At 39.3% G+C, this 144,179-nt stretch overlaps 2 protein-coding genes across 2 annotated transcripts; both read left to right on the top strand.

The window, feature by feature from the left end:
* Positions 1-9,124: 9,124 nt before the first annotated feature.
* On the top strand, positions 9,125-14,096 carry LOC139740052 (G-protein coupled receptor 54-like). Its single transcript, XM_071650644.1, has 3 exons — positions 9,125-9,685; positions 10,869-11,004; positions 13,522-14,096. The coding sequence occupies exons 1-3, from the start codon at positions 9,125-9,127 to the stop codon at positions 14,094-14,096; spliced, it is 1,272 nt and encodes a 423-aa protein (XP_071506745.1).
* Positions 14,097-28,043: 13,947 nt separating this feature from the next.
* Positions 28,044-128,855, top strand: LOC139740041 (G-protein coupled receptor 54-like). The gene is made up of 3 exons (XM_071650634.1): positions 28,044-28,449; positions 126,565-126,700; positions 127,543-128,855. Exons 1-3 carry the CDS (start codon positions 28,081-28,083, stop codon positions 128,154-128,156), a joined length of 1,119 nt encoding a protein of 372 aa, XP_071506735.1. The 5' UTR covers positions 28,044-28,080; the 3' UTR covers positions 128,157-128,855.
* Positions 128,856-144,179: the final 15,324 nt, after the last annotated feature.

The following is a 144,179-nucleotide window of genomic DNA, read 5'->3' as shown; positions in this document are numbered from 1 at the left end:
CTGCCCTCCCCCCCCCCCCCCTTCTCTTCTCTCGAACAAAACAGAAGAATGTGAGGTGTAATCCAAGACACAGGCTTCACTTTCACGTTTCCCTGATGGCCCTGCGTGCTCGGGAAGTGTAATTCCACACTTCGTTCAACTTGGCCTTCACAAACACAAACCACTGATTTCTCTAGATCAGTGGTACAGACTCAGACTAACAGAAAGAGCGATGTCTAATCAATCTCAGACCTGAGCTTAAGAAAGAAGCTAGTATAAGACCTTTGTCCTTCCGCGTATGTTTTATGGACTAGAAGTTTGGGGATGTACATACCATTCATATCTTCAATCTATATTTTTTGTTACAAAAGAAGTTAGAGCATGCAATCTGTTTCGAAGGACCTAGAGAGCATACTGGCCCTTTATTTCATCGTTTACAAATGCTATATGTTTATTGACTATACCAGTTTGAAATTGGAACTGCAATGTCTGACCTAATCCATCATACTTAACAGCACGATGTCTCCGATTTTTGTCTTGAAATTGAGCATGATTATGATGCAAGGTTTTAAAAAAAAATCTGAATTATAAACCAGTAGAAATCAGATCTGAAACTAGCAAACACTCCATGTCATATGCGGGCAGTGTGATTTTGAGTGGATTTCCATAAGATGTAAAAAAGGTGAATATCCGTAACGCTTTTCGGAAACCATTACGAAAGTATCTCTTATCAAAATATTGTATAAATGATCCCCTATGAAAACCTGTAAATATATAACATTGCTTCTGTGAATATTGTAAATACGTTATATTACAATCTATATCATTGAAAGGACTGGCCTCGAATAGCCTGCACGCTATTCCGGTTCTTTCTTTTTTTTTTTTCTTCTTTTTTTTTGCTAAAACTGTACTTTAACTATTGACTGTTTTGACTATGTTGACGATGTTTGTTTGATAAATTAATTTCATTTCATCTCATTTCATATGACCTTTAGATTCCAAATCTTTCATATTTTTACAGTGACCCTATTCTTTTGAATACTCTTCTTCCGTCAATTGAGAACAGTAAAACTTTATGTCTTCTCAAAAGGCTTTATAAGAAAAACAATGTCTTTTTGATGAAATGTACCTGTCATTACATGTATAAGGTATACAATGTTTCCTCCTCTTGACTCTATACTACCCTCTTCATTGTATCTTCCACCTTTGTGTTATCAAGTGAATTTGTTTTGCTCATTGTTCAATTGAAATGTAATAATGATTGTAGGGGATCATTTCCAACAAGCCTTGTGTGTGTGTTTTTTGTGACCCCTCCACTCAAAATGTATACATTGTAGCAAGACAATTGTATTTTGAATTTTGTAAATGTTGTCATAATGTATATTATAGAAATAAATGAATGAATGAGTGAATGAATGAATGAATGAATGAATGACTGTTTTCACGAGAGTGAAGAGATGTAGCTATCACATTCAAGAATGGAAAGAGTTAATATCTTGATTATCTAACATATTTCCCTTCCACATAAATCTTCAAAATATCATCTATTTCATTTTAAAATAACAAGAATAAGGTGTTTCTTTTGCATTAAGTCCTTGAAGTGTTGCAACGACATTACAATGTTGGCTATCATTTGGAAGGGGATCGCATTCGCTAACATCGAGCAAAAAGTGACTTTTATATAAATCATTTCTTCGTTTAAGTAATAATGCGTTTACCATTCTTTAGAATTCGTTAGTATAGTTATATAATTGAAAATACTTATTTCATATTAGATTTGATTAATGTTCCATCATTTTGCTATCCGTCCTAGTTCCACACATTAGAATGGATTGAACAAATCGCAAATTGCACATTGTTAAAGTTTTTAGGTGTTTTAATGCGTTATAAAAATAAACCATGAAAGGACTTCAATAGGTAAGGCGTCATGGAAATTGGGGTGGATCATTTTACTTCATAGTTTTCAAACAATTCCATTATGGGTAGCTTATAAACGAATCATTTCGAATTGTCAGCCTCTATTCTTTTATTTCCAAACTGTTACTTTATCCAATGCAACGTTCAAGAGACGTAGGCCTATCAAATCACATGTGGCGATTTCGAACGGCAGAACACTAAAGCACAGACCTGTGACCAAAACGACATAGGAAAGGGAACAGCGCCCTCATTTATTATTATAAAGAAAAGCGCGGTGTGCATTTAGGCAGATACGTATGTACCGCTTCTGTTAAACATCTATTGCTGTCTCGGCGCGTGGGTAGCTCTCCGCCATTTCGAAGGTACATGTTACGCTACTTATGTACGGCGCAACAGTAATACTGGTTCTAGTTCAACAATGTTTGTAATCGCCACTACTGACAGTTTTCTCCTCTCCAGTTTCTTTTTTTTTTTTCAGGATAAGAGGAATTCAACTGCGCTGGAAGTTTTTATTGCTTTGTTTTTATTCTGTGTGCAAAATGTATTCAATATGTGATTCAGATGCTTATCTTAGTAATGGATTCTAAGGTTCCGGGAAGGCGCAAGGATTCTTAAAGAAGTCGGCCATAATTTGTTTTATTGTAATACATCTCGGTACCGTAATGGATTACATGTATTATGCATTGCTGCTACACAATGCGTAGACATGTCCGCACTGAGTCTTACTAACCCAGTACCAATATTGTATTTTTAGTATCTATTTGTTTCTATGTTTGAAATTGATCTTGTCTTCTTACTAAAAGAGCAAAAGAAAAAAGATCCTAAAAAAAAACAAAAAAAAAAAGTCTCGGTGAAAGAAAAACATTTCTAGGCAAAGAAACAGGCGACACACAATGTTGACCGAAATGCATACGATCATTGCAAAAGGGAACAAGTACGCGGGCTGTAAACTGACAAAACAAAGCAAAGTATTTATAACGGGGCACAAGTACAGCTATAAGTTCCGCTGAAAAAGAGAACATCTGGATATTCGCCAAGAAAAAAAAAACCAAACAAACACAGAAATTCCAAATGTATCAAGGAATGGCACCCGAAGACACCTGGAGGAGATAGGACACAGAGATACGCGGTGACGATTTGTCTTTCTTCAACAACTAAGAGTAGACATGTTCAGCAGCGTGCCAGTAATGAGGTAATCTCGAGATGACGGCAACCCTGTCAGAAACCTGCGGATGGTCCTCAAAAAGTGGCAGTGACTTCGAGGGCTAGATGTCATAAGCTGTTTTCTTTACACGCGGCAACGGTCTTTGTGCCTTTGTGATATTATTCTGATGTTGCTTCACCCTTGCTGTTTTGGACGGCCCTGAGGGGAATTGCTTTTAATAAGTTTCGCAAAATGAATCCTTCGTCAGAATTATCTTGCGGACCGATATAGTAATTATGTTGTTGCGATAGTGGGAGGTTTCTGCAATGAAATGAATAGAGAGGATTTTCAAAGATCACAAATATGACGATAATACATTTGATGTATATAAACACTGTACTTGCTCCGCGTATTGGCAGTACTAGAAATAGCAATAATAATGTCACAACAGAGGAATGCATTGAATGCCAATCTTGATTTTAATGAAAAATCCGAAATTTCGTGGATCCTTCCTCTTCATTAGGAATGACAGTGCGAATGAATTTTCACAGTGGTATTGAATATCACTGTGAAAATTCATTCGCACTGTCATCCCTGATGAAGAGGAAGGATCCACGAAAATAGGATTTTTCATTAAAATCAAGATTGGCATTCAATGCATTCCTCTGTTGTGACATTATCATTGTGATGTATATACGTATATTTATATATATATATATATATATATCATATATATATATATATATATTTATTTATTTATTTATTATTTCATATACATATTATTTCCAACTTTTAAACGCCATGAATACAGTGCTTTGTAGCGATATTGTTTCGTATACATGTAAGTAATGTTATCATAGTATTACTGGCAGTGGCACATTTATCATTCTTTTTTTTTTTTGTATAGATCCCGATGAAGGCCTATGACATGGCAGAACGGTTGAATACAAAGGGAAATAGGAAAAAGAAGCTACGTCTCGTCGTCTAGTGGAATACTGTCTTACGCATATGTATATATATATATATATATATATATATATATATATATATATATATATATTCATTTAAGATTTTCATTCAAAAATTGTAGAAAGTCCTTGTCCTAAGTTTTGTTACAACGTACAGAGGAGGTGACGCAGGAGAGTCCCCCCCCCCCCCACTTGCCTCTTTTATAATCCATGATACCATCGCCTATACAATCTTAATCTTAACCTATCATATATTTTGCATTGCATACCATTCAGATTAGCCTTTGGACCATCTACGCCCTCCCCCATGGGTGCTGATAATTATGTTTGATGGAAGAAAAGAATTTCCACCTTTATTAAACAGAGACTGACAGATGTTCTCTCATTCGGTGTCTTGCTGAGCAAAGGGTATCCTTAGAATGACGATTAAAAAAGGAGAAGAGGAAAAGCAATGACAAGGGGGGGGGGCGAGATGCAAAATCCTCAAATGTCTGTACTGCGATGGTGATGGAGGACAAGTGGAGTGTGTGTTCCCAATTTTATTCTCGATCAGTGGTCCGGCTCTTTGGTTGTCATTTCCCATCCTCGAGATGCTTGTCATCCGTACCGCCCGCACATCATTCTCATTATGGCTATTTTGTCCTCGTTAAAGGCTGTACGCAGTACAACTGTGTGTGTGTGTGTGGGGGGGGGGGGGGGTACTCCCTCAAGTATCTATTGTTAGAATGTGTGTTCATGTGTTTGTGTGTATCTGTTGAACAGATAAGAATAACTTTGCAGCGTGCAAATGAATCGACAGTGTTGGCATTGAATTTGTGTAGGTATTTGCAAAATACCACTCTTTCAAATGAAACGAGTTACAATAGCACGAAATCTTGATGTACTGTGGAGATACTTCTATAACATTTCACCATACCGGCACAATCTTTCAATGTTTTGTAATGCGATGCAAAATATTACATGGCATCTACTTCTCCCAACTGAATTTTTCATTTTCGATATGTATGATCTTCGAATCCACGAATTTGTTTTGAACTTAAATTTGGATGTTGATTGGATGTTAAAAAAAATTGCATGCTGCGATACGAAATATAATGGAATCACCATTCTTTGAGATGGTATATCCAACACTTTATGAAAAAGCACATGAACTGGTTGTTCGCTTGATATAAGAACAATCCCCTTTCCCTGTAAATTCGACAATAGATTTTCAAATCGTTATCCGTTTCAACTTGATGCCTGTAAGTATCTATTCCCGATGTTCTTTCTTCTCCTTCTTCTTCTTCTTCTTCTTCTTCTTCTTCTTCTTCTTCTTCTTCTTTTTCTTCTTCTATTTCTTTTTTTTTGGGGGGGGGGGGGGGTGGGGGTGGAATATGCATGAAAAGCACAGGCAGATTTTACTTGAGCAGTAAGAGTCAGCCCATTTGCATAGAAGTAGGTTTGATGCACCCCGACATTACCGGAGAGGTCTCGAGTGGAGCTTGGAGGATTGTGAAAATGCAGGTCAGGTGTAGCCGTGTTTAGGTGATGGCGGAGTACCCCTCCTTGTGTGATCATGGTGGTACTAGCCCAGCACCTTCTTCTTCTTGGTGTGATAAGGTTTATGTGCATGTGTGTTAGGCCCCTTGCTAGGATTTTTCAAGGGGGGTGGGGAGGAGGGGGAGGGTGTGTTAGTCAAGAAAGAGAACATTGATACTATAATGGGAGAATGGTCTACATTATCATACTCCAGTCTGTAGAATACGGATCATTTTTTTTTCTTTTTGCTGGCGTATGGCTTGAGTTTCAACATTTCTGTGTCTATATATTTGTCTTGCTTATGTATTATGATTATGAAAAAATGCAGTATATTACCTTGTAATCGTCGGACACCAGATAGTCGTAATGATGCAACATAATATTATATTGAGAACTTAAATGCAAGATCATTTTGGAAACATATCTGCATCACATTGTTTCGTTGTTCCGTTGTAGTAGCAGGACGCTCTTTTACGGGTTTTCTTTATACCGATATAACAATTTTTATCATCACTGCTGCATTAGTCATGTGATTACATTATAGCCAATCACCAACCAGTATTTGTTTAGACCATTTTAATACTGTGATTTATCCATTGGATTGTGCCCAGTTGAGCGTTTGAGTATCAAAAGTTGGCAAGCCTTAACTCTACTGAGTTTGGAGTACGAACGTGGCACTTAATAGAGTTAGGACTCATCGTGCATTGTCAAAATGCATCAAGTATACTTGTGTGATACGTGATGGGGGGGGGGGGGGGTAAGACGTGCTGGGTGGATACCCCGCCCATACTATGGAGCTAGAATTAACCTATCAAATTTATTCTATTTTTTCTAAATCATTTGGAGCTTTGGGAAGAAAATTTCACCTACTTTATTTTCTCTGTATATTTTCTTGTTCAAGTACACCCTGCTGGCCAGCTGAAGGCTCGTTCGAACCCCCCTCCCCGATTCTCTACACTCCAATAGCAAAGCCCCGACTGCAATAAACGAACGTTCTTCTAATTTCGTTGTTTGTGTCTGATATTGTTTGCTTGTTTCTGCTTTGCCCTATATTTGCCAACGTGCTTCGTAAAAGACGGTTATTTCGCTATGATAACTAGTAGCTGGAAGCCCTCGAGAAATATTCACACTGCACCAGCATGATGCCTATAACAAAAACGAAATGAAAGATACGAAACGCATACGCGCACATACATGCACACACACATTGCATTATACAAGACAACAGCAACAACAACAACAACAAAGGAACTTTCAATCGTTATGATCATCATCGTGCTAATGTTCCCTGTCATTTGTCCTCTTGAAATCCGATCTGTATCTCAGGGTATCACGTTGAATACCCGGTAGGTAATGGCCCTAATGACTGTATGGGGTCTGCGATATGCCGCGGGAGTTTGGATCAGATTACTGGTCGCGTATTAAAGATGAAACCATTAGATGCGAGAGATGGGGGGAAAGTCTGCTCCAGTTTGTGACCTTTCCTTCCTTTCTGGTCGCAAGCTTCCTCCACCCCCCCCCCCTTCTCTATCTCTCTCTCTTTCTCTCGTCTTTACTTACAAGTGTACATTTTTTTTTTCAATCTTTCATCATCGCCTCTTCACTCTCCACTCTTCTCTTTACCCTTCTTTCAATACCAAACCATTTCTCTCTTTCATATTTTCTTTTTGTTTTTCTCCATCATGGGCAATCGGGCTTCGATGTTCACTACTCTTCTTCCCTTCTCTTTCTCTCTTCTTGTTTTACACCTTCTTTGTTTTTTATTCATTGTTTGTCACGTGCCTCGCATACTTATTTCCCATTTCTCGTCCTATGAACCGACTATGTCTCTCATCGAAGATGAAAAATTATATCCTTCATTAATCAAATCCTGTTCACTGATTGGGCTAGATAGCGTCAGGTGACCAAACATAGCGTTGTCATATTGAAGACCAGATGACCGTAGCGCCATGTTTATAGTAATACTATGCAATGAGAGCATGTCTAAAGAAAAAAAAAATGCACTATTCCTGTCACCTCGGAATCCATAATTGTTCTAGAGGCTAGAAGCAGTGCATGATGTCTGTATGTTTTATATTCCCAAACACATCATTTGACATTAAATCCCAAGACGTCTTCACTTGCAAAAGTTTTCCTACAGCTTTGTTGTTTGTTTGCATATTGCAGCACGGACGACCATGCAGTGTGCAGGCCTGGCCCGCATGCAGGGGACGTGATTATATTTAGTACATAGTGGTCTATGAGAGTGCTTGATACCAATAGCACTGTACACATCGATAAATATACCATGAATATGACATCATATCCATGGTATAGTACACAAAAACATGAATAGGACGTCACGGTCCTGTTGTTTTTAACATGACAATGCTATGTTTGGTCATGTGACGCTATGTTGACCAATCTGCGAAAAGGATTTCACAAATAAAGAAAATAAAGTACATTACACCATGAATATGACATTATGATTATTGATAGTATAGTCATAGCGTGTGTAAAGTGGTAGCGGTATCGGCTGTGTGTAATCACGTCCACTTCATGGCCTGGCCTCAGAGATTGAGTTTGACTAAGATTTAATTGCTTCTCATTTTGATTGACCCCCGAATTATTAGGAATGGGTGTCTGCCATGCAACTATGCCCGAACTTGCTTTATATTTATTGCCGTCTGGGACTAGCGCTTCCGGGTCAATCGCATTTTTGTGCAGACAGTAGGATTAATTACACATGGAACTTTATTTGCCCGAGGTCTATGCCTAAAACGTAAAAACAAAAAGGAAACGTTTTTTTTATAATCAACTTCTTAAATAGTAAATATCCGCTAATGTTCTAGGTGCCGAGAAGCCATATTCTGTTGAAGATATGGGGGGGGGGGGTGGCTAACCGTCGTGATTTTTTTTCACACCTCGTTCTCCGCAAAAGACATAAGCGATCAAAGTTACTAAAACCAAGACCCACGGAGACGCACAACAAACAAGAACATGATTGAACATACGCATCAAACCCTTAGAGAAAGACACTCCAACCTCTATCACGGAATGGGAATAGCAGCTAACTGCAAATTATTCGAAAACGTCACCGCCTATACTTAACAATCATCTTCGTGATGAAGCCTAGACCACGGCAACACATCATTATAATCAGATTGTTTCGTTGTTGTTGTTGTTGGTGGTGGTGTTGTCGTTGTCTTTTCATCATTGTAAGAATGGTTTATATTCAATGATTGTCGTTCAAAACTTGTCCTGCCTAAAATGTACTAACTTCGTGGAAAAAATAGGATGGGACTTCTCGTTCCGATCATACCATTACATGACATTTAGCATCAAAACAGCTATATAGAATTGAGGTAACTTACAAGGCTGCTGGGTTGTCTTTTACACGTCTATCGCTATATGACCATTGCCACATGTATAATCTTCTCTATCGTTCCATTCTCCTGCAGAGAGTTTCTACGTAATGGCGTTACCATGAGTGACACTTCTACGGCTTCGTCTCCCCGTGTATAACGTCGTCCAAGAGTCCATAAAAGCGTCGACATCGGTCCAATTCGACAGTTCTGGGCATGTTGTCTTCACAAGCACGGGGCCCGTGATCTTCCCAATGATTCAGGCGGAGACTGGCAGCAATTCCTGGATCATAGGGAGTGACAGATCAGCTCCCATCGAAACGATTTCACCAGTCCTGCGGCTCCCATCGGCATCCGGTGACGTCCACGTTGTACTGCTCTCCCCTTTATCGGTGTTGCTCACTCTACCCGCAAAGACTCACTCTGACCAGGTCACAATGGGGACGCCACTGTTGCAGAGGGATGTCATTGACGAGTCTCAGTACAACGAGTCCGATCCCAACTCAGACTATTACATGTCGTTCTCGTCTGGATATGGCAAGATTACTACCGTCTCGGATCGATTCAACTACATCATGAATGTACTCTATATCACGATGCCCATTGTATTCGCTACCATCGGGATTATTGGAAACTCGATTGTTATTTACATCATATTTAGACACAAAGACATGCAGACGGTTACGAACTATTTCTTGGCCAACCTCGCCGCTACGGATGTAGCTCTGTTGGCTCTTTGCGCCATACCGTCCGCCATTGCCATTACTGCCGAGATTCCAGTTAGCGTTTGCAAAGGAATCAACTACGTCATGTTTGTAAGTACGGAACCTTGGTTCATGCACGACTCAGCTTGCCAGATCATTTTTAACTCCGTATCTGGCAAGGGTACTTATGGAAATATTACACATTTGGCTTAAAATGCAAACGATGGTTAAGATACAGTACATGCAATGAGAGAGACAGAGGGGCGAGGAGAGAGATATTGATCGAGCAACTTGCATCTCAAAACGAGCTAAAAACAAAGTAAAACAAATGGCCAAACAAATGCCAAAGAAACTAAGAAAAAATGGCTAGTGTCTGTTTCGTTTAGTTAGTTAGTTTGTTCGTTTGTTTGTTTTGTTCTGTTTTGTTTCGTTTTTATAGGCCACATTGTGATGGGAGAAATTTTCGGCTTTGACATTACTAGCGTAATATATCTCATCAAACTTGGATGTCCCTAACCAATTGAAATAAGCCCTATAACTTGGACATGTAGCAGTGCTACTACTGAGCAAGAAGGCTGTAAAGTTAACAGTCAGTCCAAATGCACTGTTTCACGCTAATTCCTCAAAGCCACAGGGTTTGAATACTCCATGTCAACCACTGTGAAGAAATCACCATATTAAAGCTAGATTTAGCACACTCTTTCACACTTATTCTCTCCATGTTATGTCAAAATATCCATGCTAATTCCCGTGGTTTTTACATTATCATGTTTTGTGGAGGGGAATAGGCTTTAAGTGGGCCTACTTTTAAAAGCACAACGTGTATTGAATGTCATGTTTTCGAACTCCAATGTTCATTCATGGTTCTAAAGCCCAGATGGAATAATCAATGAAAGACACTTTTTGGTTCGGTTTTTGATGCAGAGTGGCATTGTCCTATTGTATGTATTTTAAAGGTAACGCTCTAGAAATTTGATAAACAGGGAGTAGGCGTTTCAAACAGACCAACACAACCAATCAAACTCTGAAAAATGGACACCAATCTCGCCAAGTAACAGCAATGACAATAGAAAGTGAAAGGCATTGCATCTGTCGGAAAAGCCCTGAGCTCTTAGGCTACCACTGAAAAAAATAATCAAATGAGAGCCCTTATATTCAGTATTATCACTGTGAAGTCGTGTGCGTATATACAGAAAACTTACTAGTGATCCAGAATGTATGTTTCATCGAACATTGTTTTAACAATCTCTCTTGCAAATCGTTTTCTTCTGTATTTCCTTTTTCGCAAAATTAGGTGACGGTGCAAGCAACATGTCTAACGTTGACTGCGATGACGATAGACCGCTACCATCTGATTGTGCATGCCGTCAAGTCACGGAAAACAAGAACCATCATAAAAACTGTTATTACCAACACCCTCATATGGGCAGGTACGGCTTGTGACAAAATCTTTGCTCTTTGTTTCTTTCTCTCTTTTTTTTTTTTGGAAAAAAATATGTAAAGTCCATACCTTTTGGATATCTGAGGGATATTTTTTTTTTTGTGAATCGTTAAAACCTTGGCAAAATTGGCAAAGTGATTGTATCAAGCTCCAATATGATAAATGCAAAAGAGGGGTCAACAGTAAGTAAGCTTTAGGTGTACATTCGCCATTATTATCATTACATTTTAAAGAATTTCTCAATTTGGTCATCTTCAGTAGCTCTATAACCTATGCGAGCATGGTATCAGACTGTCTCCTCAGTTCGAAATCAAATCTGGATAAATCACTTTATATTTGACCGAATGATATGAAGGTATGGACATAAATGAATGTTTCCTATAGAGGCTCCTGAATTTCTTAAGTGTTCCTTCAAATGCGTAGTCGATCTAAATCACGTATGCATTGCCAAACGCTCAATTTTCATTCGAGAGTAAAGATACTCCATTTAGCTTTACTGTTGATTGAATTCACTGAGCATCAAAAGCTTCACCCGCCCTCCTATTTAAATTTCGACACTAGGGTTAAAAGCATCCACACTTAGAAAGTAGGGAAAGTAAGCCCTTATCAACCTAAAAAAAAAAAATCCTGGTAAATAGTTTGCCCTACTTTATTTTGAAGCAACTGCGTGAAAGCCTATCAACAGATCGATAATGCAATTTTGAAGGAGTCAAGCCGTTTGAGATATGGCTGCAAGCAAATATAAAGGGGATTAGTTTTCAAGTACAATCTGTCAATTCGAAACGCACTATTACCGTGCTGTATAAAAACTCGAAGTTTTGAATGATACTATAAATATTCTACAATACTAAACGATTAATCAGAAGGTAATTAAAATGTTCGATCAAGCTGGAAATTTCAAGTTTTTCAACTAAAATCAACATTCTTTGGACATTCTCTGATTCAAGGGCTGCAACGAATATAAAATTGAACTCAGAACTTTGAACTTTGAACAATTTTTTTGGTCGAGTTATACTAACACAACTTATTCTACGCCGTATGGCATGATCATCAATTTAAAACACTTTATATTCACTATTGTCAACTATCAAATACAATTAAAGCTTGCTCTGAGAAGGGGAGAGGGAACTCATCTTCGAAACCCTATACTCATCGCTTCTTACCAATCAGCACGACTATTATTATTATTATTATTAAATTTTGTCAAACATTTTAAGATCAACATGGATTATAATATGCACAAAAAAAAAACACCTTGCTGTAAATCCTCATTTAGCTGAGTAGGGACACATAGCATTTACTCTTGAAAGAGGGTTCCAAGCTAAGATTTACTCGTCCATATTCACGGGAGTCACGTTTGTATGTTTGCATTCATTGGATAAAATACAAATTGGCTGAAATTGACAAGGCTGAATTGAGTTTCTATTGTTCCCCACAGAACACATTTTACTGTATATCAACCTCTCTCCACAAGAATTGGATATCCTCGACGGACTTCTGTATATTTTTTTTACTGATATGATATGAGTAAATTTCATTCAACTTCTTGTGCCCAGGCACGTAGCATGATTTACCAAGCTTCATCGCCAGCATTCAGGAGTCAGTCCACACGTGACCTACATAGTTGTAGTTGTAAAGTTAAAGGGAAATTCCATTCATAATTTCACATCATGCATTGCATAAATCGACAGGTCCATGTATACATTTGTTTGATTTATTGTGGTCCTTGAGCAGAGAAGCCAATACTTTAAAAATCTGAAACAAATTAGACTGCATAGTGTTGATGGCAAAGGAACCTCACATATTTCAGAAATGCAGCAGTGTAATTCCATTACAATACCGCTTGCTTAACAAGTTCACCTGTGTATAATATATGCATATTATACCTTCTCCTTATGTTCTCCTACCTCGAGCCCCAACTCATGCATTCGTATGGTGAGGCTGCCATGTCATCATCCTTGTTCATTGCAATTTGTTACAAATTTTGAGAACATTCTTCGAAAACATTCTTGTTCCTCATCCCGATCACTATAATTCTGAAACTAATATAGTTGTTCAAATGTAAAAGTCTGAAAATCATCCGGAGGTCTAATTTAATAGCAAGCCCACTCAGGTGTGGCAATGTGGCCTATAGTCTAACAGGAAAGCCACACCGTGACGTCTGAGATTAGAGAAAATAAGTATTTTCTAATCATCGGCAATTAATTTCCAGACATCTGTGCCAGTCGACGAAGACAGCACAGTAAGAATGAAATCATTTTTTGTTTTATTCAAACACTTATGAACATAATACTGATGTGTATAGTTGCGAGTCAAGATTATGTAGGCCTACTGTGTCTGATCATTATTTTGCGTAATACGAGTCAGTAGCGCTAATGACCCGAAGCAGTCAAAACATGAAACGATTTGGCCAAGAGTTATCACCTTGTCAGGCGTATCATTGCTGCAAATTAGCTTGCCTATAATCTCCATCAAGTAGTTAATTTCTCATTTTGTTGTTCGACAGGTTCGTTTATTCTCCAACTGCCAGTGGCCTTCTTCTCCAACATCAACGGATACGGCGTCTGCACCACCGAGTTCGACACCCAAAGCGGTTCCCACGCTTTCCACATCTTCAACACGCTCAGTATGTACATCGTTCCACTGGTTGTGATCCTCATCTGTTACGTAAACATTCTCGTCCAGGTTTGGCGCAAGGCAACCCAGGGCACGGAGAGTGCGCAAGCGCAGGAGCGCTCAATCCGACGAAAGCGCAAGATTACGCGCATGGTTTTCATCATCGTGCTTCTCTTCGCTGTGTGCTGGCTGCCCACTAACGTGTTCCGTCTCTGGCAGGAGTTCGACGAGAACTTCCTCACAAAGGCGAACAACTCATACTTTGACGTCGCAAGTCTGCTTGCAAACTGTCTCATCTACGCGAATTCGTGCGTCAATCCGTTTGTCTACGCCTTCACGACAACGAGCTTTAAGAAGTACTTCAAAAGGCTGTTCGCGTCTTGTTGTCAGTCCTACCAAAGTGCTATGGGATCCGTCAGTACATTCAAACTCTCCAAATTCACGAGAGACGACGAATCAATCTAACACGCTGGTGTATGACAATTTCCTAAAAATCGCCGAACTCCAGAAACACAGCACATAAAGAATAACAAGTTATTCCCGCCATATCTTTTTTTCTTTGTGTCCTTCTTTTTCTCATTTTGACTTAATACAATCCATGTCGCTATGTTTTTGTATAAACAAGACAAACTACCCGGTGTCCTATCTACTCATCAATCGATCTCTTAATTCATTGATTGTTTAACCCAGATAGCAAGCTAGCTATTCTTATGTCCACACTACTTGTAAGTAATTTCTTATCGATACATGTGCACATCCGCCACTATCCCCTTATTAAAGGCTTTTTACGTGTAATATCCATCCGTGAATTTGTCGGCACCAAATCACTTTTCGTTGATGGCGCCCTCTGACATTCTTGTTACCGTGGAATATGGAACGCGCAAGTAACTGGAGTGTGTCGCATAACCATCATGGTGAAATGAGACGTACAAACCCCAGCAGGATTGGCACTCAAAAAAGCAAAATCAATTCAAAAATGGTTGCCTTATTTGAGGTGTTGGTCATATAAGAATGTCGTCTTAATTCTGTATACATAGATATATTATATAAATTGATTAAATTCGCTTGTTGCGACGTCTTCATGAATGACTGACGATTAATCGAGGCACGAACCGAGGAACGTACATCGTAGGATGATCGACCGGCCTTTGAAAAGAAGCCTTGCACAACGCTCAATGACATCGCATCGTCAGTGGTTTGCTCGCGTCAAAAAACTTTGTCTGAGATCTCATGTCGATACGTATTATATTTGATAAAGCACTTTTGTTACTGATAGTCGATGGTGTTCTCTACTTGATGTTCAATTTTCTTTCTTAGCAGCTGATGCGATTCATGTTTTCTCTGTTTCATATCCTGTTAAAAAAGGAGAAGAACGATGAGATGATTGGTTGATAATACAACGAGTACATGTCGGTACTGCAACGTTTTAAACTACATGGCACCAGGGTCTTCGCGTTTCCTCTAAAACATTATCCTATCTTTCAATATATTGGGTGTCAGCGACATTTAGCTCTCAGTGTGAAATTTAATTAGGGTATTAACGCATTCAAAACACAAAGGAACTCGCCTAATTTCAAATCAACGTATGTATACAGCGATGCACTTTGAAGGTTTGGCGTCACATTTTCTGCTCCAGTTTGTATAAGAAATGACAATGACATTACCCTCCTGTTTGTGTATTTGTCACGTGACAGAGTTATAAAGTTCACAAAAGTGGATGGCTTTGTTTCTTTTTTGATAACATTTATGCGCTTCTGAGAGCAGATAGACGCCAGAAATGGAATCAAATATATTTCTATCCGCTTTATTTCCCGACTGAATAGTTTGCAGTATTCGAGCGCTGTGATTTCGAACGGGTGTTGTTGGTAGTTTTAAGCTTGACTGACAGGCCCCATAGGCAAAGCCTTCAGAATATCGCAGAGAGGGGGTAAAATTTGGCTTTCATATGACTAGTTAGTGTGGGCATCCGCAATCTGTGGATAAAGTTGCTGTGGATTCATTATAAGCCATCACTTTAACCAGCACAACTGCTCCCCTCAACACAATCTCTATCAGAAACAGTAGAGGGCAGATAAACGAGTTGTTTGGAGAAGTTATTTCCTTGTGATTTCTTATGTTTTCATATGAAATGAACATAGATATCTGAAACCTTACAGCGTAACCGTCAGAACGTTCTATCCAATTGTTTTTTTTTTCCCATAGGTAAAGATTATATCTATATAAAGATATGACAAAATGTGCATGACTATTAGTCAAATCGCAGGGACATCATCAAATCTACAGACTAGAATGCCTTAACTGTCTTGAAAATAAATGCCCTCGTCATTACTACAAGCCGGCGAAAATGTGACCAAAATTTTTTTGCTAGTCTTTATTTAGATAAATCATGTTCAATATCAAAGTCTAACGCTGTGAAAGACAAGGAAAGGTAATGATCTGTTTTCTTCATCATCCAAGAGATATCGATATCCCCATTTTAAGCTCGTAAACTTGCATGTCAGTGTGGAATGGCAATCGATTCCATCATATGAGCCTGGATGTTTATTCATTCGTTTCTGGTTATGCCATCAGCTTCACCATCATCTCATGAATATGAGAAAGAGAGAAAACCAAAACAACATTAAAAATTCCATCGGGGAACAGAACCCCTTCCTAAAGGCATAAATGTAATAGTTGAGTGAGCTTGGGAAATGGATATATTTCCAGAAAAAAATTGGAAAAAAAACAAAAACAAAAACAGACGAGTATTGGACGATTACGAATAGAGCAGAACCTTGCCTTGCAATCTGTATCAGCATATTCCGTACATAAAAAGAATACAGATGTATCCTTCAGAACCTTGAAAATATTTGTTTGTGTGTGTGTTTTTTGTAATACTTTCTCAAAGATTACTGCTCTCCCGGAATATGCAAAAATGCGTGACAATTATCGTATGGAATCCAAAGGGGGAGGATAAAATGAATGACAGATAGTATCTGGCAAATGCATCAGTACGTAATGTCGGTCAAAATTACTGCGTTTCTGAATCAATGCCAAATTATTTTTGAATGTGACCGAAATCCATCTGTTTCGTGAATAGAGAGACGCAATACAGCTTAGCCCATCAATGTTGCCCAACCTACCATGCGCAACGCTCGCCTTTCGAACCACTGCGCCATCCACATCCGCCAATTAAACTGCGAGACGTCCTCAAGTGTCAAATCTATGGTAATTTGTCGTCAATATCAAAACGCCGTGTAGGGTTTTATCTTAAACCGATGGGTAATTGTGACTTTATGGTAACAACTTACTGCAACAGTTCGTCTGAAAACAGTGACTTCTTCGTATGCGCAAAACATGATAACTCGATATTCTAGGTGAAAGTTTTTAATCTGAAGGTGATTAAAAAGAAATGTTGGCTTATCACAACCAAAAGTATCGAAAAGTGACCCCCCCCCCCCCGATATTTGGAATGTACTATTTGTATTGTTATAAGAAAGCATATGTCTCTTCTAACTGGAATATAATAATTGTAATGTTCTGTGCGTATTTCGGTCTTGAATGCTGTTCTGTTCCCTATTTTTTTTTTTTTTTTTTTTGGTGATAACGACTGCAATTGTTCATTGTCGTCACTATTATCTTATCTATTTTATATCAATAACTGCACTGCCCTTTGGGTGTAACTGGTTGATGCTGAATGGGAATGGGAATGAAAACACACACAAAAAAAAAAACAAACAGTATGCAGGATACACATTGTTTTCTTTATCCATGTTGTATTATAAACTCCACACAAAAGTCTTTGGCCACCTTTGATTTTAGATTCATTTAAGACGTGAAAAACCTATTGTCAAAATTCATTATTCCTCACTGAATTGATAAATCAGTTGACGATTTTATTTCAGGATCTTATCACTCGATAGAGAAGCTTAAAAAACAACACATGTTTTTTGTGGGTTTTTGTTTTTGTTTTTGAAGAGGCATATGGGTGGGTGAGGTCATTTGTATTCATACCAGTGTTAAAGTGCAACAAGCGGGACCCTGTTTTTTCCACTTCTTTTTTTTCTCTGTCTACCCCTCCCCTCTCTCTCTCTCTCTCTCTCTTCTATGTTTTATCTGTCTATCTGTCTATGCCTATCTCACTATCTGTCTTTGTAAGTATTTTGGATTTTCTTTTTCACGTTTTTTAGTTCAAGTTTAATCACTTCATGGATTATTCTACAAGGCTTTGCCATTCTTTGGACGTCAAGCTGAATTGTGTTGATTATGAATGGTCGTTTTGTAATGTATTATACTGTGCAATTTCACTGGAAATTATATTTACACAAACAGTATTGTACACCATTATCTTCATGGTCATTTCTCTTGATTCTGCGTATTGAAATATGTTTTGTGGGATACGTGTGTAGGAGAAATCTGATTTGAGCGACTGTGCAACGTGCCTGCTGAGCCATGTGACCAGTATGAACATTTTTCAAACATAGCCCCATCAGTATTTTTTTTTTTTTAGTTGTAGTAGTAGGAAAATCTCACATACAAAGCTTTAGTTAAAACCATCGATGGCCCTTCGGCAAGACTTTGTTTACACACTCCCATTATAATCTCGAAGTCTCTGCCTGTCATGCCTTCATCCTCCATATGATCTTGTCTTCATTTTCTTATTTTCATTATACTTTTTTTTTTGGAGGGGGGGGGGGGGGGCAAAAGTCCCAACATGTCGGTCACAGTGCGACTAGCACGCCTGTCTGGAAGCGTTCACATCACTCGGTCGTCTGTCGAGTTTGGACGCTCCAGATGAAAACGTGTTTAGCTCCAGAGATGTAAACATTTTGCAAAATGCTAATGGAGCGAGCGAACATGTGCCAGATAACTGGGACAGACCGTGAGATGAGAGGCAATGTGTCGGTGAATTCTGCAGGCACTGGCGGTACCCCCATCACGACTCTTATGCATCAGAAAGGGCTTTTAGGGGTATCTATGGAAAACGGAGTGAAAAAGCCACACCCACAATATGAACCGGATATCTGAATCTCAATTTCACATGACCGTTATTCGGACAAGCTGCACTGCCGTACGATTCCGTACAAGTCATGGAAACTACAACACCTTCGTGCTATAACCAGAAGCTATTCAAAGTGTTATCCGTTATCATGGTGGTTCATTATAATTATTAGATAATTTTTCCCACATCTATCTATCCATTCATCTTTTTACTTATAATGTATAATATGCAGAGGAAGGGAAAGATACATGTAGGCCTACATACTATATCAAGAGAGACGTAGAGGGAGTGAGTGTGTGTGTGTGTGTGTGTGTGTGTGTGTGTTTGTGTGTGTTTGTTTGTGCGTGCGTTTGTGTATGGTGATTTATTAGCGTTGATGACGTGAACAGAGCAACAACTCCATTATCATCCATTTGATAAGATTCCTGAAAACGATGGGGAGAGGGGAGATACTTGTACCATTGACTTTTTGACTCCCCCCCCCCCCCCCCCCCAGTAATCACAGAGCGACCCCCAAGTCCACAAAGATTATTGCTGCCCAAAACATTGAATTTACTCCGCTTTCAGATTAGAGTACTTGTCAAAGTACACCTTCAAGAGAAACCCAGGATGTAAAAATAAAAGTCTAATCTTATTCCCTGAGAGTCAGCGTAATTCTCCTCACCAATTGTTTGATTTCTGTTTTTTCAAGTATGCAGAAAAAAAATGACATTCCATTTCTCCTAGTTTTATTCAGGAGATGGTGATAATGCAGTTGCATCGTCCTCATCAATCCTCATCATTGTGGTGAGTAATTTACCTAGGGCGTGGCTTTGGTGTTTGCTGAAGAACGCTGAATACAATTGACGTCTTGTCCTTTTTCAATAGGATCATCTACTGCCAGCAGAAATCATTCCGTAATTGGGAAAACTAACGATTTGACACATATTCGGGGCAGCCTGGTGGGGGAAAACAAGTCAGGAAAAAGAAATCATGGCGTGTGCTGTGGAGATGACATAATGTGTGACATAATAAAGCATTTGAATATGCGATGGAGGCATCATATACGTGTGTGTGTGTGTATATATATAAATATATAATATATATATATATATCGATGTTGATGATAATGCAAACCATTTTTATTGTTGTTATTATCATTATTAAGTCATATGAAAATGGCCCACTTGACGAATAGCAATTAATGTGAAGAGGGAAGCAACGTTGAACACGAACACAGTTGACGTATAGAACACAAATAGTATATGTAAATCCATGTTGGTTTGGGGAAAACCATTTCACTTTATCTACATCGACACTTACTCTTTCTTTATAAATAAAAAAAAATATCAGTGAAACAGAATTGTCTGCGTCTTGAGACCTTTACCATCAAGAAAATCATCACTCAATCATTAATGAGAACAGTTTGTAACAGTTGTAATAGTAACATACTTCATTCTTCTTCGCCTCCTTTTTGTTCTTGTTCTTGTCCTTGTTCTTGTTCTTCTTGTAGAAGTTAAATATTTTTTGGAGATAATGGGATTTTTGTAAGTAATTTGCAGTCTCATACCCTTTCAGGTCACGACCTTAATTTAGTCGGATTAGCTAATTTCAAGACATTACTATATGACGCAATTAATCTCCAAGCGCTTCTTCACATTTGCTCTGTAACAATAACAAACTGCATACCTTGAACGCATCAGGTGAAATTCTTGACTTAAGAGAATAAGACACTAAATGAGCGTCATTCTTCCTTCAAACAGACCGGCTTGGTTGATGTGTACGTTAAAATGCGAAGAAACGGGAACAAAGTTCCAAGCTGGTGTTGAAATTGCACTTGACCATCGCTTTCCCCCTGTTCACAAGTGGAAACAAGCCGTGGCATGTTTACCATAGCTCTCCATGAGTTGATCTTGCCAGAAGCGAGGCGTGTAAGGAAGGTGAAAAGACTATCGGGGATTGCATCTGAAATGAGACAGAGAAACAGCGAATAGATCGTCCCTTGTTTCTGTCACTGGAGATAGCGTGTAACACGTGCTCATCGACCGCATTAACTGATGGTCTATCCTTTCGCCATGGACGTTTAATGAGGCTCCCACCACCGTGGTATTTCGCCTGTTTGTGCTGGAGTATTATTGGCTTCGTGTGACAACTGCGATGACAATGCCAATGAATTGACAATGGCAATGGCAATAATGTTACTCTTGAACAGCCCCACCTGCAGGATCGAAAGATAACACACACATAAGTACTCTTCAATGTATGTCAAACATTGGAAATGAAAGTAATTACATATCATTATAATGTATAGTACATTATAATCAAAATAATAATTAAAAAAGGACGGGGAAAATCTCTGCAACGTGTGCACATTGCACCAACAGATTTCACTATAGCATCTTGACGTGATGACATGACAGAATCGTGATAACTGCATAAAAAGTCTTTCACTTCGAGACTTGGAAAGCGTTGAGATTTGTAAAACATTTGGTCGAGAAAAGTAATATGAATCATTGAAAACCTGCTCCTGAGCAGAACTTACACGTTTAAAGAAGAAATTTATAGAAAATAATATCATATAAATTGACTGTTTTCCATCATTTAATGTTATTTTGATTAATTTCCGACATAAACATGCAATAAAGTTGTCTCTGCTTTGAATATAAGAATCTTTATTTTTACCAAATTTGAGCACTGGAAAAAGTTTGATGCGGCTACGAAAAGTGCCAAATCTGCGACGTCACTAAAATAATGTGTATGCAACCCAGTGGGATTTACGTATCTACAGGCAAACTGTGAGCACTTTTCAGGAAATTGGTGTGTAATTTGTTGTCAATCTAGAATAAATCGTCCGCCAAAACTAAATATTCACGTCGTGAAATTTTTTGTTTGTTTGTGTTCATTGGAATCATTTTTTACACCCATAGATTTACGGAAAAACACAGTTTTAAAAGCTCAAAACTTATCGTCAGCTCAAGATTCACGATTGCCGTGATCAGCTGTTCCTTCGTACAGCCACAATTTGCTGTTATTATTGACACACCAAATCGATCATTGTGGGGGAAATGCGTATAGCTGAGGTAATCTTACATGCTCATGAAGGATGATAACTAAGTCAAAGAGCTGTAATTGATTGGAAATCATTTTTACACCCATAAATTTACGGAAATACGACGTTTGAAAAGCACAAACCTACCGTAATCAGCTCAAGATTCGCGATTGCCGTTATGAGGTGTACGCACAACAGTACCAGCAGCAGAATCGGCAGTGAAGAGGTATTCCTTGATGCCGTGATTTCAGCTTGATTCTTCTTCGAAATGGCATGATGAAGGTTTGTTAGATAAATGTGACCTTCTTTTTCTCTTGTGTGTTGGTTTAAATTCTAATTTCTACCTCAACTTGCTAAAAAAAACAGTCTAACAAAGCGGGAAACTGCAACATTTCCGTGCTGAGCAGCAGTCACGATACACGTGTTGCATGCAAGCAGGCACCGCTGCTGCAGCGATCCCCATAGTATAACACGTAGGTTGCTTGTAAACGGTAAAGGGGGTCCTCGGCGCAGTTGACCAATCGTGAACACGTATTTCGATCACGTGTCTTGGTAAGCAACAAGGCTGTTTACGCGTCTGGGAGACGATTTGCATAAACTTACGCATGTTTCAGACGAATTTATGAATGAAAGTGAGCAGCATGACATCATGCCATGACCATATTTGGAATAAGCAGAGGTAGAGCTTTCTGTAGGTACCAAATGTGTCAGGGTTCAACGCAGAATATCTAAGACACGATCGCCAAAAGAACAGTCATTTTCGCCGTAAGCGAAGGCGGTTTGGTCTTTAGACGTAAGATTTTGGCCAACTGTTGAGATTGACATCCCACTTTTCTCTTGAAAATTCCACATTTTGTAGGTTTTATTTCGAAATGTTGTTGATATCAATCAGAAACTAGAAAATTCCCCCTACAACGCGATACCAAAATGTCAATTTGGTCCCTGAGGTAGGTCATTTTTTGACCTTTTTCGGGCTGTAGCGCGAAATCACATTTGCTGAGAAGTTTAGGGTTTTGCCAGAGCGGGTCTCATATAGCCGTACGGCAAATCAGCTCATACACATTTGGTGACGTCGCTCAAATCCGATATTTCTTGTAGCGAACGGAGCTACGTGGTCATGGAAATTGGGTGTTTTTTTCAATCTCAAAAAACAGTTTGGGGGTAAAGTTACATCGTCTAAAAGATATCCAGTTTTGTTAACTAGCTTCTTAGCTTTCCGTAGATATCAAACTTGTCATATTTCTAGATTCTCTATAAATTTCTGCTTTAAAGTGAAGATCAAACCGGCCATATCCTACATGTGACACAATTACATGTACAACAATGACATGCGGGGTCGGAGAGATAACGTACTTCGGTTACAGGTAAGCTATTATGTTCACATCTTCATCTGCATAGAGGTAGCCATTCATCTAACCTAGTTTAATCAAAGACACCGGACAAACAAAAGCTACCTCAAAAAAGGACGAAATGCAGTATAATGTATATCATGAAAGTAATTACCGTAAAATGCGCAAGCAGGCCTACATTGTATACGTATATTCGCGTATATGTGCCAGTGTGTTATCAGAGCTGTATAAGTCCACATCACATTCCAAACACAGCCGCTACTTTAATAAACATTGCATGAAATGAAAGTCAAAACATTAAAATGATAACAAAAAGCCCTTCAATGAAAACATAGGCCTACATTTCTTACCATTTTTTTTAGTAAAGTAGAAACCAATACCTTTTATCTCTTGCCTTTTTAGAAAAGTAAAACAATATTCTGAAATTCAAACTGTGTTTCAGCTATTAATACCATCATGGCATTGCCAATAGATCCGTAGCACATGTAATCCATGTCAACTTCCCACCTCCTTCGTCTCCATCTAAACTTCCAAACTATTTTTTTTTCTTTCTGTTAGTATTGTGTTTACCTGGACGCTGGCTTTATTATCATTTCAGTTGAACGTCTTTGGAAATAGAGTTATAGGTCACATTGATATGCCATTAGGCACAGCTTCAGGCATTGAAAAGTTATTAGTACCAAGCTGACAAGAACAGTAAACGCAAACATGAATCCTATGCACTACACCATAATGCCCTGAAAGTACTTTGAAATAACTATGAGATTTCCGCCGGTTTGTTTCCTAATCCCAAGATTTCCCCTTCAAAGAACATGAATACCCCTTTATCATTCGCAGATTAGTAGTTGGTTGCATTATTTATGAATTGATACACATTTGCCTCTTGTGTCCTATTTTCCTTGAAGTTAACACATGTTGTAAAGAAGGCATATTATTATCTGGATAAGTCCTTATCCTTAAAGTTGTGTGTTACGAGTATTTGCATATGCCCGTATGTTTTTTTGCTTTTTAGGAGACTTATGATTGATGATAAAAACAAAACAAAACCAACACAAACACTGAGCTTACAGTTCGGTTTTGAAGAACTTCACTTTGCCCTGGCGCTTTTTTTTCCCGTTCACCAGGTTCTTGTGACAACAACCAAATTCCCTGCTCGTTAGAAGGTAATGTAGATGAAACTATCTATGCATTCGAATCTCATCACCTCAGACAGGAAATAAAACAATAAGGAAAATACTTTGTCATAATTTTGTCAGGATCAAATCCTTTCAGTTGCTCCATCCTGAGTATTTACGTCTCCACAATTTATTCGAATATCACACATTGATGATATCATCAAATCAGTTTATCATTTCCTATCTTATCTTTAGGGGGTATCCACATGGTGGAATATAATCAATACGTAAATCAGAGTACTGCAATCAATTATCAGCAGTAATTCGAATCTCAATGGAATCGCATTTTCTTTGCTCAATTTTCCAATAATAGATTATAGTCATTTCTGCTCAGTTTCCTTCTGTTTGCGTTTGTTACATACTTAAAACGCTCCATCACTTCGGTGATCCCTCGCATTTACCCCCAAGATGAATTATCCTTGGGTTTATGTCAGGTTTAAGCGTGTTCGTGTTGTCGCACACATACACACTGTTATAGCTTCTGACCTTTCGAGCATTGATAATTAAGAATTTCTAGGACGAACACTAGGGCTTTCTATAGCTCAGTCGGTAGAGCACCGGGCTAGCACTGCTCCGGACGTCTCGGGCTCGAATCTCGATGGAATCCCATATTCTTTGCTCATTTTTCCACTAATAAGTAATCCTAAATAGTTACGAAAAACCAAATGAACATGTAGGTCATGCTAAAATGATCATGGTGCAAATTCAAGTTCTGAACGCATATCATGACAGTCCCCTGACTTTGATAATCATCTCAAAGCAGTAGTTCTATCAGTCAGAACATTCTAAACTAGGAATTTTACTGAGGTATCGTGATACTGAAAGTCAAGTCTGAACTAATTGTGTTCCTCGGTTGGCGTCAGGGAAAACTGTCAGGGCAATGGATAGTTTCATAATTGCAACGTTTGTCGAGAAAATCTTATATACTGTTTGCAACCAATATCAAGCGAAAACACAGTAATAAAAATCACAGAGTTCCATTTACTTGTGACGCTTCATTTCCTTGAGATATGGGATTGTTTGCTTGATTGTTTGACTTTGTTTCAGAGTGCTTTAACAATATCTATGGGCTGTATTAGGTTTCGATCAGTTTATGCGATTGCAAACTGCTCCGTTTCACAGTGTTTATTTGATATATTATCCTACAGATATAGTTTCCTTAATTACTAAAGATGCGAACCAATGTCTTCTTATACTCCAAGCAGAAACCCTATACTGTGACATGAGTATTAGTGTGATAGTGTGTGTGTGTGTGTGTGTGTGTGTGTGGGGGGGGGGTAGGTGTGATTTACACTATTGCACAGAAAGAAAGACAGACATCAAACTAGATGCATTAACTTACAGCTCTCTAATATTTTATTTGACTATTCAAGCTGAAATATACACAATATTATTGTGGAATGATAGAGTAATTTCAAATATTCTATCATTCTTTGAAGATTGTGAGAGCTAATGTGATATATCAAAAAGAAGCTCTACTTTCTACTTTCAATATCCAAACGCCGCGTTTATGTCAACTTTCAATCTGTTTGACTTCCTTGAATTTGATTTTTTGTTGTTTACGTCAAATATCAGATTTACGCAAAATAAGCGATATGTGTAGCTTATATATACATATATATATATATATATATATATATAATTATATATATACATCACCTTTGTTTCTTGATCACACAATTACCACTGGCTTCGGTAATATATGTATATATATATATTTATACATACATACATATATATACATATATATACATATATATATATATATATATATATATAAAGCTATTTTGATACTGAGTGGTAGCAATGTCAGTTTCGATGTATTTATATTCAAGTGAACTAAAATCTGACTTAGAGAGTGTAATATTATACAAATAATGAACGGGATAGAGTGCGTTAGTGGAGATGTAGCGCACTCGAGGGTATTTACAATTGTGAAACATGCACGAGACGAAGCCGAGTGCATGTTGCACTACATTGTAAATACCCGAGAGTGAGCTGCATCTCCACTATTAAACGCCACGAAATAATCCTGTGCATTATTTGTTTTATAAAATGGGTCGAAAACTAACAGCATTTTCACGTACCTTTGTGGGTCAATACCAGTCAGCTACATGTAGCACTCGCTCAAGAGTCAAGATGTCCGAAGATGTTCGTCCCAAACATTTACGCACGTCGCACTCGGAAATCCCGCACAAATAAAGTACTGTACGTATAAGAGTATACGTACGCCACACATGTTATACACACAAGAAATGCTGGCCGGCAGCCCGAACTAGAAGTTGTTTACAGGATTGACAGCGCGTATAGTAGCGCGCGACGCACTTGTAACAACTGATTGAGTGCGCACTGCTAGTGTAAACATTGTGACGTCAGGCCGTGCATGTTAGTGAGAAATTAATGCACGCACACGTGACTCATTTCAGCGCTTCCAATTGGCTACATTCTTGAACCCATTTTATAAACTGTCATAACGCTTCCCTGTACCAATGGTATTCTCAAACAGTATACTTTCACAAATTGTATCTTTTCAATATTCTTCTTTTTTAAAAGAATTATAAGAATGAGAAATTCAGAACGGTATATAATATTATAAGATAAAGAAAAATATGTATATCACCTAGAGATAAGGTATAGTTTTCCAAGATACACCAATAGTATTTTTATCAATGATTTGTATTTTAAGTCAAGTTGTACATGTAGCTAACGTTGCATTGTTTTAGTCTTCCATTCCGCCTTACCATTTTCATATTTTGACGATCATATGATTTTGGACGGAGGATGGATGAAAATTGATTTAAAAAGACTGAGTGTACACGTTGGCTCATGGTGGAAACCTCAAAACCATGGTCATACTTGAATATTTGTTTTCACTACAAAAAAAAAGAAGAAAAAGGAAAAGAAAGGAACAAAGTAGTTTGAAATGGCATCATCACAGTTTGCATTCATATGCTACCTAGAAACTGCAACTCGGTAATCCTGTGTGCAGATATCGAGCCCCTTTGAGACTCATTTCAGAAGTCAGTAGCTCCATTTTCAGAGCTGAGCACGCTGCGCTGTGCTCGCATCACGACAAAGTGTCCGCACGTAGTGTAACAAGCTACCGCAGCGATAAATAATGAAGCCTGCCCCGGGTCACTTGGGAGAGAGTTTGCAGAGGGTTATAAAATGACGCAGGCGTGTAATCACGATCATATTATATGCAATTAAATCTATTCCACGCTTGATATCTGCCTCAAAGACGGAGGGGTGTATAGTATTACACTTTATTTTGGCCTTTTGGACTTTGGGGGACGATGAATGATGAATTACCGTTGTGTTGCTATTGCTTCCTTTCGTGTGTGTTTTTTTTTTTTCGTTTTGTTTTGTTCGAAGGCGTCGTCCCGTATCAAACGCTAACGACATCGTACACTGGATAGCCACAAAGCCTGGATGGCATCCGAGTACGTGGACGGGGTGACTCCAGTGAAGGTGGGGGAAAGGTTGAAAAATGAGGGATAATCATTGATCTCGTTATGAGGGCAAAGAATGTGAAGAGCAAAGTAAGATGAGGGAAGGACCAACTAAACAAGAGAGTGGAGTAGACGATAAGAGAGATGGAGAGAGATCAGAACAGGCTTATGCGCATGTGCACAAGTATATTAAAACTCGTACACTCTTCCACACGCACACACACAATCGCACACGCACGCACACACACACACACACACACACACACACACACACACAGCCTTACGATCACATACACAAGCACGCACACACATGCCCAAGGAGGGAAATTACAGAGAGGTACACGATGTCCCGCTCAGATGTGCTTACTACACACTCTCCTCCAATTCACTCGGTTTTCCAGTTCAGGTGCTGAAAGCTGTCGGTATAGCTGCACATGCTCTCCGCTGTTTCCATTGCTTAAGCCATGGCGGATCTGACAACCTTCATCACCACTCTGGCGGCCGTGGACACGTCCTGGTCCGTCACGGTGGACGACGTGGCCGCCGATCCCAACCAATCGGGCTACGTCAAGCGCTTCCACCAAGTTTCTCAGGTTTTGGTACCGCTCATTATGGCTATTATTACCGTTATTGGAATATCTGGAAACTCCATTGTGCTGTATATCATCATCCGACACCGGGAGATGCAAAATATCACAAATTTCTTCATCGCCAACCTCGCCGTGACCGATATTGCCCTGCTCACCATGTGCACCATCCCCACTGCGGCCAATATAGCCGGGATTTTACCCATGAGTGATGCCATGTGTAAAGGCGTCAGCTATATGCAATTCGTAAGTACCTGCAAAATTCGATTCATTACTCGCCTCCCACGTGCTATATCTAGTGTGTAGCCTTCTTACTCCTATTTCAGCATCTGCGTTAGATGGTCAAAGTCTCTTTTTTCCCCCGTAAAAGTGTACATAACGAATTCGACGGTCTGCGTTAATTAGGAAGAATTTCCATTGGAAGTACCGTAATACATAGTGTACCTGTCTTCTCGCATTCACCTTCATCTATGTTTTGCGCCTCCTTTTTAGCGTTTGTTTTCATCCAAACCCCCTTGTCTATTATCCTAGTCGCTGGTTTCTTAGTCGATACGTTATTACCTCCAATGATGAGATGTGTAATATATTCCACCGTTCGATCAGCTACTTTCCCATAAATCTGAGGTGCAGCGGCGACATCAAACCTCGGAATCAATTTTTGCTGATTGATTCGTCTGTTTGTATTTGTGCAAATTTGCACTCTGGCGAGCTCGATTGGAGGAAATTGTCTTTAACGAATTAAACGTGATGAGTGCATAGCCCAAAGGCGCCGCTTGCGATAAATAAACATCAAAGCGAACGTGGTCTGATGAAAAAACAAAGAAGCAAGCTGTATTAGTCATCGACACGCTGCATTAGAGATGACTTAAACACATTCAAATTCATTAACATGCAAATGAACAGTGATTTACATCTCCTCAGGCGACACAACGGTAACTCTTTTCAGTAAGTATCATCTAATCTACTGTGAAAGATGCATGAAACCCATGCAAAGATGGGTAATTTAGGGAAACATGGACAGCGTCTGTTTGGACTGACAATGTAATTTGAAGTGGGGATCCCACGAGGGTAAAGTATTAGTATCGTTTGCGTACAAGCTACCCTTCCTGGGGGACTAAAAATGAGAGAGAGAAAAAAAAAACCAGAACCGAACGCGATAAAGCAAAAATCCCGTCAAATCTATTGAGCTATATTTTGTCCTCTTCACATTTTACAGAAGATTTGCCGTTCGGGAATACCTTTTCTTTTGTTTTCTTCTTGACCTTAAACACAACACAAAATATACACATGCACGAATATCACCCTGCTACAATGACGTACGTGAAGAGACTGGGAACACATTTTATTATTTTTTTTCCTATGATTTATGTCACGATGACAGCTGGCGATTGCAAAGAAGACGAAAAAAAAAAAAACCAACAACAGCAACGAATCTCTCAAAATTCCCCTCCTGCTCTGTACTACATAATCCACTTATCCAACAGCTTGCTAGTGCGTATGTTTTGTGATATGTCACCAATGAAAAGTATATCATTTTGAAAGAATAACAGAACGAAGTGTATAAAAATGTCATATAAACCTCTTCTAGGCTGCCATATAACAGAAACCTTGGAAATCTTTATTTCCAGACAGGTTTGTGGGGGAAGAGTAAATTTGCACAGCGAAGTGTCAATATACACCTGACGTTTAGTTCAAATCGATACCACTCCGCGGATGCTCCTTAGCAACCTTAAACGTTGTCCTCCTTCTGTCATTCAATCTGCCTGATAGGTCTGCGCCATCCAACCATATCCATTCTCTCTTCTTTTCCCCCCTTTTTCTCTCTTGTTGACTTCATCACATTGATCTCCGCAATGTTGCACAAACAAAGGAGCACCGTCAACATAATCACCCTAGGGTAGAAATGTGGTTACTTCCTGATTATGACGACAAACCAGCCCAGCAGGGGGCTAGATTCGAAAAAAAAAAACCAAAAACAAAAATGAGATAAAGCATAAACCAGTTTGCCTTTATTGAACCATTAATTTTTATCTTAATGATAATGTTATTTAACCCTCCCTGATATACTTAACAACACATTCTGTTTCAAGCACCAAGCGAAAGATGTGGAAGAAATGCTTGTTATGTTTTCACTTAAAGTCTTGTGATACCCGTAGATCAATTCATATGATTAGCAAACATTTCGGCCAATCGATTCTAATTCCACATCTACCTTAGATGACCGAAGTCTCACATATTTCCTGTTATTTGCACTACTGCCCACAGCGAATTCTAATGGTCTGAGTTAATCACTGCCGAAAGAATTTCCATTAAAAGTTTCACAATACCAGCCGTCTAACGGGAGGCGCATTCATATCCGGATTTAACTGCTTTAGGGTTTTTTTTGTCCAAGTCCCTTTGCATTAACATGGCCGCTAGTTTCTCAGAGTATTGTTTCTGTTGTAATGGAATATCAAAGTCGATATTTTATTACCCCTATACATCAGACAGTGTGTGGTTCTGCGTTTCTCCGGTGTCAGCCACTTTCGTTGAATCTAAAGGTGCGGCGGAGATATCAAACCTCGGAATCAATTTTTGCTGATTGATCTGTCTGTTTGTATTTGTGCAGGCTTGCGAGCAGTCAGCTTTTCATCTTATTCTTGGATTACATGTACAGTTTGCTCGAGTGTGTGTGTGTACGTGTGTGTGTATATTGTGTGTGTGTGTCATATTGTATTGTATTGTATTGTATTGTATTGTACTGTTTCAAACACAGAGATAAAAAAGAAAGAAAAAGAACTTGCTTCCAGGAATGCATATCTTTATATGACTAATAGATATGTGCAATGATCTGTACGTGCGTACACTTTCCATACATATTTCGAAAATGAAAATGACTTTCCCAGCAAAACTTGTATGTTTAGAGACTTAAGAATAGATCCTCTTTTAATTATGGATACATTTCTTCGGTAACTGTAGAGGGTAGATACTTATACCACCTGAACAATTAGTTTCTTTTCAAATAGACTTGCAGTCAAAACAAAACGTTTGTTTTACTTATTTGTTCCATTCCTTGCAGAGAAATCAACTACTAGTATGCATCATTCACGAATGACACCGCTAATCTAACACGTACAAATTGTAATGCGGAGATCAGTACAGTAACCACATGTAAAAGTTATCAAAAAAGTGTTTGATGTTAATAGTTGGCAGCAGAAATCCACACCTCATTATGCATGCAGCATCTCTTTCTTTGACTTTATCTTGCTGTGTTAGAATGAGACACGCTGTAGTGCTGGGAGAGGACATTATCTAATCTCTTAAATAGTAGTAATCTTTCCTCCTCCGATTATCGACTTATCTCTGTGAAATGTTAGCTCGCAACTGGGTGATTTAGCGAGACATATACCCTGAGCATCAATTTTATTGGACCTCTCTGTCACCTCTCCAAGCTGGAACCAGGCCAGTTACTGACATAGCAGCTCTCATATCCATATACATTAACACGTCACGATCAGATCGACCGCAGGGGTGAGATTTTTTTTTCGCACAGACAGGGCCATATGCACGTGTCCGACAAGAGACGTCCAAACGCAGCTTGACGTTCTAGGACGAGAGCCTCTCGTCTATAAGGGAAAGAGAGAAGGAGGTCAACAAGTACGTAAGCTGTAGGAAAATGACGACACACACCAGATATAGGGAGGCTATAACCACGTCCCTATATAATTCCCTTGGCATTATATTGCATTTACCTGCTAACGGGTACTGTATCTTAAATATTACACTTATCTCATACACAACTCATGAGAAGCCTAGAATACTTGAGGAAATAAAAAGACCCCCATGATTCCCGTCATTCCTTTTCGTAAAACAAAACAAAAACAAAAATCGGTTTGGGAAATGAATAGCTCCCAGAAGGCAAATCATCTTCAATGCCAAAGTAATGATAATGATGCGGTTTTAATCATTCAAATGAAATCTTTGCCCAGGGTAGCCTCTTCAGTGTTAGAATATCTCTTCCAGAGGGCCCTGCCATCATCACCCGAGTGGTGTCTGATACGCTTCCATGACTCCGGGAGAGAGGGACATCGTGGGTAAAACGCCTCGTCACCAGCAAATAGCGGTAGGACTTGGTCCCTGTGTATGAAAGTACATTGCCTCATCTAGCTTTAATACCAAAGTGCTCTTACATAGATGCTTTTATCGTCATATATCAGTACTTTTCTTTGTAAGCTATTTTCTTGCACTACAATTTTGAGTGTGTTAAACTGAAAAAAAAAAACAACAACAAAAACAACAACATCAAGTAAAAGATTGCTGTTTCGCAATACCGTGGTATCCCATGGGGTTTCTGCCTTGCTGGCGTTCTGTAATCGGATTTGTTTGATTTCATGCAATCATTATCACATCTCTACTCTCACTGTCATTTACAGACATTTACGTACAATAAGTTTAATAGTCTTAACTTTTTATGGAAAACAACTCGAAATTCTTGCTTGACGTTTCAACAAATACAAGCAAAGAAAAAAAACGGACTAAGATGTTACATGGCAACGATATACAGCAATACCTCGTGAAGGACACATTGTAAAACACTCACACAGGGACAGACGAACAGACTGACAGACAGACAGACAGACAGACACACACACACACACGCACACACACACACATACTATGGGCGCACCGTGGTAGACACAAAAGCAACTCCTTACATTTGTGTTCTGACTGTTAAGCTGAAGGGATGGTATAAGTCTGGTTCAGATAGGGATTCAGGTTTTGATTTTTTTTTAGTGAGACAATGATAGTAATAATCTTATGAAAAACGATTATTGTATACAATTCTAAGAGGAATTTAAAGTTTATTTGACAAAAATTGGCTTTGAAATGGCTAAGATATCCAAACAAAGCGATTCTGATAAAGCTTGGGACCCACCTCTTATTAGGATCGCTATGTTTTACTTTGTTTTTGGATATGTCAGCCATTTTGAAACCGGTTTCCATCAAATAAGCTGGAATTTCTCTTAGAAATATATGCTCTGTAGAATTTCATAGAGTTTTGTCTTCTAAGTATCTCTTAAAAAAGATAATAAATGAAGAGCTGAATCCTCACCTTAGCAAAATATCATTCCATTACGAGCACGATGATTTCTTGAGGGGAGGGGTGGGAGTCAACCTCCATCCCGCATTAACGTTTAAAATGTTCAAATATTATGAATGTTCTCATATCAAACAAAGTTCAATGTTACCAACGCCGTGAGAGAAATTTTAAAGCTCTGTGTGGGCATGTGTGTGTGTGTGTGTGTGTGTGTGCGCGCGTTTGTTTGTTTGTTCGCTAGAAAACAAAGTAGCAATATTAAAGAAGGGGAAAAACATTCCCATAATACTATCAATTCTAGTGTGCAGTGAAGTAGTCCCCATACGATTTAGACTGCTAGCATTGACGAATAGCATCCGTATCATGGTCGCTCCCCGTACATCGCTCATGTGGAGTAGTTCCACAGGTGAAATTGATAGCAGACCTCCCGAGGAATCACCCAGCATTCTGTACGTAAAAACAACACGCTGACGATAATCAACGTAGGAATCCTCTCTCCTTAACGAATCGCTACGGAAGTTAATCACGGTGAACCGTCAGACCGTTTTATCAATTTATAATCATGGCTGCTCCCTTCGGCGCGTTCCTACGCTGGAAATGGCAGCTTTGTTGCAGACGTGAAACAAACAGCCAGCTTTTCTTGTATTATCCGAAGTAATCAAGAAACTTCTGCGACATAAGCCATATAAGAATAAGAAATACATCCAACCTCCCTCATCAGATACAGGCAATTTCACTCTTTCCATTTCAAGCGCGTTCACCATTCATTTCATTTCCATCTTACTAGATCGACCTAATATGACGTAATCAAATTTGACTGACATGAAACGATGTACAGCCTTAAAGAATTTTACACACAAATGTCCATAACCTACTTCTGTTATCCATTGGAGGTTCTTGTTTTCGTATTTTTTGTGTTTGTGTACAGTTCAGTTTTTTTTTTACATAAGATCAGCACTAATTATAAGTCCACAGGCACGCACACACACACACAAACACACACACACACACACACACGCACACACACACACACCACATCTAAAGACAAGTAACAAAAACAAAACTACATAATATCATTATTATATTATTAGATAGCTAAAGTGGTGGATATGCAGTAGCAGTAGACCACCCTTCCTCATCCCCCTCTTCCTCTCCTGAATCATTAAAAATTGAAGTTTTACACGCTCCGCATTGTCCACAGTCGTCGCATATTGGCCCAAATCATACAGAATATTGAATTAAGACCAAAGATCAGCGATTCCAATCAGTAAGGAACAGAGGTGAATTATGATTATTATTGAAGGATCATGTTGACAGGACAACATAATCGACGTGCCATAAGCAGGAACAGTGGTATATTTGTTTTTCTTTTGTGTGTGTTTGTGTCGGGGTGGGGGTGGGGGGAGCTGCAGGGGTGGGGGGGGGGGGGTCAACGGGAAATAGTAAGCCTACCCCTTGCTTCGCCGGGAAGAATCTCCGAACCTGGCAGAGTCAGACTGGGTTTGTTTTAATTTTGTAATTAGTTTTCCGATATGTTTGTTGTTGATTTTATTTTTTTGTTCCGGGGCCCCTGATAAGCATAAAGTGTCAGGATATTTTGTGTTTGTTTCTTACACACATGGAAAAGAAGCGACATGTATCGGCGTTGATTTGGAAGAATCCTGACTATCAGCTTACGAATCAACAGAATAAAGTAGTGGTGTTTACAAAAACGAGTTGGCGAAAGAACGAGGGGGGGGGGGGTGGCTGGCGCTGTAAAATGTTGTGCTCGGTTCAGAATGACAGTAGAGGCTAAGAGTGATTTTCTTAGGTTTTTTTTCCCCGGTTGACTTTTCCTCGGGCTACTTGCCGAGAAAAACAACAAGAAAAAAAAAATAGAAAACGTGAAGTGCATTGCATTGCTTACGTTAATATTTGCCAGCGTATATGCAAGCAAATATCAGACGACGAATGATCAGAAACAGAATCGCTTTCTCTCTCTATCTTTATCCTTTTTTTTGAGAATAGGTACATTATTCGGTTGTTTGTTGTTGTTTCTTTTTTCATATGATTTTCGAGATGTTTACGTTAGCATGAAACAGCGTTTTGAGATATTATAACATTCAATACGAATATGCGTGTCAATATGGTAGGACTCAACAGTAACTTTTTCCGTGGTGTCCAGCTTGGGCCACGAATACATTCGAATCTGTACATTTGATGGCCTGATAAGAAACGTAGAGGTTCGAAACAAAAGGTGATTTAAACAATCATTTTGAATATTAGCTGCCCGATCGTTTCCCAAAAGATAACCTTTTCTGAAGTTTGGTGGCCCGATATATTTAGTGGTCCCTGGCCACCCGGTGGCAGCTTAATAAAATGTCGAGCCCTGCATGCATATCCTTAATTATACATTATGATCTGGATGGGAGTCATTGATTTTAGTCGTTATGATAAAGAGCAAAAGAGTAGATTGTAGCCAAACAGTCCTTTCAAAGAAAGAAGTCATTTATTGAATTAAATGGCGTATACATGTAAATACAAGAACGGGATTTGATTACTTCTGATCTCATTTCAGTGTCCCGTTCTCTCACTTAAGATTTAAAATTTCTTTCTACACCGTCTTTGTATTTGTTTGTTTGTATTTCTCATGGGAATAAATGTGTCAAATTGAATTGCATTTAATTGACTCCATAGATGTTCACAGCACCAGTGATCTTGTCTGGTTACTTACAATGACTTATGTCTTCTTTATATGCATAGCTTGACTGTCCGGTTAACACCTTTTCATCCCTTTATTCGTGCAAAGTAATATACAAATCACCTCGCGACCAAACAGTCTAAGCGACGAGTAGATGCGCGTGTCGGTCCGTCGATGCTGAAATGCCCGTGTTGTTATGTAAAGAAGTGTAAGGCTTTATATCAGAAGCAGGCTTGCGAACGTATGGATAAGAGTTTTGAATACTTGTCATTGCACATTATGAGAATATTTTCTAGAAATAATCCGATTTCGTCGCGCCCAATGTGTTCCACTTGAAGAAGAAATTACGATGCGTCCTCATCTATGGGATCAACGTCAAATGTATAATCGCCTATTGATCATGATCCACGATCCACGTTGATTATGGAATTGTGTGTCAATACATGTCTCTTTTTTTTTGTCCTCTTTTTTTGTAGCTACTTTCGACAGTCACACAATAGATAATCTTTTTTTTTTCGTATAACGTCTCTTTTTAAGATCCAATACACACGACAGAATAAGATTCATACGTAGATATTACAATATCAATAGAGTGTATTTCGCTTTGCATTGTTAGCTGTGTTGGTAAATTACTAAAGCAGCCAGTAGTCTGATGCAGAAAATGTCTCACACTGTATTAAACTCAAGCATGCTTGAGTGCCTACATCATACCCTACCTATTTTATCGTAGAGTTTCAACGAAAGGTGCCCAACCAAATAATCCCCACATTCTCCTGCTATTCCCTTCCATCCTCCCCTTTCAATGTTTTGTTTTGTTTTGTTTTTCTTCATACATATGACGTCTGCTAGAGGGTAGTATGCGCAAAGTTTATGATGTAACTCAGACGCAGTATGTCAGCATTCTGCTTGTCTATTCACTATTTTAACTGTTTACCCATAGTGAATAATAGCGTGCAAGCTCGTGACTTGAGACGGTGAGTAGATCAGCATCGTTTAAGTGCCTTGTAATTGCTAAGTTCATAACGTGACTTGGCCTCACGCCGATGCAAGCATGTCACAAAAAATATTGAGATGGCACACTTAATGACGCACTACTGTGCCTTGGCTCAGCATGCTACAAAACACTCGAATATTAAAGGTTCCCTGAAATACAAATGCATATTGATTTGTGTTGATTAATGATACCTTGAACATCACTTTTGCGGTGAAACGAATATCTAGAAACATTCCATATATTTTTAACTAACTCTTCTTCTATTTTTCTTCAGATTACCTGGATACGCCCACACACACACACACACACACACACACACACACACACACACACACACACACACACACAACAAATCCTTCCAAACCAATATTCCTGTTGTGACCTCATCTGTCAATCATTACTAAAGTACTGGTATGTTTAACAAAAGACATTACAATGCGCCTTCCCCTCGACTCAGCATAACTTCCATGTTTTCTGTGATATTGATGCGACTAACAAAATACATGGCGAGAGAACATGCAAGTTACGCTGAGTCGAGTGGAAGGTGCATTATAATGTCTTTTGTTAAACATATCTATACTTTAGCAATGATTGACAGATGAGGTCACAACAGGAATATTGGTTTGGAAGGATTTTTTGTGGGCGTATCCAAGTAATCAGAAGAAAAATTAGTTAAGAATACACATACAGAATGTTTCTAGATATTCGTTTCTCCGCAAAAGTAATGTTGAGGGTATCATAAATCAACGCAAATCAGCACGCATTTGTATTTCAGGGAACCTTTGAAGTCAGGCGGGCAAGAGAGAGGAAAAGAAAAAAGAGAGAGGGAACAACTTCACTCTAGCAATCAGTGGAACTGTATTCTAACGTAGTTCATGCTCAGACAACAGAAACTGTATGTGTGTGATTATATTCATTTTTTTTGTCCAGCATGTCAGCGTATATCTCTATAGATTTGTAAAGTATGCTATGTTCCGTGTGCTTTTGTGATCTGGAAGTTAATCAATGCTTTGATGGTCATGGGTGACTAGCCTACTCCTACAATGTACGGTAATCCTTCGAGCGACAAATCCTTACGGTACTAACTGAGCCATTAGCTTTAAACACATAACACAGGTGTGTGCGAAAGGCTGATATGCATAATAGGATGCTTCTGCTTTGCACATCAACGAGCTACGCTCCGCAAATCATCGCTTCGGTGATATTGAGGTGCATATTTTGTTCTTCTTCCCGTCCTCCTCATTCTGTGCCATCTTCTCCTGGCGATTACCGGGAAGCCTTCGAAATATCGCCAGCCTGCCGTTACAGACCTGACAGTGGCATCCCTCCAATATATTGTTCGTAATGATGGCCGGGAAATGCAATTTGAGCTGCGATTGACGCTGTCATCTTTTATTGGAGCCAAAACCGTTTCATCCCACTGCTGATTAGAAAGAGATAAATGCCAGCGTTTAAACTTTCTGGAGTGATTGATTTTAGTTGGGTGTTAGAAATGACTATAAAGCTACAAAAGCAGCAGAGTGGGTTCGTATGTGTGTGTGTGTGTGTGTGTGTGTGTGTGTGTGTGTGTGTGTGCGTGCGTGTGTGTGTATGTGTGACAAAGACATTTTTTTAGTATGTTCATGTGTTTGATTCTTTGTATGCGTTTTTTTTTTAATTTCCTGTTTACCTTTGGGAGCAGTGATTTAAAACAAAATAAGATAAGATATCACATTTGATGCAAAATATGTATCAAATGTGATATCTTAAAATTTTCAACACTTGTTGATGTGCAAAAAAAAACAACAGCAATACACATATTATGTGTAGGTCTGTTGTATCACAAAACATCCTACCATATTAAGTTTTTACAATAAAGCCTAGAATATAAGGAGATATCAATATTTTTCGTTAATAGTAAATTATAACTGTAGACGGTTTAGTTTGGAAGCATTCTTATTCTAACTATTGTTCACATTTTGTGTATTTAATAAACTTTAACATCGATAATACGAAATCAAATTTTTACAGTGGTTGTTTCTATCCTTAACTCACATTTTAGAACTATTTTAAAGCACTAATGCTGGGGTTTCAAATCAAATCCTCAAACAGTAAAACAAGCTTAAAGTTGCTTAACAAGCTTAAAGTTGCTTAACACGTTGTAATGAAAATACATGAAGGCCTATACCTCCACACCTGTTCCCCCTCGTGCGTCTGCCTGTCTGCTCGTTTGCGTATATACGTATGCGTGCGTATTCGATTACCCTCCTAAGTCTATATTTAGGCACGCTTGTTGCTTTTCTCGCTTGCTTCTTAACCATAATCAATCAGTGTCAATTCAGAACGGTTTGGATGATTAATGATCAGGAAATTTTACTTCTTTTTATATTATACGCCCTTAGAGAATGAAAACAAAGGAAAACATACAAACCCTTTCAACCAAGAAAATCAGAGATGACATTTTGTGAGTCAAATTTGTCACAGTTATGCACATGAATGATATGAACGCAAGTGAGATGGCTCCCACAAACGAATAGTCAGACAACACTTACAGAAAAACACGCACAAACTCATCCACTCAAGGGAAAGCGAGGGATGTAGCTTGAAATGAAAAACAAGATACACCTTCTTCCCGCTTTTATAACTCAGATGCTTAAACCTTCCACTCTTGCAAATTCAAACACTCATTATTTTCTATTATGTTTAATTTGCAGGCAATGGAGGAAAATGACTGTTGTTTCATACCTGCTCGACAGCTGCATCTAGGTATTAGGTTTTCAAATTATTTGATCAGTAATTAAGAAAATCACTCAGCAGTTAACAAATTATTTTGTTTGGTGGTTATTATCTTGCAACCTTAATCAATAATTGACGTATAGTCTTAGTTTTGTTATTATCGTTGTTAGAAAATTGCCCAATAATTTCCTACTCCAAGCAATCGCCATGCAGATCGTTCAATTCAAATTATAGATAATACGAGAGTTCCCTCGTGCGGGAGAGGGGACACCCCCTCCCACACCCTCCCCCGCTCGGTTGGTTTGCTACGCTCCCTTGTCTTCGCATTTGCCCCAAAGCCGCCACCCCCATAAAAACAACAACAACAAAAACAATGAAGAGGAAGAAACAAATCTCCCCCACAGCTGTGCCTCTCCCAGACACTATCTTGCTTCAGAAAGGTCCACTGTTTCTGATCCCCCCTCCTCCAATACAGAAATCTCCTCGTTACCAGGGTGACGGGCCTGCTATACATAACACATGCAATTGTAATATGTAGGCCTAAACTGTGTTTTGGTTTGGCAAGATTGACAACTTTTCAGGACTGTTGTTTACATCGCAGACAAGAAACATCGATAATTCCTTCTTCTGCAAAAGGGGAGATATTATAAGTACGATACAACAGAATACAAAATGATTTGATAATTCTGATGCTCGCTAAAAAAAAAAAAAAAAAAAAATGCTTGGAGAATCAAGGCAGTGGACGCGATGATATTAATCCGTTTGCCTTCTACACCCAGTTTGCATGAAAGAGGTGAGCATCGTGTGTGGAATAAAATTCACGCATTACGCGGACTTCAAACTGAAAAATGCCGTTAAACCGGTGTAGATTCTTCTATTTTGACTGAATCGGTCTCGCCCTGGCGCCGTCGTGAAATGTCAAATCGTGCCTGCTTGCTTCCACACAGTTGACTTTATTAGTCCGGTCTGCTGTTCGAGCCGTAATTGCACTGTCTGCTCATTTCGCATGGACTGTTGTGAACCGCCTGCTGGCTTGCAGATGCAAACTGATTGTTGATGATTGCGATCATAATTATTGTGACTTGATAAAGCTCAGTTATTGTCTAGAAACTGACAGTATTCCTACTTTCAGTTTCATGTGCAAAACAACCGAATATGCACATCCCGATCAATGAATGTAAAGTGGGCAATTTACAAAATAGAAAAAAAAAAAATCTTATTTGATTGATTACTTTCGAAGCGAGAGGATTTCCTTTTTCGTGTACTTATATGAATACGGGAGCCTGTTCGGTGACGGTATTAGAAAGTGCGTTGTCTGTTCAGCTTATTATTTTGTAGTGATATTTCATTTTAGTTTACTGCTATGTTTGTGCAATTTGGCAATTTTACAAATAGATTTATGCGGATTAGGTTGCAGAGTGACAAGTTCAGACAAAAATTTGATGGGAAACTTGTCAGTAGTTGGAACCCTCATTTTCAATCTATATGTCACCTTAAGTTTTTACAAGGAAGCTCATTTCCAAGAGGATCAGCGTTCAGTCGTACAACCCTCGATAAAACGTTCATAAACATAAGAAATATCATGAGTGACTCCTCGTGCCTCTTTAAAAAAAAATAGAATGAAACTTACAGCTGAATTTAATTATCTACTTCTAGGGTTTTCGCTTTAAAGACTTTCGGCAAAGGTCATTAATTTTGTCGTAAGTTAAGAAAGGTTGAATGATATAATCTGGCTCTGATTTGAACCTCAGAATTTTCTGGAGCTCTCCGCCAGGGCAGAAACAAACTCCCATTGGAATATCAAACACGGAGTCCTGTCATGTAGATCAATGTTGTCAGGAAGGTGATATTTCGTGTTAATGCTATAGACTGTTTTGCTAACGCTTATAGCTAAAGGGAACTGCATGTCGTGTAGACGAGTCTGCAGTTGTATAGTGCCGTGTCAGATTGTGATTACCAGGATTAAAATAAATTTTCATCCACATTCTTTATACTTCTTTTTCTTTGGAGGGGATGATAGGGTTTTCTCTTAGTTTTGAGGGTTTTTCGTTTTGTTTTGTTTTGTTTTTGTGAAAATATCCAGGTAATAATAGGAGGAAGGGGTTATATTTTCTGATACAATGATGCCTCGAAGATCTGACAGAGAAGTGGAGGGGGGGGGGGGGTGGAGTAGAACACGGATTAAACATTCAGAGGACCTGCAATTGTTATCTACACTCTATGAACTCCAGTCATCGGATGTGATTTTTCTGCACCTCGTCTTTCTTTGGTTTCCGATTTTTTTTTTCTCCCTTTCTAAGGATCAAATATTGGTCATGAAATTCCTTTCATAGATTAAGAGAGATATTCCCATAGTCTGATTTGTTAGCTTCGGGGAATTTACAGACAGACAGACAGAGACAACGAGACAAACACACACACACACACACACGCACACACACACACACACACACACACACACACACACACACACACACACACTGAAAACTTAACGTATGGTATCTAATTGATGCCAAAACGCGCGGGAAATGTGGCGGTTCCTTTCAATGCCGAATCTCCCCAGAGCTAGGTCAAGCTAAAATACGCCGCGATATTGGATTTTTCCTCCGGCCCAACAAGTAAGTTTATAAGCATCCGGCACTCTGAAATCTACCCACTTTATACGGCTGAAGATCTTTAAACAAAAACTGGCTGCATTAGTGCAAACGGCTGCTATGGAAGAATAGCGTATCCTCTGTTGTTTTTCGATTTGAATCTGTAATAAAGAATATAATAGTTCATTTAATCATCACGTCGTGAGGAATGTTGCAGCAGAAATTGTCATCATGTCATTAGATTGGCACCGCTGAATTTTACTGCATATAATGATAACTGTATCGGACTAAGTAGAAAGAGATTCGACGGAACTGGCTAACTCATTAAATACATCAAATCACGTTTTCCCATTCTAGAGGGAAACAAGCAAATGGAAACTGCGAAAGGTTGTTGCTAAGTACGATTCCTTTATAGATAAGCTAATTTAAGCGACTCTGCAAGTGAGCAACACAGGGTGAAAATGAAAAGGGACTTTCCCCATACTCTGTGAAGCAATATCAATTGATATTTTAAAAAGATCAATTAGAATACACAGCATCAAACTACAAACACACACACACACACACACACATACACACACACACATACACACACACACACACAAACACACACACACACACACACACACACACATTTGGTTTTTGGTACTTGATGTGTTAAGAAAGTGGACTGCTTGCATAATGTGTCAGAAGGTATTAGCCATGCAGAGCTTGCACAATAAAACAACAGCTTATATGCATACTACGTCGATGATACGTATTTGTGTGCACTGAGTGGGCCAAGGCGAAGGAAAAGGTTTATTCATTAAGTCCTTAAAGGAAACCAAAGCCCAAATACAAAGGTGGATTGTCGTTTTGGACAACAATATAAAGAAAATTTAAGGAGCATTCCACAAAATTTCATTTTTCATGAAAAGTACAAATTCCATCAAATTTTTACTGGTATATTTCAAGGGTAATATCATTCCCTCTGCTCTTTGAAGGAGGTAAGTCAAGTGCTCTTTATCTATGCAAGAAACATGGAAACAGTCATGTACAGTTTTTTTTGATATTTTCGTTATATTGTTGTCCATAATATTATGAAGTCGGGTCGTCTCTTTATCTACCGCAAAATTCATAACTTTTAAATCGATTTTTCGATTTTCCACACACTTTCACTGATGTGTTCTGCTAGTATTGCTGCTTTCACTCAATCCACAGTTTGAGCTTTGGTTTCCTTTAATATGGGGGAAAGCGTACATTTCAATACGTTAGAAACAAGACCTGTTAAAAGAGAGTCTGGAAAATATCATACAGGGCTCATGAACAGAGAAGAGAAAATCTTCCCTATGATAAATCTCAAAAGGTGTGAATGTGTGTGTATTCTGTGTGCGTGTGTTGTGTGACTTAGTCTTTGCTACCTTATTTAGGAAAGGAATGTATTTTCGCACTTAATGCAATAAATTACTTGACCTGTTATGATACAATGTTCTCGTAAAGTCAATGAACAGCAGGATGGGAAAATATTATACTGATACATACATGACAATCAATAATTAACTCAAAGAAAAGATGCAGTGTATATAGATAAACCTGAACTGATGTTGCTTTATGGTTAAAAAAAAAAACAACAACAACCCATCAATATCGGTATATATAACAGCAAGAAAATACATGTGGAATAGGGGAGAAGGGAGGAGAAAGAAGATACAAAAAAGAGAAAGAGAAAGAGCGCCACGTTTTGATGGATGTGTATGCGCAAGTATGTGTGTGCCTTTGGTGTGTATATTTGCAGGCTGGTCTCAAGTCGTCCTTGGGTGAATGTGATTTTCCATCAGCTGTTGGAGGCATCGCCTTGTAATAAAAGAGTTGTCGCTTCGATTATACGAGTCACATCGTCGTAACAAGTTTCAATGACAGATCGTGTTCCATACCCAATCTAATTAATATCCATAGACACCAAACATACCCCCTTGGAGGACAGCGCTCATCTCAAATCAGCGAAACCCCACCTTAAAGGCTTGCAACGTGTGTATCCACAGAAAGCTGGTGATTAATAAATTTAGATGGAACGCAATGTTGCAAAACGCACGCGCGTGTGACCTATAGTGAACGTAGCGAGTGGGAAGTCAGCAATCGATTGCATGTCGCAAAAAACAACAACAAACAAACAGGGAGACAAAGATGTAGATGGGAGAGTTTCTCACTATACCTGCGTTGTGACCAACCAGTCTACAGCATCATACATGACATCTGCAGAGGGCCAGGCGCGCTCTGGAGTGACATTATGCTTTGTTCATGGTAGATTCATAGATATGACGAGTAATATTGTGTTAAAAAATATCAAAAGTTGTATATCATGACTAGCTCTGGAGTGGTATAGCCGACAAAAATGGATGACATAATGTTTCGTTCATGGTAGACTAATAGGTGTGACATCATTGTGTTAAGAAATATCAAGAATTGTAAATCATGACTTGCAGTCCCTCTACCTTGGAAGAGTCGATTTGGGGAAAACAAAAGTATGACAACACGACCTCGTGTTTTTTTTTCAATCTAACAACTAGTCAGGAGTGTCAGAAAATTTCCAAGTGACATTGGTACTGGTATTCAGTGGTTACGCCATTATTTTTTTCGAATTATTTTCAAGCATGATTTCCGGGTATATATCGTCCATTTCTGTCCTGAACGAGCTCCTGGCTGGACCCGATCAGTGGAGAGATTGACCCGGGAAGGCATTACTCTCCCTTCGTCTCAAGAGCGGTCAATACTCCTTCCGTGCAATCGTAATCTTCTACGACGAAAATTTCGCTTTCATCTCTCGCGATAAAATACGAAGGGTCGGGAAAGGGATACATTATACCGGATACGCTTAAGGAGGAAATATGTTAATGACAGCTCCGTTGAGCAATTAGGATCCAAATGGCAGAATTGAGTTCTTAGAGCTGCTGGGCGGATATATCGACCACTAAATTATCTGCGATCGACGGAACCTTCAGCTTTGTGGAGTATCACCGTGCAAATATCAACGCTCGTCATCAATAAGCGACGTCACTCAGAAATCTTGTTGAGTTCTAAAAATATGTTCTCGTCTGCGGCTCTTCAAGTGCGTGCTTTGTAAGCCGAGAAACCAATCAAACTCGGCTGTGGACTGCCTGCACGGCTTCTAATCATAGGATTTTATGTCGGCAAGCTCGCCAAATGCATTTAAAGATAAAAGATGATTGACTGCCCGTCAACATGGAGTCAGCGGGAATTCAATCCTCATAATTTTCCCAACTGTTGTCGTTTATTTTCGATCACAGTTTATCATGTAAATCTATTTCATTCGAAGCATTTGTCAAAAAAGACACATCAGACATTTTGAACAACTTGTTTTGCAGAAAGATTATAGGATTCTAGTTTTTGTTTTTGTTTTTGTTTTTGTTTGTTTTTGTTTTTTTTTTGGGGGGGGGGGCTAGTTATTATCTTCTGTCAGCACGGGGAAGATGCCTTACTCTTTTCTCGTCAGAATTATTTTTTGTTATGATCTCTCTTTTTCATCAGTGCTAAGTCCTTCAATACAAACATCTAAATCCTGACTCCGTTAAGTCGTCGACATGGTCGGTATTACAGCTTATCATGCCCATGTAAACGCTTCAACAAGATGATACTGTACTTATTCCTTATCGGACGTTTTCTCTGCTTGATTTTAGTTTTGGATTTTCCCCCATAAAAATCAAGGATAAAAAAGCAATACCATACCTTTCAGTGAATAGTATAGTATGCTGTATATAAGTCACAATTAACGTCAAAATCACATCAGATGACGAAAAAAAAATAATTAACTTTCATTCTGAGATAGAAAAAATGCAGGAGTCAGCCGTCTTAAGCAGGTGCTGGATAATTGATTGCTGCTTTATAAAAAGAAATGCAATACACTTTAGAGAGATTAATAGAGACGAATGGGGGACAAGGGTATTCGCTGACTATTTCGGCAGCGAATGGACTTTGACTCGAGGACGTTTTTTGGGGAAGGGGGCTCAAAAATGCTTAGACTATAGGAAGCAAACGAGATGGGATATAAGTATATTAAAGGCATAATTTGCCAGTTGCAGATGAAACAAAAACCCATCATTAGTGCTTCAAAATAGTTCTAAAATGTGATTTAGGGATAGAAACAACCAATGTAAAAAATTGAACCAGTATAATCGATGTTAAGTATTGTTAAATATACAAAATGTGAACAATAGGTATAATAAAAATGTTTCCAGATTAAACCGTCTACATTTATGGTTTGATGAGAAAAATAGTGATATCTCCTTATATCTGAGGATTCATTGCAACAACAAAAAAATCTATATAGAAGGATGTTTTGTGATACAAATGACCTACACATATGCATCAAATGTGATATCTTGAACATTTTCAAATCACTGCTCCCAATGGTAAGCAATACCTTTAACTTTCTTTTTGAGAAAGGGAAAATACAGGAGTCGGTCGTCTTAAGCAGGTGTTGGATAATTGATTGCTGCCTTATAAAAAAATGCAATACACTTTAGAGGTATTAACAGAGATGAATGGGGAAAAGGATATTCGCTGACTATTTCGGCAGCGAATGGACTTTGTACGACGTTAAGCTGTAGCCTGTGACTGTAATACAGCAGATCAGTAATTTTCGTTTCAGGTGAACTTATTATTATTTTTTCGGCCTCAAAATGCGTAGACTATAGGGAACAAACGAGGTGGGATACAAATATATGAATTTCAAACACGTGATATCAAAGAGACCATGATAACCCTCCAGTGTTCCATGTCCTACAAGCTTGGCTTTTTAGTAGTGGAACACTCTTTTCCGTCGATATAACTTATCTTTTTTGTTACCATGACAAAGTGTGCATTGTTTCTTTTTTTATAATATCATTGGTGCATATACTTTATATTGTGTTTGACGAACTGTCCTTATCAGATTAATCAAAATCAAATTGACAACTTGTACTGCTTTGAATTATTTTTTTTCTTTGATGAAAATAAATAAACTATTGAATTGAATTGAATAATAACCAGGGTCCTTCCATGCTTAAAGTAAGCTGGACTTCAGAGGCCAACTGCGTAGCACTCTAGACTATTGGTTTGTGGGCGTCTGTGTGGTACATGATCTCTGGCGTTCGAGGCGTGGACTTGTGCCCCCACACGCCATGCCTCTTCCAGCTGAACTAACATGCAACCGGCGCGCGGCAGTATAACCGAGTAGCCATGATCAAACATCAAGCGGACATGGACGTCCGCCCGTTCTGAAACAAACTCGGCGATGGTTATCCTAATATGCTGGTTGTCTTGTTGCTTTTATGGTTGCAAAATGTAAACATTGCCACCAAATTTATGATTCAGAAAATGAGACAAAAGAAATAGAAGCAGGCCACTTGAGACCAGACAAACGATTAGGTTTTATTCCATTTGTTGGCGTGATTGAACGGGCAAACAAAGTGATTTGTTAGATAGGCCTTAACAGCGCGAATGTAACTTGCGGCACGCCAAAGTCCAGAGAATTACTTGCTTGTGGCTAACTGGAATTACTTTTATTTGCATTATTTCTCACGTTTCATTATCAAAGGATTTCCGGTCCCCCCCCCCCCCTCCCGGCTGTATGGCAGTGGTGATTGTCATTCTCTCTCCCCCCCCCCCCCCCTTTATTCTGTTGTTGCGTGAACGGGATTTCAGTATCATCTGTGACGCATGGCATATCATTTTCACGAAATTTTAAACCTAAATAGTGAGATTTATACCAGACACTTAAAGGGATGGTATAGTATTGGTTGAGGTGACAATTCAGTTTTTGCGAGAAACTTAGAAACCTCTTTGTCTATGACATGCTCAAGAGCATGCAAATCAAAAGGAATTCAAAGTTTGTTTGATGAGAATCGGTTTTGAAATGGCTGAGATATCCTAAAACAAAGTAAAACAAAGTAATCTTAATAAAAGGTAGGTCTCACCTTTTATAAGGATCGCTTTATTTGGGATATCTCAGCCATTTCAAAACCAATTTTCATCAAATAAACTTTGATTTTTCTTACAATTCTAATTATGCTCTTTCATATTTCATGAGAGGCTCCTAATTAATTCAAAATATATCATCGAAAAAGTTAAAAACCTGAAGCCCCACCTCAACCGAAACTGTACCATCCCTTTAAACACCTACTTTAAGAATTACCCAAAACACAGTTAACAGGTAACTGTAATTGAAAAATTCACAGCAGTGGGTTAATATGTACTACTACATCGAATATAAGGTTAGGAAAAGTTATGGAGGTTTGAACATTTCACAGGTTGAAAAGAAAAAACAAGTTATCGGTCACATCAGTATAATATGAAATACATTAGATAAGATGCTGTTGCCGTCGCCTCAAAAGTTTCCAGTTATACGGTCATTATATATATATATATATATATATATATATATATATATATATATCTTCTGAGATTTTTAGAGAGTCAATTACATTCTTTAGTGATGTTTGTTCTTCACTGCTAATTCATCAGACTAGTCGTAGCCCAATATCTGAACACTGACAACTGATGCGAAGGGGTGGAAGATTCTTCATATCGGCAAATATGATTTATATTTCCTTTACGGACAAACCAGTGGGAGATATAAGGAGGTGTTGACGTCATCATCTCATCAACTTTACATGAATGTCAATGAGATCGATATCAATCTTATGTTGTAGCGTGGGTGCGTGCATCGTTTTATTTTGTTTTCTCCTCGCAAGATATGGAAAAAATGCAAAGCTTGATTATTCCACATTCGGTCGATAATGCCACTTGAATGTTGATGAGTGTTTTACTTTAATCATGTTATCCGACTATGCAATCACTCATCATCTTTTTTTGAATGAGCTTGCAGCATTTGTGTCACTTAGATTTAAAAAAAAAAAATGTTTCTAGCAAAAAGTATGCCTACCTTGCACGAGGGTTGTCCAAGAAGCAACAGCTCACGCAGATAGACCGGATTCCAAGTACTACAGTACCAGCATTTGATTGCACGGAACAGTTGAATTGAATGACCCCGTAATCTTGCTCAGGGGAAATTAATTCATGAATTATATATCGTCAAAGTGCCAACCCTATTGCGTAACACACATGGACATACAAGTACACTAGCTGTGTTCAGACGGAGGCAGTTTTGGTCGGAGTAACTTCGGAGGAAGGGTCGGAGGAAGCTCGGTCGGAGTAACTTCGGAGGATAGGTCGGAGTAGTGCCCGTCTGAACAAGGTCGTGGTAACTTCCTCCGATCGGAGGAACTTGCCACGACCTCTTCCTCCGAACGAGATACTCCTGAGTTTTCTCAGGAGTATCTCGCTACCACGACTAGCCGGTCGGAGTAAATTGTCCGTGCGGACAAGCCCTCGGAGTATCTATGAACTTACATGCCTTACGACCTATAGGTAAAACTTCCTGGGTCAATTCGCAATGTTGACATTTTGCGACTTCAAGTGCGCGTGTAGTGCAATTCTAACCTAGTCGATTGAAGCTAGAAGCTAGAAGAAGCTAGCGCTCGTGCAGAAATTTCTGTCAACAAGAATGGAGAAGACAAATAATGTCACTGGTAAAAAAAAAAAAAAAAAAAATTCCCATGGTCGACGAATGCGGCGCTACCACTTCCGGAAGTTACACCGACCCTCGCAAATAAATTGGTCGGAGTTTCTTTTCCACGACCGTCGTGTGGCCACTAGGGTCGTGGTAAGATGTGCATTAATTTGAATTTTAATCGTCGTGCCATAAATTTTTACTCCGACTAGAAATACGTCTGAACATGGCTATAGTCACGCAATGCATCACAGCAAACGCGCCACACCACGCCACCATATAACGAGCACACAAGAGACAAGGAGTGTGAGGTCCTGAATGGCATACTATCTATTCTGTACGAAGTAGCCTTTCTTGATCTTTTGAACAGTCCAACTTTAATAAAAGCATGCACACGCATGCAGGGATACTGAATCGGCTTCGCATGGAGATGACATTGCATTTCATCCTTTTATTCTCCATCACGTGCGTGTGGGATTTGCAGGAAGACAGCAACAAACATGACTACGTGAGCGCGATAAAATGGCGACAGGTGCAAGACGGTAGCTGAAAACCACTGTCTACAAGCCCAATGTCGCGCGTTGGCACAGCACTGCGTGTCACGCAGTTGGCTCCTTAAAACAGGTCCTCATCGTTTAGCGACATCTGTAGACGGGGATTTATTTCCTTACATGTAGGCAGCAGACAGGCCTGCAGGTGACAGCGATATGTGAGAATGTAATTATCTTTCGGCGTATTGAAAGGCGCGGGAATCAGACGAGGAATTCTTGACATAACTGCGATCCCTACTAAATATAGGTATTCGGCGTAAACTTGGTAACAGACGTCATTGCCTGGATTCAGATATGTTATCACACATTTTTTTTTCCTTTGCTTGTAGATGTAATTGTATGTGCAGTGTATGAGTGAATGTGTATGTTTGTGAGTGTATGTTGTATGTGTGCTTGTGTGTCACGGCTTGTTGGATGCCTGTGTACGCGAACTTTAAGAGCATCGTTGCATTTTTCTTTCTCCAATATCAGATTTTACCCCTTTGGTATTCAGAGTGACATAATGCATAAGCCTTACATAACAATTTATGGGATTCATCAATCCTGTTAAAACAAAGAATGAACTTGCGTAGACCAGATGACCAAAAATGATCCGTCAATGAGCACTTGGGAAAGCATCCATTTCATTATTTTGCATTGAATGTATTAAAATTCTCTTTTTATCGATATTGCCAAATATTACTTTTTTTTCTGTCAGGTGGATGTGCTGCAAGCAGCATTTGTAAGGATTGCATGAATAATCATTACATCATAGGTGCTTATCTCAGTGAATTTACAAACCAACAGGCTTGTTGGTTCGAATGTCCATTTTTCTGCTCATGCGCAAAGTGGAACTCCGAACTGGCTTATCCCAGTATGCGATAATCCCTTGTCGACCGAAGAATGCAAACGGAGACCCGGAATCATTTGATAAGCTGGAAATACAGCTTTATACAGAGAAAAAGGAAACAAAACAAACATATCAAGTGCACAATAATGGGAAGTAACAGGTACATCAAGGTCCTCGAATCGAACTGAACATACACTATACCCTTGGCAACATAACGGGATGTTGCATGATGTCTTCAAATACTACCGTGATCGGTTGGTCTTATAGACGGGGTCATCCCACGAGTTCGACACTCACAAGGCATACGACCCACGAGCTCGACATCTACAAAAGGTCCATGAGTCATACAGCCCACGAGTCATACAGCCCTCGAGGTCAAGCTCGACACTAGGCAAAAAGAAAAGGCCCATCAGCGCGACACTATATCGGGTGTCCCCAAAAAAGCGGAACGGTGGATTATCAGTACCTTGCGGTCTAAAAGTTATATATCTTTTGACATCATTAGAAAGAACATCTTCTGCAGAAGACTATGATACCAAAATCATTAAATTCGGTTCAGTACTTTTTATTCTACGCTAATTTCTGAAAATGCAGTCATTGTCAAATTTCGCCGGATTTTTGCGAATTATGAGATAATAATTTGAGTGCGACACGCGATCCATACGGTGAATATTGTGTAAGCTCGATGATCCATGTCTACAAAAGATACAGCTTTCACATTGGGAACGGACCAGAAAAAAACAGTGTGTGTGTGTGTGTGTCTGTGTGTGTGTGTGTGTGTGTGTGTGTGTGTGCGCGCGCGCTCCCAATATGAAAGCTGTATCTTTTGTTGACATGGATCAACGAGCTTACACAATTCACCGTATGGAACGCGTGTCGCACCCAAATTATTATCTCATAAGTCGCAAAAACTGAAATGGAAATGACTGCATTTACAGAAATTGGCGTAGAATAAAAAGTACTGAACCAAATTTAATGATTTTGGTATCATGGTCTTCTGCGGAAGATGCTCTTTTTCTAATGACGTCAAAAAATATATCACTTCTAGAACTTAAGGTACTGAAAATCCACCGTTCCGCTTTTTTGGGGACACCCGGTATAGACAAATAAATCCCATTAGCTTGACACTAGGCAAAAGAAAGAAAGAAAGAAAGAAAGTAAAAGCCTACGAGCTCGATACTGCGTATACATCAAGCCCAGTCATGCCTTTGGGGTCTAGCTTGCATATAGTGATAAGGTCATGGGCCTTGTTCACTCGTCTGGCTCGTGGGTTGTATGACTCGTGGACTGTGTAACTTGTGGCCTGCATAACTCAGGGGCTGTACGACTCGTGGTTTGAATGACTCATGAGGTGTACGACTCGTGGTTTGAATGACTCCTGAGCTGCATGACTCGTGGTTTGTATGACTCCTGAGCTGTATGACTCGTGGATGTCGAGTTCGTGAATATGTGCACCCTTGATACATGCTAATCATGTATGGGCAACTTCAAAAAGCCACGTTGATAGTATATTACTTCTCTAAAAGAAAGCTATACTTTTCTGTGAACAACTTATGAATGTGTATGTATATACAATGATGATACAGAAACCAATAAATCAAATCAAATCAATTAATTGGATATCGGGCAGATATCATCACATTCTGATTTTGTGCCAGCATTAGGAATGCTTCTTTGAGTGCAGATGGTAGGTAAATGTCCAATTGTTTTTCTTTAAAAACCTAGACCTATATTACTCCTATATACTGTTCAGAGAATGTCAGCCGAAGTTCGAGAATTCTACAGCGATTATCGATATGCACCTGTCCCGACGGACTGCGATCGATGAACGATAGCCCGGGAATCGCAGAACCGATTGAGAGAGATTTCACCCTTTTTTTCTCTCTCCCTCCTTTTCCGTCCTCTCTCTCTCTCTCTCTCTCTCTCTCTCTCTCTCTTTCTTTACTTTCTTTTTCATTTCCTCCCCCTTCCTGGCTCGACTGCGTGACTTTTCTTCCCGCCACACGGCGCCAAGTCTTGTCTTCAGTTAAAAAGAGAATCATCTTGCATCATTACTCTTAACTTATTTCTTCTTGAAAGACTCAGAGCAAAATGGGTTTCCCCCTTTTTCTTCATTTGGATTTTCCTTTTTACTGCCTCAGAGCAAATTTTGGACATCTTTTATCCTTCAATCAAACCGTGGATAAATAGATTTTGAATGGCTGAATGAACAGGAAAACAAGACAAAAGAAAAGAAATAAGAATGAAAGAAAGAAAGAATGAAAGGATTTGGTAAACGCATAGAAAGAAGGAACGGAAGTTACCAAAGAGGCTTTTTAGACGTGATATTATGCAATAAGAATTTATTTATTGCAATATTGTTGAAATAATAACTGTTATACGTGATAGTGGTGAGTAAACAATGAGCGTTTAAGTATTTGCATATCTCTGGGATTATGGCGTTATGTGAATTCAAAGAATTGATTGTTTTTCTGAGTGTTGGGGCATTATTGCCTCATTGGCTTTAATCAGCATTTACCCAAATTTTGCAACATTATTATTAAATCTGATTAAATCATATAGACCTGAGTTCATCCGTTCATTAGATCGTAAAAACGAATATCAGCTCGTTCAGCTCCTGGAATCTTGCATAGCGCCAGGCCAATAAAACGATTCCACCTATTGTTGCTGTTGCTTTTGTTGTGGCACTTAACCACTGCTACGCAGTGATCTAGCTGTCACTACAAGCAGTGCCCAAATAAGGCAACGTGTGTGTGTGTATAATGAACGGTTTCAGTAGTCATCACATGGTGACAGCTTGTCAATTGACAAATAATCTTCCTTGTTGCCGCTGCTTTTGGGGGGTTTTGTTCTGTTTTGTTTTGTTTTTTTCCTGCACGAAAGCAGGCACATGCACCATCACGCGCCGGCACCAACGAACTCATGAACACGCACTACTCGTGCTGAAGATGAAAGGGAGACATTTTCGATTCGATTCGATTTTCGATCCAATTCAATTTATTTTGCCATACAACAATAAAGTGAAACAGAATACAAAGCATGCATGGAAAAATCATATTGCAATCGAGATTGTAATGCATTACAAGCATCGTCCACTTTTAATGATTGCGCCGAATTTTCAAAGCGTCACTCGTCTTCTTTAGGATTTCGGACAGCAGTGCTGAAAATTTGGTGCTACCATGAAAAATTGTTGGAAGCCAATAATGCATTACAATCGCTTCCTTTCATCTTTCGTGTACTGGAACAAACACATGAAATAAAATCATCACTATACTGTGAATGATGAATGATAATGCATGATTCCATGTAAGAGAGAGACAGGGACAGGGGCGAGTGAATTGTCGGACATTATTACAGACGGCAACGCGTTCACTTTGGCTCTTTCGGCCCCTTTTCAATACGTCGCTCTGAAAATAGGCACGCAAAGCTGAGGAGGCATTGCTTTCTTTGTTTTTTGTTTCCCTCAGTCTTGTAGGGGACATTCTGACAAATTTCGGGCGAATTCTCGCCGGAGTAATCGCATAGAATTAAGAAAGAGGAGGCGAACAGAGCGAGCGCTTTCGCTTAGTTGGATATGTAGTAATGTATTGGGTTACGTGTCCCAAAGGCCCTCGGGTAATTGTGTGGAAAAGGGAAAGAAAGGGAAAAACAAAAACCAAACAAAATGCGCAAAGAGCGCCAAAATACGTAGCGCAGAGATTGACGTTCATTTTATGCGCAGCACGGTTCTGGCGATAGTATACTGGTGTTGACAGGTAGCGGGAGAACCTCACAGCTCTTCTCGGGCAATCACACCCAGTGGCCCTCTTACGTTTAACCCCGTTTCGTCGGTGTCGAATTTGGTTCCTTTTAACAAGGACCCTTTGGCGTCCCATTTGGGATGTTAGATGCATGGGTGAACAGGACAGGAGTGAATTGCCTGTTTAGTGTGAGTTAGTCAACAAGCGCAGCTGGGTATCGAATTGGTGTCTCTACGTGTCGGCTTTAAAACAATACGTCTTATCAGCTTGTGTTGTCTGCGTTCGAGTCACCTAATGAAAATTCACATGCATTGTAACGTCATTACCACATACAGCTGTTTTTAGTCCATACATGATGCATTTCATGATATTCATGACTCATAGCCTCTTATTTCATTTCTTTATGTCCTAACAACAAGCTTCCAACACACACACGCACACATACACACACGCACGCATCACTGTATGTATATAAGAGAGAGAGAGAGAGAGAGAGAGAGAGGTCCTACTATTTTGAGAGAAAATTGATGTAAAAATGGCAAATAGAAATGCAAGAACACCAACAACACGAACAGTTTTCTTAAAGACTAATAAGAAACAACGTTTAAAAGCGCTCACTTCTGCATTGAGTCAGCTGTGACACCATTTAGACTGAATTACAAATGGCGACAATAGAACGCTAACTCTAAATAAATAACCGTTTGATCGAGAAGTGTCAGGAACGGTAAGAAAGCACCCCACCTTGATAGCAAAGAACTTCCAGAACTTCGTATCAAATATCCAGGCCTGAAATCTTAGTATATCGAGCAATCACATCCTAATTTGCACCAAGCGGTTTCATTTTCCCCCCTTCTCTGCTTGGACTGATGGCAGTCATATCAGTAGCGCTTTAGAATCCGTCTTCATTTCTTTTCGTTTCTGTTTGCTACATTTTTTTTTAAAGGTCTTGCAGCAATGCCCTAGTTTGATATTCTTCATGTCATTACAGCTGATTGGAGAAGAACTACAAGGATGACGGGAGCAGTCTACTCTTGAGGCGAAACCAATTTCCCTATTCGAACTGATGATGTGAAAATTTCACATTTTGCCACTCCGCTTCCTTTTGAGAACAGCCATAAACCGGCCATGACACTTCAACTGTGACTGGTTACCATAGAAACATGTTAAAGCCATCCATCAGCGATTTTTTTTTTCATTACGTGATGAAGGTATTTTCCAGACCCCAGCAGCCTAACGTATATTAGACTTGCCTCTTGCTATCTTCAGAAGCCTATCGGCAAAACAGATATTGTCCGGCCACCATGCAAACACTATTTTAGAAAAACAAACACAAAAACAAAACCAAACAATCGGCTTCGATGTTTATTGTCATGCCGTTAAGCATGCCAGGCTCTAGGCAATTCTCAATCTATAAGATCATACTTACAAGCTCCATAGAGCCAAAGATTTATCAATTTCAGGAGGACAGTGTTCACAACCTACTGTTATGCTTGTGAATACCTGAAAGTATTGTTAGGAGATAACGGGATGCACGTCCTGTTTGTAATGCCGTACTCCCAAAGCTCTCATTTCTACCCGGTTGAGCCTTGCATCATCATGATAATGAAATACACCAAACCTTCTAAAATAATGTCGATGAAAAAATTAAGAGCTGCGTGGTAGATGTAGTGATATTCCCCTATTGGTAGTATATATACGGTGTAGACAAAGTATCAAAGAGAACAATTAGTTCTTACAAGATCCGATTCAATCATCCTAATCAACACAAGAGCTGTAAAGGGCAATCTGCTACTCACTGTTTTTCCCCCTCTCTTTTGCTTTCTATTACCACTGGGATTTAGCATCAAAACGCCTGCATATGAAATGCTGCAGGGCAATTCTAGTGTACGTGATGAGAGCATGGCCAGTCCATGGGAGTAGCTTAACAGAAGCCCCTAATCCAATTCCATTCCTGGGAATTTAATTTTCTTTCAGCAACGAGTACATCTTCCACCTTTTGAGAATCCGCGGAATAGGATACCACTAGAAGAGTGTTTCACAGGTGATGACATGCCTGTATTCTTATTTCGTTGCAAAAGTTTGTGAACATAACAATCCTCACAACTCCAGCATCCTTGTATCATTTTGTGTTTCTAGGATTCGCAGCTTTTGCAAGCTTTAGTAGCTTTACTTAAAGTGTTTTCCCCTCACACGTGCACCCCCTGGAGTATGATCAAGTGTATCGTTCATGTGAGAAGAGCAGGTGGTGTTGGAGCAAACAACACCCCTTCACCATAAAAGAATGGTGTTACCAGTTGCATCACACTCGATCATGTTACTCCACGCTAACACGAGTTAGTGAATATTCCCCTACCTACGACTCTCTAGAAATAAGAGTATCGGGAATTTGATTTTGATTTCAAGTTAACTAAAAGTTAGCAATAGCAAAGGATTGCACAGTGACTGAACTACAACTAAAGACAAATTGAACTTGAGGCTGCACATCTATACCATGTGGATCTTCGTGTAAAAGAATTTCATAGCACCAAATGATCGTAGTGTTTCGAGTTGTAATCCATATCTCTCAGCATCTTCAGTCTGCCTCCTTCATGTTTTTATATTGTGCGTGTGTGTGTGTGTGTGTGTGTGTGTGTGTGTGTGTGTATTTTATGGTTTACACACTTGCTCTGCCAGATGAAGGCACATACATGTTGACTTCCGCATTCACCCAAACTATCTTGCCAACATCTGAAGGTGGTTTAAGAGACGTAGAATGATGAGTAGACTTTCTAGAAATCGCCGGAGGCACAGTATTGACGCGTAGAGATTGATCGGTCGATTTGCTTGGTACTTCAGACTTCATGCGAGTCCAACTAATTCTTCTACGTGCAATATTGTTGGCTGCGAAAGCTTTCTGAAATGCCAAAGCCACCACGTAGACCAAGTGTCACATACGCTAAAAAATCAAACGCGCACTGCTCTAGTAAGTCGGAATCAATATCCCTGGTATAGGTGGATATGCCCTTAATCAAATTTCATTAAGATAGAAGTAGGAGATGTCAGCATTTCAACTTATCTAGGAAAACTTGTATCGCGCTTGAACACAGAAGACAGAAGCATAATAACCGAACATGGCAACAACAACGTAATGCCTTTTGAAATCAGAGACTAACGAAACTGTATAGTTCTTGAGCAGTTGTCAAATGCGTTTCCCACTGAAGCGCCCAATCGCGTGTGCATGTTGTAATGGTGATGTTAGCTGATTTGTCTTGGCGGGTTTGTCAGGGTATGATACTCACAACCACTGTCAGATGGACACAGTATATATACAATGACGGCTGATCACATCTGCGAAGTGCCTGTAGGTAGGTATGTGGGCGTTCCCTGTCGTTGAATAAATGTACATTGTATGTGCCTGTATTTTTTTAAACAATATGCTGTTCATAAGGACTATACAGATGTATGTTTACTATACATTTCAATCTCAGCTCTTTTTGTTTTCTTTGTATCTTCTTTCATTTCCGAGGAACCTACATAAAAGAAGCTCTGGGCTTGTAAATAGCTTCTCCGAAAGCATTACTAGAAAGAAAATGCTAAATTGTCTGAACATGATACGCACATTGAGTGACCCCCTCCTCACGTCAATTCACTCCTATATCTCGTCTTGTTATTGCACAGATTTTGTCAAGTATTTGCCAACTTCAATGATTGTTATGTCATCGTTATACCAAGAGCTTTTCTTGCGTATATAGCACTTTTAACTCACCATTGCACTTGTAGAGTATCCCATGCTAACATGTTTTCACTTACACCTGTAAGAATCAAGGGTTAGCAACTGATATAACAATGCAGGTAAAAAAAAAAAATGTCAATAAAACGATATTGGTAATACGATGACCAGTATTTGGTCGTTGTTTTCGCAGGGTATAGATTTTTCAAGCCACTTGTAAGCCAAGTGTGTTGAGTAGATATAGGAGACTGTGTTTTCATTTCCCAATTCCTGCCTCTCGATCGATTCTAGCAACCAATCGTGCAAGCATCGCAATTGAGTGTCTTCAAGATTGTCTCCCCTAGCCGGATATTTTCCCTTCCGGATTGTGTTGCTGGAGATCGGATATTGCAGAGGCAACGACTGCAAAAACAAATAAGCCTAATTTTCTGCCTCCTGCAGCTATATGATGGAAGATTACTCGATGTTCCATCTACCAGAGGTATTCATGAAGTTGTGTAGTCGTTGTATTTGATAGTGAGAGATTCCTATTGTTCTTTGGGGAAAAAAAACAACAACTTTAACCCCATCCCCTCCGAGATTCAGTTCTTCCCTAAAGGACTAATTCATGACCCATCCGGTCCCACTGCTTTATGGGTTAAGCCGAACTTTAGTTGACCAGACTCGAAATAGGCAAACCGCTGCTTAAGTCATGCGCCATGCGCCCCTCGGTCCTCTTCGAGAGTGGATATCACTGCCTTGGCTTTCTTAGATTACGTCTAGATTGCCGCTTGTCGGCTGCTGACAGTGCGGATGTCTATATGCCTTTGATCTTGCGGTCGAACGTGTTTCTCTTAAAAACTGGCGCCAAGCCCCGTCGAAACATTCGCATGGTAGGGACAACAAATAACACTGACGTGAATAACATTTCCATGAAGATATCTGATTCAGGGAAGAGGAAGGAAAAATAACAAACATACCAGAATTGCTATTCCAATCCATGATTCCTTCTGTATCGAAGACGTATTAAAGGCCGTGAGCTTTTCGTTTAGTAGCTAGTATCCATCTGAATCGTACAGCTGTTGCCAACGTCGAGGCCGTTCGTTACATTTCGTGTCAGTCAAAGAGTTTGGAACTGACCAATAATATTATTGTCAAATAATAACATCGACTTTGTGTGTGTCTTATAAGTCTAGGTAGTATAGTCAACTTACAATCGTGTATATCCACGTGTTCGAGTGGTCTAAGCTATGTACATGATAGATAATGTCTATAATCTGGAAGAATAACGATGATTTTAATTCATATGAACAATAAAAGAGAGCGAGAGGGGAAAAAAAGAAGAAACATCCCCCGGACAAGAAAGAGAGAGAGGTGCCAAGTCTATCACGCTCACAAATTGTAGAGCGCTCATAGCTAATGCGGCAAATCAAATGATAGGAACTTGTGTGTAGTTCTGTGTGTGGTGGTGTGTGTTGATATGCGTGTTTGTGTGCTGTTTCCAAGTCAAATTGGTATTTTCATGTACTTTTTTAACAACACCAAATTCATAGCTTATCAATAATGAAAACACAAAATCCTTATTATTATCTTCCACGTATCAGTGCAATCAATATTCATTTTTCACTTAACCCCCTGGGTGCCACAATGATTATCTACCCATTGGTATGTATGTGAAATTCGTGTACATTTGATTCATTGGTGCAGAAAGGGTTAGAACAGAGTGATAGAGACAATAAGGCCACCGTCTCTTTTTTTTTCTTTTCTAACTTAATATAGCTTTCGCGAACAATAGTGCATGACAAATCAAACGCGATGTTGTTGTAAACAAATAGCAACATATGCAATAAGTGGTAAGGCGAGACAATGAACGTTGCATAATTTGGCTCAATAACCGATATTTTTTTTTTCTGTTAGCTTGTCTTACGTGCCTCGAAGCATGTTCAGAATATCAGTTTCGATTGAGTGTGCTAGGGACGTTCTGTCGTATATGTGGTTACACCTGCCTTCATTTTTGATTTGCCTCGAGCGAGTTGAATCAAATATTTTGACTATACGGACGCACTTTGGAAAATAGATATTGCACAGAAATGTCAAGATGAATCTTCTTCATCGCCCACACGAAAAACATGAAAAATCACTTTTTTTATTCTAGAAGCTGTTTCCCCAAATGTCTTTTCACAAAAATAATGTCGTATTTTTCCCCTTCTGTCTGATGCGAAGACACAGAGAGCATGAAGTGCAAAGTCTCATGTCAGTTTTCAGCTTTTCTCCTACCATTGAATTATATCAACATACACACATGTACACGTGCAGCTGAAATTGAGCTTGAGGTGAAATTGAAGTGAAATTGAGGGAACGTTCGTTTGCATGTCTTTCAAGGCACCGAAACATTTCGTTAAGAGCTCCATGCTCTTTTGTGTTCAAAGGACACATTGATAATGAACACGCAAAGTCCAACATACAAAATCCTCATCATTACCGAAGTGGTATTATGTAGGGAGAGATCATAAGAGTTCATGTAATGCGACAGTACATTCATGAGCCTTATCCGTGGAGACTATGAAGACTAAGACCATGGATTAAAAACACTAGGTTCTTATAGAGACTATGCTTTATAAATGTCATGGATTATAAAGACTAAATGAACGTTAAGGAATACGGATCATAAAGACTATGGATTATGAAGAATAACGATGTATTATAAAGACTTGGATTATGATATATAAAAGACAGTGGTTTGTAAACACTGACTTTGAATTATTAAAACTGTGGATTCTTTCCTTTCATCATCAACAGTGGTTTTAACATTAGAATCTATGTCCCATTGACATGAACGTTGATTTTAATACATAATGTTCAGAAATAAGGGACGGTGATACAAGAAAACTACCATTGGATTTGAGTGCACTTTATCGTTGCATACTTCATGTTGTAAAGCAATATATATTTTTTTGTATTCTATTAATCTTTCTTCTTACAGAGTAATATGGAGGAGAATATTCTTTCAGAATGTACCAAAATGGATTTCATGTTAATGGTGCGTTATTACTTAGCGCATATTCCGAAGAGCATCAAAAATTTTGACATAGCTATCTCGGATTTTTCATTTACGATGAAATCCTTAATATAATAATGATAAACGAGATTGGCGTTGAGCAAATACATGGTTTATTACTGACTGCTTAGAAAAAAATAAGCTTTTAGTATGCTTTAATGTATGTACATTGCATCGCTTGCTTTGTTTTGATGGGGAAAAACGGATTTACCGGGGGGGGGGGGGGTTATTACATTATTGCGTATCATTGCAGACGTGATGGACAACAATTGTTGTGTGCATGAAGGTTAACTTATAACTATTTCTTTTCATTTCATATTGTTTATTGTGCGTATTTCATGTTAACGTGCAGATAACATGTATGGTGGTTTTTGCAAAGAAATAAATGTGAAACCCTTTCTCTTTTCAGCGTATGATTACACAAAGTGTTATCATCCTGTCATTACTTCGATGAATAATCTATTTTGTGCAGTCTAAAAACTGCGTCGAGTTTTATGTCTGTACTTGATAACTAGCTTTTCGACGTTCCTACTTGTTTATCTATTCTAGTCTTGTGTTCTTTATTATTTTAGCTAGCTAGCTAGCGATTCCATGCAGCATTTGGGACTCGCAGTGGAATTCTGATGGGTTAACAAAATATGATTTGTTGGAAATTTGGAATGCATTCGAAGGTGGTCCTACATTCAAAGACTCAGGAACGGGTGCAGACGCATCACACTTTTTACACAACGACCCCCATCATTCAGAAAGAGGGTAGAAGTCAGACATGATGGATGCGTCACTTTCGAAAATAAGCTTTGAAAAAGCGGGACTGGGATGGATCGCAGACGCAGAGTTATAATAGGCCTACTAGCATCGCCATGGTTACAGTCTGCACAGCCATATCCAAAGCAATGTATCTACATTTCCTGTTGGGGAAACATTTTTGATCGACATGAGCACTTGGCAAAAATCGTTGAGGAAGTATTACGCTAATGGTAGATTACATCGAACGAAACATAGTAGTGAAAAAAAAAATAATATGGACCTCTTTTCTTGTTTGAATTCCACCAACAGGTATACTGTCTTTGAGGTCCAAGAACAATTTACATCGAATAAAATAGGGACCGAGCAACAGCGACAAGCTGAAAAGAGTTTAGTAGGCCCTAATAATTGTAGATACAGGTTAGTGCGAATGAAAGATAGAGGGGAAAAAAGGTGAATTCCTCCTCCCTTCCCTTTACGAATGCACTGTCTCATCTGTGTATTTATTTCTGTTCCCCAAATTGACCAAGCTATCCTGTTTCTGTTTTTCCTCATAACTCTCTTTCTCTCTCTCTCTTTCCCTCTCTCTTTCTGTCTATCTATCTTCTCGTCGCTTTCACCGACCGAGCAAAGCAAATAAATATTTATAATTCTTAGACAGACGGCTTAGTCTTAGATAGGCATGAGAACTAACGCACACGGATAACTCGCGTGATGTCTGCTACAATAGCCATGAAGATCCCCAAACATTCCGCTCTGACCTGGCGCACGGGTGCCGCCTTTAGCTCCCTTCGAAAAGGGGCGCTTATCTGCAATCTGAGGAGACGCTGCTAAGGCGATTATGACGGACCGTTGACGTTTGGAGCGGTGGCGGGCGACATAAGGAGTACGATGTACAGGGAGAAAAAAAAAACAGAGTCAGCCGCTAAGTTATTCTTGTATATTTCTCAATTGCTCTACCTTGTCCATAGAATATCACATGAACGCCGAAATCACATTGCAACTACTTTTCAGCTCCTTTTTAGCCTCATCATTGCAAGTAAGGACGGGTTAACACAAGCTTTGCGGGAATGTTTCTATCCCTACTCGTTACGGCTGGATATGTAATAAAAATAGCAATTATTAAAAAGGGTGAATAAGCTAGCGGGAAATGAAACGAAATAATTTTATTCACGCGGCATCCTTTCCACCATTACTGTCATTTTAATGTTGTCTTTGTCTAAGGCACAAATTGCTGTTTGTTGCTTATATCATTACTGCGAGAAGTATCGTATGAATATATACATTACTTTCATATTGCATTACCAGATCCGGAGAATCTGCGCCGAATAGAGATTTTTGAATGGCCTGTCGTTTCTAGGATTAGTGTCTTGGTTACATGTTGATTGTGGTGCACTGGGAGAGAGAATTAGCAATTTAAATAAATTGTCACAATGTAGGACAAGAGTGATGGACCCTGGTGATACTAGATCCCGTAATCCCGCTGCTTGCTTCGAGAAATCCAGACCCAATTTGCAGAGATATCCAAGGCTCTTACACTGAGTCAGTGTAATACAGGGAAATTTCTCACTTTTTTGGGCCACAATTTCCATCACTCTCAATCCACGTAAAGGTCTTGATCTGCGAGATAAGCACATGGCAACCGGTGTCCATCAGAATATAAGAATAACAAGATTTTATGCAAGAATATATTTTGTTATTGCTGCTTTTAAGATCTTACGATATAGGCACATAATGAAGAATGATGTACTTTGCATCCCAATCTAAGATTAGCAACATCGAAAAAACAAACGTCTCAAAATCCGCCTGATATCAAATCTCCGTATTCCCCTACTCGTAAAGTAGATTAGCTTATGCATAGCAATGCTCTTCTTGTAGGTCAATAAAAAAGGACGGTCCTCAATTTCAAAACGAGTTTCCATCATCCCAAGTCAAAATAAAATCATGCACCACGGAAAAACACCCGCAGCAACGGAACTTTAAGGACAACTTTGATTTTACTCAATATTCATTCCGCTCATGTTGTCATTCATCAAACCCTTTTCAGATGTAGAGCGCTTTGATATCCATTGTTATTTGAACTGAAACTTGAGCCCATCAACACTTGAGATGGAGATAGCAAAAACATCGCTTTTCATCACTTTTACACACAATTGTAATATGCAACAAAACACTACTTCAATGCATGGAAACGCTTGCAAGCATCCTATACTTTTATACTTTTACAATGTTTGATTACAAATGCCAATGCACGGATTTTTTCGTTATTTTTTTAACGATTTTAGCGCTAACCCTTAAGAGGTTGTAATGACGTGACCGTCTCTACAGGACTGTGACTCGAGTACGAGCTAGTCCACCCCCACCAATATAATTAGATAACCTATCAATGTTAATTATCATCAAATTTGATTGCGGTAGACTGCAGACCCCGATCTCATCCGTCAGTGGGATGTTCACTTTCTTCTTTCCCCTCTTAATGTCCACTTCATTATTGTACATGCACATGGGTGAAGAAATGTTGGATTTACCATAGGTAACCTTTAAACAAAATCTCATTACCAAACTGCTGAAAGGACGGGAGATATGCGAGGAAATGATCGAGTTACGCGCTAAATTAGGGCGCGAAAATAAGTGTTTGCTTAAGACGTCGATCGTACTTTTTTTGTTTTCCTGGTAGAATTCGGTGTTGTTTTTCTCCAAAATGGTCGTTCTCGCGAGTTTCCAGCTCCCAGCAGGGTCTAATCATATTGCTCTTAACACGTTTATTAGCAAAAAAAGACCGGTAAGAGTGAGAGCCCACGAACAAGCCACGTGCTAGGGCTATCTAACGAAATTTCGCCACGCATAGTCTATTCTGTTAGACTCCATCTAGCCATGCTAGCGACAGCAGAGTGAATTCATTATTGTATATAGGATATGAATTTGCAGTGAAGGAGCAATGTTTATGAAAGAAATCAGTAAATGCTTGTTCATGTACTCAGACCGAAGCACAACCCAATTATTTTGCATTTACCTCGGTCTCTATACGAGATGTTTTTGTTGCTGTTTCTTTATTGCACTTAGTTTGCTGTTCTGGTTTTCTTTTCTATTTCTTTTTAGAGACCAACTCTCACAGGGGTACTGATACATGTGAGACTAGTTCCCAAAGCATCCTCAGTCGATGTGGGTTGATAGCACCCGGAGGGTTACAATTGAAAGACTGCATTACTGAACTGTCGCGTGGGTCGGCAAGTTTCTGGAGCAACCGTGTCGTACTGAATAATGTTGTGTGTGAAACATTTATGAAAGGAATCGTTTTCATAGGTCGCTAGGTAGAAGAGAGGAGGATTTCAAAGTTCAAAGTTCGAGACAAAAGTCTCCTCATTTGTTTTAGAAGTAGCACTTCTGGAGCACAATATGGACGCAGATATCCGAGGAGTTTGTTGTTGTCCCTGAGTTGCATTCTACAATGCTGCATGCAATGAGAATGACCTAGTGTGTTTCAGAGGATGCTCAGAGCCAGAGATGTGTTTGTTAGGTATGGTAGATCTCCCTTAAGTCCCTTCATATGAGAATCGTGTTTTTGCTTCTGATTCTGTTGTGGCTGTTTAATACCTTGTCTCGTCTCACAAAAGCTTATGATTGTAAATCAGTGTGAGTGATACGCTGCGGTAACATCGGTCAACACGCATAAACGCAAAACACCACATCACACACAAACACGCACACACACACACACATACACACTTTAAAATGGATGCTTTTCATATTAATACTACACATACAAAGTTGGTATGAAACAAACATTTTTATATCATGTCAAAAAATCATTACATACATAACATGATTAGAATCACAGAAAAATGAAAAATCCATCGATATGATATTTTCCCTTTTTCCGTGTGTAAGTACAGCATCTCTGGACACGGAAAAAATACCATAAAGGATGAAATTGCTCGGATAAGAATGTAAATAGATTAAGATCCTGATAAAGAGAAGCATCGTCTATTCTTAGTAAATTCGTTCGCCAGCTCTTCTTCCGGCTTGGCTCAACACCCAACAAGAAACCGAGCAGGCGGAAAGAGGCCACCTAATTACTTCGAAAGACGGGGAGATGAGAGATCAGACGAAAATACGGCAAGCGTGACAGACTTAGAAAGGTGTTGGCGACTTTAACTCTCCTCCTTTTTCCTTTAAACAGATCACTTTCGTCTTTCACTTGTCTGTCGATTCATATATAGTGTGGTGAGGTGGGGGACGAGATTCTTTCTGGGTCTGCTATCTTAAGTAGATATGAATTTAATGTATGTACGTGGGTATATGACAGGTGGTTCCCTGCCGTTTCACCGCCACGGGCTGAGAGAAAGCGACCATCCGGTATAAATGGTTCTCATCGCCTTCATTCCGTTTCGGGTTGACCGATCGGTATGTTGACCAAAATGCGCCCCATTACTCACCCCCCCCCCCCATCCATTTTCCTTTCTCCTCTCAATCCTCCTCCTCCTCCTCCTCCTCCTCAATCCCATCTTTCTCGTCATTCTCTCATCGTGATAGCCCTCACACGAGCGTGTAATTACATCGACCAGACACCGGCCCCCCAATGAAGTCATATACGTTTTAATAGCATCTGATGAGCCTTAGATTGTGGCTGCTCTGAAATTCGGCTTCGGCCCTGCATACTATAATCAGACTGAGAATGGATCGAAATTATGCACCATACCAATTTTCAACTTCGATGACAAGAACGTGATTGGTGGTTACGACACTAGTCGATTGTCAATTTCAAGTATTCAAGTATATGTGGACAGAGACACCAAAATAAAGTCATTAAGAGATGTGACATGAGTTTTAGACGTGTTTTATTATTTCATTCACACTTATTTTCTTTTTGTTTTGTTTAGAGATTAAGTAGGCATTATACAAGTGAAAAAATATCTATACGAAAAAGAGTGTTCTAAAATTCAAGTACAGTCACTCTGCGCACAAACACGCATATCAGCGTGATATCACATTAGTATAGCCACTACAAGTTATATGTCTGTAGATACTACAGTGTACAATGGCTATACACGAGCGTACAGACATGTCCATGCCTTATTTCAATTCCAGACATAAAAATACGGCAGTAAGACTACATTGCAGAAGTGGTACACAGGCAAACACGTTGGAAAAAAAAAAAACATCAACAGCAAAATCCTGTAATTGGAACAACACCCGAAAGACATGCCTTGACAATTAATGCAATTAGAATTAGTTGTTAAAACATAATGATAATAATACTGCTACAATAATCATAATAATAACATTGCGAAAAAAAAAGTGCCAAGTAAAATTCCGTAAAGGACTAAGATTGACCTGACAATGTCTGCGTAATAGAGTACAGAACAACAACAACAACGAAATATAAAACTTTGCATTGAGGATGAAGACTCAGACCTCCATGTTTCATAGAAATGACACTAAAAAAAGAAACGATTGTAATATGCAATACAGAAGGAATGAAAAAGGCTTGCGTCAAAATGTAAACGATAAAAATGCCAAAAAAGTGTCGACTTGATTTTTCCAGGTGCGCATTCAATCTTCCTGGGATTAAGGCCGGTAGTGAGAAGGCAGCGTACGCGGGGGCCAGAATCGGGAAGAATGACGGCATAAGAATGCTTGAGGTACTCACGTGCATTCATCTCAGTCCTGTCATCTTCCTTCACATCTCGCTACACTCCTCCTGAAAATCTTGCCACATTCATGTTTAATTATTAGAAAAAAAGGAACAGCTGCAAAAGCATGCCCGCAGGTCAAGCATGCATTCGGTACCCCGCACGCCTTCTACGGCAGGTTTGCACGGTAATCGGTAGATGCTTTCTTGTCTAGCCATAGTTGATTAGCAGAATACCAACAACAACCAAAAAAAAAGGAGAGGGAGAGAGAGAGGAAGCATCATCTACGAAGAGAAATGAGTTTGAAAATTTAGCGGTACAGGTACATTGTCTTGGCAAAGCAAATGCGGGTTTGCGACGCTATTCACTTGCATATATCATCTCCTTTGTTAGGTCTATCATCCGACTTCATCTGCAGTTGATGCTGGAAGTTTGGCTTATAAGAAAATTACACTCCTAATTCTAGACAACAGTGCTGGATCCGCTGCCCGTAAAAACCTCTTTCTGTCATTTCGGTTCAGACGTCAACCTGTTACAGCGAACGTCCACGAAATACACTCCCTTCCATCAAACTGGCCATGCGATTGTGTCTGCGGAAGAAAATCCAGCAATCTGCCGTGGTGCTCTTTGGGGAGACAACAGATTTACCTACCCGGTTTGGAAGCCATCAATCAGAAAGTATATCCGGAGTAAACAGTTATAACCGGGCCCAACGGCAGAAAATCTTTCCTACAGGGGCCTTCCTCTTCCAAAGAAAATCAAAGAAAATCGACACAGGAGAGCTCACTGCGCATTGCGTCTGACTCTAAGTACGTCACCACGCGGAAGAGGATGGAGAGAAGAATTAGGTTTCGCAAATATTCATCAAAACGATGAGATTTCGATTAAGAAACCTTATAGTAGGCAATATCGTATTTGACCTTGTGCATGTTTGTTCCATTATACCTGTAATTTGACACACCATCTATAGTGGTTGACGAAGAAAAGGAAAGAAGTTTTATTAAAGATATAATTTTACTTGCCACAGAATTCACGCTTTAAGTTCAAGTTCAAGTTCAAGTTCAAGTTCAACTTTATTTTCATTTCCATTAAATAAACAGGAGAAATTATATTCAATGCATAAACAAAACAAAATTGTAGTAATTTCGATAAACGTACATCAACAAGATACATGTGATGATGAGTAACGACATATAATTGCATTTATAAGGTATATACATATGCATATTACACGAATGGTAATGGAAATGGAGGGTCCCACTAAAAAGCCAAGCTTGTACGATATGGGACCCTCAGAAATATATACATAAAAAGCAAATAATGGCTTCATGAAACTACAAACAAATATATGAAACAAAATCGAAGAAACCAATGTCAACTGACAAGAAATGAAATAACAGGAAAGAACGAAAAAAAAAAAAAAAAAAAAAAAAAAACTTTACACTTTTACTGCGTCAAATGTCGCGCGAATGTGGTCTAGCGCTTACGTAGTTGGCGCATGCGGAACGCAACAACTTATGTGAGTGCGTTCGCTCGCAGAGCTCTGAGAAGGGTTGAACGAGTTAACCTTTTCTCAGCGTATATATTCCAATCTGATGGGAGTTAAACCACCATCCTTCACCTCTGTTCAAGGTAGCTAGCCCTTCCGAGAACTCCGCGTGCCATGTCCACGGAGGTGACATGGCATTGGCTCAATTTCACGCAGATTATTCGAGGGGATTTTCGTCTTCCGCCCAATTCTCCGGCTTGCGACTGCTATCGATCTTCTGGCGATTAAATCCACAAACCAAATCAGGTATGAACGGACGGGCAACAAATAGGATCGCTCACTGTGTAGGCGGTTATATCATGCTGCGCGCCCTAATATCTCTACTCTCTCAGCTTGCTATCATGCTCTCTGCGTTACACGCTGCTCTCTTCACCCAAGATCACCAGAGTTTTGAGAAAGAAACGACAACAAAAACGAAGATAGAAATTGGAAGCGATCATGAGTTTGGTTAGTATCAAACGGGGAATCTTAGCCATCAATATTAAGATGGATGACGGTGGCGACTTCACCTCTTACTATTGTCTGGAGACGTTGCAGAGATTTCAGCGATAAGGCCCGGGATGCGCTCTCCGTTTACTCGGGTGTGTGAGATATCTTCGACAGAGACCCGACGCATCGCTGCACTTGACTCGAAATTCGATCGCCTGCACGGGAGGACGGGGAGGCATTAAGGTCGGGAAGCGGGGCAAGCTTTCACCTCTCCTTACGCATAACGCAATTAATAGGAGGAGGACACTGTATTTATTAACAACGTGGTGCTCCGCCTGGCGCCTTAAACCGAAATGAGGGTAAAGTTGAAAATACACTAGAAGGGGGAAAACGGCTATACATTACTTTGTAGCCGACGGTGTACATTATAAAAAAAAAAAATCCTCTGTTATATTCCAATCAGCATCACCTTTCAGTTTATGTACAAGGATTTGTTTCTATGATTTCATGAATGACGTTATCAGTTCACGTGAGTGGTAAGTGGTTCTTGATAAAATCACCGTTCCAAGAAAATCAGTTAAAAAACTCTAATACTCTTTAGATTTCTTACGTTAGGTCTTCGTTCAGGAAACCTTTAAAAAGCTAGTTTCAGCATGGCGACGGAATGCATATTCTCTGTAAATATTTTGGCGTCTTCCGCCAAAACATTGTTGGTTTTCCTGGAAAGGGTAGATGTCAAACACTGTAATTATCTTCTCCTGCCGCTAATGGTCATTAAGGACCGTTAATGCTGCCTAGAAATTAATAAGCTTGATTTTTTTTTTCAGAGACGATCTTGAGTCCCGAAGACCAACGATTTTCATTAAACCTTTTCCTGCGAGATATTGCCATCTTTTTACAGTTTCGTTTAGCAGACTTGTATCTGTTTCATGTATTTGGAGTGTTGTTCTATATTTTTCTATGGCTTACCTGGCGGTCATTTCCATTCAATGCAACGAATCTCCCGCCGCGTCATGTGCCCTGAAAATGCGTAATGAGAATTACTGAAGTACGTCATGACTTCATCATCATCCTCAAAGCCAGTTATTCACTGATTCTCGTTATTCGTAATCGACTGCTGGATACCCACAGGAATACAGATGCTGATCTGATCCGCCGTGCCTTGTAAATTCGAGTCTAGAATTCCCTTTATATTGGCATATAAAATCTCGTATAGAGCAAAAATGCACATTGGTTCAAGCCGAGCCGGACGACTAATTTAGAAAATATACAGGAAGAAAACGAAATGCAACTACAAACAAAAACCGCTGCTGCAAACGGGAAAATTTAAGGAGTGATAACTTTTAGCCTGTAGATTACCGTGAACAACGCGGCCTGCCGATACAGATATCTATATTTAGTGTATGAAACACAACAAAGGGAGATGCCGACAAAATGTATCACTTTGTAGCGTCCCGCGGGAAAGTGGAAAGGAGAGACCTAAAAGCATACCAGTAGCCGTAGAGGAGTCGCCTAGACGTGTGAAGCAATAGAAGTCTACACTGCCTCTTTTTTTTTCTGTTTTGTTTATTGTATATGAACCGTGGCATATGAGAGAAAATTGGATCAGCTCTCTGCGTTACGTTGCATTTGTTTTTGTTTTTTTAACGAGAACTTCTCGACCATCACAAACAGTTATACAGAAATGATCACTCAGTATATAAATATATAAAATTGAGGTTGTATATATATACATATACATACATGTATATATATATATATATACATATATATATATATATATATAACATAACTAGGTTGTTTGATATTAGTGACAATCAATACAAAGTTAGAGAACTGGAAGGATATATGCAAATAAACTCTCACATGAATGATAAGAGAGAAAGAGAAACAGAGGGACTGGAAAACAAGCACACGTTGAAAACATCATTGCTATAGGCCCTACCAAAACAAAAGCAATGTTCAAAGACATAATCTTCATGTTTTGAAGGAAAAACAGTTAGCAAATGCACATTTGCCATGCAAAGGACACACCACATCGGTATATAGAGTAATTTTGATTTTGCTAAATAAGTGAGGCTGAAAGGAATGCCACATGTGTGAATTCCAGGCAGACCTCAACTTAAAGCCCTGCGGGCATATCTTGCAATATCTTACTCTAGAAGGTATAGACGTTTGCAATATTTCACAAGTGTTACTTGCACACCAAGATCCAATGAACTGATATGGATATCGTTGCTATTCGATATCCCGCTCACCTGACATTTCTCATCTACGGCTACCTGTCGTAAGCATTTTGATGACATAAACCTCAGCATCTTCGAATATTGCACTATGAGGTGGCAAAATACTACAATTTAAAATCCTTTGCAATGATCTTTCAATCAGGTTTGAATTGTTGTACACAATAGAAAACCACGGAAATAACCATTCGCTGATGCTATGCTGTCCTTTTCTTTACTACTAACGTGAATAACAGTAAAGTGCATAGGTCTTGGTGATTTCTCCGACAGTGTCCTGTCCATACTAGAATTTCTGCAGCAGCTGTTGAATTCCAGTATAGGCAGCCTGTACTGAGTTACACTGGACAACGCTGGTTAAAAGCTTCCTGATTAGGCTTATTTCAAGCAAGCCTGCCATATTTGTTCCAGCCAGTAGTAGCCGGATACCCTCTGGGCAGCTGTTGGGCGGAACGAACCCCCCGTTCATCGAATACCACGGTGGTAATCACTTGAGGAAAAGTTCAGATGTAACTTGATTATAATCGCACAGGGTTGTCTTGGACCTTCCATCACGAACGCCTGCGCACCCAAAACTCTGACGCTGCAGGGCACCGCATTGTAGAGTGAAAGACAGAAATGTCGAAGATGCAAAAGAGGGATTGTTTAGGAGAAGAGGAAAAAGAAGTAGAAGGTATATCTCCACATTCTCGACGCATACCGTAGTGAACCTCGTAACGAATAGGAGCTGCTCCTGTAAATCCACTGCAAGATGGTTGTGAGTAAGACATGCATATGAGATAAGATGAAATCAGAAAAAAAGGAGTTGCCGTGAAGAATGAATTCTACGTTTGACGAAATTAAATAACCAACAACAGAAACAGGCAGCCAGAATATGGATAACAAAGAGAAACAATATTAGTATGACGCAAGTACATATTCTGGTTGTCATGGATACTGAGAGATAGATCCATCATATTTCTTCTAATCTCATGTCCGATTTTGATAACATGAGCGTGCACACACACACACACACACACACACACACACACACACACTTACACGCAAATATTTCATTTTGCACGCTCTTCCATTATTATTCATGCTGCCTATCTTCTTCCTCTTCTTCTTCTTTTTTCATGAGAAGAGTAGAATTAACTTAACGGTAGCTAGACAGTATTTATTTGTTGATGGGATCTTAAACAACCAGGATCACGCACCAGAAACTCCTTAGTATGGAAAATCGTCATAGCTTAAAACACAAGTGATTCTATATAGATTAAACACTGTCAGCCCATATTGTCATTCACCATTGAGAGAGTACTACTGCGAGTACTGATTGCTAAAACACTGGCAGATGGCGGAATTTATGCTTTCATTTATTCAGGTAAGGTTCCCACTCGAGTTTGCGGTAGCACAGTGTATTCTCAACTCAATAACACATGCAATAATTCGTCAAGAAGTCGCCCCCAACTGGGAGCACACAGTTTGCTGGTTTATTTCCTCTTGTGATCATCCGCCTTTCCACAGTTTGCTAGAATGGTGTTTCACCGTATTTCAACGCGCGAAATTAATGAAACTAGCGTGTCGTCTCAGGTTCCCTTTGATTGAAAAAACGAGAAGAGGCAGAAGAGAGAGAGAGAAGGATAACAATGAAAGAAGATGGGAAGAAGAAAGAGAAAACCTTCATTAGATGGATTGTCACGTGCGAGTTTCTTTACTCTACTTAACATGTTCATGCCAGTCATGGTGTTTCTTTGCGTTTGACGCCCTTTTTATTAGCACGTTTCACACACTGGCCAACGGAAATAGACAAATGTGTGTGTTTGGTCTTCTTTTTTCTTCAAAGTTTTTTTTTTTTTCGTTATTCCACTATGGCTGACTATGATTCCCCCCCCCCCCCCCACTCCTCCTCCTCCCCCTATCATCAGCCTTGTGAAGAATTAATCAGTGATTAATCAGATTATTTTCACAGATTAGGTTGAAAGAATCAGAATACCCAGTTACTTAAATTAAATGTTGATTCCTCCCCCATCTCTCTCTCTCTCTCTCTCTCTCTCTCTCTCTGTCTACTTCAATTCATTTTATTTCATTTATTAATTTTCCCCTCATGGGAAGGATTGCTCCTTCAGCCATATAGTTAGGGCTTATTTTCAAAGCGGTTCTTGCCGTCTCTCTCTCTCTCTCTCTCTCTCTCTCTCTCTTCTCTCTCTAGTAGGAATCAAACTATTTGGCGGCGAGAAATGAAATGCTTGCTTGCCTTTCCATACATTTCCTTCGAATGCTTTAAAAAAAAAAAAAAAAAAAACGTTCTTCCGACATTACCCTTGCTTGGATGCCATGAAAATTGTCGAATTATCGAAGTTTGATGGCCCTGCAACGAATTGAGTATCATTATGCTGGCTAACAAAAATATTAAAAAAAAAACACTTCATTTGCAACCAAAAGATGAAAAAAAAAAACATCACTAGTCAAGATCAAACAAAAAATATGATTGACTTGGTTTTATATGATATAAAATCTATTCCGCAATGATTGGGTATTGCAATAAAGCATCCCTTGCTCTGGAACAAACCAGAGTCTTGGGGAAAATGAAAATTACTTGCTTGCGCTTTTCTTCATGATCTGCTCTGCAGAATCTCATGTCCTGCTTCAACTGTAAATCTATCATTTCTATTGCCTGGCTTGCACTCTGTGATCGCTGTGCTGACCTTGCAGAAGGCTTCATCATCTTTAGAATTACGCAAACACATTGACATGCATATATTGGGATATTCTTCGGAAAAGAAGAAGAAAATGCATATGCAAAGAGAAATAACAGGGAATTCCAAGCACGCGAGAGATTAGTTTGCACCGATAAATATACAGAAATGTGCAATCCCCTTCAAAAGATGTCTCCATACAAGAATTTTGATTTGGCATCAATTGCAGGTGATCTCATAAAAAGTGGGTCGCTGAAGGTTGCCTATTAGAAGGAGTCGAAAGAGGTTTGCCAAAAATATTGTGGAAATACATCGGCACAATTATTATCTAGTAGGTTGATTCACGTAATTCAAATCACATATGACATAGTCACTATAACAATGTAAAAGCGGCGTACTATTATAGATTTGACGTTACCCGCAGCTATCTAAAGTGACTGCTTTTCACATTTAAAGTGCAGCGGAATTTTCAAGGATAAGGCTTTTGCATAAAGAAGTAAAGTTCTTCTTATGTTTTTGTCTGGATGTCAGTAGGTGCTCGATGCCATTTTGACGGTGTGTGGGAGGAGAATGTCTTCATGTGTTCCAATGGAAGATGCCTAAGACAAGACAACGAATAGGGGGAAACGTACTTCTTAGAAAAAGCAAAGCTACCCATCAAATACAGTGACGAACATTTTCTGCTTGATAGTAAGCTATAAACAGGGATTATAATTGCAACTCCCATGATACTTTCTCGAAGATAATTAACTTGCATAATTGACTTAGGAGACTATCATCCTTAGAGTATACTGCCACACAGGGCAATCACCTCCCTCCCGCAAAGAATTCTGGGTAAGCAACACTCCGCAAGGAATCACATTAAAAGTCGGTGCATCATGAGTTGACTTGAACAACTTTTCTATAATACCAAGTTTCCGTGGTGTGGATATCGAGAGTAAAAAACGTAGCTGACGAAACATACATTGTGCAAACATCTTATTGCTAAGTACTTTTGTTTTAAATATTCTTTGCAACCTTTGAGATGATGTTGGAGAATTCTTTTTTTTTTCAACTCTAGATGACATCGTGCATGACTAAGACAATTCTTGTCAATGGACAGTTCCTGTACATTATTATTTGGCTAAACATGTGGCTTATGCAGCCGCATATGAATTATGAATATGGATTATGGTATATATTTCTCTACATGCGCCATTAGGTGGACATCTGTTAAAGAAAAATGCGTCATAAGGCGGAGGATATCAATATAAGGTGAACAATCCCCATGTCCTGCTATAACGTTTTGCTAACGGAATCCGTTTACCAACAAACCTCAACTCGTAAGTGAAGGTTAAGAACTTTATAAACTGTAAAATTGCAATCGAAGTAACCCCTATAGTCCCTTTTGAAGCCTTTTGGAAGACTTATAATTTTGAGGTGTGTTTAGCTGGGGAGGAGGGTGGGTAAAAATGAGGTAATAACAGGACATTGCTTTTGCCGATTGTAAAAATTTCAGAAGCGTATATCTTTATTATCAGATAAGATTTGTTTTTCTGTGAAACGTCATGCTTATAAGTAGGATTAAAACGAATGTCCTTTAAATAGAGCATGTAGCGTGTATGATAATATTATTCCTCCTAGAAACGTGACACAGGCTATTGCCGCCCTGGATTTGAAGGAGCATAAAGTGCATTTAGTATACTGAAGGGTCATTACTATCCATGGCATTGCCATATTATGCTCGATGTAATGGCTAACTTCCAAGTGCTCTACTGGCTAAACTGCCATTTATAGACATCCTTCTTCAATGAGGAGGTGTATATGTGACGTCTTCAGAAAAGGAGTGAGATCGTAGTAACAGATAGTAACAGGGAGATAGTAAGATAATGAGAGGGATATAGTAAACAAATACACCGTGCACTAAGAGCCGCTGGTTGAAATTATGGACTCCGAAGTGACAGGAATAGTACTAAACTGGCGCAGCCCTGAAGAAAACAGGGCAATTTCTGTCACCATGGAATTCATGGTTTTTAACTAGGTGCTCGAAATAGTGCATGTTGTTTTGTATCCTTGAACACATCCAGTTGTCAGATACATATACCATTGTATATTGAATGGATGTTTATCTTGTTTATAAACGATTCCTGTCTTAAATCAATCGTAAAATAGCATCTGTTGATATTTGTAATGCAATACAGAAAAAATGTAATGCAATTGCGTATATGCAGTTTTTAATGTAGTGCCAGTAGTAGTCTTCACAGAGAACATTACAGCTAGATCTGATTAATCGGAGCATTGCTAGGGAAAAGAAGAATGGGTGCTGTTTGTTATTCCGAAGGTTCGTTATTCCGAAGGTTCGTTAATCCGAAAATAAAATAGGGTTCGCTATTCCGACGGCTCGTTTATCCGAAAATGAAATAGGGTTCATTATTCCGAAGGTTCGTTAATCCGAAAATGAAATAGCGTTCGTTTTTCCGAAGTTTCGTTGATCCGAAAATGAAAAAGGGTCGGTAAAGAACCTTCGGAATAACGAGCTTTGTTTCATTTTCTGAATAACGAACCTTATTTCATTTTGGGATTAATGAACCTTCGGAATAACAAACTTTATCACATTTTCGGATTAACGAATCTTCGGAATAACGAATCTTCGGAATAACGAACCTTCGGAATAACGAATTGTAACCAGAAAAAAAAAAAAACACCTTTGTAGGGTATCCAATGTCTAACCGAAATCTCTTGTTTCTTAAGTATTTAGATCTCATCGAAAACTATGTAGATTACATACACGTGCGGCTAGGATGAATTCAGATGTCTAGAGTCCCATCGAGAGAGATACAAATAACATGCTTCCAGTTAGTTATGATTTTTTTTTCTTTTCTAATTACCATTGTAATGCACCCATATCTATATTGATTACAGCTTGCTTACAGGGTAACATCGCCCTTTTTCTTCTTTTTATTACTAAATTACCTACTTATGGGGAGTGAGATGGGGAGTTATGGATAGACTTAGTTGACAACAGGAAAAAACATAGAGAGTGGATGAAGAGGGGGATCTTTTTTGCCAGGCCCCTTAAAGACTGGCTTACGTGGACTGCTAAAGTACACAGTGGTGGCCTCGGATTGAAACATTTCTCCTGTCATTTCTTCTAAGTGAATTACTAAGCCTTTAATACTTACCAATTTTCCACAAAAGATAAAAGTTTTCGTACTAAAATTATAGACAGGCATCGTTTTCAACTGGATAGATAGATATCATACTTCTATCATAAGCTTCATCATTGTTTTCCGTTTAATATATCACTTAATGGATTCATTTTGATCGTTGACATCAACTGGAAAGAATGGACCAATATTTGTGTTTGTTTTTGATTTCCTTGTTTAGTTGCTTGCATACAGGAAAAAGATTGCCTGAGTATGCATGCGCGTGGTAAGCTGCCGTGCCGTGGAACATGCCTGGATTCCGCCATTTTGCACGGCGGCAACATTTCAGCAGTATCTCCCTGTCAATGGATTCTACAGCTGCTAAGGAATGTATCGTGCCTAAAATGATCAAACGCTTGTTACTGCTCAGCATAAATCAGTTTAACGCGTTAGACTGTTAGAGAGGCGTGAATTACAGTCTCAGGTCGTAATATCATCAGAGATGGATGATGAACATTAACTGTTATAACAGGTGCGAGCACATACCATGCATCTTTTCCTCATGTTTGTTCACATCAGCCAACATTTTAAACAAGAATATCCTGTTTACTTATTCCATATGTCAAGTCCACAATCTATTGCAAGCAACAACTAGAATTATTCCACCATGGCTACATAATGGTATAGGTAATAATCAAAAACATATATTATATTTATTATTTATTGTTTATTATTATATATATCATATACATATTATATAGTTTCTATAGGTTATGCAGAGTAGGATAGGGATCAGATCAACGCTTTCAACAGCTAACCATACCACATCTTCTCGGTTACACTTGGAAAGAGTATAATGTTAAAAGAATGGGGACGTGGTCTTAAATTGGAAATTAGATAAGCAAGTCCTTAAGAAATGTAATCAAAATGATTATGAGGACACACAGTATAATTTAAAGTTGCTGGGTTTCATCGTTGGACAAAACTAATGAAAACACAGGAGGTTTAGGTGAAAAACACATAAAATTCTACTTTGCAGTTGCATTGAGATAAGTTTTAGCGTCCATCTTGTCGACCATGTGCTGATATCTGCTACGCAAACAACACTATTTTGACAATACTCCCAAAACATCTGTGTTTGTTAGTTTATCATTAAACTCTTCTCATGCGTTGCCATATAATTGTGTGTAAATCAAATGAAATGGGATTAAAACCCATGAAACAAAGGAGACTGTTCGTACAGATCCACTTACGGTCCACACAGATAACCCCAGAGTCAGCAATTTCAGTTTTGATATTGAATGTAATATATAGCTGAGAAACTACACCGAGACTTCCTCACGCGCAATGCAGTACTAGCGGGTCGCCATTTTTGGTCAAATTAACCCTGCAATATGACGCATGGCATGGAGGTAAGGAAAATTGTTTGTTATTGGTCAGTTCACATGTTCATAACTATTGGCAAACTGTACATGGAGGTACTTCATTTCCGTAATGACCCTGCATTAAAAAAAAAAAAAAAAAAAATTGCCAGAAAATGATTTTCGAAAATCGAGTAATCTACTTTCCTTCACTCTTTTCGGTGATGACACGAAGTGTATTTTATTCTCTCCAGAACTCATGAATACTTTGAATTCTGAATGGACAAGTGTTCTGAAATGGGTTAAAGCAAATAAAATGTCACTAGATATTTTCAAGTGTAACTGTGTGTTTCATCACTAAATGCAGCATCAATTAACCTTCTCCTGTAAGCATTGATGGGGCTGCACTAACCATAGTTGATTCTACCAAATTTCTTGGAATAATAATTTCTTACAATTTTTCCTGAAGACACACACACACAGAAGCCATGGTAAAGTTATTATCCAAAAATGCTGATCCTTTAAATGAAGTCTTTCATCCCATCCAATATCTTATTCATCCTGTATAATACATTGATAATGTCACATTTACAGTAAGGACTGCTTGCTGGCGGGTCACCTGCAAGATTGTGTTTTGATAGGATTTTAAAAATAAAACAGAGGGTTCTTCGAACTGTTTTTAATCTGGACTTCAGTTCCCACATTTCACTTCAATTAAAAAAACAATAATTGTAAATATATGACTTGCATTTTCTACATCTTGGATCATTGATGTTTCAAACCTATGTAAATAAATCTGTTACAGCCCTTTCAGTTTTATACTAGTATAAGAAAACAGTCATGTTCATAATTACTCAACTCGTCAGTAAAACTTGTTCCATAGGCCTACACCTTGAACACGCTCCACCTTTGCACAAAACACTGATCTATTCTTGTCCTAAGCTTTGGGATAATTTGCCAATTAACGTCAAATCCGCCCCAGTTTATTTGTATTCAAGCAAAGACTTCAGACAAAAACAAAAACAGCCCTCGCATCTTATGTTGGTTGATAATAATTATGAGACTTTTAATAACTTTGAGTAAATATGTATATTTTTGTACCCACAGATGTTTTTATTAGGTCTGTGCTATAGTAAAATATGTAGCATCTCAATAATGCCAAGCTTGCGTGGTCCTCTAGGACTTAATATCATATTACATCCTGTGTCACAACTCCCTCCAATTTTTCTTCCTTCCCCACATCTTTCTCGTTTTGGTTTCTTACCTCTACCCTTCATTCTGTAAAATATAAGTTTTACTCATCTGCATAATATAGTATTTTGTAATTTTTAGGACCTTGTTTAACAAGCTCTGCTTTTAAAGGTTCCCCACAACATTCTATGTATACATAAACCTGCTTCAGTTCTTACACAGACACAATACTTTGTACATGTCCCGAAGAAAGGTTTGTGCGCAAACTTTCAAAGCACGTAGCATAAGTAATTACAGTTGACAGCGGAGAGCGTGTAAAGAGTTTCAAAGAAATTAAACTGAGCCTCTGAGACATACGTAAATCACACTTTAAAAAAAAAGTGTTCTAGAAAAACTGCAAAAAAACAACATAACTTCCAATTCGTTTTATGAAAAAGAAGGCGGATCGAATTTTCAGAAAATACCAAAAACTTAAAACTGACTAGGTTCACCCATTTCACACATTTTGAGTTCTCACGTAAAGTCTTGGCGTGCCACTTTTTTGCTTGTTTTCTAGTTCAAGGTCACATATACAATTGAAATAAATCATGGAATTTTATTGTTTTACAATTATTTTTTTTCGGAACAAAAATGTAAAAGGGCAGCAAATACTCAAGACGGTTGACTTTGTAAACTCGGTAGCTCGAATGTGAATGTTTGAATTATTATTCTTTCGATCAACACCAGTATCTCGAAGTACTCGAATACTGAATGCACATGAAAATTCCACGCACGTACAGACGAACCACCACGTTAGCGCATTCAAATCGTCAGTTCATCACAAGATACTGTAAAACCAGATACTTTTGCGCGCATTTTCATGTCACGAATTTCACGAGAGCCAAGATTCGCGAAAACACAATGCACGCGAAAGTTCTTGTCTATACAATATATCAAATGAAAGCCAGTGGCAATTCGCGAAAAATTCATAGTAGGCGTTTTCACATCAGCCCGATGTTTCGAAATAGCGCGCTATTTTGCTAACTATTTTCTGCGAAAAATATCTCGAGCTTGGATTTTTATCGGGCTGATGTGAAAACGCCTATTGAGATAGTGAGATCGGATTGTACAGGTATAAAAACACGTACTAGCTAGTTAATGCTAAATATGTGCATATCAAAGTGCCCACAGTGTATTATATTCTTTGAAAGCTAACCTAACCAGGTAGGCCTACATACGTACAGCAAACATTACATGCATACGCCACCGGCCGTTGATCATGAACTATATGGGACAAACCAAGTGTTAGGCCTAGGAGAAGGATGGAAACTACAAGGAAATTTTGTATAGTTAAAGTGACTGAAGTTTGTGACAAAACTAGAAAGGCAAAAATGAAAAAAATGGTGTGAATGATGATTACGGAGACTATTGTTAAAGATTGAGTTTCGAATGTAAGAAAAATGAAGTTATTATTTCGGGGGCATGTTGGTTTGTGGTGTGAATTGTGTGTTGATATGGATGTATCCATCCACTCAGCTCCCAATAAGCCGTGGGTGAAACAGCATGCGTATGGTTGGATGGTAAAGACAAGTTTAATGGGTAATTATGACTCTGCATTGTCTGTTTTTTAATCTTTCAGAATGCTTCTGTCCCATTTAAAAAAAAAGGTAATCTACCTATAAAATGAAAACAAATATTTTTCACTTCATCTAATCACAATCAAGAATCATGCTGTTGAAAATGGTAAATTTTGGGACTCGATCGAAAAACTAGCGTAAATCTACACATCTAACATTGTATAAGGGCTTATAGCTTTGGAGCATCTTCACATGATGATGTCACTGGGAAGCACGTAATATGGTTCAGCAAGTTTTTGGAGAATTTCGAGGAACGTTCAAAGTGGATTCTTTTTGTCTTTTTTTAATATCTCCATCCTCGTTCTAATCGCCAAAAACAAATCTCAAAATTAGCTAGGATGATGTCTTTGAGATGAGATGTGATATTCTCAATGTGTTGTTCAACTTTCAGTATTTCCTATATAAAAAAAAATGTAAGTTCGGAAATGCTACGTAAGAAACGTTGACCTCCTTATAAAGTCATTCCTATGGGGATGCTCAGCATGTTCAGTAATGGGTTATTAACTACAACAAAACAAAATCATGCATGCGACACACTCTGTGTTAAGGCTCCGTATTAGTCTAGTTTGTCTTCTACTATCCTAGACTGGACAGGTTCGAGTCTTCGTTCGTTGAACCTATGCAGATGGATGGGGCAAATTGTAGGGGCTATCTCGGTCAGATGTGAAGATTTTATACATTGACATAGCATCTTGCTGAGGTAACACTGTTTGCCCGAGGCTAATTGCAACCCCTCGGTTCGATAAGTTACGGGTACGTGAGCAGAAAGCTAGGAAGCTGACTGGTCGGTTGTCATAGCAACTAGTCGATGGATCTGCAAGTCAGTTTCGTGGGAGCACAAAGGCAGCGTAGGCCACATTATTCTCATGCGTCGTGGGAGAAAGGTGTCTGCACAAATTCTCCTATATGAGCTACAAATCTGTTGAATAGGGGCCATATTCAGCGATCCCCTTCATTTTTGGCGTAGAAATGTTTAAACCCTTACTATGAAAAGAACTTTGGACAGTGTGTGCAATGCTATGGAGCTTTCTGTGCCCATCGATACTCAAAGGACACACTCAGTGTTAAGCACCTTACAAATTAATGTTACAGGTTTACATAGAACGTTTACGCCTTTTAGCATATCAGACGCTTACAAATACATCGGCAAAATGTCAGAAATGTAGCAGGTAAAAACACGGCGTTTATTATAACAACCTATGGACCAGGTGACACGGCTGATTTGGTTTTTTTTTTTTTTTCAAAAGGTATCTGACATGTCATGTCACCTCGCTTTATAATAAAAATGGTATTAGCGTTCGGCGACATCCTCGTGTTATGAAAAAGAGCGAGAGAGAACAATAATCAGAAAGAGAGATGAAGGAAGAGAGAAAGAGTGGCGGGTAAAGAGAGAGGGAGACAGACGGGAGTTGAGGTGAGCCCTTGAAAGATCGAATGAGCTCGAGCATGATGAGATAGCCCTGGTGGAAAAAGAAAGGAGAGAGAGAGAGAGGGTAGAGGTGAGAGAGGGAATGGGGTATTTGGCTCAAGTGCATCTAGACCGGTCCCTGCGGAATATTGTGTTCGTCACGTGAAACCTTGTTTTGGCTGGAACGGACTTTGTTGAATTGGATGGTTGGACGCAAAAGGAGGCGATACTAGTGTTTACAGCCACCGTTTCTCGGCTAAGGTTGTCGCTCTGATACATCACAACGCCAACACTGTCACACCGCATTCTCCTGATCAAGGTTTCTACGTTAAGAGTAGACCACGCCTCCCTGACAAACAGACATACAGACAAACTCTTTCCAGCTTAAAACAAGGTTGCTGCAAAGAAAGATAAGATTTGACATCATTGCAATTCAATAGCTGAGGTGCCACAAACGGAAACCCAAGTTACCATTTTTATTAGCTTTTTTTGTATTGTATTCTAACTCACCAATCAAATCCTTTGATTGCGGAGAAAAATGAAAGAGACAAATAAACGAAGAAAATACTTGCGGATAAACAAACATTATATTCATGAAATTTCTTTTTTAGTAACAGAAATGAACCAGCAGCAAATTGGAACAGCATATGAGCATGTTAGAACTGAATCACAACCGAATCAGTGAAAAGTCCATTTGCATGATGTGGTTTCATTCCTTCAGGCCTAGCTCTATTGATGAAGCCGCATAAAGTCATCATTACTAATTCTAACTTTCGGCAAAGTGATTCCATTCTCGAATTCTGATCCGTCAGCGGTGTTATCTTTACTGAAAGCATCTTCATTACAATCCGAATAAAGCAATAAGCCTTTGAAATAGGAAATTCATTAAAGCTGATTTTTCCCTCTACCTTGTGGGATGTGTTTGCTTTTCTCCTTCTACTTTTGGAGTTTAAAAAAAAATGTATTCAGAGCTTACAGTTGTCGCAAAGCGAGTGCCGGCGCGTTTCTCCCACTGGCTCGAGATATTCAAAGAAATCCCGTCCCGCCACAAATCAAATAATATTTAATGGAGCAACACGAGAGTAATTGCATGTGGCGCCACGAGTCACGGCGCTAAAGACGAAATGAATGTAACCCCGTTTTGAATGTAGACTTGGGTTACAAAACAGTGCAAGAGCCAGCGGGGAGCCTAATAAGAGTTTAATCGTCCGAGGTGCTGAACCTGGGTGAGGGAGGAAAATACCGCGACATCTGACTGCAGGCACGTTTTCATTGATAAGCAAGAAGTCAGGGAGCTCAAGTTAGCAGCCAGATTTCTCTACCGGGAAAACGAAATGTAAAAATTACGTGATTTCATTGCAAAATGCTGGAGCATAATTGTAGGAAAGAAGTGAAAACAGCTGTCAATGTCGAACGTTTTGATTCTCTGTGAATTTGACGAATTACTGGAGATTCTTTTCAGAACCGCATTTCTTATGTATGTGTGTGGGGGCGTTTGTCCATGTTTGTGTAAGTGTGTGTCTATGAGCCTGTTTTGTTAAGTTTCCCAAACTCCGCCTACAGTCAGTTTTCATTCCAAATAAAACAACGTAATACATTGTAACATGTCTCTGTAATAGATTATATTGCGGTTTTGCCAACTGTAAGTGATGGCAAGCTTGCTTTACCAAGTTTGGCATACGTTTTTTTTTTTTTTCGTTTTTTTTTTTTTTTTGGGGGGGGTATCACTTTTCCAAGAATTATACCGAAATGTGTATCGTGCTAAAGACTTTAGTAATTCTGGCTGTGTAGCTTGGTAAAACATATTTTACTGGATTTTCTTTCCTTTCTGTGATCGGATGTCATTTTAGCTACCTCGGGACGAAGTTATTAGAGATAGTTATTTCAAGCGTTCCCATTCATTACCACCAAGTAAATAATCTTGGTGGCAAAATATTTGTGTTCTTTTTTCTTTGAAGGAACAGATTGGTAATTGTACTATTTTTTGTAATCAATTCATTCTAATTTTAAAGTATTCGTTTTGTCACTTTTGGGTATTTTTGTATTAGATATGAGAAAAATTTCGAATGAGCCAAAATTAATGTGCTTGTGTTTAGAACCTGCGTCGACGCAGTTCAGTGTTAATTAAGCATTCAAAATGATTATTTGCATGTTTTGATCAAATTCTATCGGATCTTTTAGTTGTTGTTTTCTGGGGGGTTGTCATTGGGATTCATAATCAATATCATACATTTTAATCTTCATTGTAACAATACATTATTTTGTTATTTTTTCACATTTCAACATAAAATATGTATGATAAAGAGTCAATCATAGAAACTATAACTATACAGCACGGCTTACCGCCTGCAGCTTTTTAGACAAATGTTTTGGTCGACAGAATAAGGCTAACGTATGGGGAGATGGTCGAGAGAAGAGGGCGAGAGTGGGTGAGAATGATAGGATTTTGGATGTTTTGGTTTGTTTGTTTTGGGGTGGTTTTTTTTTTTGCTTTCTTTTGGTGGTTTTTTTTTGTGTGTATGTGTGTGTGTGTGTGTGTGTGTGTGTGTGTGTGTGTGTGTGTGTGTGTGTGTGTGTGTATGTGTGTGTTTGTGTGTGTGTGTCTTTTTACTCCTCCATTATGTAGTTGGTTTACAACGTGGATCCCTGGTCAGCGGATGATTGGTACTGAATATAGTGAGCGTTTCGGATTTTTCCTCGTTTGACACATCCTTTTTGTCGCGGGTTGCCTGAACATGAATGATTCCAACTTGGAATACATTTCACTTTTTTCTTTATTTGTAGAGGGGGTCAGGGTACTACAATCAAAAGATAAACGTTTAGACGTCTAGACTTTCGTATGTTGGTATTACGACTGAACATACAAATTTTAATAATAATATATGATCTTACTTTGTAATTGTCTCTGTGTGCTTTTCATTATGCTCAGCATGCGAACTCAGAATAATGTATTGTTGTCGTCAGCTCAACTCCTACAAATGGTGGCAGTTGAATACCTATGTTCAAGTTAAATCTTGCACTCTATAACGTAACAAAAAGATAAGTCAATGTATAAATTACTTCCAGTTTAACAAGGCTTATACAAGAAAAGTACCAAAAAAAAAAATGAAAAGGAAAAGAGAATGAAACCAGAATGGAAGGATATTCCATGATTGAAAGAGGTGGAGGGGAAGCAATTATACTCAGGCGTGTCAGGAGAGAGCACAAGGATCTGCAATAACGAAAATAGTCCTGTAGATCAAAGACGAGCCATTACATGTTTCCAATCACGTTCCGTTTCGTCTCCAGTGTTCCCCTTGCGTATACATGGGACAGTCCCAAATAAATACTTGCCTTGCTAGATTTACTCTGATGTACGCACGGGAAATCTCCAAATGAGGGCGCGATATATACATGGAGAAGATTATGCTGAGCAGGAGGACACATTTTGAACAAAATCGGCAGAGAGATATTTTATCAAGATTTGACGCCTGAGAATATCGATGCGTGACAAGAAATGTTTGTGCAAACATTCCCACTTCGCCCAGGTTGAGGGATGTCCGATTTTGCAAGATCCACCGTCCACTCAAGTAGACGTTCAAAAAAATCTCTTGGGAATACAATCTCCTGACATATAAATGTATCTCTCTCGACAAGAAAACATCACATCCGAAAGATGCAAAAATGAGGCTGGGAAACATGAGAAAATAGTATTGATTTCTTTTTTTTTTCTTTTTTTTGCAACAAGTGTTTCGCAAAATTCGAACGAGAATGTTTTGGTTGTCTTGAATGACGTGATAACCTAGTACAAAAGAGGGGATGACGATAATGTAAAATTCTAGGGTTTTTTTTTTTTTTTTGCTCTCTCTCTCTCTCTAGCGTTTTGATATTAATAATTTCAAACAGGCGATATTCAAACTATTTTTATTTGCATCCATCTTCTGCCAGCTCGATGAATAGCAACGTCACAGAACTTACTTCAATGTCCATTTGGCTTGGCGGATAAAACCAAGGACGCGAGAAGTTTATGGTTCGACGGCCTGACGGCCCCGGTAGAAGCAGCTGTGCCTCCAAACAGGCAAAACACTCACATTGCCTAGTCCTACGTCGTAGCTTGCTTAGTATTGAAGAGTTGAAGTGTTGCCTTGGTCATGTCAGTGCCACTGAGTGGACATGTTCAAACACAGATACACGCAACAGACGTCACAAACATGTGCATAATCTTAATTTCATACGTGACACAGGCACAATGTTTCGGGTTTTGTTTTTCAGTTCGTTTGTCTGTTGGGGTTTTTCTGACAGTCTCATTCTGCATTCACTGTTAATGTGATCAAGCACGAATTGGATCAGGTCTACCAGCATCCACGCTGAACTGAAAATCACCAGGGTTCCATTCATAGAGGTCAAGGCGCACCAGCAATCCGATACCACTCACTTATTTTTACCTGACCCTGAAGTTCTGTCCTCTAAGACATGCATACTCTACATGAGGTTTGGAAAAAAAATCAAGGCCAACAAAGACGGAAGATAAGTATGAAGGGTAAAGGGCACAGGCCTCCAAGTTACGCCTTCCAACACAGGAGCTTAGAAACTACGAATTTTGATACGATAAGGTATTTCAAGACAGTCATTCTTTGACATAACATCTTTCAGTCTAACAGGGGCCAGTTCCAATCTTTATGCCAAAAGGCGAAAAAAAAAATGTTTTCATGAATTATACTTCCTACTGATTTCCTAACCTCATTTACCTGCAATGCATCGTCAGACCCATGACAATACAGATCTCTTGATTGTTCCCCTTTTTCATTCTTGCTTGCATTGTTTACCTCTTCCTTATTCATGTGCTGTAAACATTAATAGCTACTCAGACGTGGCTTTTTTGTGTGTATAGTGTGTGAGTATGTATACCAATTTAGAAAAGGTTAACATGTGTGTGAGTATGTGTTTGTCTTAATATTTGTTTTGAGATCATCCCAATATTGGCGTAAAGAAAACAAAATCTTGCCCACAATAATTTCATTTTGATATTGGCTGTTAGCACAAAATTTCACAGGTCAACCACAATAATGATACGAGTGCAGAAGTGAAAGTATAGCTTTTCACTTTCACTGTCCATGGGCGTCACCAGGGGGGGTGCGTTGGGTGCGAACGCACCCCCCTTCAGACCCTAAAAAAAAAATTTAAAAAATTAAAAAAAAATTAAAAAAAAACCTTCAGGCTGCAAGCGACCTCAACGCCGGACAGTAAATAATTATTATCTTTTTATCTATTTATTTATTTTTTTGAAATTTTGCATCGGGGACAAAAAAAAGAAAAAAAGAGAAAAAATCGTGGGCAAAAGCAATTCGCAGCCCTGGTTCTGGCAGCACTGATTTTATACATAATTATCTACTAGTGCAAGTGTATTCTATACAGTGTTGACTATGTACATAGATTTTGGACATCCTTCCCATACTTGGTCACTTCGACGCCACCTCGCTGGTCATACGTCCCCCAGTCATGAACATAAACCGACACCCTTGACTACCAGTGGCGGATCCAGGGGGAGGGGCGCACCGGGCGCCCCCCCCCCCCCCCCCCCCCACGCCCCCTCTTAATTTCCAAAGCGAAAAAGTATAGCTACAAACGGCAGTTTTTGGACTGTAAAATGTAAAAATGTTGAAGCTCGCTCGCTGGCATTTAGTCGTAATGCCATTCTCCTGAAGTTTGCTGCCAGTAATTGCCGGCAGTTCCACCCGGTGCGCCCCCCCCCCCCCTTACTGCAAAAAATATAGCTACAAACGGCAGTTTTGGGACTGTAAAATGTCACAATTTTAAAGCTCGCTCGCTCCGCTCGCTCGCATTTAAATTCTCCTAATATTGCTGCCAGTAATTGCCAGCAGTTGCGCCCGGTGCGCCCCCTCAATTTCGAAAGTAAAAAAAGATATAGCATCAAACGGCAGTTTTGGGACTGTAAAAATGTCAAAATTTTCAAGCTCGCTCGCATTTAATCTTTATGCAATTCCCCTGATGTTACTGCCAGTAATCGTCCAGTTGCGCCCGGTGCGCCCCCTTAATTTCCAAAGCGAAAAAATATAGCTACAAACGGCAGTTTTTCTACTGAAAAATGTCTAAATTTTCAAGCTCGCTGTCTTCGCTCGCTCGCATTGAATCGTTATGCAATTCACCTGATGTTGCTGCCAGTGCCAGTAATTGCCAGCAGTTGCGCCCGGTGGCATGCGCTCCCCCTTAATTTCCAAAGCGAAAAAATATGGCTAGGAACGGCAGTTTTTGGACTGTAAAATGTAAAATTTTCAAGCTCGCTCGCATTTAATCGTTATGCAATTGACCTGATGTTGCTGCCAGTAATTGCCGGCAGTTCCACCCGGTGCGCCCAGTGGCGTATCTAGGGAAAACGGCGCCCGGGGCAAGCGCGAAAATTGCGCCCCTAATATCTGAAAAAGTGTTCAACCCCAACCCCATCCCGGTAGGGACTTTAAACACAGTCCACATGATGTGCTTTTTCAAGCACTTAAAAGGGGTCTTTTGAGGGTGATTTAAATATAATGAATTTTGATAAATTTTGGCGAGCGAGCGCAGCGAGCGAGCCGAAAATTTTTGTATTTCAGCTTACAAAACATGGAATTCTTGTATTTTTTTTGCTTATTGAATCTTACAATTCTGATAAAGATATAGTGACGGCCTTATAGATAACGATTAATACCAACAAACTGAGGACTTAGAAAAACTACTCTAAATTAGTACGCGCGAGTGAGCCGAAATTTGTATATTTCGGCGGCATCATCACGATTTGTTCTTATCTCTTTTTTTAAAAATAAATTTTGGCGAGCGAGCGCAGCAAGCTAGCCGAAAATTTTTGTATTTCAGCTAACAAAACATGGAATTCTTGTCATGTTTTGCTTATTAAATATTACAATTTAAATCAAGATATAGTGACGACGATAACGATTTATACAAACAAACCGAGGACTTAAAAAAAAAAATACTCTAAATTAGTACGCGCGAGTGAGCCGAAATTTGTATATTTCCGCGTCATCATCACGTTTTGTTCTTATCTCTTTTTTTTTCTTCTTTTTTTAATTTTGGCGAGCGAGCGCAGCGAGCGAGCCGAAAAATGTTGTATTTCAGCTTGCAAAACATGGAATTCTTGTCATTTTTTGCTTATTAAATCTTACAATTCTTACAAGATATAGTGACGACCTTATATAGATAACGATTTATACAAACAAACTGAGGACTTGAAAAAATACTCTAAATTAGTACGAGCGAGTGGGAAGAAATTTGTATATTTCCGCGTCATCATTACGTTTTGTTCTTATCTTATTTGATTTTTGGGGTTTTTTGCGCCCCCCCCCCCGCCTTCTTTTGATCCAATTGGCGATCGCTTCAGAACGAAAGAAATTGCAGCCGCTGCTCCGTGAAATATTTTGCCTGCTAAATATAAAATGACATGTGTGAACACAATAGTCATTGTCATTTTGTCCACGTCATCATCACGTTTTGTTCTTACCTTCTTTTTTATATAAATTTTGGCGAGCGAGCGCAGCGAGCGAGCCGAAAATTTTTGTAGTTAGCTTACTTACAGAACTTGGATTCTTGTGTGAACACAATAAACATTGTCATTTGTCCGCGGCATCATCATGTTTTGTTTCTGTCTTGTTTGATTTGGTTTTCTGCCCCCCCCCCCCTTTTCCTAGGCGACTTTTCTTCTTCTTCTTCTTCGTTTGTTTTTCCTTTTTTCTTCTTCTTCTTCTTCTTCGTTTTTTCTTTTTTTTCTCTCTTCTTCTTTTCCTTTTTTTTTTTCGTTTTTTGCGCCCCCGGGGAGTGGCGCCCGGGGCACGAGCCCCCCTTGCCCCCCCCTAGATACGCCACTGGGTGCGCCCCCTCCCTTAATTTCCAAAGCGAAAAAATCTGGCTAAGAATGGCAGTTTTTGGACTGTAAAATGTAAAATTTTCAAGCTCGCTCTCCTCGCTCGCTCGCATTTAATCTTTATGCAATTCCCTTGATGTTACTGCCAGTAATTGTCTGCAGTTGCGCCCGGTGCGCCCCCCCCCCTTAATTTCCAAAGCGAAAAAATATGGCTACAAACGGCAGTTTTTCTACTGTAAAATGTCAAAATTTTCAAGCTCGCTCTCTTCCCTCGCTCGCATTTAATCTTTATGTAATTCCCCTGATGTTCCTGCCAGTAATTGTCTGTAGTTGCGGCCGGTGCGCCCCCCCTTAATTTCCAAAGCGAAAAAATATAGCTACAAACGGCAGTTTTTCTACTGTAAAATGTCAAAATTTTCAAGCTCGCTCTCTTCGCTCGCTCGCATTGAATCGTTATGCAATTCACCTGATGTTGCTGCCAGTGCCAGTAATTGCGAGCAGTAATCTGTTGCGCCCGGTGGCATGCGCTCCCCCCTTAATTTCGAAAGCGAATAAATATGGCTAAGAACTGCAGTTTTTGGACTGTAAAATGTAAAATTTTCAAGCTCGCTCGCATTAAATCGTTATGCAATTCACCTGATGTTGCTGCCAGTAATTGCCAGCAGTTCCGCCCGGTGCGCCCCTCCCTTAATTTCCAAAGCGAAAAAATATGGCTAGGAACGGCAGTTTTTTTTACTGTAAAATGCAAAATTTTCAAGCTCGCTCTCTTCGCTCGCTCGCATTTAATCTTTATGCAATTCCCTTGATGTTACTGCCAGTAATTGTCTGCAGTTGCGCCCGGTGCGCCCCCCCCCCCTTAATTTCCAAAGCGAAAAAATATGGCTACAAACGGCAGTTTTTCTACTGTAAAATGTCAAAATTTTCAAGCTCGCTCTCTTCCCTCGCTCGCATTTAATCTTTATGTAATTCCCCTGATGTTCCTGCCAGTAATTGTCTGTAGTTGCGGCCGGTGCGCCCCCCCCCCCCCTTAATTTCCAAAGCGAAAAAATATAGCTACAAACGGCAGTTTTTCTACTGTAAAATGTCAAAATTTTCAAGCTCGCTCTCTTCGCTCGCTCGCATTGAATCGTTATGCAATTCACCTGATGTTGCTGCCAGTGCCAGTAATTGCGAGCAGTAATCTGTTGCGCCCGGTGGCATGCGCTCCCCCCTTAATTTCGAAAGCGAATAAATATGGCTAAGAACTGCAGTTTTTGGACTGTAAAATGTAAAATTTTCAAGCTCGCTCGCATTAAATCGTTATGCAATTCACCTGATGTTGCTGCCAGTAATTGCCAGCAGTTCCGCCCGGTGCGCCCCTCCCTTAATTTCCAAAGCGAAAAAATATGGCTAGGAACGGCAGTTTTTTTTACTGTAAAATGCAAAATTTTCAAGCTCGCTCTCTTCGCTCGCTCGCATTTAATCTTTATGCAATTCCCTTGATGTTACTGCCAGTAATTGTCTGCAGTTGCGCCCGGTGCGCCCCCCCCCCTTAATTTCCAAAGCGAAAAAATATGGCTACAAACGGCAGTTTTTCTACTGTAAAATGTCAAAATTTTCAAGCTCGCTCTCTTCCCTCGCTCGCATTTAATCTTTATGTAATTCCCCTGATGTTACTGCCAGTTTTATTGTCTGCAGTTGCGCCCGGTGCGCCCCCCCCCCCTTAATTTCCAAAGCGAAAAAATATAGCTACAAACGGCAGTTTTTCTACTGTAAAATGTCAAAATTTTCAAGCTCGCTCTCTTCCCTCGCTCGCATTTAATCTTTATGTAATTCCCCTGATGTTACTGCCAGTTTTATTGTCTGCAGTTGCGCCCGGTGCGCCCCCCCCCCCCCTTAATTTCCAAAGCGAAAAAATATAGCTACAAACGGCAGTTTTTCTACTGTAAAATGTCAAAATTTTCAAGCTCGCTCTCTTCGCTCGCTCGCATTGAATCGTTATGCAATTCACCTGGTGTTGCTGCCAGTAATTGCCAGCAGTTGCGCTCGGTGGCATGCGCTCCACCCCCCTTAATTTCCAAAGCGAAAAAATATGGCTAAGAACGGCAGTTTTTGGACTGTAAAATGTAAAATTTTCAAGCTTGCTCGCATTAAATCGTTATGCAATTCACCTGATGTTGCTGCCAGTTATTGCCAGCAGTTCCGCCCGGTGCGCCCCCTCCCTTAATTTCCAAATGTCTGTCAAAAAAAAAAAAAAAAAAAAATCTCGTTACATTAGGGTCAAAACGCACCCCCCTTGAAAAAAAGCTGGTGACGCCCCTGCTGTCCCATTACAACCAAACCTAATGTCCATGGGTTTACGCACAGATATCTCTCATTTGACAATGATGATAATGTATTTGAAAAACACGAGACAAAGCAACTATTGTAGCTTAGTTTTTGACATTTTTTTTTCGTTTTCAAGACACAGATCATCTGATGATGAAAAAAAAATCAAGACAATGCGGCATTTCAGTGACCTTTAAATTTGCAGACGTCATAAAACCTATTATCAACAAATCCTCTGGTGCATGTATCGCTTTTCTAACCTGCCAATTAATAATCCTCGTTCTGCTATTCTCACCTCCCCGTGGGGAATTCCAAGAAAGATGGATGAAACTTGCACTCGTTTCCACAGGTTTTTTTCTTTCTTTCTTACTAACCAGATATATCACCGAGATGTTTCTACTTTACGGTTTCAGGGGAGATTATGACCGCCCCATGCCAATCCGTAAAGCCCATAGCAGCCTCAAATGAAATAGGAAAAGTTCCTGGGGCATCGGCAACATTCAATGGGAAGGACAGTTTCTTTGCTCGCAACACAAAGCGAACTTGAATATTTCTGAACACAGCATGTGCTATTTCCGAAATACGAAGAAGTATTGATGCTACTCACCACCTGCAGGCAATATCCTCCTGAGCAGGAGGCAATGACGAATGAATCCGATTCACCATCAATACAGAATGAAATAAAAAACTTGTATCTTTGGTTTGGTTTTGTGGAAAATCGCATTGTATTCCTGGGTCTAGAGGGAAAATCACACGCTTGCTGTCTTCAAGCAATCATTCTCTCCCAGATCCGGTTACACTGGCTAAATATCACGAACAAAAGACCTTTACATTAGTGCAGTGGGGAAAGTAAATCCTGTATGAAGTATCTAAACAAACTGGCATGGTTTTGTGTTTATTTTTTATATTGATACTTTCTCAAGATTCAAGCTGAAAATGTCTTGAAGTTGTTGTTTTTTCGTAAATCCTCTGACGACAACAACAACGTTAACTTGAGCATAACTTAGGCTGTGCTTTGAAAGGATTTTATATTGTTCCTAACATTAGTTTTTAATTTTGCCCTTGGAATTAGTTATACTGGTATAAGCATTTTACCATTTATTCAGTTCTGCTTTAAGTGCTGGGCTTCTAATTTTGGCATTTGAAATGTCCTATTCTGAATAAAGAGAGCAGACATGTCCAGCTACGAAGGAAGAAGGTAGTAATTATGTCTCCCGACCAATACCCCCCTCTCCCCTTTACCATCGTTCAAATTTCCTTGAACAGAACAAGAGTTTGCTTTACCTAGACGCTGACATGTTGAATGTTCCACAGGTAAATTCACGCATAAAGACAATGTTCTCGATCAGTCGTATCATAGATACAACGGTTCAGCAACGCATAGACATTAATCATCGAACAATCCCCCACCCACCACCCACGCGCCCACCCACCAACAAAGTCGATTCCGTTTGAATGTCGCGATTTCGTTGGCTTGCAACTCTGGGGGTCTGGGGAAGGGGTGATGTTGATGCCACCTTTTGATGCCTGCTTCTTCATCACTCGTCGTCCATTTTCATCTTTCATTCTATTGATTCATAAGTTTTCCTTCACAATACTTTGGTGGTTCATCCACTTATCTTTCCCTCTCTCTCTCTCTCTCTCTCTCTCTCTCTCTCTCTCTCTCAATAACAGCTACCCTGTTAATTCAAATCTCTTCCTAGTTAAAACAAATTACTAATTATTATCAAACTGTTCACATCTGATCTGTGCTTATTTTTGTTTTCACCATTCATTTTTTTTTTAAGTTTTCCACTGCTCAATCTGCTCCTATAGCGATTATCAGCGAACACAACGTCAAACATTTATTGATATCTAGAGCAACTAGTGTTCTTCGGTGAATGAATGGCTTGATAGATAAGCAATGTTTAAGAATATCAAGGAAAATATATCATTGTTTTATCATTGTCATTAATGCTATGCAATCAATCCTCCTTTTTTGTTCACACTGATCATTTGTTTCATTAACTCAAACTCTAAAGGCTCATGACACTCACTTGTACCAAACGGATATATCAATGTATAAACACATTCATAATTTACCCCCTTTTTTACACAGAATTTCAGTCGTGACCTTTGACCTTGACCTTTAACCTATATTGTACATTTTGCTACAAAATGCTACTCCTTCGCCATTTCTAACCCGATTTCGATTCCGTTTGCTTTATGTGATGGCACTAGGTGAGGGCTTCAAAACTTCTACACAGAATTTTGACCTTTGACTTCTTTGACCTTTGACCTTGATTTTTTGACCTATATTGTACATTTTGCTACAAAATGCTACTCCTTCCCCATTTCTAACCCGATTTCGATTCCGTTTGCTTTATGTGATGGCACTAGGTGAGGGCTTCAAAACTTCTACACAGAATTTTGACCTTTGACTTCTTTGACCTTTGACCTTGATTTCTGACCTATATTGTACATTTTGCTACGAAATGCTACTCCTTCGCCATTTTTAACCCGATTTCGATTCCGTTTGCTTTATATGATGGCACTAGTTGAGGGCTTCAAAACTTCTACACAGAATTTTGACCTTTGACTTCTTTGACCTTTGACCTTGATTTTTGACCTATATTGTGCATTTTGCTACAGAATGCTACTCCTGCGCCATTTCTAACCCGATTTCGATTCCGTTTGCTTTATGTGATAGCACTAGGTGAGGGCTTCAAAACTTCTACACAGAATTTTGACCTTTGTCTTCTTTGACCTTTGACCTTGATTTTTGACCTATATTGTACATTGGCTACAAAATGCTACTCCTTCGCCATTTCTAACCCAATTTCGATTCCATTTGCTTTATGTGATGGTGCTAGGTGAGGGCTTCAAAACTTCTACACAGAATTTTGACCTTTGACTTCTTTGACCTTTGACCTTGATTTTTTACCTATATTGCACATTTTGTTACAAAATGCTACTTCCGGCGGGGACATATGTTACGCACCGCGTAATTTCTACTTTTCCTTGTTTCCAATGTGCCTTGATATTCATCCATAACCAATTCTTCATTCCCATGATTGTCATTTTAGCAATTCAAAGGTCGTATTAGATCAGAAATAAAATCGACATAATGGTCCAGATATCTGGAATATCCTCCCCAAGTATAACATAATCTTTTGGCAAAATAATTTGATTGTCTAACTTTGTTGCGACTAATACTTGTTATACAATCTTATAAACCTTGTTGTGTATAATCACATAAATTATTATATGCTCCATCGTGTGTAGCCTCGCTAGCTCGTGCACGCACTAGCACCACATGCACTTTCCTAAACTCTAGAATCTCAAACAGCATTTATAATGCAAACAACCCTCTTGGACGTCACTATCAAAAAGGCCGTCAATCTCTACAAACTTTGATAAACATGGCGGCCATCTGTACTTTCTGTCTGTTGCTATTAAATGTATCGATATTTAGGTTTTCACATAATACAAGGTCAACATAAAACTATTTTTTTTTTTTTGTTTTGAGTATTTTTTTTGTTATTTCTGTACTAAACTACATTTGTTTCTTCCTGCTGACCTTCATGTCACAGTTCTGTTGATAGTTATCATTAGCAGAAAGTGCAGAAATAAAGTTCTTTCTGGAAAAATAAAAGATGAGACCTTTTCGTGTGAGTGCGTGTGTGTTTATCGGTGTGTAAATGTTAGTGTTCTTGTTTATTGTGTATGAGTGAGTCTGACTTACTCTTATTTTGTTGTGTCGCGTCAGTGATTCCTTATTGTTGTGCTATATGTTATAAATTGCGCCTGTGATTTCCTTGGGATCTGTTAATAGCTTGATTGGTAAATTATCATGGGTGAAGTGCGAGTAAAGTGTTGGCAAACATCTTTACATCACCTCAGACCGAATCAAAATTCGGCGCGCACGAGGAACTCCACGTATACCGTTGAGCCCCAAGGCGCAAGAACAAATTCCAAATGTTCCTCTGATCACTATAGCTTCCAAAGCTCTATTCCATGGTTTACAGTTACGCCAGCACAGCGACGTAGTACTATTAATGACGTAGTTCGGAGGCGCTCCATTGTCCTTGAGACATGACGGATAGCCACCAATGGCCACGTGGGGTATTAGTCAAGTCGGAGCTGTAGGGGAAGAAAGTCGTCTAAGTAGTGTCTAAAAAGTTTTGAGAGTAAACATGATTCCACAAACAGGTTGTTTGAAGAGAGTCCTCCTTTTGAAGTGCTTCTTACAAGTATTTCTATGTCTAAACAATCTGGAAGTCGGAGGAAGAGAGGGAGTAAAAGCAAAACAAACACTTTAGAGTGACGCGCGGTATTTCTGCTCTTATTTTAGTATCCAACCCTTTCCAAGGAGTCGAGTGAGAGTCGCAGGCGTGTCCTCGCCCACAAACGCACAGAGATAATCAAAGTGCACAGTTGTAATAATCTAGTTTGTTCTTTGCAATTGTTTGGTAGTTATCTCATGTGAAGGCGTTACCTTGGGAAGCAGTGGATGTGCGCCAGACGTATCCATACTTCATCTGTCTGACGTCTTGAGGCTTTGACAAGTACATCTTCTGTCCGTATGACATGCGTGTCTGTATATACTGCGCAACGGCTATGTCTGTGTGTATGGAGGGGTAGACAGAAACGGACAGACTGGGAGACAGAAAGAGGGGAGGGGTGAGACAGGGAGGGAGGGGGGCACGAAGGAGGAGATGCAAGAAGTGATGAGGTCCGCCGAGAGCAATGAAAAGAGGGAAGAGAAGAGAAGCTGCCATGGAACCGTCTGAGGGAATGTTCTCCGTAGACTTGTGACTCACTCTCTTTTCCAAACATTCACACACAGCCGAGCCACGCTTCAGAATCTCCGTCTCATGCAGGATGGCGCACGACGTCATCCTGTCGTCTGTCCGAATGGATAACCGACAGGTGAATGAATTAATAGCTGGGTATGATGGTAAGTTCGAGTGGGAGTGAGTATCCATGCTGGATAAATAGGTTGCGATTTATCTTGATCAGTCCACCTGTCTGTGGATGTTGAGAGTGTGCCGTTGCTCTTCTTCTTGTTGTTTAAAAGGTGGATCAATAGCATGCGGCAAGCATGAACATCCTTTACAGGGGGATAAATTACTATGGGTACGGTACATATTAACACGAAGGAAACAGATTGAGGGGATCCAATGTTTGTAATTCTTCAATGGATGTCAATCCCCCCCCCCCCCCTTTTTCGCTGTACGCTCTTAAACTGGCGGAGAGAAAAATCATTGTATTCGCCGCAACAGCTCCCATTTCTTGACAAGCTGCAGACCTATTACCCGCCTTTTGATGTACGGTTGTGGGCATAAAGCAGTCAACACAGACGAGATAATGAGACATGATCAATGGCGTCTTTGCACAGCATCCATCACACGGACTTTATTCACTTCCAATGTTTGCACCATCAATTTTCCCGCGCTTTTTCTTCCACTCCGAGCATCCGATACGCAATCTCGTCCGCATTGAGCGAGCACACTCACTGACGCGAGGGCACGCCAATATTGTCGCTCTTTGGAGCGATGAAGGATGAGGAACAAGGCTTCCGATTTGCTGTCTTCTCTCAATTTGTCAGCTTAATACGATACTAATTCCACTTCTTTAATATTCTGTAGATTGGACGAATATGAAGAAATACTGTGGAACGCTATACAATTATCAAACACCAGAAATGATTACGTCCTAGATAAAAAAAAATGGAAAAGAAAAAAATAAGAAGAAACAAATGAAAAAGAAATGGTGACAGCATTCTAAAGGACACGACACAAAACTGCGACGAATTACGTACCTGGCTAATGCTGCAGTATTTTCCTCGAGTTCCATACTACTTTGAATGTATCGTCTCGATGCCTTTCAGTATATCAAGCTTAAGTGTCGGATTATCAGTTGCTGGTTAACTATGCGTCAGTAGTCAGACAACGTACTGCATCAATGGTCGTAGAGATGAGAACAGCAGGAAATACACATAGCTAGACATGTTTGGTTTGGTTTAAAGGGTGTGTACAGTTCTGGTCGAGGCGAGGATTTAGCTTTTATCGTTTTGCAAAATATTCAGAAATCACTCTATAAGATGTCAAAGAGCATGCAATTCTAAGGGGTATCAAAAGTTTATTTGACGAAAATCGGTTTTGAAATGGCTGTGATATCCAAAAACAAGGTGAAACAAAGAGATCATAATAAAGTTGTGGCCTGTCGCCTTTTATTATTATCACTTTTTTGGATATCTCAGATATTTGAAAACCAATTTTCATCAAATAAATGTTGAATAATTTTTAAAATTACATACTTTTTCATATTTCATAAGAGGTTTCTCATTATCTCACTAAGGAATGTTCAAAACATGAATCCCTCACCTCAACCAGTACTGTACAGTCCCTTTAAGGGGTCATATTCTATTAAAGGAAAGAGTGACTTTATCAGATTTATGTTGATGGTTTAGTTGTTTGGGTTTTTTTTTTCAATGAGAACGGGGTTATCGATTGGATATCACCCACGCTCTTTGTTTTTACATTAACTCTTTCAACATAAACGTATGCATTCCAATATTTTTTTAATCCCATTGACACTTCCATCATAGATTCTAGGACTGTATGTTCGTGCTAATTCATAGTGACTTTTATTCGCTAATTTGTAGCTCGTAGTATTGAGGTCCTGCTGATTATAATGCCAACTTCCACACGCGATAAACAGGTGATTATTATATCCCATGCAACATTATAATTCAACGGTGATCTAGGAAATTTCGCTTTCCTATAAACACCACCACTGCCAGGCACTGCGGTGATTAAGGCATTTACCGCTTGGTCTAACGCTGTCGTTTCTCGCTGCCACGCTGGTGAGGAATTTGAGCCTTAACGTGCGTAATTTCTCATGTGAAATGCCACCTAGCGAGGCATTGCCAATAAGAGAGGTGATTGTGAGGTTGAGGCTATTGAACTTTGATACAGAATGTCACCATTACATGCTGACGAACCGGACTGAAAAAAAGAAATCTACACGATTTTCTGAAAATAATGTAGTGTAGGATACGTGACTGCAGTTCCGATTGTTGTTTGTATTCTAAGACCCAGGCGGGCGGTCATTTAATAAATTTGTGGCCGCTTTTACCTCGTAGGCAAATGATGCCGAGAATTATTCGCATCAAGCATCGTAACAGAGGTGATGGAAGTGTAGTTGGGAAGTAAAGCATGTGAACAGAATGATAAGAGGAGGTTCACTGCCCGGGAATGAACATCTTTATAATTGGCACCCAGCTACCTCAATATCGGATCCGTAGGGTTTGAGAGATGTTATACCAAACCGTCGATAATACGTGCTCAGCAAAAGCGCACATATATTACTTTTTCTACGTGTTACCTTTGTATTATGTCCTGTTCTGTTCTGTTCTGTTCTGTTCTGTTTCCAGTTGTTTACCTGTCTATGATATGTTAATCTATTTATAATTGTCACTACAACGTTTTTATTTTTTCCAAAACTGCAGGTGCAGCACGCATTTTTGCAGTCACCGTAAGAATGTAAATTAGCTTTCCATGATTTGCTTAAAAAGAGAGAAAAGGTTGAGGCGTGATCTGACGGCAAGAATAGCATACTGCACATGCTGTGCATGTTTGAAGATGGAAAAAAGGGACTTTACATTAGCTTATTCATATTTCTGCTGTAGCTGCTTTGGATCCTGACCGCTTCTACGCCCCCTCCCAACGTCTGGATAGAATAATTGAATTCTTAAACGGATTGGGCAATTTCATAATGGAGGGAACTAATACATCAGTCAACTTCCCCGGCCTTCATTTGCCCAAACCCGCCGAATCCGACTTGCACGCCACGCACACGGCATGTACATAGATCAGGGAGTTGGCTGCATGCCGATGAGATGCAACGGGAGTTTACATCGACGTACCATCCACCGTAGCAGTACCAGATATCCATTACGTTTGAGATGTAATCCTGCTAATGAATACCCAAGGAAGGAACACTCAGTCCAGGGCAATGTATTTTTCCTGGAATGATCACAATCACGGATTTGAATCAACATAACAGGCGTAATCAACAGATGCTTGACCAAACACGATTCTTTTTTTTTTTTTGCTAGCGCGCATCCTGACGCCTTTAAATCTAGCAATGTTCACACGTACGTATAATAAACAAAACTCATAGGTTTTCATCAAATAGCACAAAAAGAAAAATATGACCCTATCCAGGTCAGAATAATACCTTCTTTGCCTCCAGTGATAATTGCCGCAGAACAATCAATCAAAAAGAAATTACAGCTGCCAGGGAATTCTCTACAACAATTCCATCACTCGTCTGTTTTTGAAATGGAAATCACTCACGAACGTGTGCAGCAACTTTCAGAGAAGAAGAATATGTTGTCCTTCCTCTGCATTGTACAGCGACTTGCACTCCTTTGTATTGCTAAGTGTAAAGTATGAAGCTTTTTACGTCATTCGACAATCATATGTAGATTCAAATGCATAGCAAAAAAGAAAAACTAGCATAACAAATTCGGAAACGGAGTCGAGTTGTGTCTGGCATAGGTTTTCATATCTGACGAACAACTAGATACATTGCAGGTTGGTAAGATGGTGTTTTTTTTTTAACTGTGATCATACAAATCGTTGGTTTCTGTCGAGTTCTGTTCAGAAACGTGAAACCTGCATATTGAATTGCCCCCCCCCCCCTCCAAAAAAAAATATATAACATGATTCATACAAATGTCCAAATACAAGTGAGATGTTACTTATTTTCAACAATGAACATTGGATTGATATTCATTAGCACCATGTTTAATCCTGTACGCAAAATCTTATATATTTTACTTTCAAGAAAGTGAGTTGTTAGTGTTAGTCAAACAGGTGTTAGGCAATCAATATGCAGTTCGAGTCGTTAATCTTTGTTATGCACTCTTCTGTCGATCCGCAGATTAGGAAAAAAAAGGACCAAAATGTCTTTTAGAAATGAAATGATGGAATCCTGAAGACAGGGAAAAAAAACCAATACAACAGACTAAATATCAGAAAAATTCAATATGCTTCATTCCATTCATATCTGTGCTCTTGCCGTATATCAATATATTGATTTGTTTTCGACCGTTTTCCACGTCTCTGGCAGATTGTAAAATCAGTACACCGTTGACCAATAACTCTAAGTCGTGACAAAGTTGTAGAAAAAGATGTGATTCGTCCTAGTCCCCAAAATGTATGTCGTGTCAGTGGCAATATAAGATCATGTGACGATTATTCTTTCCTATTCATGGCTAGCAAAACATTTTGGTCTCTGCCCGAGCAACAGAGAGGGTAAAAGGACTGATTAAAACTGAAGAGAAAAACAACAAACGATTGCTACTCGTTTTTAATCAATATTTGAATTTCTTGTACGTGAAAGGATTACAAAGTTTTACTGTAATTCTGCATTGCAAGGTGTTGACTAGAGTCTGTTGATTTTGATCGTGTGTGGGGGTAGGAGGGGGTGTTCGAGCTTGTTGAGTGTATGTGTGTTTTTCTAAGTTGCAAAACGTATTTGTTCAAACACGTTGTGCGCAATAAACAGATAACAAGGAATGAAAGGTTATCCAAAAAAGCAAACAAAAGGAAAAAACATGAGGAAACAATGCACAGATGTTGCATTTTTTATTCGAAAGAAGTGGAATTACTTCAATTACTTCGGTAACATAATCAAAACGAAAAATATATATATACATACAAAAAATGGTGGGAAATTTGGTATTAAGCCTACATGTAGATACATTTCTCTAATGCGAAGTCCGAGTTGTATGAACAAATAATATAGGCTTTCATATACTTTTCGATCGCAGAAAGTATTGATATTAACTATGAATAATACCGGTAATAATAACGATCATTTGTCCGTTACAACTTTTTAGATGTCCACTCAAAGATTTAGCTGTGGCAACAGAATTGTCATCACTTTCAGATTGTTCTTCTCTTTCTTTTAAATCTTCCGATTTTCTACTAATTTTTCCTGGATAACTGCTTGAATACGTCGTGACAACTACATTGTACATAGAAGTATATAGGGCGGTGTCAATGACAGTAAAAATAAGACGTCATTTTTTTTTTTTTACATTAAGCTCTAAGCGAGTCGTTTTGTTAATGCATTTTAACACAGCTGCATTTCTTTAACTCTGGCATATGAAGAGAGTGATGCAACCAAGATCTCCGTTAAAGTATTGCCTGCGGAACCGGGGAAGATCCCCTGAAGAGCCAAAGGGGAAGTGAGATTCTAGGGAGTGGGCTCATGATGAGAACAGGTGTTTTAGCTAATAATGTGGCAAATTTGTTGAGCTTATCACCACACAATGAGAAAACATGTATTTGTCTTCATCTCTTGAAATGAAAGAAAAAATCATAGCAATCATAATTAGAGAAAAATACTGGAGATTTTTTCCCTTTTTTCATGAGTATTACCCTGTAAGTCAAGGGGTATACTAGTAGTTGCTCGTTCCCATGCGCCCCCCCCCCCCGGTGTGTTTGTGTGTGTGTGTGTGTGTGGGGGGGGGGGTAATACAAACTCGTTACTACCTACGCAGTGCAACGAGAAGCATCATTCATTGTATAAGCCATGAAAGGCAAAGACAGAAAGACGGCAGCACATTCATATTCCCACTTGTTGTCAATGAATTTATATATATATATATATATATATATATATATATATATATATATATATTTCTTTTTCCGAATTTTGATGGAGGGGAAAGGGGAGAGAGAGACCCGATATACATTAAGAAACGTAAAACGAAGAGTTTTAGTCGCAATTCAATAGCGAGCTTTATATCTGCGATTCGAACGAGAGGACGAGACTAATTAGGCATAAACTGGTGTTCTGCACATGCTCGATACAGCTGTGTCCATTGTCCAACCAAGGAGGCTGCCTCGTCTTAGCGTTCGCGTCGCAGATCTAAAGCTCGCTCTTATCAAGTCAAAGGAGCACATGTGCTATGATGGCATTATGCCAATTAAATCATAAATGTTAATGTGTAACCTATATCAAACTCTAAACATGAACTAACTGATTTTTTTTTCCACCTGTATTCACTGATAGAGCCGTGTAATGTGGTTCTCAATTCCACCCTCAACAACAACAACAACAACAACAACAACAGAATAGCAGAAATCAAACCCCTTGGCTGCAAGTATTCTTTACGGTCAGACACGCAGAGTTCACACGACTCTCAAAGCATCGTCCAGACCGATGTTGTCCACGGATTTGTCCACAGTGTACAAATCGTTGAAAATTAAATAAGATTCATTCTTTCGAAGGTTCGTTAATACGAAAATACCAAGAAGGGCTGGTGCACACTATATAGGAGGCGACTGTGGTATGTACAAGGGAAACAGGGAGGCACCTGTTACTTCCACCGCAATTTACATCTAGTTAAGTGTGCAACAACGTCCCCTTGGAAGAGTTATAGATTGCTGTAGAGTTATTATTCTGATGCTACAATGTGAGATAATTATTTGACAAATAAATTCAACAGAGCAACTAAGTGTGATATGAAATGATTGTACAGATTTCAATCTGAAGATTAGGAAGAACAATATCTTCGGCAACATCTATTGCAATAACCTCTTTCTACTGTTGTTTTCCTCTATTTTTCTTTATTCATGACTATCTTTCTTAATCTTCTTTAACCCTTCTCTCTATCTTTGTCTCCTCTGTTTCTGTCACTTGTGCTCTTGTCATTAACAACATCTTGTTTTGTCATGTCTCTTGTGACAGATAAAATTCATTTCCAGTTGATGTGTTAGTAACATCGTTCGTAGATTGTTACATATCACCCTAGTGACTGGTATCATTGAGTCTTGGGACACACTACTCTGATATGTGTGAAGGTTGAGAGATCACTCAACTCAGAGGCTAAAGCTACAGCAATTCTCGGCTGATGTTGAAATTTGTTTTTACCTCTCTCCAAGCCCCCCTTTAAGGCAGAACGCGCAGAAATGACTATTGCATGGTGTACAGCAGCTATTGGCCCATGCGTACTAATCCGCGCGAGGTTTACGTATGATTATCTGTATTACTTCCACCGATACCATTTTCTTTTATAATCTGGAGGCTTGTCGAGCCAGTCGGCTACGATTTATGCTTAGAAACAACAAAACAGCAACAAGTAAAGCATCGTTGCCCAATGTCATTTGTTGTCTACACCTGATGTGAATACACTGGTATACACTGGTAACCTAACAGATGAGAAGATTCTGACAGTTTGGGTTAGCTCCAAAAGGATTGCACACGGTAAGTCGGCAGTGTGTTCCATGTCAGCTAAGTGTGGCATTATATTGACATCGTTCTCTTCCTTACAACCACTGCCTTCCGCACACATTACCTTCCGCTTCCACGTCACTCCCTGGTACTTCAGTGAATTGTTAGTGGTAGTCAGTTGTTACGCCGTCCTCCTCTGTATGCGATGTCTTACTTTCCAATCGCATGGCGATTCCCACCTTTAGTCAGTATCGGGCATCTGCTTTTGCGTGCATTTGTCTTTGTGTTTGCGTGTTACTTCTTTTCTGTTCCGCGAAAACACGCAAATTTATAGAAATTGAATACTCTCTCGACCGTAGTGACTTTAATAAAAATGGGTAACTAGGCTTTTGTTTGCTTGACTCCAGCGTTTTTATTGCAGTCACCACACTGTTGAAATGTTATAATAGAACCTACACTTCTTGTTCCAATAAATTTTTACGAGCGAAAATACTGATATGAGAAAAGGAGAGGTAAATACAGGTTGTTGTTTTTTTTCTTTGTTTTACTCCCCCATGAAAATAATTCATATCGACACCTAGGTGTTTATAAGCTTTTACGGCCACAGCCACACTTGCACACATGTTTTGATGTTATCTAGTAGCCACACATTCATAATGAAAAAAGAAAGAAAATAATAGTATGCTACACAAACATTTACTATTGCTTTTCAATCCGTACGAATAGAATATAAATCCACATAAGTAATATTTTCTTGAATGTGGTGTAGCTTTAGTGTCTAGAAAACCATACCTCCGAGAGAAAAACAGTAAAAACTGCTGTTCTAATTGAAACCATTCGCGTGATCTGTGTGTCATTTATCTTGCAAGTCGCAAACATGGTACAGATCTTGGAAGAGTATATCCGCGATCTATTTCTGGACATGTAATGACCGCTATCGACCACAACCTGCAGAAGAGAAAAGGATGATAGCCCGGGTGCCTCAGCAATATGTCGGATTTGCCTATACGCAATTAGATTCCAATTTCTGCCGTGGGCAAGCGACTTCCTTGATTCCAAGCAAGAAGCTTTGAGCTACTTTATTACCATTTTTTGTTTTTTCATCTAACAGTGGGTGCACTGTAGCATAGTGAATAACACTCTTGATTTTCAATCTTAGGTCCCAAGTTCGAATCTTGTCAATTTATTGACTTCGTCCTTGGACAAGATGTTTTTTTATCCGCCCTGTCCCCTCTCGACCGAGGTGCGTGAATAGATACCTGGCAACGCTAGAGTAAAGGGTTCCCTCCGCTAGGGTGTAGTGACGACGCGGAAGAGGCTTATAAGTGTTTGAGGGATAGGCTTGTAAAAAAGCAACCGCTATAATTTAACAATCAATACCTAAAATCACTGCAAAATACTTGTATCGCTGCACTCTGCCTCGAATATTATACATTTGAAAAAAGGTAACATCATTATCTCGGCTGGTAATCTTTCAAGTATGTTAGACATAATATAAGTTCAATATTTTTTCCACAACCTACGTCATTTACCTAACTCTCTCATTCGAAGCGAATTTCAATTTACTTCACAATCCAATGCCTACTACTGAATATCTTTGTTTTTATATCATAGGTCTTTTCCTAAATATCTCGTTATACTTTTTTATTCTTGGTTTAGAGTGTTTTCACATTTGCTTTTCTCACTACATTCAAACAAGGCAATACCATTCGCTCGGAAGAAAGTACAATAAATTATGAAACGTGAAAAATTACAAACATAGCGTGGTTTCAGTAGAATAATGTTTTTAAACTTAAAAAATGCGTAAGTTGGTTCCCTCATAAAGAGAATGCGTTCAGGTCAAATGAGTCTTGATAGAACTTGGCTCAAGAGCAGTATCAGGTAAAGGAAAAGCAGTGATGAAAAGTTAGAGTAAATGCAATCTCACAGTCAACTGATAATTGTTTGACACTATAGAATGGCACGTTTGAATTTTCAGGCTTTTGCTCTAGTCGTATGTAGCTACCCATTTATCTCTTTTTTTCTGTGGCTCTCACTTTCACACTATTTCTCTTTTTTTATACTATTCTACTCCCTTCTCCCTTCCCCCTTTCTCTCTTTCTCTCTATCTTTGCCCCTATCTAACCATATCTCATAATGATAGTAAATACTCCAATCTCTCGGCTTCCAACTCACAAACCCAGTATAGCGTGACGCCCCCTATCTCCTGCCCTCGCCGAGGAGGTCGCTTTGGACGTCGAACGGACGCTTCCTGATATGGGCAAACTTTCCACCGTGGTCACGTGGTGTATTCATCATCGATCGCAACCACTAGAAATCATTACTGTTAAAAATCTGTCTGACACTTCTAAGCACCTTAGCCCGCCACTCGACTAAAGAGATAACTAATAGCTGATGGAGGGGGCAGCGAGTATGTATGGATCCACTGATCAGGGGGTAAGACGGCGACGTGAGTGTTCGACGGCTACCTGTCGTGAATATTAGTAAGCATCATAGGGAAAGAGATGGAGAAAATAATGAAAAAAAAATTAATAATGCAGCTTCAGATTCATCAAAATGGAATACCGAGAGTGATCGAATACAGTAAGTTCTGGGTCTTTTCAGTTTCGCAGGAAGGGGTTAGACTCTCCAAGACTCTCACTGGCGTGTGCATGTGCATGAGTGTGTGTGCGTGGTTGTGTGTGTATGTGTGTGTGTGTGTGTGCATGTGTGTGGTTGTCTGTGCTTCTATGTGTCTATGTGGGGGTGGGGGTGAATGGCGTATTTTCCCATAATACTGTGGCAATCAATCAGAGGTTACTCGATATGCCCGGTCACCAGAGAGTAAAGAAAGAGAGGGTTATCAAATAATTCTCATCTAGCACTTTGGTTGGAAGAACAGAGGACAACGGCATATTTCCTTAGGCTATAGGCATCGGCGGAGGAGTAGAACGTGGGTATGAAGTAGAGATATAGGATCGGGATGGGATCGAACTGACGAAATCACCAGCAGGTTATCAATATCCATGTAATCCCTCTATGACATAACTATGCATTGTGACGTTGCATTCCATAGGACTCAGCAAGGGTATCGTACAAGTTTAAAGGCACGGAGGTGTAAGTGCTTGAGGTTCAACTGGCTGAAATTATCAAAACAGTTGCAAGTTTTCTGTGGAGGGGACAAAAGAATTCCACAGGTGCATCAATATTTGTGCCTTTGATGATCAGGGTTTGAAGTCCCCATCTTTTTAAGCAATTTGATGATCCGTTTCAACGCCACCATAATGTCGGATATATTTTCTATACCCATTCAATCAAGCAATTTACACTCCACCTAATGATAAAACAGACAAAAGGGTCAAGAAAACTCCAGAAATATGTGCAAAATTATAAAAAGAAGCTTCATATTGTGACCTCCTGGAAAGCCGATTTCGTCACTTTGGATCCGCTTAATTCCAACAAAAGATGAAAGAAGCAAAACAAACTGATATGGTATGATCTTCAAATATAATTCTTTAAAATGTCAGATTAATGCCAGCACATGCCCAGTCGAATAATCTTGATTTCAACATTCCGTCAATTTCTGCGCATTTTGTATTACCTTGTCTTTACCATTATGTATCGCTCATCTCTTGTGAGTAGGGATGGTGGAAAGTAATTACCACCATTATACGGACATAATATCTTCTCCAGAGAGTGGCTGGTTATTATGCATTGAGACATCTATTGTCCTCTTGTTTGTAAGACAGATATAGTTTGGCACGTATTTCAAATCATATGATATTTTATTATTTCAGTGGCCTCATCAAACATGGGTTCAAGGAAATAAGATTGCTGTGGTTCCATCTAGAGGTGTCACCACTACGTGCTATAGTCCATAATCATAATCTCTATGTACCATACCTTAAATTGGTATGCATGCAGGGGAAAAACCCCGAACAAATCTGGATTTTCTTGACATCTAAATAATTGACACTCATGACCATTCAATTGAGTTTGCACATATACATGTATGTGTGTGTGTGTGTGTGCGTGTGTATGCGTGTGTGCGTGTGTGTGTTTTATGCTTAACAATCTCGAAGCTTTGGCTTCGAGATTCTGACAACCTCTTGGAATTTGCACATAAGCACAAGATTCTGATAGGTAATTTGTTTGCTTAACTGTGTATAGGGACCTTTCGGACTTGCCTCCTTTCGTTGAAAATAGTCTCCCGCGGACAGACAATGACTACTGTAGCAAGATTGAACCAGCTTTGGAGTCTGCATCAAATCACCCTCCTGTACAAAAAAGGGTTGCCATTAGGGATGATATAAATGATTTAAAAACTCGCTTTGAAGGCTCGGGTAGTGCGTCACGGAGATTAAACGATCGGAATGAGAATAATGCAAGCGTGTACTAACGGGGTGAAAGGTTTATTCTAACGACACATAAGAAAAGTAGGGCCTATCATGTGCGTTTCTTGTTTCCCATACTTACCCCATGTTGATTGGAGTAGGCGACAGAGGAACCCATGAATAATTTACATGTAGACGGTTTTATACAGAGAGCAAAACAAAGTCTGTACTGACAGCCTAAATATAAAGCGATTCCCACTGTAGCATTACAATAATAGCCCGTCATTACACGGAGACTGACCCAGTATTACAGAGGGTTTCAGGATTTCATTTTCATCGTGACAAAATGGCGAGCCACTTGTTGAACCAAAAATTACGGCTAGTCGCAACCCTTGGGGTGCTTTACCACAGGATACAAGTTATATAGCATTCTTCTGGTTTCTACAGCATGACTTTTGACACGAACCTGAATGAGCAGGAGAGACTATTGCGTTACATAAATGAAAAAAAGGATGAGCTATACGGACGTTTCTTTTCATACAAGACATACTATAAGTGTCAATTTGTGACCAGACTTTGTTCGTTCATGTTTATACTTAACTAGTGTATCGTAGGAACCACATCCTATTCTTCAAATTTATTCGTGTGTAATAATATAACTCGCTGATTGAATTGTTGGTGGAAATTCATCTACATTACAAAATAAATACACACTCACACACAGACACCCAGACACACACACGCACACACACACACACACACACACACACACACACACACACACACATAGAGCATCTTTTTATTTCAAGAATAGAATCGTTCTGTTTCCAGTCTTCAAATTTATCTCCTTAAACTTGAATTCAATCGAAGCCTTCTGCGCAGCATGTCTCTTGGCAATAACGAGCGGTCAAAACTCCCTTTAGGACAGATAAGATGGAGAAATGATTACCCGCAGTAACAAATCTTAAAACATTTTCCGAATGTTTGTTTGTTTTGTGCCTATGTGTGTCTGTTTTTGCTTTGCCTTATGGTGGTCAACCTTTAATGTCCGCAATGAGGCAACTTTGTCTGTTTCTCCCGATGCACACTTCTTCTACCCTTCACTGTATCCCAAGAGTCCGGGGTGTTTGGATAACCTAGAAACGTCCATTATAAAGCACGTTGGCTTTCCCCGATTGGTTCAAAGAACATACTCTTTTTACACATCACGAAGAGGAACAGTTCCAAATGAAGGAGATGAAAGAGGTTTCCTTCATTCAAGGACATATGTTCGATCTATTTTGTCTGTCGGTGAGTGCGTAGGATATCCGGCGGTAGCAAAGATCACCATATTCAAAAGACTTCCGGCAAGAGAAAGCAAAACGTCACGATAGAAATAGAAAAGAACCACATTGATACACGAAAGTCCTGAGATGTACCATGTCGTACTTTACTCACATTATACCAGACGTGTAAATGTTCGATACAAGAACATGAAAATGGCTGATCGATTGCCTTCCTTAACATGGGCAAAAGGCTGCACTGCAAAGGAAGAGGAGGGAGTGAGGCGGGGGAGGGGAGGGGGAGAATCCCCAGGTGAGGGAGAGGAGATAGGGAGGGTAGAGAGGCGAGGACACTAGTCTGCTTCTTCTTCTCCTTCTTCTTTAGCTGGCAGTAGTGGTGGGCTATCTTGATTTCTGTGTTTTTGTGTGAAGTTTTGTTTATAAAAGGGAGTACCTCCTTGGTTTAGATCGAGCTAAATGGTTTTAGATTGGTCTATAATTATGATATGATGTCAGTTTGAATAGACCGTTATTTAATGTTCTGCTCTAGTACGTATAATGCACATATCAAAACTAGGCAACCCTTGAAACTGTTGATATTTGATAGGAGTGGTACTAACTTTATTATATAGGAATAAGTTACTGGTTGTTCTTTGCTTACATGTATTGGTCCATAATGGCATATACAGACAATTAATGCACACATATATTGGCATTGCCGATATGCTGTGACTGTTAGGGAAGGAGACGGGGGGGGGGGGGGGATCTAACAACAAACAGACTGGCAAAGCTCTTAGCCATGACACGGGGCTTGGTCTTCCGAACCCACCCTATTGGATAAATCCTGCCTGCAGGAAAGAAACAACAGTAACAGCAACTAAATACACACGAGTCAAGAAAAGCCCTCTCGTCTAGGTGTTGCAAATTCACGCACCTACAGTATCCACTCACATCCCACTAAAATCCGCTTTGCAAGTGATGAGACTGGAAACGAAATGTCAGCATTTCCCTTGTGTTGGATGAATACCGGGTGAAAGTGTCAGTTTCTCTCTCTCTGATCGGGCAAGCGGTCGGCGCTGTCTCGACCCGCCTTTTTTTCTTTCTTTTTTGCCTTTCTGAATATACCGGCGTGCCAGTTATTACTTGTAGCAGCATTGCATCTGGTCGTGGTTGTGTGAGGTTTTGGCGCAATCTCACACACCCGTGTGTTTTTCTTCCTCTATAGACTTTGATGGTGTAGGAATATTTTATGCCCTCATGGCTTGTATTTAAATTTATGTTGTACTTTCTTCCTTCTGTTTTGTTTGTTTGTTTGTTTGATTTACGAAAAGCGCCTAGCAGAAAAGCACAGTTGCGCAGTGTGTTTAAAGTTTCCTCTAAAGCTTTAGATCATAGTGATCAGGATACTACCATTAGGGTGTATTCCCACCTTTAGAATTGTACCTTTAGTGTTGTACAGTCTTTTCACTTCTCTATGTTCTATTTACCTCATTCTCTGTTACCAAAAGAAGTGAAACATATGTTTTGTCGAAAAATGAAATAAACTTTGAATTGAATTGAATTGAATTGAATTGAATTCCTGTTAAAAGTGAGTACTTGCAATTTTGATGAACACCTACTCGAAATAATTATGTATTTCGTCGTTATTGTTGTTTCTCTTATTGCCTTGACCCATGCCGGTAATATGATACCTTTCTGTGCTCCCAGTTAGGTTAAGGAATTGATTTCTGGTGAATACATACATCATAAAGAGAATTGATTAAAGATGCCTTGATCCTAGCCTAAAGCTACAATAATGTCGAGTATATTTAATTTGTTGAACGAGCGCCATCGTAACTGATTCCTTATGCCATTGATCAAAGTGCTCACTAGATTAATGCGATATTACGCTTTACCCGCAAACACAACGGAAACATTGGAATAAAGCAAAAGAGGACAATCGTCAAATTACTCGTCCACAAATAAAAAACCTCTACTCTTCCTGATATGCAGATTTTAAAGTATATACTGTTTTCCATAGAAGTGTCAAAACAAATCTCAACACATACGGAAAAGCATATGCTCTTATAATTTTCTGTCTACTGGTAGTCAAGAAATTACTAATATCATTTAAGTGAGATAAATGGATGGCAGTGTTTTGTTTTGTTTTTTGTCTTTTTTTATTTGTTCGTCTTCCATCTGAAAAAAAAAATGGCTGGATAGCCTTTATTACAAGATGGTCTTCAGTTTGTACATTGGTGAGTATTTTGTGTGGAAGACTTCACTTGGTTAAGCACCCTGAAAAGTGTTAGCAGATTATGAATGATGTGCTAGATGATTCTCTTAAATGATAACAATCCTTGGAAAAGAATGGATTCCTATCCGAATGGATAGGAAAAGAAAGACCGTCATTTTCATGTCCATGTTACCATATAGCTTTATGATATACATCAGATTCGAACGTGTTTCCTTGGCATCATCGATCACAACAAGCGAATATGAAGAAAGAAAATGAAACCTAATCAAGTTTGGAGGAAGGTAGTTTGCCACAAAAAGGAATTTCCATTTACATAGAATATAAGTTCATTTTTTCATCTCTTTCCTATCCTATTGGGATGGTTCAGTCGTGCAATAAAAGAGGTCAAAATGGTTACTTAATTGGCATTCATTAAGCCACTTCATAAACAGTCATCCCAAGGGGCCCGGGTAAAATTCTGATGACAAAATTCGCTTGATGCACCGTCAAGCAGTGCATTGATAAATAGTTGTACACCAATGTATCCGCTCTCTCACACTGGAATGCCAATGAAGTCCCCACAAGAATTGGTATATCTCTCTTTCTCTTTCTCTCCGGCGTGCTACTGTTAAAATATCATATCATTTATCTATTAGAATTACGAAAATGCAGAGAAGCTCGTTCACACACACAATATTATTGTATGTTCATATTATGATATGATAAGGTGTATATGTTTGTATTTGTGTGACGTCTGATCTATGATACATAGGTAAACACATGCATAATTGTAATGTTAAATTGCTTTCACACACGTTACAGAGTGAGAGGAGGAGGCAGAGAGGGGAGAGAGAATTTGAGAATCTGTTTTATGATTGACAAGTATTGTAATTCTATTCTTTGTTTTGTTTTTGTGTTGAAGTTTTCTCCAAAAATGTTTGCAAAGGCAATATTATCTCATCCATATTCTGACTTTTCCTTTGCTAGCTGACTATCAAATGTGTTCTAGAGTTTACAGAGAGGATCTATTTTTCGTTGTTTCGTTTCGTTTTGTAACCCTCTGTGTGCTGTCGTTGCTGATTGGCACAAAAAACCCCATAGCACTAGCCTCCTCACTGTCGAATGTCCCTGGCATCGAAGGGGTTAACGGAGAGCTAACGGAGATTCTAATTTATCCTATTTCATTTTCACTTTGTACTCTTTTTTGTGATAGCTAGAAATCCGTTATGTGGACTATTTTCTCTCCCCATGATAAGTTTTCCCACGCAGTGTCTTAACGTTCGTTATTTCTACCAGTCAGCCCGTTTTAGGCTACATTTACTGTTGTTGCGCTTGAAGAATTGAGAGGATTAAATCATGCGGCGCTGCGGTAAACAACGGAACAGAACCGCCCCACGGGAAAATTATGTCGAGATGCACGGCTATGTAATCCATCCATACGCCGCAGAATAAATTATTCAGAGCGAAACACGTGCAGACACAAACGCATGGACACACAAACACACACACACACACACACACACACACACACACACACACACACACATACACACATACAACTATTCTGTAGTTCAATGACATCTATTTCCCGCAAACAATATACATAAGTTCAAATAACAATTTCGATCATATTTTGAACACGCTGGGGGCACAGCTCCAGAAGTAAAAATAAAAAACAATAACAACCCCCCCCCCCCCAAAAAAAAAAAACACACACACACACACACACACACACACACACACAAAAAAAAAAAAACCCGTGGCGAGTTCATTTTGTAACATAAATTAAATATATATATATATACTGTAATATATAAAGTTATGATAGATGGAGATACAAACATAGATAGGGACAAGGAGAAGGACAGAGAGAAAGAGACAGACAGACAGACAGACAGACAGACAGACAGAGACGGAGACACAGAAATACATTACAGACATTGACATTAATTGACGAGGGCGTGCACCTGATGACTTTATAGCAAGGACAAAGAATCATGGGAAATAACAGACGTGCAGAACAAGGACAGGGAGGGGACAGAGAATGAAAAACAGCATAAGGCAATGAAACATTGCATTCAGCTAGAGAGACAGTGAGAAGCAAGTAAAACATATGCCCATTCATAAGTGTTGTCATAGTAACGTTATCATGCGATCATGAACGATTTTGAAATTGTTAAAAGGAAGCTGGAACTTTTTTTTCTTAGAGGAGTGGCAACTCATTCCAGATTTCTGGTCTAGTGAATTTGATAATGCGTTGTCACGCAAGCGTCCTGTGAAGTGGTATGCGCAGGTAAGAAGTCAAAGACGAGAGGGTACGGTATTGATAATGAAACAGAGTAAAATGAGAACAAATCGGAAAATGGAGTCTGCAGAAGGCCGTTGACCCGTTGATAAATAAAGATGCCCACGCCCACACACTCATGAGAGCCTATTCAGCACGTCACCCGCCCATCCTGGCATCTACCACCCCCTCCCCTCCCCCTCCCCCCCCCCCCTTCCCGAAGTGTGTATAAAATATGAAGTAATATGCAGCCCAATGATTTTTTTAATAGTCGCCCTGTCTGGACGGAAGAGCAAAAAAAAAAAGAGTAACAAAAAAAAAGTGATGATGATTCGACTCTTTCCCCTTCAGCAAGCAGGAGCAGCTGGCCTCGCTGTTGATGAGGTGTTGCATCACCTCAGCATATGTAATGTGATAGGGTCCTTCATTATTTTCAAGCTTCTTTCTTAACCCTCTCCATTCAACAAGGAAGCAACAGAATAGTAAATGCTTCAACTACAGTGTAAGTTGTATTTACAATGTTTATAATCGCAATAGACTTCATAAAAGCTAAATAGATTTCATAGCCGCTTATGGACAAGTCATCCACAGAGTCAATTTTAATAACCTATGAATCGATCCCCTAATACTGTACTAAATAATGCAGTAGTGCTCGTAATTTTCAGTCATTTCACCTATTAATTATTCGTCGGCCTCTTATTTCCTCTGTTTAATGCATCAGTCAGATATGCGTACTGCCACATTCTCTGTACAATGAAGGCGATTGATCTCTTCATGAAATAAAAGTTGCATGAATAGTGCCAACGTGTACCCCCCAAAAAATGAAAGTATAATCTGGGGTTTTTTTACGTCATGGTCACGTGACCGAGAAAAGTGCACGTGGAGTCGTTGACATTTTGTACACCACAGGCGATGATTGTGTTATACTGCCTGGATTCCTTCTCATTTTCTGCCCTGCACGTTATATCCTCTTCATCGGTGTAATAAAACAAATTCTGTAGGTCTACCCCTTCTTACTTTTGAATCTTCAGAGATCAATACTGATGCAGTTTTATGATGACAAGTAAATAACTTCGATATTCACAAACCTTCGATGTTTTTTTTTTCTTGATGAACTTTATTGACAGTTTACGCTACTAACAAACGAATACACATTGTGTGAGTGATTATATTTTCGTTGCGGTGAGGTAAAGGGCTTAGATTCAAATGACTTGATTATATTTGAGAGTATTGCATGTGCGTATTTGGGCGTACGGAATCGTTCCGTCTGTGTGCCCTGAAGCTTCCGTTGGCTGGTATTGGTTCCAAGGTCATTTCACCTATTTTCATATTGTCTAATTACTTGAAACTTCTTCACCAGTCCTGTGTGAAGACACTAAATATACTCTATAAGATTGATGTTCATTTTACTTGTTTGTCTGTCTATTTGTTAAATGTTTGCTTGTTTGATTGATAGATTGTTTGTTTTTGACACATCAACTAAGTTTGTGACCCTGGAATGCGTCCTGCAGGGTTTAATTATGTTAACGTTGTCTATAGAAAGCGATATGTGACACTATTTCGTGTCTGTTTTACTGTTTGTCCCCAACAGGTTGTTTGCCTTGAGACCTTGGTGCCATTATGAGGATCAATAGCTCTGTTTAACTATTTATTGAATGTCTGTTTTGTTTTATAACTCTTTGACTCTTCTAAGTCAAACCCTACCCTGGATATGTTTCAACAAATTGACGACCCGCCCACCGGGTTTGGATGTGTTCTACTTGTCAACCGGTCAATGTAATAATTGTATGTACATTAAACATTTCCAGTTCTTTATAAGGTTGTAATGAACATTATCATGACCGATCCTAGTACATTGTACCACCATAATCTCTTTTATGCGAGCGTGGCGAACAGGTTTACTGACCCTCCCATAGAGTAGACATCGAGTGAGCCAAGCGGTCCATCCAAATCCTGGTAGCTGATCGAGGTTGTTGTTGTTGTTGTTGTTGTTGTTGTTGTTGTTGTTGTAATCATCGTCATCTCTCCAATCCATTTGTTATGATAGTCTATCATCAATGAATTCACACACGAAAGCGTAGGTGCGGGTGTCGCCTAAAAAGGCAAGGAGCGAGTTTGTGGTCTGGTACAATTCGAATCGCAAAATTTCAACCGACAGAACTGTATGAATGTTTGACTTTTATGTATTCTCGTACATCCTTTGGCGCGGATAAACTATACATGTATTTGCTAAATGCGTTGCAGTAGTAGCTGCCGGGGAGTGGTGGGTACGTTCCCGAATACTAAGTAATATTAGTTGTTTGATCTTCTTATTCTTTGCCTTATTGGGGGAAGGGTGGGAGGGGGATGGAGGCCGTCGTCAATCCCCCATTTCTCCTTCCTGATTTTGTCTCGTAATATTTCCTTCATCTTCTTTGCCTACAATTTTGACTCATTCTTCTCGTTTTCTTCGTCCCTTTCGGCCTCATTTTTTTCCAAGCATGTAATATCTCATCATGTCAATTCAGCTTTGTTCTTCTCAGAATCATTCCATATTTACGGCATATCATACCATTTTATTCATGAGCGGGCTGATGACTAGTGTCATCTGTTATTAGTGCTTATGAGTGTCCCATCTGCCTCGCAGGACAATATCTTTTTTCCAGTGATTTAGTTGCAGCTCGAAGCCTCCCTCCCTGCCTATCACAGCAAATCCACTGGGCGAGCAGACAGCGAGCGAGGTGCTTGTTAATCGGAGACGCGCCGGCGAATTGCAGGAAACGCGTCACGCCATCTCCCGGCCGCGCTGGAGGGAGGTTTGACCCGGCCAACGAGCAGAGAATAGGGGAGAGGGGAGAGGGGAGAGGAGGGGAGAAGAGGGGTGGCCATTGGAGAGTGGAGGGGACCAGGAGCAGAGTCCATAGAGCACTGACCGAGGACAAACTTATTGCTCCCCCCTCCCTCTTCCCATCTCCCTTTGCGCCCGATCCTGGCGAGTCATGGTGACCTTTTCAGCCGGAGACTGATATTGAGAGGAGGAAATGGCCGTGAAGAAGAGGGGACTTCTTGAAAAATGTTAGCTGCCGCCTTTCGTCGTGAATTGAAATGAAGAGAGAGACAGTATAATAAGCATGACCTTTAAGACCATCGACCACATCATCACCGATTAACATTGGGGGGTAAACAATGAAGTTAATGAGACAGTTTTAGCATGCAAGGGAAAAAACGCGATGGGCGTTAAACCACCTGCCCCGAGATAAACGCAGCTTCGCTCTTTTATTCCTGTTTGCAAAAAAACTAATGTCCCCGAAGTAATCCGATTATCAAATTCGGCAGATTATTCGAAACCTTCCATCACACAGCATGAAGACCTAAATGAATTTTGTTTATCGCCGCCTTGAGTCAAAAAAGTATGATTTAATGAACGGTTATGCAGATAGATAGATAGATAGATATATAGATAGTATGATTATGAATATTCACATGAGTATAATATATCATAAACTAGTATAACTGAATAAAAAGTTGGAGAACCCAAATAATCGTAACAATACCACAGTCCGAAAAGATGTCGAAGATGAGTTAGTACAATGTAACTAGATACGAAATTATGTTTCTATTGATTGTTATTCTTAGAACAATCGTGCCGATTACTCTATCGGGCATGCAAGGCCAGGATTTGCAATACCCTAATCTTCTATGTGGCCAGATAAAAATCGAGATACGTGTCATATATCTTTCATGAATTTTTTTTTCTACTATTTTTCTTCTGATTATACTGGGATAGGCCCACACACACACCAAAAAAAAATCGAAACCAAGATTTTGTCAATGACAAGATCATTGCTAATGCGATTAACAAAAGACACTGGAATGCATCATCCCCTAGATGAGCATACCTTGCATGCTTCCCTGCAATGTTTTCTGTTAATGGTATTAGTGACATGGAAACACGCAGCAATATGGATGTTGAGGGTATCATGAATCAGCGCAGCTCAACATGCATTTGCACTGCATTGCTCCTTTGAGATTTCTCTTATCTCTCTTTTGTTACCGTCTTCCCATGATTTTATTTCAGTTCGTTTTTATTTTCTTTCTTTTTTTCATTCAATCCATCACCCGTGAAAATGCCTATTTGAGTTGCTCTCAGAGAGATAACCCAATCAGGTTTGCCGCGTATCCCTGCAGTGATTGAATAACATTGATGACTCGAGAAGCATAAGGAATCACTATCATACAAAATGACATTATGTTACGACGGAACTGCGATGAAATATACCGTTAATCTGTTTTTCTTCCTACTCCGCTGGGGAAGTTTCTATTTGTAGACGTCTCTGATTACCTGTAATTAACCGGATGAAGTTTGATTCATTAAGATTTAGAAATGTTCCTGCTTCGTAAAGTTGGAACTGCGCTTCTTAAACCTTGTCACAGATAGAAAAAAAAAGGAGAAGTGTGCTACAATGAAAAAAAAAAGAGAAACAACATCTCCAGATACAAATATTGCAGGAATAGCTAGTAATTCGTCATATAATTTCTCACGTATCCCACATGCTTACCATGCTTACCGCACTAATTGGTTCGGGGGCCCCTGCTGGATAGCGGCTTGTGCGCTGTATTCTTCTTGCGTGTTATGTTCACGAGTCGGATGAATTTCTCACTATCCAATGTTGTAAGTTATGCATTATATGCCACCCTCACACATTAAAGCAAACTGCGCCCATTCCCATTTGAATTGTCATAACCTTGGTTGTTGTTTCATTCAATGTCTTCGCTTGTCAGTAATGTATTACTTTATAGTGCGTCATGTGGCTGCTCTGAGCCTCATTTCCTGTAGAAACATCAGTTACTGTTTTAAGTGATATTTTTGATCTAATTTTTTGTTCTTAACATAAATTATGTTAGTGTTCCATATTTCCTTACTCGTGATTCTATTCTGTCACCAGCCACTGGAATAACAAGCTTAAATTTTCTGAAGCCCCATTCTATTTCTCTAAATTTGCAAATTCATACTCACTATCATACATTCAGTCAAACCCGTCTACAGCGGCCACCCAAGTGTAACGAAAAGAGTGGCCGTTTATAGACAGGTGACCGCTATAAACAGGTGATCGACATCTCGTATGTATCGCACACAGGTACACCATTGTATGCATCTTTTTACGTTGTGCACATGCTACATCTATGCAGCTGTTTCATGCTCTGAACAATGCCGTAATTGATCGCGTTATATCGCACAGGAGCGTGCATCATACAGCAAACAAGACTACTAGGCCTGAATGGCAGATGAATACAGCGATGGCAATCATTGAACTGTTCGCCATGCTCCAAAGCATATAAAACATTTTGAATTATCGGCTCTCCTCCAGCTTCGTATGGTCTGTGGTCGCCTTTAGCAGGTTAAAATCTACTGCCGCAAACGTAACTGGTGGGCGTTGGTCCCGTTGCACAGATGGCCGCTATGCTAAGGGTCTTAAAAGGGGATTATTCTCAGAGTTGGGGAGTGCGGTGTGGGTGTTCAGTAGCCGCTGGGCAGGTTTGACTGTACTGTAAACAGGTCATTTATAAGTTTAAATTCATATCCGCAGAGTTGTTTCCCCTAATTTGTACTTTGCTTTTGTATTCATTTGTATGGTTGTAATTATTTTGTGGCATTACATGACAATATGAAAATGAATTGAAATAGAAATTAATATTGGAAACTGCGGATTACGTTGCATATTTTTTTCCAAAAAAATAACAACAACATCATAACGGATTTTTTACTTTCAGCTTAAAATTGTGGTTATCTTTCTGATGATTGAGCTTGATTTGTTCACGAGGTGAAAGGGTGACAAAAGGGTATTACGAAATGATAAAATGAAAATACGAAATAGATTAAATTCTGTTTGAAAGAAATAAAAAACAACAGGCAGGCCAAATTCCAAGAGGTATAATCGCGGAAAGTAATATACGCTTAACATTCAAAAGCTCTCATCACCAATAAACGTATCGAAAGAACTATAAGAGCAATATGCCAGGCATGATGTTATAAAAAAGAGCTTACTTGTTTTTGGTTCAAAACAGGATAAAATCATTTTAAGGGAACACTGTAACCTCTACCATTCGGTCATCTTTTTTATCTTTTGTTTCGAATTCACTGCAAAAATCTCTTAAAGTAACTAAACAAGAAAAATTATTAGGCTATCAGAATCAGATGTGAACATGTTATCTAGTTAATCTGTGTCGATTACACAATCATGTACATTATGTGAGGTGTTATACCTAGGTGTTTGTCCGCCAATGATGCAGAGTATGCTGTACACACGACGTACAGAATGTCTACTGAATTTAAATCAGAACTGAAGATGTCCAGCTTTAGACGACCTTAGGATAAGAACATAGTTATAAGTCATGACTTTACACAGGATCAAAATTGGTGAATGGTTAACAACTGCGAAGACACCGAAGACAAATAAACAAATGGGAAAGAGAGGAAGAAGTATAGTTTTCCATTATTTCTATTATTGAAAGATAGATTTCGGCATAGATTGAAGAAGACTTAAATAATCTCCCAGACACTAATTGCGGGTACCGTGGAAGAACGATTTAAGAAATCCTAGAACTGAAACACGTCACCGTGTCTCTCTTGACGTGTGCATAATTAGGTGAGATGATGATTAGATTAGCATTTTAGATATCGTCCTCATGAGTTTGTGAGCAAGCCCAAACTGAAGTCACCTTTTCTTCCCTTAAAAATCAAAATAAAAAAAGATATCATCAGGGAATTTTCAAAAATATTTGGCACCGTGACGATTTTTCAGAAAATGGAATCTTGACGCCATTAGTTTCTCTGAAACATCATTTGAAAAGAGAGTGGTGTTGGTATTCGCCTTGGCAGACATTGTTATTTCAATTATCATTATTACGATTATTGCTATCATCATCATTTTTATCGTCATGACCATCATCATCACTGTAATTATCCTCATTACTATTATTTAAGAGACGTTCAACCCAGCGGGAAAAACGGAGTTTGATAGACTTCTAGGTCGACGAATTTTCATGTCTAAAGTGTTGCTATTTCATTGCGGGAATTAATCGTAAGAACTTAAGCCCCCCCCCCCCCCCCCATGAATCCACAGAGGATATTTACACGAAAGCATAATTAATAAAGTTGCAATTATAAAATCTTCATGTCCCTCGAATTTGACCAAAGTTTGCACTTTTGCGATATTTTGCGAACATACACACTGTCATGCAACTGACACACAGAAATGAAGAATAAAGACAGACTTGGTTTTTTTTTTGTATGATCCTCTTGTTCTACTTCTCCCCTTGTTGATGCCCTTCTTTTTCAGGGGTTGTATTGACTTACGGGGAGACATTTTGTAAGGTCGTACCTTCTACTTTCACGGGTGAAAGAAGTACAAGGATCGGTGGCGAATGATCAAATCTAAAATATTGATGTCCCTATATAGCACGATAAGATCACATGCACCGATAGCTCAATTTCTGTGTTTGATTTCACGTACTCTGTCGGCGAAATGGTATATGGTTGTGATGCCAATGCGACGTCTTGTATTACCATGTATAGTGTGTGTCGGTGTGATTTTTGCCGCGTTCTGTGACGAAGCCTCACGAAAGGAAAGCCCCTCAAATGCTGGACGATTTTCTCGTTAGTTTGCCAGCGTTCATCATTTTAAGAGATGATGCTAAACTCTGTACGCTTTGAATTACTCGTATGTCTGTTCGCAGAAATGCCAGCTGTTTGCAGGCAGAACGATGATACTAATAAAGGTGAGAAAAAAATGCCGAAAGCATTGCTAGGAATAATCACTATACCGATGACAATTGATCGTCATAAAGATTATAAGTAGTATCACTTATATTATAATCATTGTTATTACTCTTTATAACCAAATTTCTTTTCATAACTGACACATTTAACTCTACAGAGAAAACTGAGCTTGGGTTATTACGCGCGTATAATCAAGCTATCCAAACAATAATGCAATAGCTTATGGAAATAAAGAACAATTATTCTTTTTTATAAGTAGACACTAAGTAATGAACAGGCTCGGAATATGCAGCATACTAAGATCCGAAGCTGGCCTTTGGGTGTTTTTCTCTCTTTGTATTTGATCTGTTCTTGTTGTTGTCCCTTTGTTGCAAATAATATCTATTCACTTCCATTCAAATAATACCAGAAACATCAATTCACTCTCGTATATCACTGTACGACGTAACAGAATACTTCCTTTGCCAAACGTAGATACTGATATACACATTTCTTTTTCAATCTAACAAATAGAATGACAATAGTACAGAAAATAATTACCAAAACAATATTGAAGTGTATCATATCTTCTTGTTGTTGTAATTGTTTTTGTTGTTGCTTGGTGGTTGGTTGTTACTTCTTTGTTTGTTTCTTGTATGTTTTCATTGATTCACGTTATGGAATCAGAATCAGTTCGTGACAATTATGATGTTACCTACTCTAAAATTGTCGCATATTCCAAAGGTGTATCGCAATGACCACCTGATGATCATTTTAAAAAAAGATGTTTCTTGCCATAAGTCCAGCAGGACGCAGCTCCTGCGGTTTCCTGTTTCCTGTATGTTGCACGCGACGAGGGTAGTGTACTGCTTGAAATGATTTAATCAATACCCGTCACGAGGACAACGTAACGGTACTCGCTCAGACGACATGAAGGCAGCTGCCTCTGTCTTACCGTCCCCTGTTCCCCTCGCCCCACTCAATTCCCTTCTCCCCCCCCCCCTCCCTCTCTCTAACAATCTCTCTGTACTTTATTTTCAGATAAGCATCTCATATTCATTTTCGCTTTGCCGAAGTCGAATTAGGAATCTTTTTAAATACCTCTGTCTTTCAGTTGACAGAGCACAGGTCACCGCCCAGATTAGGATTCTCTGTAATAAGCTGACAAAAATAATCATGTCATTTTGGTTGACAGACTGACTTTTAAAATTAATTTCGTCTTACCCAGGATAGTAATCTGTTCTCTACGAACTGTAAAAACTTGGCGACCTAAAACAAAGCCGAAGTCATCGTAGTTCTTTCTGAATCTTTTTTTTCTCGTGCTTTCACTTGGGAATACAATAAATCTGCATAGCACACCTGAGTGACCGTAACCTTTAAATCCTCTTTCTAACTTTTTCTGAGAAACTGCACCTCTTAACTCTTTCTTATTTCAGTAACCTATTAAATGAATTAGGATGGTCCAATTTAAACGAGTCACACGTTTTTATAATTTCAAAGCTTAGAGATAGCGTTTAAATCGAATTCATTTTTGCTTTTATACTTTTTGCGAGTTTTGAGCTGGGCGATCATAAGATGGTTCCAAAGATTTACAATATTCTGAGCTTTTTGCTAATTTTGAGAATTTTTAGATAAAGATTCAAAGAAAAAATGCTAGTTCGAGACAGATCAAGCCCTTAAAGATGTCAAACATCACGACGGACATTATGCGTTACAGCATATCAAAGTTCAATGCAATAACATAATTCAGATTTTTAACAAAGTTTGCCAGAGGTTGTTCGGCATTCCAAAAACGACTGAATAGAACTATCTATGGTCTTAATACTTTATCGGATTGCCCTTACCAGGAACCAGTGGCCTGAATCGATATTTACTCGAGCCTCAGGAAATTATATCTATAAAACTTAATACATAATGGAAGCCAGTTTGTGCGCTTCCAAGCTAGGAAGATTTGATTTCTTCAAGTAATATCAATTTGTATTGTAATGCAAGACTGGGAAAGCGTAGAAGAAGAAAAGTAATAATTGGTGTAATAACATATTCAATTGTTATATATGCATTGTTTTGTTTCGCTTTGTTCCCCCCAAAAAACAAACAAACAAACAAACAAACACAAAGTTAATTGTGGCAACTCCAGCATTTTCCTATTTTCCAACAACTAATGTATGAATTGTATTGTATTTTAGTAAGGTAATGGTTCTTGGGAAAGTTTGTCAGTAGGATTAGAACCATAAAAGATTAATCAATTCGACGACGTCACTGAATCGTTGTATTGAAAGGTGAGACACTACGACATATCATAAGCAACACGCGCACGAGAAGTTGCAAAAGTGGTAGGTTGTACGCCACAGCATGTTCACTTAGCTGGGTAGTTGGGCAAATAAATACTGGCTCAGCCGATGCACGGATTTTATTTGTCCATCTCTCAGTCCGGAAATTCTATGTGCATTTCATTTCCTGTCGTTTCAGCGCGGCTTCTAATTTCAGCTCGGGTTTCTCCTCCGTCGGAGCTCTCCGTCGCAAGGCCCTTTTCTTTCTGGCTGCCGGCGAATCCACAAGATTTGAAAGATTTCGCATTGTTAATAATGGGGCTTTCTTCCCGCCACCCCCTCCCCCTCCCACTCTATGTGTCTTATTAATTATTCATATGATGTGCTTGAAGGGAGTGTGACCTTTTTTTTCGCCTGCCACCTTTGTATCTTTCCAGGTCACTGTCCAGGCAACCTGTGTAACTCTTACTGCCATGTCGGTTGATCGGTACATTCTCATCGTTCATGCTGTCAAGTCACGGACCACGAGGACGACAAATAAAGCAGTTATCATCAACGTCTCCATTTGGTTAGGTAAGGTGCTAAAACATGCCAAGCATAATCTTAGATTTTAAAAAAAATGATAACCTATACCACTACAGCCGAAGTGCACTGGGGTTAGACTGGGCAATAGCTACAATTCCAAACTAGACAACATTCTTTCCGCATTGCCTTTGACATCTACCACCAAATTTCTTTCTCATTTCTTTTAAGAAACCCCTTAACAAACATGGATTTAGAACGGCATATATCCACGTCGTTAAGTCAAAATTGACGAGATTCACTTCAAGAAAAAGTTAAAGATAGTATGAGACAACAGTTACCGGGTTAGATGTTTATTTCTACTGTACTTAAGAGTACAGACCGGCTGGATAGACTCGGTTGTTGTGTCATATTTCAGTACTTTCAAAATCTTTCAAAATCATACATTTTCCCTTTTGTATGAGGGATTAATTATGGCCTCCATTTCAGAACCGACTTCGTATAAACTGGATATTTGTTGGTTGTCTTTCTGTGTGTGTGCATTTGGCAACCGTTTTGACTGCTCCTCAGGAAGGCCTATATTTCTTGTGAATATTGACCTCCATTCGACTTATGGTAAAACTTTTTTTTCCGGACACTGTAATTGTCACAGTTTTTGTGGTAGAAATGAATTACCTAATGTTAATTGCTTACTGTCTAGCCCCTGCATAGTAACTTTACAATTAACGGTAACTCTACAGTCAGTGGTAACCATCTGGGATTTCTTGGCTTCGATTGGCTGTGGAATGGTATTGTTATTGTAGTTACCATTTATTGTGAAGTTACTATATATTTATTTTTTTTTTATGCAACGGATCCTAATCTCTCTAATTTGTCTGGTTGGTCTTCCATAGTTTCCTTCGCGGTTCATCTACCGGTGGCAATATACCAGACTCTCGATCAACAAACCAAGATCTGTAATATGGCCATGGGACCCCAAGGACTCCACGAAAAGTACTACTACCTGTTCTCCTTTATTTCCATGTACATCCTTCCGCTGATCATCATCCTCGCGTGTTACGCCAACATCCTTTTCATGGTCTGGAGAAAGTCGAGTGCAGGCACAGAGAGCGCGGCCGCTCACGAGCGCTCCATACGCCAGAAACGCAAGATTACGCGCATGGTTTTCATCGTGGTCCTGCTCTTCGCTGTGTGCTGGCTTCCCATACAATGCCTGCTGATGTGGAGCAATTTCAGCAGTGGTCTCGGCAGGTCGCAGGACCTGGTCACCATTGGAGGCATACAGTTCTTTGCTCTCAGCCTCAGCTACGCAAACTCGTGTGTAAACCCTTTTATATATGCATTCACCACAGCTAGTTTCAAGAAGCATTTCAAGCGAGTCTTTGCCTTCTGCGTCGAGCCTGAGGAGAGTGCAGATGAAAAGCCAACCGGAAACGCTGGTTATAGGAAAGCAGGCAAGTACCTTAACGAGTACTCGTCAGTGAACACGTGCGATACCAAACTGTGAGCCTCAGGTATTGTCAATAGCCATGAGTAGGGTTCGTCGGTTACACATCTTGCATATGAGGAATTGTGCAAGGAAAAAAAAGAAACTGACACAGATGCAACATGTAGTGCGAGAAACCAATTCTCTGCATGCATGAAACTAGCAGATTAAGTAAAACCGCAGCCAGATTCAATGATAATATGACACGACGGAAAGGCGCAGGATGTGATCTAGACGAGCAGTGGCTCTGCTTTTGATATATGGCTCTTGAAAATCGTAGATGTACCATACGGTGATATAATACTATGTTGCATCACCATGACAAAGCCTCGTCGGGTCTTGGCTGTGGCCCCATGTCATAGACGGATATCATGCTCATATCGAAAACGATTAAGCAGACGTTGCCGGCTCGTGATACGATGGTATCAGCTCATCCGTTGTCCTCTCCTATACAGTGGTGCTGTCTTGATTGCCATGGTACTTACGTGAGCTAAGTATTGTCTCACCCGTCTTGTTTATTTCAGATCTGACTTCACTCAAACGAAAACTCATTGGAAATCAGGATAGGACGGTTGGCCGATGAAAGTGTCTTTAAAATGGGGCGAGTAAAGAACATTTGGACGTCAACCCAAGACCCCAGCGCGATGCGACGGTGGACAGTTCTTGTGACATTGGACATTTCCTAGTATAAAGGAGAGGCGCGGGAAATCCGCTCTCAAATGTCGGCCGCTGTTTCAAGATCGTTTTGAAGACCAAGGAGTGCTAATTGCCTCGATCCCATCCATTGCTTCTTGTTGAAAAGAAGAGACTGGAGTAACTGTGCGGACACATCGGGAGGAATTCGCGCTTCTGTCTTATGCAGATCGAGGACGAAGGTGGCAAAGGACTGAAAGCGTGTTCGCATTTGAAGCACATTGTTCAACCAATGATCTGTGAATGTATCTATATCTGTGTTCCACCTGCCATACATCGCTACTTTTGAAGACACACGCGCAACCTGCACTCCGTCCTGAGAATAAGCGAATTTGCATTAAAGTCAGCCAAAGTTCGTCTGCAGAGCATAATGTATACAGCTGTTAAAATAGAGGAATCAATAGTGGAGACATGATGAAAAGTATGTGGATTGGCGTCTCGTGTATTTCGTCATTAAACCTATACCGATGCACGGGTACATTGCCATGACGCGTCTCCCTGATGACCCGCCTACTTCTCTGCCGTGCTGTCAGGTGATCTCCTGGTGCTCAAATTCCCTTTGCAATCCCGGAGGGTGCTCAGTAATTTGGATCGGATATCACTGATAAAATGGTCTCCAAAGGCGTCGCGGTCAAAGCTGTATATTTCCACCTCGTCGCCTCTAATGCCACTGATGGCGCTTAGAGAAACGACTCGGCCTAATGGCTAATGGTTGGACTGACGTGTCGGCGCAGATATATGCATAGTGGGAACCCAGGTTCACCCTATTGCTGTGTGATGTTTTCGATTTGAAATGCGATGATATCGTATTCTTGCATCTTTGCCGGAGCGGGTTTTCTGATGTTGACGGTTCGTTGTCTGCAGGTTCGTCCTGTGTTGTTTTGTTTTCTTTCTGCCCTGCTCTGTTTTGTTATGCATCTAAGAAATGGACTCGCATAATGATTTCATAGCCTCGGTGTAAAACTACCCTGCCAGACTGTGAGGTAGGAACGTTCTTGTCTGTTATAACTGTGTAGTTAGATATTTCCCCCTTTTTTCTGTGGAAATTCGAGTGCAGAGCAACATAGACAGAACTCCTGAGCGTATCATAAATGATATGCCAAAGTCACTGAACCTTATAGTTCATTTTTCTCTTTTAGCCCCAACCCTACCCCACCCCCACTAAAAAGGAGATTCATGTGTTAAGGTGGGATTTCACGGAGCACGCGAACGATTTGCGAAGGACGCGAATGGCAAAATCCAGCATTCGTATTTTAGTCTGCAAAAGATCGCCAAACGAACGTGAGGGTTCGGAAGCGTCGTCAATTGTTCGCGAATGTCGTTTTTACTTCGGCGAGAATTTCAAAAAAGTTTGAAATTTTTTGCGAACCTTTTCCGCACACTTGGTCGTGATTTGCTCGTGAATTGTTCTCGAAAGTGTCTGTAAAGCCTCGTCATATGCGCAAGACCTTCGCAAGACTTCGCAAAATGTTCGTGAAACCCCAAACAGACTCCGAAACTTTGGAGAATGTCTCGCGTATGTTACGCGAAATCTGCGAAGTTTTTCCGATCATTTTACGACGTAATCGCAAACTGTTCGCGTACCTTTTGAGATGTTCTCGCGAAAGTTTAGCGCACGTTTGGGGGATGTATCACCTATTCGTTTTCTACAAATAAAAATCGTAGCATACATCTAAACATCAAAGAATTATTAACAACTATAGTAACAAAAGAAATTAAAAACTGTAGAGATTATGTGTTGGAGGAACTGCAAAAAAAAAAAAGGCTTTACTAGTGGAGATAGGCATTAGGGAAAAAATGTAGGCAAGCACACGATAGAGAAATGAGAACAAAAGAAAGGAGAAATAGAAGGAAAGAACAAAATTTCAACTCAAGACAGCTTCCACCTCTCCTTGGGTACATTTTCTCCCATGATTATTGGAAATTTTTCGTTGTTCGCATTTCCGTCGCGTGTTCTTCGTGTACGTAACATGCTGTACTGTAGCAATGATACACACGACATTCGCACATACGTCGTGAAAACTTCGCACAAACTGCGCAAGAATAGTTTTCGGCTTCATTGTCGGAACACATTCGGAGAAAAACTTTTCCGAATGTTGGATTTTGTCATTCGCGTCCTTCGCAAATCGTTCGTGTGCTCCGTGAAATTCCACCCTTAATATCTCATTATCACTGTTTCAATAGCAAGTGTTTTCATGACATGCACCAAATCCTTTCGAGTTACACATGGTTGTCTGGTCTTAAACCGTGAATTACCTTGTGCGGTACCAGCATCCAGCCCATCCAGCGAACCCTGACATCATAAGGTTAGCATTGCCAGGGACGTGCTCTAGCACAAGGACACGTGACGTAGCACGAGGAAAGCGTGGCTATGTCCTGTTGCTTGTCATCCACATTTCAGAGCCCCTGCCTTTCTCGCGGCGGAATCAGAATTTATCTCCTGGTTTGAGACCCCATAGAATCTCTGCAGAGCATATTCCAAGCTCTTTGTTTAGTTTATTTGCATTAAAAGCATTAGAAATATGCCCAAGATACATAAAAACAAAAAATATGTATGATGGAATACAAACACATGAAGTTCATAAATAAAGTTCATAAATAATGCAACGTACAATTTGAAATACTGTGACAGTACGAACAAAGACAATGAAGTTGGTGAGGAAACAGCAAGAAAGGAAAAACCCTTGTGAGTATCTGGCCCATGTTCTTTAACATGCATACCTTTAAGAGAATTTGAAATGTTAGCTAAGTTGACATAATAGGGCAATTCAAAATGATACAAACATTTCAAAACAAACTACGAAGGTATGAACGATGCGAAAAAATGAAGAAAAAAATTGATTCACAATGTATATAATTTTCTCAAAGGAATCGTTTATATTTGATTTTGGATTTATTCATGTTTTTTAACGCTTTAATTTCTCGAGGGATGAAATTAATTTAATCTATAAGGACCCTTATAATAATTGTAATTGAATTTTGAAAGAATGAGGTGTGCATATGATGTAGAAGATAGTTTGCTAAATTTCTAGTTTAATAATTACGAATAACACGATTAGAGTCTAAACGTGATTCTGGAAGGAATTTCTTGTAACATAAATACGTGAATATACCCTACTGTAAAAGAAAAATGTACAATTGCAGCATTCTACATAGAACAAAAAATTGGTTCTGAATGGGCAAGATATGGAGCAGGATCTACGATACGTATTGCACGTTTTCGTAAGACACAAACTCTGTTTAACTTCCTTTTTTTAATGTATTGCCCCAAATAATTATCCCGCTTATGACAAACGTGGTTTAACAATTGGTTTACAAATCATTTTCAAAAGTACTTTAGGCATTGACTTCAATTTATACATAACACCAGTATTCTCAGCCAACATGTTACAGATTATTTACATGATCATTCCAGGCAAAATTCTCATCAATCACTTATCCTAAGAACGTTAAAACCGATACATGTTTTATCTGAGACGCACAAATACTAACAGAGAGATTTTCAAAATTACATTTTCTCTTGGTGAATAGCATACAATCAGTTTTCTGAACATTTATTGTAAATTTATTTAGAAAAAGATATTTTGTCATCAGTGTAAATCGTGGTTCGAGATAATTTGTAATTCTAAAATATGCTTATATAAAAGAAACATGCTTGTGTGATCAGCACAAAGAATAAACTTTGAAATTCATCGAAAGGGGGGGGGGAGGTAGGAGGAAGGGCGTTTGACCTTTGACCAAACTAACAAAGAGCACTACACCTACCCTACCCCACACACACACCTACACACACACACACCCACAAATACAAAAAACATATTAACAAAATGTTCAGCGGCCACTGTGTTTTACTTGTTTATAGCAGAAGAATTAAATTGTAGTTCACACGGTCAAAGGAAAATCTGTAGACTAGTCCAAGATTCATATCGACTGTTCGAGAGCCTTTGGCTGGAAATTAGAACAACTTTATAATTTCTTAACTTAACCAATTTTTAACCGATTTTGATATACAGTTTCACTGTTGTGCTTATAAAAGTTTTACTTTTTCTCTTCAGACTAAGTTTTGTTTTTATTTTTTATAACTGGTACGGAATTCAACTTTAAAGCCGCGATACGTTAAAAACACCAGGCCCTCCTTGAATTTCAAATGGAAGGATGTTCACCAAACCTTAAAAGAGTGTATGGGTGATGAATTATCAGCAGTATTTATTTCATTCGCAGATTCAAGTGTTCTAATGCTGAGTAGTAAAAGTGCTTGACCTGCTTAAGGTGAATCTATAAAACCATGTAAGTATGCAGATATGTATTTGCAATGTACAGTGACGTACGAGATGAAAATGTTTGTAGAGCATGTATATATCTGTCAATATATTTTTTCTGTGATGTTTGAAAAGGTTGGAAAATTGAATATAGTGATGATATCTCTGCGCTTTAAATTGACACCTTATGTTATGTGTTTGTTTTTTCAACGCTTCGCCCCTTTAAAGTGTTCTTTTTTTCGGGGGGGGGGGGGGTCAGGGTCTTACGCAATACCGTCGAACCGATAAATATCATAATTTTGCCATTGAAGTTGTATATTCTGCTCCTCAATGTCCCATGCTCGCGTTTCAATTGTCTCTCAAATACAGTTGACTAAAAAAAAAAGGAAGTAATCTTTCCCCTGCCGTTTGGATCATTTTGAAAAAGTCATTCATCAATGGTTCTGAAAGAATTATTTTCACATTGTATACCTAACAAAGAAAACATCAAACGGATTTATTTGCTTTGTTCCCATGCCCTCCCAAATGCTAGAGGCATATACTGACGCAACTTTATATTATTCGATACTAACATATATAATACGGTATATTGCACTTTTGCATATCCGAACTTAAACATTTCGGACTTCGTGTGAATTCCAGAATATCAGGGGTTATCTGAAGCATGATATACATTTCAATAGGTAATACTTATCATTGTCCAAATTTGACTGTCTAGATTTCTTTGTCAATATTAAAGAAATTGCGTCTATCTGATGACAGGCTTCCTTGTATCATCTTGTGAGATTCTTGGAGATATTCTTGGAGACAAATTGCTTATCATTGCGAAGGTTAGAGCTTGAGAATGTAAATAATATACACAAATCAGAAAATCCATAAGTTCCGACGTCATCAGGTTGCCATAGTGACGGGACATAATTATCGTCAACAACAGTTTTTCCGTATGTATTATCAGCTTTGCTTGTCTCTGTACATATGGATGTTGTGGTTTGTGTGTTGGAACGTGAAATAAAATAAAATCCCTTACGGTAACGAAAGCGACAAAAAAAGAAAGAAACTTTTCCTGACATATTTTGACGTTGTGATGTTTTTCAGGTGTATCATTTCTCTATTATTAATGTTTAGTCAGCCAATCGAAAATAAATGACTAGTTGTGAAGCATTGTCAGTAAGAGAACGTTAACAACAACAAAGTCCTCAACACCATCACAATAGTCTATATTTGTTTGTTGGTTTGCTTGTTGGTTTGTTTGTTTTCGTTTGAATGTCTGTTTGGTTGGTTGGTTGGTTGGTTGGTTGGTTTGTTGGTTATGAAACAAAGATCATAGAGAGGCCGGTAATGAAACATAATTCACACAACAAACACACAGTCTAAAAACGAATAAAAACTCATCTGAAGAAAATCAACATTGAAATAATAATTGAACACCAAAATCATAATGTGAATAAAATACGCCACACCTCAAAACAGTCTGCAAAATAATCACATGAGATTCAAAAATATTTCCAGTGAATTTTTTGTCCGTATTTCGGCAAATATATAACTTATATGACATCATCTGCCATCGCGTGCTAAAAACGAAAGAGAGGGAAGGGGGAAGGAGGACTACTATTGGACGTATACCTAAAACTTCAGTGTCAGTCACTGAGTGTTAATGTACGAATTCCCATTGGGGGCACACAATTTATTTTCCAAATACATAATTTAATTTTCAGAAAAGAAATCAAGCTTGAAGAGTAAAAGCCAAATCTAGCAAAAAACAAAAAAAATAGATAGATAAGTGAAGAGAAAATGAAAGCAAGAAAAAATATTGTATCATTATTTACAGTCTATTTTTGTTGTTGTAGTTCATTGCTTGTTGTTTCATTTACTTCTCTCATTTGTATTTAGGTCAAAAATAACTTCATCAATGCATAGTTCTGGAACTTGCGTGTATGGTTTAAATGATTCATTGGAATGATCTACGAAAGGATATACAACCATTGAGGATCCCGTAACGAACAATATCATTTGCTATTCTATGACATTCAGGATAACATGGACCCACTACTAGTGACACCCACAAGTAAATTTAGAGTGGTGAAAGATCTATCTGTAACAAATTTCGATTTCGGCAAATGACGGTTTAATCCAACAGTTACTGATGTATTCTTACCCGCTGTTATGTCCGTGTTATCAAACATTTCGAAAACCTGACAAAGCGTACTAGAATGAATTGACACTACGCGTGATTTTTATGAGACCGAAAAGTGGGGACATTGATGTGCAAATCACTTTCATTTACAACTCCAGTTGACCATTATTCTGCGGCACAGGCGTGGGATTACCACAGATGAATGAAACACATTCCCTTTCAGCCACGTCATTCAGAGCAGCCATAACTTCCATTAAGAGACGAAAGCAGTGCATGATTATGATGCTTCGGGCATATTCTTACTCTATTTTTACTCATTGCTAACTTCTATTTCAGATATCTCCTCCTGCTGAAAATGGCTTCTGTTCTCATAAACGTATCGGTATACTTCTTGCTTTTATGGAGAATGTGAATAGTCGGTGCAAAGTATAATCATTAAAGGTTGCAGATAGTGTGCAGTTGTTTTCAATAATATCTTGAAAGAAAATCGAAAATTTTATGTAAATTTTCATTAAGCAAAATGTATTATGCACTCATGGAATTACAAGTATCCACAATGTACAAATCAATTTTAATTCGACCCGCTTTTGAAACGAACGGAGTATCTGGAACGTGCTCGTTACGCTAATAAGGCTGTCATAAATAATATTCTGTTCGTCAAACGGATAGGGCGGCTACCAATATCTGGAGATGGGTCCTTCAACTGAAAATTTATCGGTGGGAATTCTTTTTTACTCGCACGAGAACAGAGAGGTATGCATACCAATCCATCTTTCCCTCTGAGCGAAAAATAGCCACACTCTTTAAGCAGCCAGTCACTGGAATCCTGAGAGGTGCTGGATCTTAGAAGATTAAGGTTTGTTTGTTTCATAAACTTTTCTCGAACATTTATTATAGTACACAACAAAGGAACTTTTTGTTGTTTTTAGAAACGTGTCACACTTCAAACGCTTCTAAGCGTAATGATGCTCAACGTTTCAACAAGAACAAAAATTGTATATTTTCTCTTGTTGCGTCTGTACAGCAAAAGAAAATCGTACACAAAGTGCTTTTTTATTTTGTTCTCTGATTTTGCCCCTTTTAACCATCGTAAACTGTTGTGGAGCGTGTGTCAGCTGTGCGACTTTCTACGTCAGTTTGTCACAGTTGCCGTTCCCATGTCATTACGTAGTCCAGCGACGTGATTTGCTGAATCCGCGAGACTTTATCCGACTTACATCCGGATAAGTCTGTGCATCTTCTAACCTGTATATTAGGTTGCTATCGTCTCCGTACACATTCCCTATCAACTCTCTGCAATCGTTTGAAAAAAAGCAACGTGAAATAAAAGCAACACAAACATGCAGTCCCCTTAAGCTCAACATGGCCTGATCATGGAGCCACATCATGGTCTGACGCGGACTTGCCAGAGGTGAGAGAAGTGACTCTCAAAAATATACTTTAAAAAACCATCACAAACACATACCCAACAAGGAGACGATGCCCTCCCTCCCACTCCCTCCCCCCCCCCACACACACATACACAAATGGTCTGAGATGGTTATGTCAACATTTATTGCTGCTATGGTGATACTTACCTTAACTGTGATGTTGTTGATTAGGTGGATTTTTAAACCTATTTCAAGGTATTCTTTTAAATTTTGGATGGGGATAAGCTTATAGGAAAATAACATCATTGTCCAAAGAAGCGGTGTAGAATGAGGAAGTAGAATTGTCGCTGTTTCTCTGGCAATGACGTAAGCTACCTTGGTATCGGTGTCTCTCCCGAGGAACATAAATTGCTAACCAGATAGTTTTTTTTTTTTTTCGGGGGTGGGGCAAAGGAAACCTAGAGTCCTGAAAAAATTAATCATTCTATTTTCCGTAATCATGTCAAAATAAGTGTGGCGGTTCATAACCTCATCTTGCTTCATTTCTACAAGCGATATTATTGAGTTGTATAGCAATGAAAACTTCGTGATCGCATAGTTACCAAATATGGGCGTAACTGACGACTGGCGCTTGTTTTGGATTCCCGCTGAGAATTATGGGATACGACAAGCATTCCATGGAACAAACGAGTTGAGATCATGGGCAGGTGACCGGTGAGAGCTCTTAGTGTACACTTTAAGATTGAGGGGGAAATGGGATGATACCGGACACAAGTTTACGAAAGAGTTTGTGACACCGTAGACAACTGTTACCCTAATTCCGTCAGTTTATCTGGTTTGACGGGATTACATGTCTACCAAGTGTACTCGTCTCGCTCCCTTGTCGGATTATCCCTCCTCTTTTCTTTCTTTCCCTCCTTTTCTTTCTCGATACACAGGGGTCAGACTTTTGGCTCCCCTCCCCCCCCCCCCCCAAAAAAAGATGAACAATAATGCATGCAGCTTCCACTCAGCTATACAACGTGTGTGATGGTACTTATTCCGAAGGTTCGTTAATCCGAAAAATGTAAACTAAAATCTGCGTAGTAACGAACCTTCGGAATTACAAACTTTCTTCGTTTTCTGATCAAGGAATCTTGGGAATCACTCACTTTTTTTGTCAGATTAACGAACCTAGGGAATAACTCACCTTCATCCCTCTAGTTTTCAGTTTAACGAACCTTGGTTTCTTTAAAAATAAACACACCTTGCAGAATGATATCGCCACTGTCAAAGATGTTCGTTTGCTCCTTTATATTTGCTGGCTTAAACTAAATCCTGTCTTCCTGTTTTTCTTTTATAATATCTTTCATTGGATTGTTTGAGTAAAGGTCATTTCTCCTTTTATCTTGTTGGAGCACGTTTAGTAAACAAGCAGTGTTTACTGATATAACAAAATGCCGGCATTAAATTCATATCACATAAGTCTAGCACACATACACACGCTACACAATCACCCTAAAGACAAGATACGGAGTGCGTATTGTCTTGTCTGAAAAATCACCTTATAATTTCGTCCTAACAGCTTCGTAATATATGTGTATATCCATAAAGAAGTTCATTCATTCCATCCAACATGAGGATAAAGAGGGAACAACAAACAAATAACTAAATCAATCATATTTTGCCTAGTGCAAGGTGTATTGAGACGGATCCAAAATAACTACGTTATAAAAACGATGGTGAATAAATTCACTTGGAATCATAAGAAAACGCTGAGGTAAACCAAGTTTGAAATGCCCAGAGGAAAGACCGATGACTCTATAAATTTGTTTGTGTGTGTGCGTGCTTTTTTTTGTCTCTTTCATCTATACTGCTGCTATGTCGATTAACCTAATTACCCCCAAATCATCGCCTCTACCAAAAGTTCAGAGTTAATGAAAGTTATCCCTTAAGACAGGCTACGGTGTAGCCTCTAGGAAGTTTATTGGAAGAAATTACAGTTGATATCGAAGGGAAGCGAGAGAAAGAAAAGACGCTTTGAAAAGATGATAAGACTAATAAGGATAAATTGATGGCACTATTCATTAAATCAATTTTTATTTGTCTTTTTACACTGTTTAGAAATCGGCGTGTCCTTTAGCTGTGCTGATTCTGTCTTGATTATTTATAAAATGTGTCACTTAGATAAGAATTATCTTTCATTTATAAGGAATATGGCAATTAATGGAAAATAAAAGGATAACCACTTGGGGCATGAAGAAGGAAGGAATGTGTGTATATAGGGTAAAACTTATTAAGAGGTCTACCGTACACTTTCTTGAACACCTGTCACAACATACTTTATTGGTGCTTATATTGTAATGGTGAATTGCTTTTTAATAGAAAAGATTGTTGATAAAGATTGTTAATAAAAGATTGTTGATAAAAAGTCTGGTAGATTTGCCATAAAACGTACTAGAAACGCAAAATGTCCATTGTCTCCTGCGAGAGGGGGATATCCTAGTTATAATTCGATGCTACTGTACAGACGGCTATCTCTTCACAGCCAATATTTATCGCTGAAATTATGCGCATTATACTTCTCGATAGCACACAATCATATGCTTCTCTGAAGAGATGTTATTATCTAGAAGAAAATCAATGCCATAAGGTTTTTTTGAACATGTGTGCCATTTTCAGTATTCAGTGTATGTTCATCCCATTCCTGGAGACAGCTAAAGCAATAACATAGTAGCCAATGATAGGTATTATAAATTACTTTTGTCAGAGAACATATCATGGACAATACGTCACCGCTAGATATTCATTAAAACAAGATAATATGCAGTCTGAACAACAAAAGGTTTTGATTAACTTTAAGCACATTGGAAATTAATGTTCTTTTCTCATAAGTCATTCCATTCTTGCTAACAACATCATAATTTGGAATTTTATTGTCTGCTCTTTAAAAAAAAACAAAGCTTGTTGATTGTTTATGATATCACATGGCAGAGATATAGTTTGTGGATTTTTTTTCTAGGACTGGGCGTGCTGGCCGCTGTTAAAAAACCCCAACAAACTAAAAAATCGGGGGGGGGGGGGGTGGCTATTACCTTTGTCCCTATGAGAAAAGGGCACAGTTCACTATTTTAAAGGTTCGTTAATCCCAAAATGAAAATAAGGTCAGTTACTCCCAGGGTTCGTTAATCCGAAAAAGTAATAAGGTTGGTAATTCAGAATTTTCGTTGGTACGTGCCTCCATTTCATTTTCGGATTCAAAGAAGCTTATTTCATTTTCGGATTGACAAACATATCTATAGGTATAGGGCTTTGTATGTTTCAGAGTAACGAATCTTCATATTGCAATAACAAGCCTTCGAAATAACAAGCATCACCTCGAAAACGATCCGTTGTTTTCAGTTTTAGAGTAAAAGTTACATAAATATTTTTGCTCTGATTCGTGGCAGTTAGAATATGTTCCACACTATTCCGTTTTTCCTCACTTTACCACGAACACTCGTGAATACAACATCCGGTATCATCAAATAAATCAAACATATGAGTAATGTATCTATCACACTTTATCCCCAATTTTGATGAGCCAATAAAATTACTGGCCGGCATTCGTAAATGGGATTTTGCGTGTGAAATAGCGGGCAAAACGTTTCGTGACAGAGGGCAGTAGACAGGTGTTTTATATTGTGTATGTATTGTAATGCTGGTAAATTGACCTGTAGTCTATTTTTCATTTATTCGTTTTATTTGTTTTTATTTTGCTTATGTCTCTTTTTGAAAGTAATATAACATGTCTATTTACATTAATTCTCGATAATTTCAAGTTCATGCTAGACATTTACTGTTATAGAAATCAGATTTTGTTGATATTGTTATTAATGGGCTGGCTACTTTGGGGGGGGGAGGGGTCCGACATTAATTACCTCACTAGAATTGTATTGCCATCGTCTTCGATTCGGGCAATAAGATATCTAGTAAGTACTCCAGGCATTAACATTTCGTATCCCCCGTTAAGGCCAGTCCGTAAAATCATACGTAAGATTGTAGAAATCAGTTAGTCGAAAGTTGACGTTAACCACACCTGGCTCCGCAAGAGCTGCTTCCTTGATATCATTTGGTATTATTACGCAACGCTTTGGTTTTGTTTTGGGTAAATGGAAATAGAAACAAGGAAAAGTAGAAATTACGCGGTGCGTAATATATGTCCCCGCCGGAAGTAGCATTTAGTAGCAAAATGTACAATATAGGTAAAAAGATGAAGGTCAAAGGTCAAAGAAGTCAAAGGTCAAAATTCTATGTAGAAGTTTTGAAGCCCTCACCTAGTGCCATCACATACAGCAAACGGAATCGAAATCGGGTTAGAAATGGCAAAGGAGTAGCATTTTGTAGCCAATGTACAATATAGGTAAAAAAATCAAGGTCAAAGGTCAAAGAAGTCAAAGGTCAAAATTCTGTGTAGAAGTTTTGAAGCCCTCACCTAGTGCCATCACATAAAGCAAACGGAATCGAAATCGGGTTAGAAATGGCGAAGGAGTAGCATTTGGTAGCAAAATGTACAATACAGGTCAAAAATCAAGGTCAAAGGTCAAAGAAGTCAAAGGTCAAAATTCTGTGTAGAAGTTTTGAAGCCCTCACCTAGTGCCATCACATAAAGCAAACGGAATTGAAATCGGGTTACAAATGGCGAAGGAGTAGCATTTTGTAGCAAAATGTACAATATAGGTCAAAAATCAAGGTCAAAGGTCAAAGAAGTCAAAGGTCAAAATTCTGTGTAGAAGTTTTGAAGCCCTCACCTAGTGCCATCACATAAAGCAAACGGAATCAAAATCGGGTTAGAAATGGCGAAGGAGTAGCATTTTGTAGGCAATGTACAATATAGGTCAAAAATCAAGGTCAAAGGTCAAAGAAGTCAAAGGTCAAAATTCTGTGTAGAAGTTTTGAAGCCCTCACCTAGTGCTATCATATAAAGCAAACGGAATCAAAATCGGGTTAGAAATGGCGAAGGAGTATCATTTTGAAGCAAAAGGTACAATATACGTCAAAGGTCAAGGTCAAAGGTCACAACTGAAATTCTGTATAGAAGTTTCAAAGCTCTCATGTAGTGCTATCATATAAAGCAAACAGAATCAAAATCGGGTTAGAAATGGCGAAGGAGTAGCATTTTGAACATTTTGATCACACACGGACGCACACACGGACGGACGGACGGACGGACACACGGACACACACACGTACGGAGCCCGTTTCATAGTCCCCTGCTCGAACTCGTTCGGCGGGGACAAATATCAATATAATATTGACTGGCCTTGAGGGGGATATAACATTTATTGCCCGAACTAGAATTGCATTGCCCAAGTCGAAGACGAGAGCAATATTATTCTGGTGAGGGCAATCAACGTCGTATCCCCCGAAAGGTAGACAGTCCATATTATGATGATTATTACCCATTTCAGGCATGTCAGGCATCTTCGAGCAGTAACTTAAATCATTGCAATGCAAACTTCCCGATTTACAGTAACAAAATCCACTCGGCATCAGGTCGAATCGCTACACCACTGCGCGCACTGCACCCACATGCTATACACACAACCCCTATGCACAATTCAGGTACGCGGCGCACTCATACAGTCGCAGCGATCGACCTCTTTTTTTACGTGCTAACGTATGGAAATTTGCCCTTCATCGCGAAACCGCTCCGCGAGAAACTTTCATTTTTTGGTGTGTACATGTAAACCCGGAAGAAGGATGATACCCACTAATATTGCCCGCTGGAAACTGGTGGTTTCTCCACCAATCAAAATACTAACTACAATTGCCCGGCAAAACTACCTTATATGAGTAATAATACAGTACATTGTTACACTAAAAATTATCTTGTTATGATTGCTCTTTAAATTCGGTATTGTTTGTATGAAATATCAAGCAATTTCAAACACTTAAACCGGCGACAAAGATCTTCCAAATCTACTGTATTACATATTAAAAGCCCTGTCACACCTTTTCCCGGCAAGCCTTGCGTGCGACTTGCGAAGAACAATTTTTGCTACCCACAGGTCCACGCAGATGACCCGCACATGACAGTTCCTAGCACGTATCCCTCCCGCCCATAGTTACCCGAACTTGCGCACGCATTCCTATTTACCCGCAGGCATGTTTAGGCCCTGTCACACCTTTCCGGGCAAGCTATGTGGGGCTGACAAGGATTTGGGCGAGTTTCGTGTGCGTCCTTCCTGCTGGACCCGTGCTACTTCCGTTTTACTTGCGTGCATTCCATGTGACCTGCTTGTCAGGCGCGTGGGTGGTGAGTGAGGCCTGACAACTTGGTGAAGGAATCCGAAGGAATTTGATATGGCAGAAGTCCCATAGAATGTCATTATCTTGGCCGCAGCCGACTCTAAACTAATCAGCAGAAAGGCAGTAACTGATTCTCAGCATGCACGCAATTTGCTCGTATAAACTCATTCCACGTCCGCAGAATTGACCAGCTACATGGATATTGGCAGTTTCGACACCGTTCTCGCCCAGTAAAACACCCGTACTATGCTCGTAGAATGCTCGCAGATGACACGAGCTTCCGGCGCACAGGCATAAATCCACGGGAAAATTACGTAATTCAAGCGGGTCAACTGCTTGTGACTTGCGGCAGCTAAGGGCCTCCTACTTGTGTTTTGTGAGGACCTCTGCGGGCAATCTCAGCTACTCACCCTGAAAAAGTTTAGGTCATGCTCAAAACTTGGCTGCGGGTAATCGGATTTGCGTGAGCACCTCCTGGCAACTACGAGCGCGATAAGTGGTAAGTACTGTCAGGCACGGACCAACTGCCGGGAGCTCCGGGTAGCAATTTTTTTCTCCCGGAAGTCAACCCGCAAGGCTTCCCCAGACACAATTTCACAAGGCCTTCAGCATGCTCAAAACTTGTTCCGAATGAGTAGCGGAGGTAAGCCCACAGAGGTACACGCTGAACACCAGTAGGAGGCCCTTATCGGCAGCACCTCGCAGGTAACTCCCACGCAGGTACTTCTCAGCTGTAACACAGGTACTTCGCAGTCCCTGTATGTCGCTCGAACTGAAAACGGATCAGTTTCAAAGCTCTCACGCAGGTCACACGGATAACACGCAAGTAGCAGGTAAGTGGCACGCGTCGAATAGGTAAGACACGAGTACGAAACTCGCCATGATCCTTGTCCACCCGCAGAAAATTCTCCTGCTGGCTGGAAAATCCGTCCTCGCAACAAACCCGCGTAGCTTACCTGGAAAGGTGTGACAGGGCCTTAAGCTGCTTGATGTTAGGCCTGTAGGTGTAGGTCCTACGTGTGACTTGATTCGACAGTGCGTTGTGCGTTGCTTTTCTTTGGCTTTCTCTTTTTCGTTTTCTTTTTTTTTTTTGCGTGTCCAGCATTTGAATATCTCAGAAATAGGAATTCAAATATTCATTTTGCGAACCGGAACATTTTACTTGTGTGAAATTTTGAAAGTGACAAAGAACCGGCCACTTCGACCCGACAATTTCGAAACCAAAGCAACGGAGTGAAAACTGAAAATTTTGATTCTCGAGTAAGCATATGACTTCATACTCATGCTGTCACTGGATCTGGACCGCTACTAGTAATGC

This window comes from Diadema antillarum, unplaced genomic scaffold (genome assembly GCF_040938485.1).
Source record: "Diadema antillarum isolate AM-2024a unplaced genomic scaffold, OU_Dant_1.0 seq00000829_RagTag, whole genome shotgun sequence".
Classification (NCBI taxonomy): Eukaryota; Metazoa; Echinodermata; class Echinoidea; order Diadematoida; family Diadematidae; genus Diadema; species Diadema antillarum.
The sequence above is the reverse complement of the archived record's forward strand: the minus strand, read 5'-3'. Positions and strand labels throughout refer to the sequence as shown.

Bases quoted from the DNA above. Each gene is read 5' to 3' on its own strand.
- LOC139740052 (XM_071650644.1), top strand. From the start codon at position 9,125: ATGATTCAGGCGGAGACTGGCAGCAATTCCTGGATCATAGGGAGTGAC. The intron at 9,686-10,868 runs GTAAGTACGGAA...TCGCAAAATTAG, and splicing joins GAATCAACTACGTCATGTTT to GTGACGGTGCAAGCAACATG. The intron at 11,005-13,521 runs GTACGGCTTGTG...GTTGTTCGACAG, and splicing joins CAACACCCTCATATGGGCAG to GTTCGTTTATTCTCCAACTG.
- LOC139740041 (XM_071650634.1), top strand. From the start codon at position 28,081: ATGGCGGATCTGACAACCTTCATCACCACTCTGGCGGCCGTGGACACG. The intron at 28,450-126,564 runs GTAAGTACCTGC...GTATCTTTCCAG, and splicing joins GCGTCAGCTATATGCAATTC to GTCACTGTCCAGGCAACCTG. The intron at 126,701-127,542 runs GTAAGGTGCTAA...GGTCTTCCATAG, and splicing joins CAACGTCTCCATTTGGTTAG to TTTCCTTCGCGGTTCATCTA.